General features: G+C 46.2%; 2 protein-coding genes across 2 annotated transcripts; both read left to right on the top strand.

The window, feature by feature from the left end:
- The first annotated feature begins 6,642 nt into the window (after nt 1-6,642).
- Nucleotides 6,643-16,910, top strand: LOC124034169 (AP-3 complex subunit mu-2). Its single transcript, XM_046346972.1, has 9 exons — nt 6,643-6,753; nt 7,243-7,520; nt 8,847-9,018; nt 9,313-9,450; nt 9,585-9,670; nt 12,827-12,960; nt 14,867-15,074; nt 15,299-15,443; nt 16,168-16,910. The coding sequence occupies exons 2-9, from the start codon at nt 7,248-7,250 to the stop codon at nt 16,266-16,268; spliced, it is 1,257 nt and encodes a 418-aa protein (XP_046202928.1). The 5' UTR covers nt 6,643-6,753; nt 7,243-7,247; the 3' UTR covers nt 16,269-16,910.
- A 4,206-nt stretch (nt 16,911-21,116) lies between these two features.
- On the top strand, nt 21,117-94,699 carry LOC124034168 (methylcytosine dioxygenase tet3-like). Its single transcript, XM_046346971.1, is given in 13 exon segments — nt 21,117-21,867; nt 47,136-47,195; nt 72,342-73,097; nt 73,099-73,413; nt 73,415-75,281; nt 77,969-78,059; nt 84,354-84,447; nt 85,530-85,738; nt 86,060-86,210; nt 86,410-86,499; nt 87,027-87,164; nt 87,748-88,108; nt 88,506-94,699. Coding segments are annotated over 13 exon segments (6,282 nt in total). The 5' UTR covers nt 21,117-21,477; the 3' UTR covers nt 90,266-94,699.
- The last annotated feature ends 34,261 nt before the right edge of the window (nt 94,700-128,960 follow it).

Here is a 128,960-nt window from a genome sequence, read left to right as displayed (position 1 = left end):
CCTAAGTGTCACAACAGTGTCAGGAGTCTGTCTTCCTGGTAGGAGGGTGTGTATCTGGGGGGGGGGCACCACCACTCCACCACTCCACCCAGGATGCTGTAGCTGTTCGTTCTGGAATGTTTAGATGTAAATATTCTGCTACTTCCTGTCGATTCACAGTCCAGCATTGTCAGTCAGTGAGCCAGCTAGTCTCCCCTCAGTGGCAGGCAGAAGACATTGCAGCACTTACATTTTATTTAAAAAAATAATAATAATGTTGGTCACACTCTACAGAAGGCTATTATTAGGCTAGGTGTATGTCTGTCATCCCCATGCAGTTTACCTTCCAGGGAAAGAGATGAGGTCTGCCAGGTGGAGTAACTCACTGCTTTAAGGAAAACCAGCTGTTGGAAATGAGCTGAGCCACTAAATTCAAGTGTTAGTAACCCACAAACCGAGGTCAAGGCATCCTCTCTGAACACTGTTTTCTGTTAAAAGGAGTCAATCTGTGCAAGTCTGCAGTGCACTTCCATTGATTAGTAGAGATGTCTGCGCTCTATGGACCATCGACATACGGAGAGGTGGCCAATGCCAAATACTGTGCATTGTGTACGCCTTGCCCCCCCCCACACACAGACATCTGGATGGTCACTGTGTTAGGATGGGACGGGTGGTGGAGGAATTGACCCAGTTGTCTCAATGTTCCAGTATTCAAAGTCCAAATGAAGATACTTTTCTTACAGACCTGACGTTTTCATATATTATTTGTTTTTTTGTTTTTTTAATTTCTCTGAACTTTATCAGACTGGGCAGCTTTCTTTTATGACACAAGCTGACTCTTTTTGACTTTAGAAAACCTATTGTAGAGAATGTTTTTTCTATAATATAAAAAATAAATATTCTGACATTGGTACTGTCATTTTTTTCACTTCTGTTTCAGGAAAAACTACATTTTTTAGCTCGACTCTTGAGGTAATATTATTAAGAAATTCAAAACAACAAAAAAAATCTCACTTTTAGTGAATTTAAGATGCCTTTTAACCTCTCCATTCCATCTCATCTCTAGAGTTTTCTATCTTTGTGTAGTATATTAATGCTATTTTAAAACAAAAGGAAAAAACATATCTGAAGGCCACTTAGCCGTTCTTTTGTTTTGATTTTTTGTGTGTGTGTATAGGACGACTTCCTTGCGTTTTAAGAGGCATGTAAAAATGAGCTCAGTATATTTGTCTGTTTATATCGCTTCCCTTTTTGTATCCTTTGTAATTGTACATGGTGCATTGTGAGCTAAGAGAGTACAAGATAGAGGTGAGGCTGGCTGGGTGCATAGCGATGGTTTATAGTGCCCTGCTGCCTCTGTCTCTCTACTTTGTCCCTGTATGTATTTCCATTTATTTGTTTTTCTTTCTTAGCAAGTACTTTCAAAGAACTCTGTACATTTTAACATAAAACAAAAATAAATTATGTTGAGCCATGTATGTTGTCATGTTATTTTTTTGATCTATTGTTCGGACTTTTAATAATTGCTGCTCCTTGGCAGTGATTTTCTCACTTTAACCAGAAATGAATTGATTTCAATTCTTATTTGCTATGTGATGCTGGCTCATATACCGAACAAAAATAAACAATTTCAATGAGTTACAGTTCATGTAAGGTAATCAGTCAGTTAGGCCCTAATCTATGAATTTCACATGACTGAGCCAATCAGAATGAGTTTTTCCCCACAAAAGGATTTATTACAGACAGAAATACTCCAAATGTCCAGTTGGCTGGTCTCAGACAATCCTGCAGGTGAAGAAGCTGGATGTGGAAGTCCTGGGCTGGCGTGGTAACGTGTGGTCTGCAGTTAAGGCCGGTCGGACGTACTTCCAAATTGTCTAAAACGACGTTGGAGGTGATTTATTGTCAGGGTTGGGAAGTAACTGATTACAAAAAAAATGGTAACTGATCCATTACTTTACCAGCAAACCCACCTGAGTAAGCCTGACCACTATGATGACACACCAAATATGTTTGATGGATCATGGGAAAAGAGCAGGAATAGGCTTTTGTAGGCTACAATCCAAACTGTCTTCCAATGGTGTGACTGCTGTCAGCATCCAAAGATTATCCAATTTGAATAAAGGTTTGGAGGTAAGGATGACAGCAGTGGTGTACAGTCGTGGCCAAAAGTTTTGAGAATGACCCAAATATTAATTTTAACAAAGACTGCTGCCTCAGTTTGTATGATGTCAATTTGCATATACTCCAGACTTATGAAGAGTGATCAGATGAATTGCAATTAATTGCTAAATCCCTCTTTGCCATGCAAATTAACTGAATCCCCCAAAACACATTTCCACTGCATTTCAGCCCTGCCACAAAAGGACCAGCTGACATGTCAGTGATTCTCTCGTTAACACAGGTGTGAGTGTTGACAAGGACAAGGCTGGAGATCACTCTGTCATGCTGATTGAGTTCGAATAACAGACTGGAAGCTTCAAACGGAGAGTGGTGCTTGGAATCATTGTTCTTCCTCTGTCAACCATGGTTACCTGCAAGGAAACGTGCCATCATTGCTTTGCACAAAAAGGGCTTCACAGTCAATGATATTGCTGCCAGTAAGATTGTACCTAAAAACATTTATCGGATCATCAAGAACTTCAAGGAGAGCGGTTCAATTGTGAAGAAGGCTTCAAGGCGCCCAAGAAAGTCCAGCAAGCGCCAGAACCGTCTCCTAAAGTTGATTCAGCTGCGGGATCGGGGCACCACCAGTACAGAGCTTGCTCAGGAATGGCAGCAGGCAGGTGTGAGTGCATCTGCAGACTACAGACTTGGAGGATGGCCTGGTATCAAGAAGGGCATCAAAGAAGCCACTCCTCTCCAGGAAAAACATCAGGGACAGACTGATATTATGCAAAAGGTATAGGGATTGGACTGCTGAGGACTGGGGTCAAGTCGTTTTCTCTGATGAATCCCCTTTCCGATTGTTTGGGGCATCCGGACAAGCTTTTTTCCAGAGAAGACAAGGTGAGCGCTACCATCAGTCCTGTGTTATGCCAACAGTAAAGCATCCTGAGACCATTCATGTGTGGGGTTGCTTCTCAGCCAAGGGAGTGGGCTCACTCACAATTTTGCCTAAGAACACAGCCATGAATAAAGAATGGTACCAACACATCCTCCGAGAGCAACTTCTCCCAACCATCCAGGAACAGTTTGGTGACGAACAATGCCTTTTCCAGCATGATGGAGCACCTTGCCATAAGGCAAAAGTGATAACTAAGTGGCTCGGGCAACAAAACATCGATATTTTGGGTCCATGGCCAGGAAACTCCCCAGACCTTAATCCCATCCTTGTGGTCAATCCTCAAGAGGCGGGTGGACAAACAAAAACCCACAAATTCTGACAAGAATGGGCTGCCATCAGTCAGGATGTGGCCCGGAAGTTAATTGACAGCATGCCAGGGCGGATTGTAGAGGTCTTGAAAAAGAAGGGTCAACACTGCAAATATTGACTCTTTGCATCAACGTCATGTAATTGTCAATAAAAGCCTTTATGAAATGCTTGTATTTATTCTTCAGTATTCCATAGTAACATCTGACAAAAATATCTAAAGACACTGAAGTAGCAAAATTTGTGGAAATTAATATTTGTGTCATTCTCAAAACTTTTGGCCACGACTGTAGTCTACAGCGATATGGATCTCACTTATTATTGATATCTACTTAGCGCATTGATGTGAATCACACTGCTGCTCTCATTTAGCTATTTGTGCCTTACGGATTGTGGTTGTGGATGGCTGTTCACAAATCTAAATGTGTATTTGAACCCAATAATGTTTGAATTCAAGAAGTTTAAGCTGCCTATCAATCATTGTTTTTGAAACCAGTGGACATTCAGTGAAAAATGCACTCTTCCAACAGCCATATAGTGTGGATCCAAGCCTATGGAATAAAAGTGGGGCTTTTATTGTTCAATCTAATTCATGCTGATAGAAAAATAAATATCAATAGGCCTAATGGACACAGGCTCAAACTCGCACACTTTTTATAGACTTAAAGGGGAAATCTGTAGTTACTGATCCATTTTTGGACTTATAAATGATATATTCATGTAAAGCTATACATCAATATATGTCCAACTATGTAAACTTTAACACTGATTTATCCTGCAAAAGATGACATTCAATTGGTAACATACATTTTTTTGTCTTCTAATGCTTCTTAATAACTGAATGTAATCAGATTACATTACTGAGTGTGGGTAATCAAAAAGTTGAGTTACTGATCACAATTTTGGACAGATTACATTTAGAAAGTAACCTACCCAACTCTGTTTATGGTAGAGAAATTAACATTCAATTCTCTGGCAACAGCTCTGGTGGACATTCCTGCAGTCAGCATGCCAATTGCACGCTCCTTCAAAACTTGACATCTGTGGCATTGTGTTGTGTGAAAAAACCTGCACATTTTAGAGTGGCCTTTTATTGTCCCCAGCACAACGTGCAGCTGTGCAATGATCATGCTGTTTAATCAGCATCCTGATATGCCACACCTGTCTTGGAGAGACTACAGAAAGATAGGGACGGTGTTGATCCATCTGGTTTGTTTAAAAGACATCTGGATACTGTGTATCAGGATTTTGTGGCCATTTACACAGATGGTTCAAAAGATCCAAGGACAGGAAGTACTGGGTCAGCATTTGTAGTGCAGGAATGTGGGGTGGAAGTAAGGACATGTATTATAGATCATCTGGCTGTATATACAGTGGAGCTGATGGACACACTCTTGGCCTTGCAGTGGGTGGAGGAAGTCCAGCCAGAAGTAATTTGCTCTGATTCATGTGCAGTGTTAATGAATCTACAGTCCTTTAGGTCATGTAGCAGACAAGACCTGCTTTGTGAGGTGCTACAAGCCCATGGCAGGATTAGACAGATGGATATACAAATCAGATTTACTTGGGTCCCAGCCCATGTGGGGGTGGAGGGGAACGAGGCAGTTGATGTACTGGCTAAACAAGCACTTAGAAGTGGCAATGTTATAGTTTCAAAAAAGTGGCAAAAAAAAGCCTGATATGGACAGTGATGTTGCAGAGATGGCAGGAGCAGTGGAATAGAGATACTAAGAGCCGGCATTTATTTCAAATACAGAGGGAATACAGAGGGAAGTTGGGGAGGCTATTGGGGAGGCTATTTTTACAACATTAAGGGTGGGACACAGCCAGTTGAATAAGTCCTTAAATGTGATAGGAAATCATCCAACAGGAAAGTGTGATTGTTGCCAGGAAACAGAGACATTGGAGCATGTATTGATACAGTGAGGGCAGTATCAGAGAGAAAGAGAGAGGCTGATCTAGTATGAGGGAGAAGGGGATACAGGAAATTAGTATAAAGAGTATATTGAGTAGAATGTCATTAGACAGTCTCAAATATTTTATATTTTTTAAGAGAAACGGGACAGGCTGGCAGGATTTTGTGGCGCAGTGGTCTAAGGCACTGCATCTCAGTGCTAGAGGTGTCTACAGACACCCTGATTCGAATCCAGGCTGTATTACAACTGGACGTGGTTGGGAGTCTCATAGGGTGGCGATAAACACCACTGAAGAAGAAGCTACACCTGTCAGGTGGATGTATTATCTTGGCAAAGGAGAAATGCTCACTAACAGGGATGTAAACAAATTTGTGCACAACATTTGAGAGAAATACGCTTTTTTGTGTATATGAAACACATGGGATCTTTTATTTCAGCTCATGTAACATGGGACCAACACTTTACATGTTAGGCTCCCGAGTGGTGCAGTGATCTAAGACACTGCATCTCAGCAGTACCTGGTTTGAATCCTGGCTGCATCACATCCGGGCGTGATTGGGAGTCCCATAGGGCGGCGCACAATTGGCCCAGCGTCGTCCGGGTTTGGCGGGGTAGGCCGTCATTGTAAATAAGAATTTGTTCTTAACTGATTTGCCTAGTTAAATAAAAAAAAGTTGCATTTATATTTTTGTTCAGTATAAGAGTGGATCAGAAGCTAGTCTGTGACTGCAAATGGTCAGACTGAATGCAAATACATATTTGGCATCCATTTAAAGGATCCATTTGAAGAAAATTGCCAATCACCCCCATAAACGGCTATCTACTTGATAAGACATCTTCAATATGAGTGAGTCCATTATCCAATTTAGCATATTTACAGATTCACATATGGAAAACACTACCAAAGGGACCAATTATATTCTGATTTAACAGTAGGCCAATTTATCTCCATTTCACATACAATATAAAGCCTACACTTTAAAAAAATATATAGATTTTACCCCTCCCATGGGCTATGGGTTTGATAGATTAGATACATGGTGGTTTCAGTGTAACCAAGTAAATTATTTTCCATGACATTTTATTCATTGGAAATATATATATTTTGTATCAACAAAATGTATCCACAAAATGTATCCACAAAATGAAATCTGATATGATCCGTGGACGATGTCTTGACACAAAATGTCAGACACGACGGTGCCGTTTAGCCAATCAAGGTGCATGTTCAGCCTGTGTTTACTGGGCGTTGTCCAATTACAATTGAGTTCCGAGTGGTACTGACAGGCACGAACCTCCGCACTATGGACCAATCACTATTTGGGAGAGGAGGGCATTCTTGCCTTTTTTAGTCTCCGATTGGTCCTATCTGGTGTCATATTTCTCGTCATTCAGGCCAGCTAACTGAGAACAAGCGACGGCCTTCTCTAATCTTTCATTGAAAAAAGACGAAAGCGAGACGAAAACACAAATAGATTGACACCGGTAAGTAATTACACGTTATAAATATAAGGAATAGCACTAAAATATTGAGCGCAAAGCCATGAATAATTCAGTTTTCATCATCGCTGTATGACGGCGCTCGCCTGCTGTCACAAGACAACCGTGAGCAGGGGATGTTGTAAGAATACAGAGGCAGGCCTATCGTCCAGTAAAACACCATATATCACCATCATCTGTAGTCCTCTTATTTCACAGGTTCGTGTGCATTCCTACTGATATTACGGCCGCCCACGGCGGAACCTGATAGCACAGCCGAATATTTAATGAAACTGTGTCGCCTGTGACCTGTCCTATCCCTTTCTCCACATCACAAGTTACATTGTCACTCATCATAGATGTATGTCTATATTGAGAGTACCACAAGCGCTATGTAACACAAATGTATATTGTATTCCAACTGCACGGATGGTATAGCTAGAATCGTTTGAGTCGCTAGCTAAATATTTGTTATTTTTCTGTCTCACCCTCCAGCCAAAATGATCCACAGCCTGTTCCTCGTGAACTCCTCGGGGGACATTTTCCTGGAGAAGCACTGGAAGAGCGTTGTGAGCCGCTCCGTGTGCGACTACTTTTTCGAGGCGCAAGAGCGCGCCAGCGAGCCGGAGAACGTGCCCCCAGTCATCCCGACCCCACACCACTACCTAATCAGTGTGCTAAGGCACCGCATTTACTTTGTGGCAGTTATTCAGAGCGAGGTGCCGCCACTCTTTGTCATTGAGTTCTTACACAGGGTGGTTGATACATTCCAGGTTTGTACTTGGACTTGGTATAATTAATTTTTGTCCATTCACTTTCACATGTTCAGGTTGTTAATCACCTTGGTGCGTTCCTAAATTCACTCTGGAGTGCCAAGTGCGCTCCATGTGCTCAGGGCGTTTGTAAATTCAGAGTTGTCAGATTGTCAGTTCGTAAATTCAGAGCCCTTTGCTCTCGCACATTTTTTCAATTTTTGCATAAAATGACATTCCCAACTCTCCCGGTAGCTCAGCAAGGATATGCATATTCTTGATACCATTTGAAAGGAAACAATTGTGGAAGGAAACACTTGTGAAAATGTTAAATTCATGTAGTAGAATATAACACATTAGATCTGGTAAAAGATAATACAAAAAAAGATATATACATATATTTTTTGTTTTTGTTCAATCATCTTTGAAATGCAAGAGAAAGGCCATACATTGGGGATAGGATTCTAGATGTAATTTAGATGTTGTCCACAAGAGTGTGTGTGCAAAAGGTTTTGGGGGGTGGGGTCAAACTGTAGAACCAAGCAGTGAGGTCAAACTGTAGAACCCAGTTCCTACATTTAAATATAAAAATCAATTTTATCAAGCAAAACTGTTTAATTTTATCTATGGGACCCTCAGGATGACAAATCGGAGCAAGAATGTAAGTACATTATTTAACTTCAGAGGTAAATGTATCAAACCAGTTGTCGTGATAAGTGTTTTGTTGTGCACTATCCTCAAACAATAGCATGGTATTTTTTTGCTCTTTCTGCCCATATTAGAAATGTCTATGTCCCGGAATTAGCTTTTTACAATGTCATTCTAGTCACATTATCGCAAATTGAGCAACAACTGTCCTGGGTTAGGGACACTGATCCCGTAGAGGATAACTGACTAAAGTTAGCTAGCTACTTCCAGACATAAATGAGAGAACACCTCACTCTGACCCGTTCTTTCACCCTAGCAGAGCTGGTTAGGCTGTTTTCATGTTATCCAGAGCTTTGGTGACTAACTGCTGCTGGCAACAATTTAATTACGCTTTTTGCCAACGTTTACTGACACCGGCCATATATTCAACGGGTGTTGAGAGTTCGTAAATGCATCAGTTATTCTGCGCTCTGGCACACTCAAACGAGAGTGCTTTGAAATCAGAGTAGATGGCCAGAGAGAATTTATGAATGCACCCTAAGTCTACCTTGCAATGTAATCCAACTGGTTCTTTTGAGTTACTGATTGTCTTATTGTTAAGTTAAAGTGTTACTTTTTAAAATGTAATTCATTTAGTTAAAAATGTCTTCTCAACTGATCCCTCCCTCCCCTGACCTCTCACTCCCTCCCTGTTGTCAGGACTACTTTGGGGTGTGCACGGAGGCAGCGATCAAGGACAATGTGGTGGTAGTATATGAGCTACTAGAGGAGATGCTGGACAATGGTTTCCCCCTGGCCACAGAGTCCAATATCCTCAAAGAGCTCATCAAGCCGCCCACCATCCTGCGCACAGTGGTCAACACCATCACAGGTACCTGAAGATGACCAAGTTTGCCTCTGCACAGTCACTATGTCATCACTTTTTCCTGACCATAACAACCTCAATATCCTAGTATTACACAACGCAACTTTACCAGGAAAACTCTGGCCCCTAGTCATGACATATGTGTTTATCAATAGTTCTATTTATTTACAGATTATTGGCAGTGGGAGTTGGCTATGATTTGTTTTTAAACTTTGCTTCTAGACCCATGTCACTGTACACAACTATCTGAATGTGTGCATCCTGTTTGTGTGTCATTTATATTTGACTGTTGTTTTGTAGGCAGTACCAATGTAGGGGAGCAGCTCCCTACTGGCCAGTTGTCCGTGGTGCCTTGGCGACGCACTGGAGTGAAGTACACAAACAACGAGGCCTACTTTGATGTAGTGGAGGAGATTGATGCCATAATCGATAAATCAGGTATGGTAGGCATACTGCCCCATCACGCTCTCCTGTAAATCTATCCTGACCCATTAAAAATAACCAACATAGAATTTGACTTTCTGATTGAGTTGTTCTCTCTCTCCATCTCTGTTTCTCTCACACACTGTTAGGCTCCACTATCACAGCAGAGATCCAGGGGGTGATTGATGCCTGTGTGAAATTAACAGGCATGCCTGACCTCACTCTCTCGTTCATGGTGAGTCCTCTCTTTCGTTCAGTCTCTCTAGCCCAGGGGTGGGCAGTCATTTTGTCTCGAGGGCCACATCGTGATTTTGAAATTCCGTATTTTATTTGGGGGGGGCGATTTGTTTCGTCAAATGCATTACGGGCCAGAAAAAAATGGCAGTTATTTTAAAATATAGGTTCATGATCATTTTTGGCCACTCTCTAAAATGTGCAGTTCTGTCACCCAACACAATGCCACAGATGTCTCAAGTTTTAAGGGACTATGCAATTGGCATGCTGACTGCAGGAATGACCACCAGAGCTGTTCCCAGATAATTGAATGGTCATTTCTCTACCATAAGCCGCCTCCAACATAATTTTAGAGAATTTGGCAGTACGTCCAACCAACCTCACAACCGCAGACCACGGGTAACCCCGCCAGCCCAGGACCTCCACACCCGGCTTCTTCACCTGCGGGATTGTCTGAGACCAGCCCCCAGGACTGCTGATGAAACTGAGGAGTATTTCTGTCTGTAAGAAATCCATTTTTGTGGGGAGAAGCCCATTCTGATTAGCTGGGCCTGGCTCCCAAGTGGGTGGGCCTATGCCCTCCCAGTCCTACCCATGGCAGCGCCCCTGCCCAGTCATGTGAAATCCATAGATGAGGGCCTAATGAATTGATTTCAGTTGACCGATTTCCTTATGTGAACTGTAACTCAGTAAAATTGTTGAAATTGTTTCGCTTTTGTTCAGTATAATTTAAGATGTTCAAAAGTGTTGTTTGTTTGTTTTTTTGCCGCAAATAATATTTAAATTTGTCTCTACACACCATAATTTTGTATTTGAGATCAAATTATTTATGAGGCGACAGAACAGAATGTCACCCTCTTTTTGTAGTGCTATTTTCATACCTGTTTTACCATTTTAGAAATTAATGCATTTTGTACCTAGTCCCCATATTTGAGGATGTCATTTGGACAAATTCACTTATTTTTTAGAACTTTTTGGATGTGTTGGGCCCAATAGAAATGAATGGTAAATTATATATTGTCATTTTGTAGTCACTTTTATTGTAAATACGAATATAATATCTTGGGCGCAGTGGTATTGAGGAGTCACTGCAGACCCGGGTTCGACCCCGGGCTGTGTCGAGGCCGGCCATGACCAGGAGACCCATGATGGGGTGCACAATTGGCCCAGCATCATCCGGGTTAGGGGAGGATTTGGCCAGCCGGGATGTCCTTATCGCTAAAGCGCGATGGGACTCCTGTGGCCGGCCCGTGCGCATGCACGCTGACACGGTTGCCAGTTGTACTGTTTCCTCTGACACATCGGTGCGGCTGGCTTCTGGGTTAAGTGAGCAGTGTGTCAAGTAGCTTGGCAGGGTCGTGTTTCGGAGGACGCATTGGCTCTCAACCTTCGCCTCTCCTGAGTCCTTACAGAAGTTTCAGCAGTGGGACAAGACTGTAACCACCAGTTTGTATGTCAATATTATATTAATATCAAAAAAATGTCATTAAAAATTTGATTTAGAATATATTTCTGAACACTTTACATTAATGTTGATGCTACCATGATTATGGATAATTCTGAATGAATCATGTTTAATGATCAGTGGAAAGTACAGATGCACAAAAATACTATATGACAAAATGCTTCCTGAACATCTCATTCCAAAATCATGGACATTAATATTGAGTTGCCCCCCCCCCCCCCCCTTTCGCTGTAATGACAGCCTCCACTCTTCTGGGAAGGCTTTCCACTAAATGCAGGGACTTGCTTCCATTCAGCCACAAAAGCATTAGTGAGGTCGGGCACTGATGTTGAGCGATTAGGCCAGGCTCGCAGTCAGTGTTCCAATTCGATTCGTCTGTCAGACTGCCAGATGGTGAAGCGTGATTCATCACTCCAGAGAACACGTTTCCACTGCTCCAGAGTCCAATGGATGCAAGCTTTACACCACTCCAGACAATGCTTGGCATTGTGCATGGTGATCTTCGGCTTGTGTGTGGCTGCTCGGAAATGGAAGCCAATTTCTTGAAGCTCCTGACGAACAGTTCTTGTGCTGGCGTTGCTTCCAGAGGCAGTTTCGATCTCTGTAGTTAGTGTTGCAACTGAGGACAGACCATTTTTATGCGCTTCAGCACTCTGCGGTCCCGTTCTGTGAGCTTGTGTGGCCTACCTCTTCGCAGCTGAGCCGTTGTTGCTCCTAGACTTTCACACTTCACAATAACCGCACACAGTTGACTGTGGCAGCTCTAGCAGGGCAGTAATTTTAAGAACTGACTTGTTGGAAAGGTGGCATCCTATGACTGTGCCACATTGAATGTCATTGAGCTCTCCAGTAAGGCAATTATACTGCCAATGATTGTCTATGGAGATTGCATGGCTGTGTGCTTGATTTCATACTTTTGTGTATATATATAGCATATTATGCCCCTAAAACCTCCTACCAATACCAGCCAATTACAGCAGAGGTTAGCATTTTTGGGGGGAGGATTTATGCCTCTAACTTTCTCACTCGTAGTTATTCAGGATTTGTTCATGAATATCTGTAGTCATGGTAGCATCCATATTAATGTAGAAGTCAAAATAAATACACAGAGTGTGAATGTATGTACAGTACCAGTCAAAAGTTTGGGGGAGACCTACTCATTCAAGGGTTTTTCTTTATTTTGACTGTTTTCTACATTGTAGAATAATAGTGAAGACTTCAAAACTATGAAATAACACATGGAATAATGTAGTAACCAAAAAAGTGTTAAACAAATCAAAATAGATTTGAGATTCTTCAAAGTACCCACCCTTTGACTTGACAGCTTTGCACACTCTTGGCATTCTCCCAACCAGCTTCATGAGAAATGCTTTTCCAACAGTCTTGAAGGAGTTCCCACATATGCTGAGCAATGAGTAGGTGTGTCCAAACTTTTGACTGGTACTATATATTTATTAGAATTGTTTTATTATACTTTTTTTTAACTCAAACCTCCTGCTGAACAGATTGAATGGGCTGGCGAGCCGGATCCGCTGTAGCCAATCGTTTATCTCCAACCCTGTCCCCTGCAAATAGCCAATCACTCTCTGTATAACATACTGAAGTTAACTGTGTCAAAATGGTCCTATCGGTTTCTGTCACTCCCACTCTCTTTCTCTCTGTCTTGATACCCCTGTTTTGATCCTGTCACAGAACCCTCGTCTGCTGGATGATGTGAGCTTCCACCCGTGTGTGAGGTTCAAGCGCTGGGAAGCGGAGAGGATCCTCTCTTTCATCCCCCCAGATGGAAACTTCCGGCTGCTCTCCTACCACGTCAGCTCCCAGAAGTCAGTAGCTCTGTTCTCCTCTAGTCTTCTGCTCTGTTTTCTCAGGCTTTACACTGGCTTTAAAATATTATACCACATACAGTGTCTTAACTAGTATTTGTCTCGTTTCTGATTTTCTCTATTTATGCATTTAAAAAAAAAAATACTGGATGTTATCAGATCTTCAACCAAAAAGATGTGGTAATGGTAAAGGGAACATAAGTTTACAAATAACAAGACAAAGACACTTATTTAACCAAGTTATGCAAAATCCAATTCCCTTGTGTGAAAAAGTAATTGCCCCTTACACTCAATAACTGGTTGTGCCACCTTTAGCCGCAATGACTGCAACCAAATGCCTCCTGTAGTAGTTGATCAGTCTCACATCGCTGTGGAGGACTTTTGGCCCACTTGTCACTGAGTTAACTTCTTTAACTCATTGACATTTGTGGGTTTTCAAGCATGAACTGCTCGTTTCAAGTCCTGCCACATCATCTTAATTGGGATTATGTCTGGACTTTGACTAGGCCATTCCAAAACTTCAAATTTGTTGGTTTTGGACCATTTTTATGTTGACTTGATTGTGTCTTGGATCATTGTCTTTCTGCATGACCCAGTTGTTCTTCCACACCGATCTCAACAAACCATTTCTGTATGGACCTCGCTTCGAGAATGTCAGTGTATGCAGTATCGCTAAGATTTCCCTTCACTGGAACTAAGGGTTCTAACCCGAACCATGAAAGTCTGCCCCAGACCATTATTCCTCCCCCGCCAAACTTTAGTTGGCACTATGCATTCGAACAGGTAGCGTTCTCCTGGCATCCACCAAACCCAGATTCGTCCATCGGACTGTCAGATGGTGAAGCGTTTCTACTGCTCCAGAGTCCAATAGCGGCGAGCTTTACACGACTCCAACCAACGCTTGGCATTACGCATGGTGATCTTATGCTTATGTGCGGCTGCACGGCCATGGAAACCCATTTCATGAAGCTCCTGATGAACAGTTATTGTGCTGCTGTTGCTTCCAGAGGCAATTTGGGTCTCGGTAGTGAGTGTTGCAACTGAGGATAGATGATTTTTATGCGTTTCAGTACTTGGCGTTCTCATTCTGTGAGCTTGTGTGCCCTACCACTTCGCGGCTGAGCCATTGTTGCTCCTAGATGTTTCCGCTACACAATAAGAGCACTTACAGTTGACCAGGGCAGCTCTAGCAGGGCATATATTTGTCAAACTGACTTGTTGGAAAGTTGGCATCCTATGATGGTGCCACATTGAAAGTTTCTGAGCTTTTCAGTATGGGCCATTCTACTGCCAAAGTTTGTCATGGGACGTTGCATTGCTGTGTGCTCAATGCTTAAGGCATAACACACACGTCTGCTTGCTTCCCATTTTCTGAATGTTTACTTTTTCTTGTCGTTGTCTTAATTTTAGTCTCCACCCATTAAGATCAGCAAGGTATTTCAAAGTAAATTGACATTGTAGTTGTGACTCGACCCAAAACTAGAGTTGTTTTAAAGTGTTAGCTAGATGAAGACCCGTGTTTGGTTGAATGTTTACATGAATTTATTAAATGGATGTTTTAATTCTCAAAACATCCAGTTGACAAAGCATTAGATGTAAGTAGTATAGTTTTAGGCATGTAGTGCAGTGTCTTGATATAGATTGCATCATTATCTCTTCTGGTTTTGCGATATTTGTCACCAACGCCAGTATGACCCTGACAGTTAACATTTGTATTTCCACATTTTTAGAAGTTTCACATTTTTAAAAGTTGTAATAACAAACTGACATCTGAGCAGCAAATGATTCACTTGTTTAATTTAGTCCTAGTCACTGGCACACTTTGTTCAGTGTGCTCTGGGATGTTTTTTGTCTTGGTGTCTGTCCTACCTGTGTTCTTCTGACACTCTGTGTGTCTGCCCCTCAGTCTGGTGGCCATCCCAGTGTACGTCAAGCACAACATCTCGTTCAGGGAGGGTAGTTCTCAGGGCCGCTTTGAGCTGACCCTGGGCCCCAAGCAGACCATGGGGAAGGGAGTAGAGGCTGTTCTGGTCAGCAGCCAGCTGCCCCGCGGAGTTCTCAACACCAACCTCAACCCCACCCAGGGGACATACACCTTCGACCCTGTCACTAAGGTAAGGTGGTGGGGAAGGGAGTGCATGTATGCGTGCGTGTGTGCCGATATGGATTAACCCGACCAGGTGGTGGTGTATGCTGTAAACTTACATAAGGGTCAGTGGTCATACATTCCATGGAATGGTTGATTTCTCCCCCCACCCACCTCTGTGTAGTCATAATTATACCCTTCTCCCTATGTGGGGTAATAACATTGTGAGGATATTGTGTTGTCCCTATGCAGCTCCTGTCGTGGGACGTGGGTAAGATCAACCCTCAGAAACTGCCGAGTCTAAAAGGCTCTATGAGCCTGCAGGCAGGGGCCTCCAAGCCAGACGAGAACCCGACCATCAACATCCAGTTCAAGATCCAACAGTCGGCCCTCTCTGGTAAAACACACACACACACAGGTAGCTTCGAGGTTAGAGTGTTGGGCCAGTAACCAAAAGGTTGCTGGTTCAAATACTGGAGCTGACAAGGTAAAAAATAATTTGCTCTGCCCTTGAGCAAGGCACTTAATCCTAATTGCTCCAGGGGGGCTGTACAGTGGTGACCCTGGCCGTGACCCCACTCCCCGCAGGTGTCTCAGTGGAAGTTGGTATATGCAACAACAACAAAAATACATTACACAATTGTGTTTAACAGACGAATATAAGAACCCCCACAAATGATTAGTAGTATACACACACCTTTATCATAATTGGTTATTACACTCTAGAGTAGACGTTGCCACTTAGCAGCTGATTTAGTATCAGTTTACTTGACCCATAATCATATCAGGGACTAAATAAATATCTAACCCTAGATCAGATCTTATTAATATTCTATCTACTAACTCCATATTACAAAGCATGCTCAGCAGACAATCACATGACATCCACACAGCTCATTCACAGTGACACCTTTTCCCATTAGATAGAAACAAGATACTCAATCTCTATTTAATCTATCTGATCCTCAGAGAGGTTTGTATCTGTTTCCAAAAGGGGTTTACGTGTATCTTACGACCCTTGCAGTGACCAAATCGACGTTTTATATGACTTTCTGTAGAAATACATTTTGAATAGCAATGTGACACCTTTTCTCCTTTTTAATTTCCTTGTTCTTCTCCAGGACTGAAGGTGAATCGGTTGGATATGTACGGGGAGAAGTACAAGCCATTCAAAGGCATCAAGTACATGACCAAAGCTGGCAAATTCCAGGTCCGGACATAGAGGCTTGACTCGTCACTCTCTGGCCTCTGCACCACTACTGTACAACAGATAGGAGGTGGTTTCAGATGGGGGAGGGGGGGGTTGTGTGTGGCTATGATGCATTCCCTGTGTAAATGCATTTCAGGATTTATCCTCACTAACTAGAGGCTCTGCTGTCTAACTGAACTACCACAGAATGTGTGACACGACACACAAAATCCTGTTTTTAATGGAGTTGTTTGCACTGTCTGTGTTAGTTATGAGGTTACCAGTCTCAGCGTAGCTACGGCTTTTGTAGCAGGCCTAAAATTGGTATCTCTGTTGTCATTTCTGGTTCTCTTTCCAAGCTCTTTGCTATCCTTTTGAGTTCTCTTTGGAGTTATGTGCTTCCCTCAGATGTGTCACTACAGTCTACTGCTAGTACCCTTTTTCTCGTGCTTCAATCAATTCCTTATCATCAACATTGCCCAGAGTATCTTCTGGTCAGGTTACATGGCCAGGAAACAGTCCTGGTGCTACTTCTATTACATTCCTATGTTAATCAAATCAAATCAAATTTATTTATATAGCCCTTCGTACATCAGCTGATATCTCAAAGTGCTGTACAGAAACCCAGCCTAAAACCCCAAACAGCAAACAATGCAGGTGTAAAAGCACGGTGGCTAGGAAAAACTCCCTAGAAAGGCCAAAACCTAGGAAGAAACCTAGAGAGGAACCGGGCTATGTGGGGTGGCCAGTCCTCTTCTGGCTGTGCTGGGTAGAGATTATAACAGAACATGACCAAGATGTTCAAATGTTCATAAATGACCAGCATGGTCAAATAATAATAAGGCAGAACAGTTGAAACTGGAGCAGCAGCACAGTCAGGTGGACTGGGGACAGCAAGGAGCCATCATGTCAGGTAGTCCTGGGGCACGGTCCTAGGGCTCAGGTCCTCCGAGAGAAAGAAAGAGAGAATTCGGTCCCCTTGGTATTTTCTACCCTCACTTATTCCGAAACTCCCTGTTTCCTGCATTTTTCTTCTCAGTCCTCCGAACCATGTTTATGGATTTGTCTGTTTGCCTGTCTGTCATCAACACTGAAGTCAACACATTAGAGTTTGAGAATGTGACATGAAATCCCTTCCCCTGAATTGTGCACAACCATATTCCTTGTTTTATCATCGGTTAATACTGTATGTGTAACCATGTCCTTCCATATCAAATCTAACGGTTGTATTATGCGGGTGATATGTTCCTGCTTTTTTTCTCTTTATATCATGTCGGGTGTCATGTTGAGCACTTTGCTGTGGCCTACCTGAGGCTTTGTCCACCTTTATCACTTTTTTTTATTTTTTATTATTATTTATTGACCAATGACTGATCAGGGACTGAATCCTGATCCAAACACACGCCTATACTGTATAGCCCTATTATATAATGCAGCACAGATTTATCTTTATTGCTCTATACTGACTGACATACTACAGTTTGATAACGATGGGTTGCCCTGTCAAGAATGTTAAAGGTTTGTGTTTGCAGCTTTTGTTTGTGTGTCTGTCAAATGAATTCAGATTTGAGTTTTACAATGGTATGATATTAAAGATTTAAGAATTGATATGATATACCCTGGGTTAATTTTGGCCCTCTCAGTTAGTGGATACTTTGTAACGACTACAATGTAGTCGGTGTAGATCGATCTGGCTGTTACCAACTTCAAGAGCCACATGTTTCTACATGTCTGTAACGTCAAACACATTTCTGTCGTGATATCTTGTTATGAGAGGCCATCAATGAAGATGTATGGGAGCTTTTAATGTTTTTGGTTTGATGAACTAAATGGTAAACACACGTTGTGGGTTGTGCTTCTTTTCTATCCCACATCATGGGTAGGCTACAATGAACATTCCTCTCAAATGATTCGATCTTTGAATTCCACAGATATTCCAAATTTAACAGTTCGACAAATAGCCCACACCAGTTACTATTATGTGGGAAATGACATCATGGCAAATACCAATTTTCATAATTTTGATTAGGATGACATAGCCCATCTCTTATTTGTTTTCTTACCGTCTAAAAAATAATCCGATGATTTATAACTAATGTAATTTAATGTTTTCATTTTGAGGGTTTGTGTGTAAAACGTAAAAATGTGTACTGTCTGAGATGAGAATGACGTCATAGGGAGAAGCGTTAACCCTGTTGTTCCACTGTGTGTATCGAACTCCACTCCGTAATTTGCTGATCACTTTAACCGCTCCACAACGTTTTTTGCTATTATTTTCTTCGTCTTTTAACTCTAACCAGACCTCGGACCTTCAACGAGTCACTAAGTGAAAAACTGTGCAAAAGAATCGCGCATTTTCTCAAAGTTTATTGGCTACGTTTTGTTTTTATTCTGGGAGTTGAGTTGCTTTTTATGTTACTGTTCCACTGCAATTTCTGCATAATTTTTTTCTCATTCACCTTCGAACAACTTTTCAATAATAATATCTAGACTTTTGCTTTGCCTTTGAAGGGGGAGTTTATGCTGTTTTATTTTAATAAACTTTATCTAAGGTATTAAAAAAAATCGAGGGATTTAAAGACCCACCCGTCAAACGTGGTATGTATCCTATCTCTTGAGATATTTCTCTTATTTCCTTTCTGTGGCCATCAGCCTTTCCAATAGCCTAACAGCTTGTTGTCGAAATAAATCTGGATGTGTATTCCACCAAATGAAAGTGAGTAGTATCTCATCAGTAAAGCAATTAGTCAAATACACATTGGGCCCACTGATAAACTCCCATTATTTAATGTGTGAGATTTCACACATGCCTTAACAGATGTATGTGTTCTGTTTGACAGATATTGAGGTTTATGTAAATGTGTTGATACCATCTAATTGTGTATTGTTTTATCTGATGTTTTTCTCACTTTGTGTCCTTTGATCATTGTTCTTGTCTATTTGCTCCCGGGGGTGATATTTGAAAAGTCGATTTGAATTTTTTCCCCTCCAACCCCTTTAACTGACACTTCAATAAACTATTGAAAAAGTGTTTAATACACGAGTTAAACCGTCGTTGCTTATAATAATGGGACTGTGTACCAGTCTTGTACAGCGCTGCAGTTTGCCTCCAGTTAAAGCACCCGGTATAAATTGCTGAATAAGCCATGTGCTTATTTGGGAAGTAGGGTAGTGGAGCGCGTGTTGCATTGTGGCAACGTGCCATTGCATCTGCACAAGACTTTCACAGGAAAGTAGCCTAATTAATACCCGTTGCCAAATACTGTCTAATTGTGTGGCTAGGCCTATATTAGCGAGCATGTCAGGTCTCATTGGATAGCCTATATTTATGCTTTTTCTTAACGATTTTTCCATTCCAGCATAAATATTTTTTTGTTGCATATTGGTTTTTGCACACAACCAAACTAGACAAAAATAAACTCATATTTCACAATTCACCCTGTATTTACGCTCAGTATGCATGGTTACACCTGTCCATAGGCACTTCATTTGGCATCTATATATTTGCATTGATGATGCACAGGCTCCTAAAAAGGTTGTAGATGTATTTTTTTTTTTGGACAACAATAGGGGTTGATGAAGCCTAGGCTTGGATGTAGAAAATTGACACCCAATATGCAGACTTTTAGGTCTCTATCGTGCCTAATAAATGAAGTCAAACTTCATGTGATTGGTTTGTATCAGAGAGTTTGGGACTAAAAGGTTCATTTTGCAAAACGATGATTCTCATATAATTGGCTTTACATTACCGAACCCTCATTGGTTTGAATGGTTCTCAGCATTTTTAAAAAAATATTGTATTATTTTGAACTTAACAACATTAATTGGGTTATTTAAAGTACTATATAGGTAGAGAACATTGAATAAAACAAGGCTATGCCAAAAACACGTTTTAAAATAAAAATGCAGATAGAACCTTAGTCCCAAGTTCTCGTAATGACACACTGCTCCGTCTGAATAGTGGTTGTGACTAATGTTTCAATAATAACGACTTTGTAACAATGTTTGGGACGACTGACAACATTGCAAAACTAAAGTAAGAAAGTAACTAGTGGGTTCCCTATCGCAAAAATAAAGTCTTCACCTCATCTGCGTTTTTGCACAACTGAAAAGCATCTTCTTCATGTCATTCGAATTCCAGACACGTTGACAATATTAGGGGGGCTGATAATAAGTCGTCAAAGCACGTTCAATTAGAAAGAAGAAAGGATACACTCAGAAATCTATCAATCTTTGTATATGCAAAATATGAAACAAAATGCTACCGCAGTGATTCAACGTGAGCGTGATTCAACGTCGGCGTAGGCCTGCTGCCGTGGAGAAACAATTTGGCTACACCGGGTGTATCGACGCAGTTAAAACATTTCAGTTTAATGAGTCTGACTGCAGAACAAAGAGCTCGGTCGCGGGCATCAACGAAACTCCCTTTCTCATTCATACAGGACAAACAAAGCCCCCTCCTCGTGGGGAGGGATCGCCATTATAGAACTCGGCATTTTTCTCAATTTGCACGAAGGCCCATATCGACCAATGTGCATTTCATCTGCCTGTGTAAGACTCCCAGACAATATTAAAATAGACTGGCATCCCCAGACAAAGCCATTTCTAATTACAGGTCTAGACTACTAATACCTATCCTGATGTGAGATTTATATATTTCCCTGTAAAGCAGTAATTGATACATTTGTGTGTGTGTGTGCGTGTGTGTGTGTGTGTGTGTGTGTGTGTGGGGGGGGGGGGAGGTGACAGGTGAATTTGTATTCTCATATTCTCTCTGTTTATTGGCCTACATGGAACACACACATTGCTATTGTCCATTGTAAGTAACTGTTCTCTCTTCCATATTTCTCTCCATGCTGTCTATTCCCGCTTTCAGATAGCAAGCAGGTAGGCTACTGCTGGATTGGCAAGACCAGACCATGTCTCCTCTCACACCTCCTCCCCTGCTGTGGTTATGGCTGACTCCTATCTGTCCCTCTGGGTAGCTGGGAAAGATGCCCTATCCCCAACGACCAATCTCATCCAGCAGGCCAACCAGGAGACTGACAGGACAGGATGGACTAGACTAGCATCTAGAAGTTGCGTATGTCTCAGCCCTTCTCAACTCTTACAACAACTACCTTCCCAACTCCAGAACTCTCCCATTAGACTACACTACTCTGTGTTGCTGCTGTTCTGTTTTTATCCCTCATATTGCGACCAGGACTGTGCAGCTAGGCTTTAGGCTGGACTGTCTGTCAGAATGCACAGGGCCATGGGAGGGCCTGGCCCCCCACCCTTCCAGGACATCTATGAATTCTCCATGGACGGTGACGAGACCGGGGCCCAGATCTTTCTGCGGGGCCCGAGGGTAGCCATGGAGGGCCCAGCGGTGCCCCTGTCCCCTCACTCCGAATATATCCAGACTGAGCACCAGCAAGGCGGTCTCTTCTCTCTCGGGCCCCCCGCCCATGGAGTGCCCCACGCTGCCCCTCAGGGTAAGAAGAGGAGGCGGTGCGGCGTGTGTGCACCCTGTATGCAGAAGGAGAATTGTGGCACCTGCAGCAACTGTATGAACCGTAAGATTGGGAAGCAGATCTGTAAGCTGCGTAAATGTGACCAGCTGAAGAAGAAGGGACAAAAGGACTGCGAGGTGAGTGGAAATGACTGGCCAAACTTCTAACCAACGCACATTCTCATGATATAGTCCCAGTGGCTATTTCTCATAGCTCAGTGTGAGACCGATTCCCAGTGGCTATTTCTCATAGCTCAGTGTGAAACTGTTTAGAGCTGATTGAGGGAAATTGAAGTTGAAAATGTTTACCAGAAAATGTCTCTCTAGTCGCTCTGGATAAGAGCGTCTGCTAAATGACTTAAATGTAAATGTAAATATATGGCCCTAAAATGTAAGTGTCATGAGCCATATAAGTTTAACAGTTTAAACATGAAAGGGTTTCTAGGTTTAGTTTGTATACAGATAACGACCATATGTGTACATACCACAGCAGAGGAGGATTGTATTTGGGTTCGATAACTGATGAATCACGTTCATTTAAAAACAGCTAACTTTTAAAGTGCATGCAGCTGGCTGTCTTAGAAGGTTTTCGTCAGACCACCAAAGTCATGACAAGCTGACATTAAAGCCCCTGTCTGGATCCCCTTGAACATCCTTTAGTTGTCAAATCTGGACATGCATCACCCTGAGGCCTGGTTAACAGTCCACCCAAATGACACATACAGTACACCTTATCTTGCCTATACCTTAAAGTTGACCTAGGAACAAACAATGGTGGAGATAGGGACCCCTGAAGGCGTTCGCATGCTTCCCATACGAAACAGTTCAGAACAGTTTGTGCATGTATTAACAGTTTGTGATGTTTTTGTTTGTTTTGGTCTTTGGCAAGGGTTTAATCGGCTGTTCGTGCACACAACATTATTTCATGAGGCAAGTCGAGGTTGGGAGCCGAAGTCTACGCCCCTTCATCGGTCATTGGTCAACAGTAGGGATTCTTCAATGAAGTGTTCGTTGTCATTCAATGATAGCCGACTCGTTCTCGTGCACATGTTTTCACTTGAGAAGTACTGTACCAAACATATTAGATAGATGTAAAATTGCGCGACTAAGATCAACAAAAACGTCAAAATCAATGACATATTTCTTGAGTTATCTTAGATGAATTCAGACTATTTTGGCTACGGCGTATCAAGATGGACAAACTACTACTGCCGCATTTTTCTAATTTTTCAAGCATAGCTCTTTTAAGGGAGTATGGGAGCACACCCGCTCGTCGGTTCGCCTAGCTGATTACGGCTAAGCCCCAGCCGAACCGAAGCATGCAGAAGAAGCCTTTAGTGTGCTCCAAATAGCATGAATGGACTCAGACTAAGTTGTTGAGCAACTAGAAGACCAGTCCTTGCCCCAAACAGACATTGTAAATGCGTTGGAGGAATTATTACTCAGCAGATTTCCAGCCTGTTTAAAAGTAATGGAAACAGGTGAGATAACCGCTGAAGTGTGGGTATATGTTCATGTGCACTATGTGCATGCGTGGGTATAGAAAACTTGATATACATGTATTACAGAAGATTTGACTACATTCTATTTTGGTTTGACTGAGGTTTTATGCCAACGCCAGAACTGTCTCCGTTAGCTTTATTTGTGGAATAATTGAGATGAGGGTCGTGTTTGGTTTCTCCTTCCAGTCAACAAATGGCAGCAGTGTAGAATTCCTTCCAGCGCCCTCTGCGTTTTCTCCCCTGACCCCTGAGGCCCCGCACTGACACTCGGGGTGGGGGTTGACCTTAGGGCCAGGGCCGAGGAGGGATAGGGAGGTTGGGGGTTGACCTAAGGTGCAGGGCCACGGAGGGAGGAGGGGAGACGGGGACAGTGTGTGCGGTGCGTACACAGGATGGGGCTGAACGGCAGGAGGACAGGAAGAATGTAAATAAATAGTCAGCAGTGAGGAGGAAAGGAGGAGGGCTCAGGAACAACTCTGAACTGGCTAGGGAAGGCCTTTTTCCCTCTGTGTGTGTGTTTTAGGATGGGGGGATGACTCTGTAGACAGGGACACGGATGACAGTTAGGACATGGTGGCCTGCAGCCTTGGGGACAGAGGGAAAGGTCTGAGGAGGGGGGAACAGGTTCAGTCAATCACAGGAAATCTTGGCTTCCCTCCTGGACTGCCCTCCCCTGCTCGGTCACTCTGTCCCCTTTGTTTTCAGACACTCGCTGTCCTAATCTGTGATTGGTTACCTAGACCTCACATGTGGTCATAGTTAAAGATGAGGTTCTTGGAGAGGAGTTGTAAACCCAGACTTTTCAGTAGTCCCGAGTGGGAATAACTTACGTTTATGGATTTATCCTAACTTATTGTCTTGCATTCACTTTTAGTAACTCCATATTCAGGGACTATACCATTTTTATAGCCTAACATTGTAGAAACGTCCAGCTATATCTAACATGATACTCATGAGGACGTCTTCTATCTGTCTCAGAGAGGAATACAGAAGCAGCCCAGCTAGTGTTTATGGATTGGATATATGACCTTCCAAAGGTTCTCACTCAGTCCCATTGTTGTTAAAAGTAGAATGTTTATGGCCACCATAGATTATACCGGTGAACTCTAAGGGAACTCTTCCTCTATTCCACCTGCTGTTCAGTAGCTAGGGTCTGAACCATAGTAACAGTAACACTGAGATGTAGCTGTCTCTCTGTCTCTTACTGTAGCTGCCTTTTTAGCTTTGTAAACTCAGCAAAGAAAGAAACGTCCTCTCACTGTCAACTGCATTTATTTTCAGCAAACTTAACTTGCGTAAATATTTGTATGAACATAACAAGATTCAACAACTGAGACATAAATGGAACAAGTTCCACAGACACGTGACTAACAGAAATTGAATAATGTGTCACTGAACAAAGGGGTGGGGGGGGGGGGGGGTCAAAATCAAAAGTAACAGTCAATATCTGGTGTGGCCCCCAGCTGCATTAAGTACTGTAGTGCATCTCCTCCTCATGGATTGCACCAGATTTGCCAGTTCTTGCTGTGATATGTTACCCCACTCTTCCATCAAGGCACCTGCAAGTTCCCGGACATTTCTGGGGGGGGGAATGGCCCTAGCCCTCACCCTCTGATCCCCCAGACGTGCTCAATGGGATTGAGATCCGGGCTCTTCGTTGGCCATGGCAGAACACTGACATTCCTGTCTTGCAGGAACTCACGCATAGAACGAGCAGTATGGCTGGTGGAATTGTCATGCCGGAGGGTCATGTCAGGATGAGCCCGCAGGAAGGGTACCACATGAGGGAGGAGGATGTCTTCCCTGTAACGCACAGCGTTGAGATTGCCTGCAATGACAACAAGCTCTGTCCGATGATGCTGTGACACATCGCCCCCAGACCATGACGGACCCTCCACCTCCAAATCGATCCCGCTCCAGAGTACAGGCCTCGGTGTAACGCTCATTCCATCGACGATAAACGTGAATCCGACCATCACCCCTGGTGATACAAAACTAAGACTCGTCAGTGAAGAGCACTTTTTGCCAGTCCTGTCTGGTCCAGCGACAGTGGGTTTGTGCCCATAGGCGACGTTGTTGCCAGTGATGTCTGGTGAGGACCTGCCTTACAACAGGCCTACAAGCCCTCAGTCCAACCTCTCTCAGCCTATTGCGGACAGTCTGAGCGCTGATGGAGGGATTGTGCGTTCCTGGTGTAATTCGGGCAGTTGTTGCCATCCTGTACCTGTCCTGCAGGTGTGATGTTCGGATGTACCAATCCTGTGCCTGTGTTGTTACATGTGGTCTGCCACGGCGAGGACGATCAGCTGTCAGTCCTGTCTCCCTGTAGCGCTGTCTTAGGCGTCTCACAGTACAGACATTGCAATTTATTGCCCTGGCCACATCTGCAGTCCTCATGCCTCTTTGCAGCATGCCTAAGGCATGTTTACGCAGATGAGCAGGGACCCTGGGCATCTTTCATTGGTGTTTCTCAGAGTCAGTTGAAAGGCCTCTTTATAGTGTCCTAAGTTTTCATAACTGTGACCTAATTGCCTTAAGCTGTTAGTGCCTTAATGACCGTTCCACAGGGGAATGTTCATTAATTGTTTAGCATGGGAAACAGTGTTGAAACCCTTTACAATGAAGATCTGTGAAGTTATTTGGATTTTTACGAATTATCTTTGAAGACAGGGTCCTGAAAAAGGGATGTATCTTTTTTTGCTCAGTTTTTCGGTCTAGTTAAAAGTTAGACAAACAGTATATACAGATGTGCTCAAATTAGTTTGTACCCTTACAGCTCATTGAAATAATGCTTATTTCTTCCTGAAAAGTGATGACATTTAAAGCTATTTTATCATGTATACTTTGGTATGTCATAGAATAAAGCAAAGAAGCTGTGAAAAGAGATGAATTATTGCCTATTCAACAAATATATTCTAAAATGACCTGGACACATTTGTTGGTACCCCTTAGAAAAGATAAATAATTGGATTATAGTAATATTTCAAGCTCATTAGTTTATTTAATTAGTATCACACATATCTCCAATCTTGTAAATCAGTCATTCAGCCTATTTAAAAGGAGAAAGGTAGTCACCGTGCAGTTTGGTATCACTGCACACGGGCCAGAGAAAGCAAAGGAGAGATTTGTCTGAGGAGATCATAGAAATAATAGACAAGCATGGTAAAGGTAAAGGCTACAAGACCATCTCCAAGCAGCTTGATGTTCCTGTGACAACAGTTGCAAATATTATGAGGAAGTTTAAGGTCCATGGAACTGTGGCCAACCTCCCTGGGCGCGGCAGCAAGAGGAAAGTCAACCCCAGATTGAACAGAAGGAGAGTGCGAATGGTAGAAAAAGAACCAAGTAAAACTGCCAAAGAGATACGAGCTGAACTCCAAGGTGAAGGTACGTCAGTTTCTGATCGTACCATCCGTCGCTTTTTTGAGCGAAAGTGGCCTCCATGGAAGAAGACCCAGGAGGACTCCCCTTTTGAAAGAAAAACATAAAGCCAGACTGGAATTTGCTAAAATGCTGAGTCACAACTGGAGCTTTTTGGCAAGTCACATCAGCTCTATGTTCACAGATGGAAAAGATGAAGCTTTCAAAGAAAAGAACACCATACCTACCGTGAAACATGGAGGCTGGGTTCTGTTTTGGGGCTGCTTTGCTGCGCCTGGCGCAGGGTGCCTTGAATCTGTGCAGGGCACAATGAAATCTCAAGACGATCAAGGCATTCTGGAGAGAAACGTACTGCCCAGTGTCAGAAAACCCTCTCTCTGTCACGTGTGCTCCCTCTCCGACCTCTAGGTCACCAGGCTGCGCGTTATGGCGCACAGCTGTCACCATCGTAACGTTCACCTGGACTCTATCACTTCCCTGATTACCTTCCCTATATATGTCACTCTCTTTGGTTCCTTCCCCAGGTGTTTCAGTTTCATGTCTGTGTGCTGTTAGTGTTTCATGTTGTGTATTATGTTCCGTTTATATGATTAAAACACTCCCTGAACTTGCTTCCCGACTCTTAGCGCACAACGTTACGCTCTCAGTTGCAGGTCATGGGGTCCTCCAACAGGATAAGGACTCAGAACACACAGCTAAAAGCACCCAAGAATGGATAAGAACATAACATTAGACTATTCTGAAGTGGTCTTCACTGAGTCCTGATCTGAGTCCTATCAAACATCTATTGAAAGAGCTGAAACTTGGCCCCCGTCAAACCTCAGACAGCTGGAGCGGTTTGCTCAGGAAGAGTGGGCCAAACTACCTGTTAACAGGTGCATACGTCTCATTGAGAGCCACAGAAAACATTTGATTGCAGTGATTGCCTCTAAAGGTTGTGCAACAAAATATTAGGTTAATGGTCTCCTAATGGTGCATGCCATTTTCATTTTGTTTTATTATTTACAATATTACGTTGAATAAAAAAAATCAAAAGCAAAGTCTGATTTCTATTAAATATAGAATAAACAATGGTGGATGCCAAAGTACTTTTGTCAGTTTCAAGTTATTTCAGAGAAAATTGTGCATTCTTCATTTGTTTGTGGAGGGGTACCAACAAATTTGAGCACGTCTGTATATGATATTGATGGTGGCTTTCTCATAGAAACAGACCATTGCACCCTGGTAACAGTGTGATTAGAGAGATCAGAGTTAGAGATGATATGTGACTAATAATGTCTTGTCTGTCGGAACCTGACAATCCCCTCACAGAGAAAGGGGGTGGGTGATTGTATGCACGTACATGTATGTGTACATGTGTGTTTGTGTACATGTTTGTTTGTGTACATATGTGTTTAAGCATTAGACTATAAAGCCATGACAACACAAACTACACGGAAAAACAAAAAAATATAAATGCAACATGCAACAATTTTAAAGGTTTTACTGAGTTACAGTTCATATGGGGAAATCAGTCAATTGAAATAAATTCATTAGGCCTTAATCTGTGGATTTCACATGACTGGGAATACAGATATGCATCTGTTGGTGACAGATACCATAAAAAAAGGGAGGGGCGTGGATCAGAAAACCAGTCAGTATCTGGTGTGATCACCATTTGCCTCATGCAGAGCAACACATCTCCTTCGCATAGAGTTGAGGTGCTTCTACACCTGCATTGCTTGCTGTTTGGGGTCTTAGGCTGGGTTTCTGTTCAGCACTTTGAGATATCAGCTGATGTACGAAGGGCTATATAAATACATTTGATTTGATTTGATTTGATCCGGCTGTTTATTGTGGCCTGTGGAATGTGGTCCCTCTCCTCTTCAAGGGCTGTGCGAAGTTGCTGGATATTGACAGGAAGTGGAACACGCTGTCGAACACGTCGATCCATCCCAAACATGCTCAATGGGTGACATGTCTGGTGAGTATGCAGGCCTTGGAAGAACTGGGACATTTTCAGCTTCCAGCAATTGCGTACAAATCCTTGCGACATGGGGCTGTGCGTTATCATGCTGAAACATGTGATTATGGTGGTGGATGAATGTAACGACAATGGGCCTCAGGATCCCGTCACGGTATCTCTGTTCATTTAAATTGCCATTGATAAAATACAATTGTGTTTGTTGTTCGTAGCTTATGCCTGCCCATACCATAACCCCACCGCCACCATGGGGCACTTTGTTCACAACGTTGACATCAGCGAACTGCTCACCCACATGAAGCCATACACGCTATCTGCTCTGTACAGTGGAAACTGGGATTCATCCGTAAAGAGCACGCTTCTCCAGCGTGCCAGTGGTCATCGACGGTGAGTATTTGCCCACTGAAGTCAGTTTCAACACCGAACTGCAGTCAGGTCAAGATCCTGGTGAGGATGACGAGCACGCAGATGAGCTTGGTGGTCTGCGGTTCTGAGACTGGTTAGACGTACTACCAAATTCCTTATAATGACGTTGGAGGCGGCTTATGGTAGAGAAATTGACATTAAACTCTCTGAAACCAGCTCTGGTGGACATTCCTACAGTCAGCATGCTAATTGCACACTCCCTTAACTTGAGACATCTGTGTCATTGTGTGTCAAAACTGCACATTTTAGAGTGTCCTTTTATTGTCCCCAGCACAATGTGCACCTCTGTAATGATGATGCTGTTTAATCAGCTTCTTGATATGCCACACCTGTCAGGTGTATGGATTATCTTGGTAAAGGAGAAATGCTCACTAATAGACATGTAAACAAATTTGTGCACAACATTTTAGAGAAATATGCTTTTTGTGTGCATGGACAATTTGTGAGATCTTTTATTTCAGCTCATGAAACATGGGACCAACACTTTACATGATGTGTTTATATTTCTGTTCAGTATATACAGTTGAAGTCAGAGGTTTACATGCACTTAGGTTGGAGTCATTAAAACTAATTTTTCAACCACTCCACAAAGTTCTTGGCAAGTTGGTTAGGACATCTACTTTGTGCATGACACAAGTCATTTTTCCAACAATTGTTTACAGACAGATTATTTCACTTATAATTTACTGTATTACAATTCCAGTGGGTCAGATGTTTACATACACTAAGTTGACTGCCTTTAAACAGTATGGAAACTTCCAGAAAATTATGTAATGTCTTTAGAAGCTTCTGATAGGCTAATTGATATAATTTGAGTCAATTGGAGGTGTACCTGTGGATGTATTTCAAAGCCTACCTTCAAACTCAGTGCCTCTTTGCTTGACATCATTGGAAAATCAAAAGAAATCAGCCAAGAGCATCATACCGCTCAGGAAGGAGACGCGTTCTGTTTCCTAGAGATACTTTGGTGCGAAAAGTGCAAATCAATCCCAGAACAACAACAAAGGACTTTGTGAAGACGTTTGAGGAAACAGGTACAAAAGTATCTATATCCACAGTAAAACAAGTCCAATATAGACATAACCTGAAAGGCTGCTCAGCAAGGAAGAAGCCACTGCTCCAAAACCACCATAAAAATGCCAGACAATGGTTTGCAACTGTACATGGGGAGAAAGATTGTAATTTTTGGATAAATGTCCTCTGGTCTGATGAATCAAAAATAGAACTGTTTGGCCATAATGACCATCGTTATGTTTGGAGGAAAAAGGGGGAGGCTTGCAAGCCGAAGAACACCATCCCAACCGTGAAGCAGGGGGGTGGCAGCATCATGTTGTGAGGGTGCTTTGCTGCAGGAGGGACTGGTGCACTTCATAAAATAGATGGCATCATGAGGAGGGAAATGATGTGGATATATTGAAGCAACATCTCAAGACATCAGTCAGGAAGTTAAATCTTGGTTGCAAATGGGTCTTCAAAATGGACAATGACCCCAAGCATACTTCCAAAGTTGTGGCAAAATGGCTTAAGGACAACAAAGTCAAGGTATTGGAGTGGCCATCACAAAGCCCTGACCTCAATCTCATAGAAATTGTCCGGGCAGAACTGTAAAAGCGTGTGCGAGCAAGGAGGCCTACAAACCTGACTCAGTTACACCAGCTCTCAGGAGGAAGGAATGGAATGGAGGAAGGAATGGGCCAGAAATTTACCCAACTTATTGTGGGAAGCTTGTGGAAGGCTACCTGAAATGTTTGACCCAAGTTAAACAATTTAAAGGCAATGCTACCAAATACTAATTGAGTGTATATAAACTTCTGACCCACTGGGAATGTGATGAAAGAAACAAAAGCGCAAATAAATCATTCTCTCTGCTATTATTCTGACATTTCACATTCTTAGAATAAAGTGGTGAACCTAACTGACCTAAGACAGGGATTTTTTACTAGGATTAATTCTCAGGAATTGTGAAAAACTGAGTATAAATGTTTTTGGCTAAGGTGTATGTAAACTTCCAACTTCAACTGTATTTACAGTGTAAGATTGCATTGGTTAGGCCAGCAGTGAGTAGGATAGACAGAGAGAGGAAGCTGTAGCTGTGCTCTTTAGGTGAACTATATTGAGCAGAGGTTGAACATCTCCCTCTCTTCACATTCCCCTCTCCTCTTCTGTCCTCTCTGGCCCCTGTGTGGGTCCACCAGCTGTGCCCATTGCCTTGGCAACCACATCCCATCATCTCCATCTATTATTCTCCTCTCCAAACACAAAGTCTGACCACACATCTCATGGTGTTTACACCTCTTATTGCCTTAGTCGCAGGAGGCCAGGCTTATAATTTGGAAGGAAGGCCACGCAAGACTAGTATAGCCTATGTACATTACTCTTCAAGTTGCATATGGTGTTTATATGTCTACTGCCATTTTTATTTAACCAGAACATGAGGAGTGGAGAGAACAGGACAAGGACATCACAGGAGAGTAGAGGACAGGAGAGTAGAGGACAGGAGGGGAGAAGGACAGGAGGGGAGAAGAACAGGAGAGTAGAGGACAGGAGGGGAGAAGGACAGGAGAGTAGAGGACAGGAGTGGAGAAGGACAGGAGAGTAGAGGACAGGAGTGGAGAAGGACAGGGCAGGAGAGGACAGGAGGGGAGAAGGACAGGAGAGGACAGGAGGGGAGAAGGAGAGGACAGGAGGGGAGAAGGACAGGAGAGGACAGGAGGAGGGAGAAGGACAGGAGAGGAGAGGACAGGAGGGGAGAAGGACAGGAGAGGACAGGAGTGGGGAGAAGGACAGGACAGGAGGAGAGGACAGAAGGGAGAAGGACAGGAGAGGACAGGAGTGGAGAAGGACAGGAGGGGAGGAGGAGAGGACGGAGGGGAGAAGGACAGGAGGGGAGAGGGGAGAAGGAGAGTAGAGGACAGGAGGGAGAAGGACAGGGAGAGGACAGGGTGGAGAAGGACAGGAGAGTAGAGGAAAGGAGTGGAGAAGGACAGGAGAGTAGAGGACGGAGGGGAGAAGGACAGGAGAGGACAGGAGGGGAGAAGGACAGGAGTGGAGAAGGACAGGAGAGGACAGGAGGGGAGAAGGACAGGAGAGTAGAGGACGGAGGGGAGAAGGACAGGAGAGGACAGGAGGGGAGAAGGACAGGAGAGTAGAGGACAGGAGGGGAGAAGGACAGGAGAGTAGAGGACAGGAGTGGAGAAGGACAGGAGAGTAGAGGACGGAGGGGAGAAGGACAGGAGAGTAGAGGACGGAGGGGAGAAGGACAGGGCAGGAGAGGACAGGAGGGGAGAAGGACAGGAGTGGAGAAGGACAGGAGAGTAGAGGACGGAGGGGAGAAGGACAGGGCAGGAGAGGACAGGAGGGGAGAAGGACAGGGCAGGAGAGGACAGGAGGGGAGAAGGACAGGAGAGTAGAGGACGGAGGGGAGAAGGACAGGGCAGGAGAGGACAGGAGTGGAGAAGGACAGGAGAGTAGAGGACGGAGGGGAGAAGGACAGGAGAGTAGAGGACGGAGGGGAGAAGGACAGGGCAGGAGAGGACAGGAGGGGAGAAGGACAGGGCAGGAGAGGACAGGAGGGGAGAAGTACAGGAGAGTAGAGGACGGAGGGGAGAAGGACAGGGCAGGAGAGGGCCGGTGGGGAGAAGGACAGGAGAGGAGAAGGACAGGAGAGTAGAGGACGGAGGGGAGAAGGACAGGAGAGTAGAGGACGGAGGGGAGAAGGACAGGAGAGTAGAGGACGGAGGGGAGAAAGACAGGAGAGTAGAGGATGGAGGGGAGAAGGACAGGGCAGGAGAGGACAGGAGTGGAGAAGGACAGGAGAGGAGAGGACAGGAGGGGAGAAGGACAGGAGAGGACAGGAGGTTGAGAAGGACAGGAGAGTAGAGGACGGAGGGGAGAAGGACAGGAGAGTAGAGGACGGAGGGGAGAAGGACAGGGCAGGAGAGGACAGGAGGGGAGAAGGACAGGAGAGTAGAGGACGGAGGGGAGAAGGACAGGGCAGGAGAGGACAGGAGGGGAGAAGGACAGGAGAGTAGAGGACGGAGGGGAGAAGGACAGGGCAGGAGAGGACAGGAGGGGAGAAGGACAGGGCAGGAGAGGACAGGAGGGGAGAAGGACAGGAGAGTAGAGGACGGAGGGGAGAAGGACAGGGCAGGAGAGGACAGGAGGGGAGAAGGACAGGAGAGGAGAAGGACAGGAGAGGAGAGGACGGAGGGGAGAAGGACAGGAGAGTAGAGGACAGGAGGGGAGAAGGACAGGAGAGGACAGGAGGGGAGAAGGACAGGAGAGTAGAGGACAGGAGGGGAGAAGGACAGGAGAGGACAGGAGGGGAGAAGGACAGGACAGGAGGGGAGAAGGACAGGAGAGGACAGGAGGGGAGAAGGACAGGACAGGAGAGTTAGTGGACAGTTTAGGGGAGAAGGACAGGACAGGAGAGTAGTGGACAGGAGGGGAGAAGGACAGGAGAGGACAGGGGAGAAGGACAGGAGAGGAGAAGGACAGGACAGGAGAGGACGGAGGGGAGAAGGACAGGAGAGGACAGGAGGGGAGAAGGACAGGAGAGGACAGGACGGAGGGGAGAAGGACAGGAGAGGACGGAGGGGAGAAGGACAGGAGAGTAGAGGACAGTTTAGGGGAGAAGGACAGGACAGGAGAGTAGTGGACAGGAGGGGAGAAGGACAGGAGAGGACAGGGGAGAAGGACAGGAGAGGAGAAGGACAGGAGAGGACGGAGGGGAGAAGGACAGGAGAGGACAGGAGGGGAGAAGGACAGGACAGGAGAGGACAGGAGGGGAGAAGGACAGGAGAGGACGGAGGGGAGAAGGACAGGAGAGGACAGGAGGGGAGAAGGACAGGAGGGGAGAAGGACAGGAGAGGACAGGAGGGGAGAAGGACAGGACAGGAGAGGACGGAGGGGAGAAGGACAGGAGAGGACAGGAGGGGAGAAGGACAGGACAGGAGAGGACAGGAGGGGAGAAGGACAGGACAGGAGAGTTAGTGGACAGTTTAGGGGAGAAGGACAGGACAGGAGAGTAGTGGACAGGAGGGGAGAAGGACAGGAGAGGACAGGGGAGAAGGACAGGAGAGGAGAAGGACAGGAGGGGAGAAGGACAGGACAGTAGAGGACAGGAGAGGAGAAGGACAGGAGGGGAGAAGGACAGGAGGGGAGAAGGACAGGAGAGTAGAGGACAGGAGGGGAGAAGGACAGGAGAGTAGAGGACAGGAGAGTAGAGGACAGGAGAGGAGAAGGACAGGAGAGGAGAAGGACATGAGAGTAGAGGACAGGAGAGGAGAAGGACAGGAGAGGAGAAAGACAGGAGAGGAGAGGACAGGAGAGGAGAAGGACAGGAGGGGAGAAGGACAGGAGAGTAGAGGACAGGAGAGGAGAAGGACAGGAGGGGAGAAGGACAGGAGAGTAGAGGACAGGAGAGGAGAAGGACAGGAGGGGAGAAGGACAGGAGAGTAGAGGACAGGAGAGGAGAAGGACAGGAGAGGAGAAGGACAGGAGAGGAGAAGGACAGGAGAGGAGAAGGACAGGAAGGGGAGAAGGACAGGGGAGAAGGCCAGGAGAGGACAGGGGAGGAGGACAGGAGAGGAGAAGGACAGGAGAGTAGAGGACAGGAGAGGAGAAGGACAGGAGAGGACAGGACAGGAGGGGAGAAGGACAGGAGAGGAGAGGACAGGAGAGGAGAAGGACAGGAGAGGACAGGAGAGTAGAGGACAGGAGGGGAGAAGGACAGGAGAGTAGAGGACAGGAGATGAGAAAGACAGGAGGGGAGAAGGACAGGAGGGGAGAAGGACAGGAGGGGAGAAGGACAGGAGAGTAGAGGACAGGAGGGGAGAAGGACAGGAGAGTAGAGGACAGGAGAGTAGAGGACAGGAGAGTAGAGGACAGGAGAGGAGAAGGACAGGAGAGGAGAAGGACAGGAGAGTAGAGGACAGGAGAGGAGAAGGACAGGAGAGGAGAAGGACCGGAGAGGAGAAGGACAGGAGAGGAGAAGGACAGGAGAGTAGAGGACAGGAGAGGAGAAGGACAGGAGGGGAGAAGGACAGGAGAGTAGAGGACAGGAGAGGAGAAGGACAGGAGGGGAGAAGGACAGGAGAGGAGAAGGACAGGAGAGGAGAAGGACAGGAGAGGAGAAGGACAGGAGAGGAGAAGGACAGGAAGGGGAGAAGGACAGGGGAGAAGGCCAGGAGAGGACAGGGGAGGAGGACAGGAGAGGAGAAGGACAGGAGAGTAGAGGACAGGAGAGGAGAAGGACAGGAGAGGACAGGACAGGAGGGGAGAAGGACAGGAGAGGAGAAGGACAGGAGAGGACAGGAGGGGAGGAGGACAGGAGAGTAGAGGACAGGAGGGGAGAAGGACAGGAGAGTAGAGGACAGGAGATGAGAAGGACAGGAGGGGAGAAGGACAGGAGGGGAGAAGGACAGGAGGGGAGAAGGACAGGAGAGTAGAGGACAGGAGGGGAGAAGGACAGGAGAGTAGAGGACAGGAGAGTAGAGGACAGGAGAGTAGAGGACAGGAGAGGAGAAGGACAGGAGAGGAGAAGGACAGGAGAGTAGAGGACAGGAGAGGAGAAGGACAGGAGAGGAGAAGGACCGGAGAGGAGAAGGACAGGAGAGGAGAAGGACAGGAGAGTAGAGGACAGGAGAGGAGAAGGACAGGAGGGGAGAAGGACAGGAGAGTAGAGGACAGGAGAGGAGAAGGACAGGAGGGGAGAAGGACAGGAGAGGAGAAGGACAGGAGAGGAGAAGGACAGGAGAGGAGCAGGACAGGAGAGGAGAAGGACAGGAGAGGAGAAGGACAGGAAGGGGAGAAGGACAGGGGAGAAGGCCAGGAGAGGACAGGGGAGGAGGACAGGAGAGTAGAGGACAGGAGAGGAGAGGACAGGAGGGGAGAAGGACAGGACAGGAGAGTTAGTGGACAGTTTAGGGGAGAAGGACAGGACAGGAGAGTAGTGGACAGGAGGGGAGAAGGACAGGAGAGGAGAGGAGAGGAGAAGGACAGGAGGGGAGGAGGACAGGAGAGTAGAGGACAGGAGGGGAGAAGGACAGGAGAGTAGAAGGACAGGAGAGTAGAGGACAGGAGAAGAGAAGGAGAGGAGAGGAGAGGACAGGAGAGGAGAAGGACAGGAGAGTAGAAGGACAGGAGAGTAGAAGGACAGGAGAGTAGAGGACAGGAGAAGAGAAGGAGAGGACAGTGGGGACGGCTGTGGGAAGTCAGAGTGTTAGTTAATTAATACTGTTAATAGTGTTGTAATTACAGCCGGCCACCTCTTTCCACTCCTCCCCCTACCCTCATCACCGTGAGTTGCAGATTTTTACAACTCATTGTTAAAGTGGTTGTAATTAGTCTCCCTCCCCCTGATTCTTGTCCTAGTCTAGAGGGGAGTGGGAGTGGGTTGTCACAGGTCTGGGTGAGTGAGGAGGATATTGGAGGGTTGCCGGGTTGGTAGCCCGGTTACACCAGACTGAACACCACTCATTTTTGCTTCACTTGTTCAATTTGTTGCAACCAAAGTTGTAAGGGAGATGGTGACGTCCTGTCATTTGTGGGGGTGAGGGAGACTGACATACAGAGTGCGTGGGAATTAGCTGAGATTGAGTTGGGGGAGGTTATTTATACAACAGGATTACAGTAATGTCATTGAGCAGATGGGATTTTGTGTTTGTGTGTGTGTGCGTGTGCGTGTGTGTGCTAGCACTGACTTTGCTAATAGCACATTTATTGATGGAAAATATATCTACTATGACTGAGATGTGGTTCTCCCACTTAGCTATTGTGAGATGAATACAAGTCGCTCTGGATAAAAGCGTCTGCTAAATGACTCAAACGTGCGAGCGTGTGTGTGCGTGTGTGTGTGCGTGCGTGTGTGTGTGAGAGAGAAAATGGGGAGGGCTGTCTGGGGAGGCCAGGTGCAGTGTAATCAGATCAGTCAGTGCTGACTATGAGATGAGTTGGAGATATATACTACACTACCCAGGGCAGAGCAGTCCACAAACGTCTGGCGTTAGAGTCGCGACTTTAGCTCAGATATTTGTATCACTCATGTTGGAGCGGTAATTTAGTCGTGCCACAAAACGGAACCACGGCACGCCGGCAGGTACAATGACGTTGCTCGGTCGCCACCCATAACACAAACACGCTGCGCAGCCGCTCTTGCTGTACCGCTTACTACAAACACACCCCTTTATGCACACACACACTCACACACACACACGCACAGACAGACAGACAGACACTCTGAGTGACGTCAGAGCAGGGAATTTCCACGCCAGCCATATAGGCTGAGGCTCAGAAAGGCATCACAAACGCTGGGTCACTGACTGGTTGCTTGCTTTACTACCACTCTCCCTCTCTGTCATTCTCTCTCCCTCTCTGTCATTCTCTCTCCCTCTCTGTCATTCTCTCTCCCTCTCTGTCGTTCTCTCTCCCTCTCTGTCGTTCTCTCTCCCTCTCTGTCGTTCTCTCTCCCTCTCTGTCATTCTCTCTCCCTCTGTCGTTCTCTCTCCCTCTCTGTCATTCTCTCTCCCTCTCTGTCGTTCTCTCTCCCTCTCTGTCGTTCTCTCTCCCTCTCTGTCATTCTCTCTCCCTCTCTGTCGTTCTCTCTCCCTCTGTCGTTCTCTCTCTCTGTCGTTCTCTCTCTCTCTGTCGTTCTCTCTCTGTCGTTCTCTCTCTGTCGTTCTCTCTCCCTCTGTCGTTCTCTCTCTGTCGTTCTCTTTCCCTCTGTCGTTCTCTCTCTCTCTGTCGTTCTCTCTCCCTCTCTGTCATTCTTTCTCCCTCTCTGTCGTTCTCTCTCTCCCTCTCTGTCGTTCTCTCTCCCTCTCTGTCGTTCTCTCTGTCGTTCTCTCTCCCTCTCTGTCTCCCTCTCTGTCGTTCTCTCTCCCTCTCTGTCGTTCTCTCTCCCTCTCTGTCGTTCTCTCTCCCTCTGTCGTTCTCTCTCTCTGTCGTTCTCTCTCTCTCTGTCGTTCTCTCTCCCTCTGTCGTTCTCTCTCTCTGTCGTTCTCTCTCCCTCTGTCGTTCTCTCTCTCTGTCGTTCTCTTTCCCTCTGTCGTTTCTCTCTCTCTCTGTCGTTCTCTCTCCCTCTCTGTCGTTCTCTCTCCCTCTCTGTCGTTCTCTCTCTCTCTCTCTGTCATTCTCTCCCTCTCTGTCGTTCTCTCTCCCTCTGTCGTTCTCTCTCTCTGTCGTTCTCTCTCTCTGTCGTTCTCTCTCCCTCTGTCGTTCTCTCTCTCTGTCGTTCTCTCTCCCTCTGTCATTCTCTCTCTCTGTCGTTCTCTCTCCCTCTGTCGTTCTCTCTCTCTGTCGTTCTCTCTCCCTCTGTCGTTCTCTCTCTGTCGTTCTCTCTCCCTCTGTCGTTCTCTCTCCTTCTGTCGTTCTCTCTCTCTGTCGTTCTCTCTCTCTGTCGTTCTCTCCCTCTGTCGTTCTCTCTCCCTCTGTCGTTCTCTCTCTCTGTCATTCTCTCTCCCTCTGTCGTTCTCTCTCCCTCTGTCGTTCTCTCTCTCTGTCGTTCTCTCTCTCTGTCGTTCTCTCTCTCTGTCGTTCTCTCTCTCTGTCGTTCTCTCTCTCTGTCGTTCTCTCTCCCTCTGTCGTTCTCTCTCTCTGTCGTTCTCTTTCCCTCTGTCGTTCTCTCTCTCTCTCTGTCGTTCTCTCTCCCTCTCTGTCGTTCTCTCTCCCTCTCTGTCGTTCTCTCTCTCTCTCTCTGTCATTCTCTCCCTCTGTCGTTCTCTCTCCCTCTGTCGTTCTCTCTCTCTGTCGTTCTCTCTCTCTCTCTGTCGTTCTCTCTCCCTCTGTCGTTTTCTCTCCCTGTCGTTCTCTCTATCTGTCGTTCTCTCTCCCTCTGTCGTTCTCTCTCTCTGTCGTTCTCTCTCCCTCTGTCGTTCTCTCTCTCTGTCGTTCTCTCTCTCTCTGTCGTTCTCTCTCCCTCTGTCGTTCTCTCTCTCTGTCGTTCTCTCTCCCTCTGTCATTCTCTCTCTCTGTCGTTCTCTCTCCCTCTGTCGTTCTCTCTCCCTCTGTCGTTCTCTCTCTCTGTCGTTCTCTCTTCCTCTGTCGTTCTCTCTGTCGTTCTCTCTCCCTCTGTCGTTCTCTCTCCATCTGTCGTTCTCTCTCCCTCTGTCGTTCTCTCTCTCTGTCGTTCTCTCCCTCTGTCGTTTCTCTCTCCTCTGTCGTTTTCTCTCTCTCTGTCGTTCTCTCTCCCTCTGTCGTTCTCTCTCTCTGTCGTTCTCTCTCTCTGTCGTTCTCTCTCTCTGTCGTTCTCTCTCTCTGTCGTTCTCTCTCTCTGTCGTTCTCTCTCTCTGTCGTTCTCTCTCCCTCTGTCGTTCTCTCTCCCTCTGTCGTTCTCTCTCTCTGTCGTTCTCTTTCCCTCTGTCGTTCTCTCTCTCTCTCTGTCGTTCTCTCTCCCTCTCTGTCGTTCTCTCTCCCTCTCTGTCGTTCTCTCTCTCTCTCTCTGTCATTCTCTCCCTCTGTCGTTCTCTCTCCCTCTGTCGTTCTCTCTCTCTGTCGTTCTCTCTCTCTCTCTGTCGTTCTCTCTCCCTCTGTCGTTCTCTCTCTCTGTCGTTTTCTCTCCCTGTCGTTCTCTCTATCTGTCGTTCTCTCTCCCTCTGTCGTTCTCTCTCTCTGTCGTTCTCTCTCCCTCTGTCGTTCTCTCTCTCTGTCGTTCTCTCTCCTCTGTCGTTCTCTCTCCCTCTGTCGTTCTCTCTCTCTCTGTCGTTCTCTCTCTCTCTGTCGTTCTCTCTCTCTGTCGTTCTCTCTCCCTCTGTCGTTCTCTCTCCCTCTGTCGTTCTCTCTCTCTGTCGTTCTCTCTTCCTCTGTCGTTCTCTCTGTCGTTCTCTCTCCCTCTGTCGTTCTCTCTCCATCTGTCGTTCTCTCTCCCTCTGTCGTTCTCTCTCTGTCGTTCTCTCCCTCTGTCGTTCTCTCTCCCTCTGTCGTTCTCTCTCTCTGTCGTTCTCTCTCCCTCTGTCGTTCTCTCTCTCTGTCGTTCTCTCTCCCTCTGTCGTTCTCTCTCTCTGTCGTTCTCTCTCTCTGTCGTTCTCTCTCTCTGTCGTTCTCTCTCTCTGTCGTTCTCTCTCCCTCTGTCGTTCTCTCTCCCTCTGTCGTTCTCTCTCTCTGTCGTTCTCTCTCTCTGTCGTTCTCTCTCTGTCGTTCTCTCTCTCTGTCGTTCTCTCTCTCTGTCATTCTCTCTCCCTCTGTCGTTCTCTCTCCCTCTGTCGTTCTCTCCCTCTGTCGTTCTCTCTCTCGTTCTCTCTCCCTCTGTCGTTCTCTCTCTCTGTCGTTCTCTCTCCCTCTGTCGTTCTCTCTCTCTGTCGTTCTCTCTCTCTGTCGTTCTCTCCCTCTGTCGTTCTCTCTCTCTCTCTCTGTCACTCTCTCTGTCGTTCTCTCTCACTCTGTCGTTCTCTCTCTCTCTGTCGTTCTCTCTCCCTCGGTTGTTCTCTCTCTCTCTCTGTCATTCTCTCCCTCTCTGTCGTTCTCTATCTCTCTGTCGTTCTCTCTCCCTCTGTCGTTCTCTCTCTCTGTTGTTCTCTCTCCCTCTGTCGTTCTCTCTTCCTCTCTCTGTCATTCTCTCTCTCTGTCGTTCTCTCTCTCTGTCGTTCTCTCTCTCTCTGTCGTTCTCTCTCTCTGTCGTTCTCTCCCTCTGTCGTTCTCTCTTCCTCTCTCTGTCATTCTCTCTCTCTGTCGTTCTCTCTCTCTCTCTGTCATTCTCTCCCTCTCTGTCGTTCTCTCTCTCTCTGTTGTTCTCTCTCCCTCTGTCGTTCTCTCTTCCTCTCTCTGTCATTCTCTCTCTCTGTCGTTCTCTCTCTCTGTCGTTCTCTCTCTCTCTGTCGTTCTCTCTCCCTCTGTCGTTCTCTCTCTCTGTCGTTTTCTCTCCCTGTCGTTCTCTCTATCTGTCGTTCTCTCTCCCTCTGTCGTTCTCTCTCTCTGTCGTTCTCTCTCCCTCTGTCGTTCTCTCTCTCTGTCGTTCTCTCTCTCTCTGTCGTTCTCTCTCCCTCTGTCGTTCTCTCTCTCTGTCGTTCTCTCTCCCTCTGTCATTCTCTCTCTCTGTCGTTCTCTCTCCCTCTGTCGTTCTCTCTCCCTCTGTCGTTCTCTCTCTCTGTCGTTCTCTCTTCCTCTGTCGTTCTCTCTCCCTCTGTCGTTCTCTCTCCATCTGTCGTTCTCTCTCCCTCTGTCGTTCTCTCTCTCTGTCGTTCTCTCCCTCTGTCGTTCTCTCTCCCTCTGTCGTTCTCTCTCTCTGTCGTTCTCTCTCCCTCTGTCGTTCTCTCTCTCTGTCGTTCTCTCTCCCTCTGTCGTTCTCTCTCTCTGTCGTTCTCTCTCTCTGTCGTTCTCTCTCTCTGTCGTTCTCTCTCTCTGTCGTTCTCTCTCTCTGTCGTTCTCTCTCCCTCTGTCGTTCTCTCTCCCTCTGTCGTTCTCTCTCTCTGTCGTTCTCTTTCCCTCTGTCGTTCTCTCTCTCTGTCGTTTCTCTCTCCCTCTCTGTCGTTCTCTCTCCCTCTCTGTCGTTTCTCTCTCTCTCTCTCTGTCATTCTCTCCCTCTGTCGTTCTCTCTCCCTCTGTCGTTCTCTCTCTCTGTCGTTCTCTCTCTCTCTCTGTCGTTTCTCTCTCCCTCTGTCGTTCTCTCTCTCTGTCGTTTTCTCTCTGTCGTTCTCTCTCTGTCGTTCTCTCTCCCTCTGTCGTTCTCTCTCTCTGTCGTTCTCTCTCCTCTGTCGTTTCTCTCTCTCTGTCATTCTCTCTCTCTGTCGTTCTCTCTCCTCTGTCGTTTCTCTCTCCCTCTGTCGTTCTCTCTCTCTCTGTCGTTCTCTCTCTCTGTCGTTTCTCTCTCCTCTGTCGTTCTCTCTCCTCTGTCGTTCTCTCTCTCTGTCGTTCTCTCTTCCCTCTGTCGTTCTCTCTGTCGTTCTCTCTCCCTCTGTCGTTTCTCTCTCCATCTGTCGTTCTCTCTCTCTGTCGTTCTCTCTCTCCTCTGTCGTTCTCTCCCTCTGTCGTTCTCTCTCCCTCTGTCGTTCTCTCTCTCTGTCGTTCTCTCTCCCTCTGTCGTTCTCTCTCTCTGTCGTTCTCTCTCCCTCTGTCGTTCTCTCTCTCTGTCGTTCTCTCTCTCTGTCGTTCTCTCTCTCTGTCGTTCTCTCTCTCTGTCGTTCTCTCTCTCTGTCGTTCTCTCTCCCTCTGTCGTTCTCTCTCCCTCTGTCGTTCTCTCTCTCTGTCGTTCTCTCTCTCTGTCGTTCTCTCTCTCTGTCGTTCTCTCTCTCTCTGTCATTCTCTCTCCCTCTGTCGTTCTCTCTCCCTCTGTCGTTCTCTCCCTCTGTCGTTCTCTCTCTCTGTCGTTCTCTCTCCCTCTGTCGTTCTCTCTCTCTGTCGTTCTCTCTCCCTCTGTCGTTCTCTCTCTCTGTCGTTCTCTCTCTCTGTCGTTCTCTCCCTCTGTCGTTCTCTCTCTCTCTCTCTGTCACTCTCTCTGTCGTTCTCTCTCACTCTGTCGTTCTCTCTCTCTCTGTCGTTCTCTCTCCCTCGGTTGTTCTCTCTCTCTCTCTGTCATTCTCTCCCTCTCTGTCGTTCTCTATCTCTCTGTCGTTCTCTCTCCCTCTGTCGTTCTCTCTCTCTGTTGTTCTCTCTCCCTCTGTCGTTCTCTCTTCCTCTCTCTGTCATTCTCTCTCTCTGTCGTTCTCTCTCTCTGTCGTTCTCTCTCTCTCTGTCGTTCTCTCTCTCTGTCGTTCTCTCCCTCTGTCGTTCTCTCTCTTCCTCTCTCTGTCATTCTCTCTCTCTGTCGTTCTCTCTCTCTCTCTGTCATTCTCTCCCTCTCTGTCGTTCTCTCTCTCTCTGTTGTTCTCTCTCCCTCTGTCGTTCTCTCTTCCTCTCTCTGTCATTCTCTCTCTCTGTCGTTCTCTCTCTCTGTCGTTCTCTCTCTCTCTGTCGTTCTCTCTCTCTGTCGTTCTCTCCCTCTGTCGTTCTCTCTTCCTCTCTCTGTCATTCTCTCTCTCTCTGTCATTCTCTCCCTCTCTGTCGTTCTCTCTCTCTCTGTCGTTCTCTCTCCCTCTGTCGTTCTCTCTCTCTGTTGTTCTCTCTCCCTCTGTCGTTCTCTCTTCCTCTCTCTGTCATTCTCTCTCTCTGTCGTTCTCTCTCTCTGTCGTTCTCTCTCTCTCTGTCGTTCTCTCTCTCTGTCGTTCTCTCCCTCTGTCGTTCTCTCTTCCTCTCTGTCATTCTCTCCCTCTGTCATTCTCTCTGTCTCTGTCGTTCTCTCTCTCTGTCGTTCTCTCCCTCTGTCGTTCCCTCTCTCTGTCATTCTCTCCCTCTGTCGTTCTCTCTCTCTGTCGTTCTCTCCCTCTGTCGTTCTCTCTCTCTGTCGTTCTCCCTCTCTGTCGTTCTCTCTCTCTGTCGTTCTCTCTGTCATTCTCTCTCTCTCTCTGTCGTTCTCTCCTTCTCTGTCGTTCTCTCTGTCATTCTCTCTCTCTGTCGTTCTCTCCCTCTCTGTCGTTCTCTAGCTCTCTGTCATTCTCTCTCTCTCTGTCATTCTCTCTCTCTCTGTCGTTCACTCTCCCTCTCTGTCATTCTCTCTCTGTCGTTCTCTTCCTCTCTGTCGTTCTCTCTCTCTCTGTCGTTCTCTCTCTCTGTCGTTCTCTCTCTCTCAGTCGTTCTCGCTCTCTTAGTCGTTCTCTCTCTGTCATTCTCTCTCTCTCTCTCTGTCGTTCTCTCTCTCTCTCTGTGGTTCTCTCTCTCTCTCTGTCATTCTCTCTCTCTCTCTCTGTCATTCTCTCTTTCTGTCGTTCTCTGTCATTCTCTCTCTCTCTCGTTGTCATTCTCTCTCTCTCTCTGTCGTTTTCTCTCTCTGTCGTTCTCTCTCTCTCTGTCGTTCTCTCTCTCTCTCAGTCGTTCTCTCTCTCTTAGTCGTTCTCTCTCTGTCATTCTCTCTCTCTCTCTGTCGTTCTCTCTCTCTCTCTGTGGTTCTCTCTCTCTCTGTCATTCTCTCTCTCTCTCTCTGTCATTCTCTCTTTCTGTCGTTCTCTGTCATTCTCTCTCTCTCTCGTTGTCATTCTCTCTCTTTCTCTGTCGTTTTCTCTCTCTGTCGTTCTCTCTCTCTCTGTCGTTCTCTGTCGTTCTCTCTCTGTCATTCTCTCTGTCATTCTCTCTCTCACTCTCTGTCATTCTCTCTCTGTCTTTCTCTCTGTCTGTCATTCTCTCTCTCTCTCATTGTCATTCTCTCTCTCAGTCATTCTCTCTCAATCCTTCTCTTTCTCTCTGTCATTCTCTCTCTGTTGTTCTCTCTCTCTCTGTTTTCAACATGAACTCGTTCTCTTTATTTTTATGATTTGTGCTTTTTCTTTGACTAAATGGCTGTTTTAAAATGTTTTTACACTTCTCTCAAAAGAGATTGTCAGTAAACCTGTGTAACTAACAACAATGAATCCAGGTAAGCCCATATACATCGGCGCTACAGGTGCCTGGCACTCTGTGAAGCTTGGAAATGACAACGGCCACTTTTACCTCTTCACCTAGACTTAAAAGTAGAAGAAACTGGTAAACCCCAGATACAACTTTGTTCAATCGTTGGCTGGCATTCAGAGGCACATTACTAGTGTCAGTGAAAGCTAAACCGAGAGCATATTTTACCTGTGTCTGAGATGGTACTAGCAGATCTCTCTCCCTTTAAAACCGACATAAACAAAACACCCCCCCCCCAGACCTCCTAAATATGATCGGTATGTTAATCTCGTAGGGTCAGCTTCCTAAAAGAGAACAACTCAGAATGCAGGGGAAGTTATTTTACTGTACAGCCTTGGGGGTTATTTAGTCTATCAGAATGATACTAATTAGGCAGTGTGTTTTCTCTAATTTCGTTTGAACTTTTGTCAATGAACAGTGTTCACACGGTACCAAAATATGTTTCATATTCTACCTTGCGTTACGTTTGTACAAATGTCCATAAATTTGCACATTTCAGAAATGTTTGCTACATTATATCTGTGTGTGTGGATCTTGAGTCAGCATGTTTAAATGGCTGTGGTGCTGTGTAAGTGTCTGTTCCCCGGTACACTGTGTGTGTGTGTGTGTGTGTGTGTGTGTGTGTGTGTGTGTGTGTGTGTGTGTGTGTGTGTGTGTGTGTGTGTGTGTGTGTGTGTGTGTGTGTGTGTGTGTGTGTGTGTGTGTGTGTGTGTGTGTGTGTGTGTGTGTGTGTGTGTGTGTGTGTGTGTGGATCTTGAGTCAGCATGTTTAAATGGCTGTGGTGCTGTGTAAGTGTCTGTTCCCCGGTACACAGAGAGTGTGTGTGTCCGTGTGTGTGTGTGCGTGCACTGTAGTCCAGTCCAGTTATTGCAGGCAGCCCTGACACAGATGGTCTTCAGCAATACCACATACCAGAGGCATTGTTTAGGGAAGCTGAGCTCAAGGAGATAATTGACAGCCATAGAGAGGTCCCATCCCCCAGTCCACCTTCCGTCTATCTCTCTCTTTCTCTGTGTTATTCTCACTAACTCGATATAGGGCTGCATGTGCAAGCAAGCATACACAGACCCCCCTTCCCTCTCTCTCCTCGCTCTCTCTCTCTCTCTCTTTCGCCCTAGCAGCAGAGCTCAGGCTGGCCGCTGATTGGTTGCTTGACTCTCTTTGTGTGCAGTGTGTAGCGTGACGTTTTGCCGGCCGTGTGTGTGCGTGTGTTCATGCGAGTGTATTGTTGAAGAGGAGGTAGGGGGGGAGTATTCACATCACGAGTGCAGTTAGTTTTACTCGATGGAAAGACTGAGAAAGAGAGGAGGGAGAAGGGGGGTTTAAAGAAAGGAGACGGAATGGGGGGAGGTAGTGTGTAGAGCAGCAGTGAAAACGATCACAGAGGCTGGATTTGAAAAAAAAATCCTCACTCGTGCGTGTGTGTGCGGGTAGACCTATTAGCATAGGGGAACGAGGGAGGGAGGGAGGGAGGGAGAGAGGGAGGGAGAGAATGTGTGTGTACTAGGGCTAATGTAAAACAGGATTAAAAACACAAGATGGCTTCCTGAATGGGTTGGAGCGAGAGAGAGAGAGAGAGAGAGAGAGAGAGAGAGAGAGAGAGAGAGAGAGAGAGAGAGAGAGAGAGAGAGAGAGAGAGAGAGAGAGAGAGAGAGAGAGAGAGAGAGAGAGAGAGAGAGAGAGAGAGAGAGAGAGAGAGAGAGAGAGAGAGAGAGAGAGAGAGAGAGAGAGAGAGAGAGAGAGAGAGAGAGAGAGAGAGAGAGAGAGAGAGAGTAGAGGTTAGACGAGAGGGAGCTTGAGTCCTCTGATGGGGATACGGCCATCCGACGGAGAGAGAGAGAGCAGCACACCAAGACAGATTGGCACACTGGGTAAATATGAATTACCAGGCAGAATGCCGGACAGGGACACAGAGAGCCGGGAGAGAGAGAGGGGAGTCTGTGGGGTTTATTTGAGATAAGAGGAGAGGGGGGTGGAGAGACCAGGAGGGTTAGCTGGAGACAAAACACTGCCGGCACTCTCAACAGCTAGAAGTGGTTAGAGGGGCATATCCAATGTACACTGCTGCTATTCTGTGTTCATTGTTTCAGGACTTCAATTATTACTGCTGTTACTGTTACAGCCCCTTTCTAGTGTGATGGAGTTGATTATTTACACGTGTTATTATCATCACATTGACCGTAATCTATGCGTGAATAATGTATATGAATTATAAAGACGCTGTAATGCATGACCATTTACAGAAATAGTGTATATGTCCATGTTGTCATGGTGATATTCAAAGGCACATTGCTGCAATCGTGATCAGAGGCTATCCTCCTCGTTCCCGATGCATTACATAATTCTACCATTAAAATAGAATCCTTGCTCTCTCGCTGTCTCTCACGCTCGCTCATAGCAGTGGGGACGCGCCGGCTTGGCTTGCCATTTGAAGGCAGATAGAGGTGATGTGTTCAGGGTCCTTTCCTGTCAGGAGGAGAGAATTGGAGAAGGGGATTATATAGACGGGGTTATTCTTTAGGTGCTCATGTTGTCTGGATTGACACGTCTCTTTGGAAAGCTCTTGTCGCATTGTTCGATTGATTGTTATTCTCCCCCCATTTCTCTCCCTCCCTCCCTCTGTCTCTGTCTCTGTCTCTGTCTCTCTCTCTCTCTCTCTCTCTCTCTCTCTCTCTCTCTCTCTCTCTCTCCTTCTCCCTTTCTCACTCTCCTGAATGGCTGGAAAGGTGGGACATATTGAGGACTACAGGACAGCCTGGTCGGTAAAGCCCAGTCTGGCAACAGAGGTAAGAGGAAGACTCCACCCGGGGCAGATACTGTGGATACAGAGCTACTCTTTCAGACGGCCTATTATGTGCTGTATTTCTGGGTTATTAGTGGGATTGGAAGGCTTGAATCCTCGTGTTACTGCAGTGGGGGGGGGGCACTGACAGATACACTGACTGGGCTGTCATCTGTCTGCGATTTCCCCGTGTGTCTGTTCTGTTTTGTCTTGGTGTTGTTGGTTTCAAAGAGAGAAGAGGAGTTGGAGGCTTGCAGACGTTAAAAGGGAGGAAGGGCATATAGTGCTGCAGAAACCGGTGTGTGTGTGTGTGTGTGTGTTTGTGTGCACGCGTGCACTTATATCATGGAGCTTTACACTAGCCCTTGATCAACAGACAGGCTGACAGTAAATAGACATCCACATGTCATCTGTCTGTTGGCGCTCACGCCGGTGACCACGTGTGGTTTGTGTTCAGAGTTGTCTGAGCTCCATCTCACAGGAGAAGAGAGGCCTTTAAAAAGGCAGGCGTGTGAACAGACTTATACTGCAGCGCGGTGCAGTGTGTAGTTAGTTAGTTGTCTTTCTCCTCTAGCTGGCTGCATGGCTGCTAGCTCAGAGCGCAGGCTTTATCTGGCGGCTGCGTCTTGTGCTGGGCTGCTGTGATTAAGTGGCAGGCGGAGAGGCTGGGCCGGGTTTGAAGCGTCCCGGGCTGGGCGGCGATTGGCGGCAGATCCAGGCACGTGATGTGAGAGAGGCGGCCAGCAAGAGCGGGAGGAGGATGAGAGAAGGAGGAGAGGAGGAGGAACCGTACCCACAGGTTCAGGAGCCAGGGAGCGGGCCCTCCTCTCAGAGTTCGGAAGTCGGCAGAAGGAGTAAAAGTTAGCGGGTCAGACAGACACGCATGCGCACATGTTTATCTGGCAGAGTGTGTGTGTGTGTGTGTGTGTGTGTGTGTGTGTGTGTGTGTGTGTGTGTGTGTGTGTGTGTGTGTGTGTGTGTGTGTGTGTGTGTGTGTGTGTGTGTGTGTGTGTGTGTGTGTGTGTGTGTGTGTGTGTGTGTGCTATAGTAACCTCTAGCACGTGGCCTCTAAGTGCTGGCACGCTGCTGTTCTCTGGTCTGCCAAGTCGTGGCACGCTTGTGTTTATATACGAGGTGAGTCTGAGCTATGGGTTCAGACGGAGGATTCCGTCCATGCTGTCGCTGAACTGGCAATCTGTTTAGAGAGACTGGCAGAGCTAATCAATGTCCAGTATTCTGACGTACGTCTTGTTTTTGAATGGATTCTTTCATTGTAAGATTGGTCGTCAAAGATGAGTTTGGGCATGTTGATGATCAGTTGAATATGAGGAAGGAGATTCACATTTAGCCGTAGGCTTTTCTTGTCGCGCTAATGATCTTCACGGTTTCAGTTATACATGTTCAGGCAGTCAGGGAATTGGTTGTCATGCTACTTTTGAACTCAGTGAACTTACTAAGGTCCAAGTGCTGATACATACTTCTCATCAGCTAAGGCTGTTGGTCACCATCTGTTGTTGTCATGATTTAAGGATCATTCTGGAAAATAGTCAAGACTGGCTCATACATCCACACAAACAACAAGCCCTGTTGAAGAAGCACTCTATAAAAATCACGTTTTCACTCTTTAATTCTCCAGTGTACACATACAATATATATATATATATAGTTGAAGTCGGAAGTTCACATACACTTATGTTGGAGTCATTAAAAATAGGTTTTTCAACCATTCCACAAATTTCTTGTTAACAAACTATAGTTTTGGCAAGTCGGTTAGGATGTCTACTTTGTGCATAACACAAGTCATTTTTCCACCAATTGTTTACAGAATATTTCACTTATAATTCACTGTATCACAATTCCAGTGGGTCAGAAGTTTACATACACTAAGTTGACCGTGCCTATATCGACATAAACTGAAAGGCTGCTCAGCAAGGAAGAAGCACAGGGGTGGCAGCATCATGTTGTGGGGGTGCTTTGCTGCAAGAGGGTCTGGTGCACTTCATAAAATAGATGGAATCATGAGAAAGGAAAATTATGTGGATATATTGAAGCAACATCTCAAGACATCAGTCAGGAAGTTAAAGCTTGGTCGCAAATGGGTCTTCCAAATGGATATTGACCCCAAGCATACCTCCAAAGTTGTGGCAAAATGGCTTAAGGACAACAAAGTCAAGGTATTGGAGTGGCCATCACAAAGCCCTGACCTCAATCCTATAGAACATTTGTGGGCAGAACTGAAAAAGTGTGTGTGAACAAGGAGGCCTACAAACCTGACTCAGTTACACCAGCTCTTTCAGGAGGAATGGGCCAGAATTCACCCAACTTATTGTGGGAAGCTTGTGGAAGGCTACCTGAAACGTTTGACCCAATTTAAACAATTTAAAGGCAATGCTACCAAATACTAATTGAGTGTATGTAAACTTCTGACCCACTGGGAATGTGATGAAAGAAGTAAAAGCTGAAATAAATCATTCTGTCTACTATTATTCTGACATTTCACATTCTTAAAATAAAGTGGTGATCCTTACTGACCTAAAACAGGGAATTTGTACTAGGATTAAATGTCAGGAATTGTAAAAAACTGAGTATAAATGTATTTGGCTTAGGTGTATGTAAACTTCCGACTTCAACTGTACATATAATGTATACATTTGAAGTATACACTGCTGTTTTTTAACACTTAGTTTCAGCTGTAGAAGGGTTACTGGTCTTTGTAGTATCTCTTCAGGAAACACTAGAGCTACATGAGTGGTTACACCAGACTGTGCTGGCGTGATTTCTCTTCTCTTCATACGCAGTTATTTCCTTCTCTATCATCAAATGTGCACTTGCACTATCTGCAGATACATGTAGACTGGTTACCGGAAAGGTAGATGGAGCAAAGACATGAATTAGTCATTATGTTTCTGATGACAAATGGAAAGTACAGCGCTAGCAGGTTTGGTTGAACTGTACTGTGTCCCAAATGACAACCTACTCCTATGGGCCCTAGTCAAACACTAGCTATATAAGCACTAAGGTGTCATTTGGAACACTGCCATGTTGTGGAATCCCCACCCTCCATTAGATTAGAAAGGGTTAACCGTGACCTCGTTTATGTGGTAACAGTGAGTGGCAGATGACATCACTGTAATTTGAACTGTGATGAGATGGGTTGTGTGCGTGTGTGTGTGTGTGTGTGTGTGTGTGTGTGTGTGTGTGTGTGTGTGTGTGTGTGTGTGTGTGTGTGTGTGTGTGTGTGTGTGTGTGTGTGTGTGTGTGTGTGTGTGTGTGTGTGTGTGTGTGTGTGTGTGTGTGTGTGTGTTACATTGTCATTTTTGTTGACCTGTCACTGACTAAGGTTACAGGCACAATGATTACTGTGGATAGTCAGATTAATATAATAGTTAAATGAAAAATACATCTATTTCCCCAATAATCCTGGGGTGAAGTATTTACAGAAAGCATGCGTCCTTCCAGGTTAGTTACATTCAGCGTCATTTTTGTTGACCTGTCACTGACTAAGGTTACAGGCACAATGATTACTGTGGATAGTCAGATTAATATAATAGTTCAATGAAAAATACATCTATTTCCCCAATAATCCTGTTTACATGGACATATCTGAAATCAGGCTACCTGGTGGGACTCTGATAAATGCAGAAAATCGCTTACTCAAAATAAACGTTCCACCACGCTGACCATGTTATTTTTGGGAAGCGTATTTGAGTTGTTCTGAACTCACTTCATACATTCAGTTGTTCTGTTCAGTTGGACATATAAAGTTTGAACTCACTTCATTCATTCGTGAAAACTGACTGCTAAGTCAGTTGTTCTGAATAGATTCAGTTGTTCTGAACTCACTTCATTCTTTCAGTTGTTCTGAACTCACTTCATTCATTCAGTTGTTCTGAACTCACTTCATTCATTCAGTTGTTCTGAACTCACTTCATTCATTCAGTTGTTCTGAACTCACTACATTCATTCAGTTGTTCTGAACTCACTACATTCATTCAGTTGTTCTGAACTCACTTCATTCATTCAGTTGTTCTGAACTCACTTCATTCATTCAGTTGTTCTGAACTCATTCATTCTTCATTAATTCAGTTGTTCTGAACTCTGAACTTCATTCATTCAGTTGTTCTGAACTCACTTCATTAATTCAGTTTGTTCATGAATTCAGTTGTTCTGAACTCACTTCATTCTTTCAGTTGTTCTGAACTCATTTCATTCTTTCAGTTGTTCTGAACTCACTTCATTCATTCAGTTGTTCTGAACTCACTTCATTCATTCAGTTGTTCTGAACTCACTTCATTAATTCAGTTGTTCTGAAACTCACATTCAGTTGTTCATTCACTTCATTCATTCAGTTGTTCTGAACAGTTGTTCTGAACTTCATTCATTCAGTTGTTCTGAACTCACTACATTCATTCAGTTGTTCTGAACTCACTTCATTCATTCAGTTGTTCTGAACTCACTTCATTCATTCAGTTGTTCTGAACTCACTTCATTCATTCAGTTGTTCTGAACTCACTCATTCATTCAGTTGTTCTGAACTCACTTCATTCTTTCAGTTGTTCTGAACTCACTACATTCATTCAGTTGTTCTGAACTCACTTCATTCATTCAGTTGTTCTGAATTCAGTTGTTCACTTCATTCATTCAGTTGTTCTGAACTCACTTCATTCATTCAGTTGTTCTGAACTCACTTCATTCATTCAGTTGTTCTGAACTCACTTCATTCATTCAGTTGTTCTGAACTCACTACATTCATTCAGTTGTTCTGAACTCAGTTGTTCTGAACTCATTCATTCATTCAGTTGTTCTGAATTCAGTTGTTCTGAACTCACATTCATTCAGTTGTTCTGAACAGTTGTTCTGAACTTCATTCATTCAGTTGTTCTGAACTCACTTCATTCATTCAGTTGTTCTGAACTCTGAACTCACTTCATTCATTCAGTTGTTCTGAACTCACTTCATTCATTCAGTTGTTCTGAACTCATTCTTCATTCATTCAGTTGTTCTGAAACTCATTCATTCAGTTGTTCTGTTCATTCAGTTGTTCTGAAACTCATTCAGTTGTTCTGATTCAGTTGTTCTGAACTCACTTCATTCATTCAACTCACTTCATTCATTCTAGTTGTTCTGAACTCACTCATTCTCGGCTCAGTTGTTCTGAACTCACTTCATTCATTCAGTTGTTCTGAACTCACTTCATTCATTCAGTTGTTCTGAACTCACTTCATTCATTCAGTTGTTCTGAACTCACTTCATACATTCAGTTGTTCTGAACTCACTTCATTCATTCAGTTGTTCTGAACTCACTTCATTCATTCAGTTGTTCTGAACTCACTTCATACATTCAGTTGTTCTGAACTCACTTCATACATTCAGTTGTTCTGAACACTTCATCATTCAGTTGTTCTGAACTCACTTCATTCATTCAGTTGTGCTAACACATGCGCAGATTAAATACATCCCTGGAACACCGATTTTAAGTTGTTGACACGTCCTAATCATTTGAAAGATGGCTCAGGAAACCAGGTGTTTTAATCGGCGTATGCTTACTTCAACTTTGACCTGACGCCGATTTTAGATAAGCAGAGTAAGTTGTTTACATGACTATTGCATTATCTGCCTACTGCCATAATCAGTTTAAAATCAAATTATTACTGTGCATGGAAACGTAATCATGGTCCTGATGCCTGTTGCCAAACGTCCATCTACTATTTGTTGGATTGAGGAGGTGGGGTTTTATAATGCCCCCGTGTAGAGGAATTGAACTCAAATGGAGCCGATTGTTGAATGTGATTGACCAAGTGTCAGTGCTTTCCGCTAGGAGTCTCAATGCACGTGTGTCCTATAGATGACAGCTCGCAACGTCTGAAGAACCAAACTTGTCGAGAACAACGAACAATCATTCCTCGTGATTACTTTCCCATTGGTTACGTCAGATATTCTAGAATTATTACTCAGAAATCGTCAAACCGTTATGCAAACCACTTCAAATCAAGCGACTGTCTCCCCTCCACCGTATTACTCACCAACCAAAGATGTGCAGGAAACATATTGAGCCCCAATGGGATCGGAAATGACATTTTGATTCATGTTCTGCATTCACCCACTAATTCACCACCCCTGATGCAGACTCCAGGGACCACTCAAATGCCAAGAAGGGATTGACTGTCATCAGCAGCTCTCTTGTAATGTGTCTTTTCTAATTAATGCTCTCTAACAGACGCTCGTCCCAGTTCCCAGTCATGTTTCTTCCCACTCATAGGTCCTGTCTGTGGGGCTGACTGAGTGCCCGTGGCTTGGCTTCAGTCCTGGCATGGATCATTGGCGGTGCCCTGTGTGGTTGAAGTGTTGTGGCTCTCGTCCGTGCCGGATGGCGTCTGGTTTCTCCTGGAGGACAGAATGGCTGAGCGGCCGAGCACCGCTGCCTGCCACGGTTAATGAAAAATGAATGGAGGGAGGAGGAGGAGGCTGTTGTGTCATGTCTTAAATTCTCACCTCTCTGCTGGCTGCTCTCTCTCTCTGAGACTGGGAACCAACTCTGTATAGTACAGTACTACACAGGAACCAACTCTGTATAGTACAGTACTACACAGGAACCAACTCTGTATAGTACAGTACTACACAGGAACCAACTCTGTATAGTACAGTACTACACAGGAACCAACTCTGTATAGTACAGTACTACACAGGAACCAACTCTGTATAGTACAGTACTACACAGGAACCAACTCTGTATAGTACAGTACTACACAGGAACCAACTCTGTATAGTACAGTACTACACAGGAACCAACTCTGTATAGTACAGTACTACACAGGAACCAACTCTGTATAGTACAGTACTACACAGGAACCAACTCTGTATAGTACAGTACTACACAGGAACCAACTCTGTATAGTACTGTAATGAATCCAGCCAATCCACAACCTTTCTCCGCCAAACCATGACTATATGACAGGATTTAGAAGTTTTCCCTGTAGCTCTGTTTTGACTTTTCATGATACAGTATTGGAGTCTGGTGTGAAAACACATGGATCCAGTCGGCTAAAGGGGTCCAAAAAGGTTCTTCAACTGTCCCCAAAGGAGAACCTTTTTGGGTTCCAGGTGGAACACGTTTGGGTTTCAGGTAGAAATCTTTTGGTTTCCATGTTGAATCCTGTGGAAAGGGTTATACATGGAACTAAAAATGTTCTTCAAAAGGTTCTCTTATGGGGACAGCCGAAGAACCCTTTAAGGTTCTAGATAGCACCTTTTTTTTCTACGAGTGTAGGCTACAAACTTATAGGCGATACAGTAGGGCCTCAAGTGGCTTGAAAATGTTTGTTTACAACAAATGTCATGGTTATTGGATATGTAGGGTATGTAGTAGTTGATGTAAAGCATGACACAGAGCAAGGCGATTGATGCTATAGGTTCTCTGCAGCGCGACAGGCAAGGAGATCGCTGGACCTTTTAAAACGGGCTCCCTCTCCCTCTCTCTCTCGCCTTCTCTTTATCTCTCCCCCCTCTCTCGCTCTGTCTCTATTTGGCTCACAGTGTAGCCCTCCCCCCTCCCTCTCTCTGTCTCTATTTGGCTCACAGTGTAGCCCTCCCCCTCCCTCTCTCTGTCTCTATTTGGCTCACAGTGTAGCCCTCCCCCTCCCTCTCTCTGTCTCTATTTGGCTCACAGTGTAGCCCTCCCCCTCCCTCTCTCTGTCTCTATTTGGGTCACAGTGTATCCCTCCCCCCTCCCTCTCTCTGTCTCTATTTGGCTCACAGTGTAACCCTCCCCCTCCCTCTCTCTGTCTCTATTTGGCTCACAGTGTAGCCCTCCCCCTCCCTCTCTCTTTCTCTATTTGGCTCACAGTGTAGCCCTCCCCCTCCCTCTCTCTTTCTCTATTTGGCTCACAGTGTAGCCCTCCCCCCCCTCTCTCTGTCTCTATTTGGCTCACAGTGTAGCCCTCCCCCTCCCTCTCTCTGTCTCTATTTGGCTCACAGTGTAGCCCTCCCCCTCCCTCTCTCTGTCTCTATTTGGCTCACAGTGTAGCCCTCCACCCTCCCTCTCTCTGTCTCTATTTGGCTCACAGTGTAGCCCTCCCCCTCCCTCTCTCTGTCTGTATTTGGCTCACAGTGTAGCCCTCCCCCATCCCTCTCTCTGTCTCTATTTGGCTCACAGTGTAGCCCTCCCCCTCCCTCTCTCTGTCTCTATTTGGCTCACAGTGTAGCCCTCCCCCTCCCTCTCTCTGTCTCTATTTGGCTCACAGTGTAGCCCTCCCCCTCCCTCTCTCTGTCTCTATTTGGCTCACAGTGTAGCCCTCCCTCTCTCTGTCTCTATTTGGCTCACAGTGTAGCCCTCTCCCCTCCCTCTCTCTGTCTCTATTTGGCTCACAGTGTAGCCCTCCCCCTCCCTCTCTCTGTCTCTATTTGGCTCACAGTGTAGCCCTCCCCCTCCCTCTCTCTGTCTCTATTTGGCTCACAGTGTAGCCCTCCCCCTCCCTCTCTCTGTCTCTATTTGGCTCACAGTGTAGCCCTCCCCCTCCCTCTCTCTGTCTCTATTTGGCTCACAGTGTAGCCCTCCCCCTCCCTCTCTCTGTCTCTATTTGGCTCACAGTGTAGCCCTCCCCCTCCCTCTCTCTGTCTCTATTTGGCTCACAGTGTAGCCCTCCCCCTCCCTCTCTCTGTCTCTATTTGGCTCACAGTGTAGCCCTCCCCCTCTCTCTGTCTCTATTTGGCTCACAGTGTAGCCCTCCCCCTCCCTCTCTCTGTCTCTATTTGGCTCACAGTGTAGCCCTCCCCCCCTCCCTCTCTCTGTCTCTATTTGGCTCACAGTGTAGCCCTCCCCCTCCCTCTCTCTGTCTCTATTTGGCTCACAGTGTAGCCCTCCCCTCCCTCTCTCTGTCTCTATTTGGCTCACAGTGTAGCCCTCCCCCTCCCTCTCTCTGTCTCTATTTGGCTCACAGTGTGGCCCTCCCCCTCCCTGTCTCTGTCTCTATTTGGCTCACAGTGTGGCCCTCCCCCTCCCTCTCTCTGTCTCTATTTGGCTCACAGTGTGGCCCTCCCCCTCCCTCTCTCTGTCTCTATTTGGCTCACAGTGTGGCCCTCCCCCTAGGTGTTATGTTGTTGCAACGTAGTTGTTTTATTCTCTAGTATTTTCCCTCCCTGTACTGCTGTACTGTTTGTTGTCTGTCTTTGATTGATGGGTCGTAAGTCAGACTCCTCCCCAAAGTGTTCCAACTGAAAGTTAGTACTGATTTAAACAGTATAACCTCCTCGCGCTAGTGACATCATCTGCTATCAATTCTACTGTCTTTGTCAACTACAGTATGTACATGTATTATTTCCACTACTACTTTAAACCCTTTCACCCCCCCCCTCTCCACCATCTTCCCTCCACCCATTCCTTGCCTCCTCATATTTCCCTCTATTTTTTTCGTTCAGTCCTAAGTCTTTCCCACAAAGACCAGTCTTTCAAAAACACTATTCCTCCTTCACTTTCCTCCCCCTCTGCTGGTGCTGGAGTGCTTTTGGTGGCTCCGCCCCCTGCCTTTTCCTCCCTCCTCTCCTCCTTTCTCCCCTTCTCTTTGTGAGGAGTGGTGTAGTGGGGCAGGCAGGCAGGCAGACCTCTCCCTCCCAGCTGGGCTGTGTGTGTGTGCGTGCTGACTTGCACGTGCCATGTGTCAGGAAGGGCAGAGTCAGGAGCTATGACACGGTGGATACCCTACACTTCCCTGTTCCTCTCTGTCTATCTGTCTGTCGCTCTCTGTCCCCCCTGTCTGTCCATATCTCTGTCCCTCTCCCTCTCTGTGTCCATCTGTCTGTCCTTCCCTGTCCCTCTCTCTGTCCCTTTCTATCCCTCTCTCTGTCCCCCTCTCTGTCCTTCTCCCTGTCCCCCTCTCCTTACCTCTCTGTCCTTCTCCCTGTCCCCCTCTCTGTCCTTCTCCCCGTCCCCCTCTCCGTACCTCTCTGTCCTTCTCCCTGTCCCCGTCTCCGTACCTCTCTGTCCTCCCTGTCCCCGTCTCCGTACCTCTCTGTCCTTCTACCTGTCCCCGTCTCCGTACCTCTCTGTCCTTCTACCTGTCCCCGTCTCCGTACCTCTCTGTCCTTCTCCCTGTCCCCGTCTCCGTACCTCTCTGTCCTCCCTGTCCCCGTCTCCGTACCTCTCTGTCCTTCTACCTGTCCCCGTCTCCGTACCTCTCTGTCCTTCTACCTGTCCCCGTCTCCGTACCTCTCTGTCCTTCTCCCTGTCCCCGTCTCCATACCTCTCTGTCCTTCTCCCTTCTCCCTCTGTGTTGTCCCTGAGAGGTCAGGGACAACACAGAGGAGAGGTCAGGGACAACACAGAGGAGAGGTCAGGGACAACACCGAGGAGAGGTCAGGGACAACACAGAGGAGAGGTCAGGGACAACACAGAGGAGAGGTCAGGGACAACACAGAGGAGAGGTCAGGGACAACACAGAGGAGAGGATAGGGACAGAGTTGAAGAAAAAAAGAGAGAAAGAAAGAAGAAACGGATGGAGAAAGACAGAGAAATAGTAAAAACTTCAGGGTTTTCCATTAACCTGTATTAGCTGTCTTTTGGGCAATGTTTTTGTTTGTTTTGAAAAGCCGATAAATAAAATTGACGCTGGCCAATTGACCGGGAGAACAAGAAAAATATCGATTTGCGAAATAATGTCCCCCCTCCCTATTCATTGATGGACATAACAGTGGATTGAAATGATTTGACTGGTCATGTTTATCGGTCTATAGGTTAATTTAGCATAATCTTGTGGAATTGAATTTCGGCGTGTAGCGTATATTTGCTATGTATTTTATGTATCACACATGAACAGCATACAGATACAGAGCCTTTGAGCTAAACATCTGTCAGACAGCGCGAGAGCCGCTGCTACAGCATCTCCAACAGCCAACACTGAGGCAATGGGAGGCAGGCTTCATCAGCGCGTCACACGCCACTTTGCAATGAGCTGGAGGCAGTATGCATTTTGAAAACAGATACTTAATTGTTTGAAACCTGAACATTTTTTTTTTGACATATTACGAGGCATCTCTTACCTTGCTTCAAAGTAGCCAAAATCAGACCATATTTGGTGGAGGCAATGATTTTACATCAACTTTCTTTCATTGTCCAGTAGCCAAAGACACGACCCAAGTCATATTAGCAACCCATGCCAGTTTATGCCTATTAGATCTCACCTCTTTCTACATTTCAAATTGATATGTCCCTCTCTGTCACATGAAACCGCTCGCATGTGCCGTGCCCTTTTGACAACTGTGTTTTCCTGCTAATTGCATTATGGAAGAACTCTCCCGAGGAAACTGCCTTGCTGCCTTGTGTGCATTGTGGAGCCTAATAGTCTATCAACATTTTAAGCTAAAAGTTCTCATCTGTTGCATCAGACTCATTCTTTTGAATGTTTTTATTTTTTATGTAGCAACTGTCCCAGAGTCAGTTTGGAATAGACCTTTTCTTTCCTGACAAGCTGACCAATGGAATAGGTACGCTTCTCTGCTATGGGTGATAGTAGATTGACATAGGCCAGTGATTCTGCTGTTCACTACTCATCTTGTTGGCTGAGGAAAAGTAAACGTGGACTGTTATTCTAACATGTTCAAAGTGCACATCAGGATTCGGTAAGAAGGGCCCGGCCCGGCACATCGTTTCATCCTCAATTTGCATGTTCTGTGAATATGAATGGCCATAATGTAAATGTGATTCCTGTCATTCTGAGCACTGTGGGTGGACGTCCTAATCAGGTTACGCACCCCAATGCACATGGGTCCGGTACATTTCTCAGATGTCTGGCGCCACACAACAGAAACCCTGCCTAAAAGGTAACTCTTTTTTTTTCTGAGAGTGTAGAGTGTGAGATAAAATAAGACAAAGGAAGGAAAAACCGAGAGAAGGAGCGAGCGGAACGATGAGGAGAGATTCTCAGATATCTGTATTCTATGCTACACTTCCAGTTCCACTCAGCACCTGCTCATTCACCCTCACCAACACACCCAATGACCCTTGTTTACATTTGAGCCATTTAGCAGAAGGTCCCATCCAGGGCAACTTACAGTAGTGAGTGCGTACATTTTCATACTTGATTTTCTTTCTTCATACTGGTCCACAGTGGGAATCGGACCCACAACCCTGCCGTTGCAGGCGCCATTCTCCACTAACTGAGCCACTTGGGACCACCTTCGGTCATTGTATGCGTGTGAGTGAGAGCACAATCAATCAATCAATCAATCAATCAAATGTATTTATAAAGCCCTTCTTACATCAGCTGATGTCACAAAGTGCTGTACAGAAACCCAGCCTAAAACCCCAAACAGCAAGCAATGCAGGTGTAGAAGCACAGTGGCTAGGAAAAACTCTCTAGAAAGGCCAGAACCTAAGAAGGATCCTAGAGAGGAACCAGACTATGAGGGGCGGCCAGTCCTCTTCTGGCTGTCCCGGTTTGGAGATTATAACGGAACATGGCCAAGATGTTCAAATGTTCATAGATGACCAGCAGGGTCAAGTAATAATAATCACAGTGGTTGTTGAGGGTGTAACAGTGTGATACACAAGCCAGCCAGCCTGTAATCCACAGAGAGCCTTTGCGTGTGCTCCCCAGTTTGCATGTTCTCCCAAGTTTGCGTGTTCTCCCCAGTTTGCGTGTTCTCCCCAGTTTGCATGTTCTCCCCAGTTTGCATGTTCTCCCCAGTTTGCTTGTTCTCCCCAGTTTGCGTGTTCTCCCCAGTTTGCATGTTCTCCCCAGTTTGCATGTTCTCCCAAGTTTGCGTGTTCTCCCCAGTTTGCGTGTTCTCCCCAGTTTGCGTGTTCTCCCCAGTTTGCATGTTCTCCCCAGTTTGCTTGTTCTCCCCAGTTTGCGTGTTCTCCCCAGTTTGCATGTTCTCCCCAGTTTGCTTGTTCTCCCCAGTTTGCGTGTTCTCTCCAGTTTGCATGCTCTCCCCAGTTTGCATGTTCTCCCAAGTTTGCGTGTTCTCCCCAGTTTGCGTGTGCTCCCCTGTTTGCTTGTTCTCCCCAGTTTGCATGTTCTCCCCAGTTTGCTTGTTCTCCCCAGTTTGCGTGTTCTCCCCTGTTTGCGTGTTCTCCCCAGTTTGCGTGTTCTCCCCAGTTTGCTTGTGCTCCCCAGTTTGCGTGTTCTCCCCTGTTTGCGTGTTCTCCCCAGTTTGCGTGTTCTCCCCAGTTTGCTTGTGCTCTCCAGTTTGCGTGTTCTCCCCTGTTTGCGTGTTCTCCCCAGTTTGCTTGTGCTCCCCAGTTTGCATTTGCTCCCCAGTTTGCGTGTTCTCCCCTGTTTGCTTGTGCTCCCCAGTTTGCGTGTTCTCCCCTGTCTGCGTATTCTCCCCAGATTGCTTGTGCTCCCCAGTTTGCATGCTCTCCCCAGTTTGCGTGTTCTCCCCAGTTTGCATGCTCTCCCCAGTTTGCGTGCTCTCCCCAGTTTGCGTGTTCTCCCCAGTTTGCATGCTCTCCCCAGTTTGCGTGCTCTCCCCAGTTTGCGTGTTCTCCCCAGTTTGCGTGTTCTCCCCAGTTTGCATGCTCTCCCCAGTTTGCGTGCTCTCCCCAGTTTGCGTGCTCTCCCCAGTTTGCGTGTTCTCCCCAGTTTGCATGCTCTCCCCAGTTTGCGTGCTCTCCCCAGTTTGCGTGCTCTCCCCAGTTTGCTTGTTCTCCCCAGTTTGCTTGTTCTCCCCAGTTTGCATGTTCTCCTGTTTGCTTGTTCTCCCCAGTTTACGTGTTCTCCCCAGTTTGCGAGTTCTCCCCAGTTTGCATGTTCTCCTGTTTGCTTGTTCTCCCCAGTTTACGTGTTCTCCCCAGTTTGCGAGTTCTCCCCAGGCGTTTGCCTGTGTGTATCTCTGCCTGTGTGCGTCTCTCTCTGTGTGGGTCTCTCTCTGTGTGTATCTCGGCCTGTGTGGGTCTCTCTCTCTGTGTGTATCTCTGCCTGTGTGGGTCTCTCTCTGTGTGTATCTCTGCCTGTGTGGGTCTCTCTCTGTGTGTATCTCTGCCTGTGTGGGTCTCTCTCTGTGTGGGTCTCTCTCTGTGTGTATCTCGGCCTGTGTGGGTCTCTCTCTCTGTGTGTATCTCTGCCTGTGTGGGTCTCTCTCTGTGTGTATCTCTGCCTGTGTGGGTCTCTCTCTGTGTGTATCTCTGCCTGTGTGGGTCTCTCTCTGTGTGTGTTACATAAAGTGTGTATCAGAACAGATGACCTTGATGGCATGAGGCTGGAAGGGAGTAGGGTGTGTAACGTGGGTCGGGGGATGGAGGGATGGGGTCAGGGACTGACAGGAAAACATTAGGTTGGGGGTTGGTCTCTGCTCTGTCGAGCAATAATCTAATTTGGGTGGCTGGACCGTCTAATCTATTGATGGTATTTGGCCTAGGCTATGTTACTCCTTAGAAGACTTGCACTGTACACGCCCTAGACCTCTCTGTTGTTATAGAAGATGTGACTTAAGACATATGCTATGTTCTGACACAAGCCTCCCTACAAATAAGGTGAGAGGGTTGAGCGTAGTTGCATCAGCCACTAGGCTTACATGCTGTCTTAGATGGGCTGTTTCCTCAACACTGAGAGCTGGATTCCTCTGTACCCTGTAGAAATAAATGAAACATTCGTTGAGTTTCACCCACCACCTGTGTCTTCTTGATACAGTAAACGCGTACATGTGTTGATTTGTGTGTGAGGGGGTGTGTTTTTTCTTTGTCAGTGTGTGTGGGTGACTGTTTGAAGGAAAAGATGAGTCAGTCCGTCTTAGTCATGGTAGAAAGAGGTGAACCCAACACACGGCCCCAGCTGCACTCACTCTATTCTGTCATCACTCCTACAAGGCCAATACAATGCTTTGTGAGAGAGAGAGAGAGAGAGAGAGAGAGAGAGAGAGAGAGAGAGAGAGAGAGAGAGAGAGAGAGAGAGAGAGAGAGAGAGAGAGAGAGAGAGAGAGAGAGAGAGAGAGAGAGAGAGAGAGAGAGAGAGAGAGAGAGAGAGAGAGAGAGAGAGAGAGAGAGAGAGAGAGAGAGAGAGAGAGAGAGAGAGAGAGTTGAGATGTGGAATTACATCTACTGATAAATCTGAGAACTAGTCAGATAATGATTTCATTTCTGAGTTACCACATACCACGCACCTCATGCTCAAATAGAGTACTCCTCCCGTAAGTGTTGAATTGCCCTTTTGTTTTTTTTAAATCATCACATTCTCCTTCTTTAGGCCCCCTCATTAAACCAGCACTGTCTTGTTATTATTCGCTCGTACATCAGCTGAGCACTTGTTGCTATGGAACTACCCACTGACCACAGACGCCAGTTCAACGACTACTTTTGATTTACATTTGGTTGAGTTGTCAACTAACGTGAATTCAACGTAAAATCAACAAAACATTTCACCATGTCATTGGATTTAGCTAAAGTTGGGCCAACAAAAAAACTCAATTCCCTTTATGCTGATGACTTTTTCCACATCCAATTATTTTCCCACGTTGATTCAACATCCTCACATTATATATTTTTGGTTGAAATGACGTGGAAACAATGTTGATTCGACCAGTTTTTGCAGAGTGGGTACCCTGCAGGGTTTTGAGAGCAGAGCACTCACTTTTGCTCATTTCTGTAATGCTTGAGAGTTGTCTATGTGCTAGTTGTGTTCTTTACGGTTGGAAACAAAATAGTGTTATGTCTGTCAGGGCTTTGGCAGTACTTCAATTGTTGTGACTGTCTGGCGGTTTGGGTCTAGGGAACACAAGATAGTCAGGGGTTTGCCTGAAGGAGTTCAAAGGACAGGGGACAGTTGTGTCTGCAGGTGGTTGAGACATAAGGACCCCTCCCTCTGGTGTATTGCTGAGGAGATCACAGAACAATAGTTTCTGCCATTTGGGAGTAAAATAGTCTCCTTTGAGTCTGATGGAACATATGGTTACAATATAGGGCTAATATGTGTATAGATTTATATCATCGTGGGTCGATTTAAGTTCAAATCATTTTTCACGTTTAACTTTGACAAGAGTGGATGTAAGCTTATCTTGTCCTGGGAGATTATACATAAAGGGCCAGTTTACCGGGGACAGATTAAGCCTAGTCCAGGACTAGAAACAAACTCAATGGGAGATTTTACATTCAATTATTTTAGTGTCCAGGACTAGAAACAAACTCAATGGGAGATTTTACATTCAATTATTTTAGTGTCCAGGACTAGAAACAAACTCAATGGGAGATTTTACATCAAATTATTTTAGTGTCCAGGACTAGAAACAAACTCAATGGGAGATTTTACATTCAATTATTTTAGTGTCCAGGACTAGAAACAAACTCAATGGGAGATTTTACTTTTAGTGTCCAGGACTAGAAACAAACTCAATGGGAGATTTTACATCAAATTATTTTAGTGTCCAGGACTAGAAACAAACTCAATGGGAGATTTTACATTCAAATTCTTTTAGTGTCCAGGACTAGAAACAAACTCAATGGGAGATTTTACATCAAATTCTTTTAGTGTCCAGGACTAGAAACAAACTCAATGGGAGATTTTACATCAAATTCTTTTAGTGTCCAGGACTAGAAACAAACTCAATGGGAGATTTTACATCAAATTATTTTAGTGTCCAGGACTAGAAACAAACTCAATGGGAGATTTTGCATCAAATTATTTTAGTGTCCAGGACTAGGCTTAATCTGTTTCCGGTAAACTGTCCCTTTATGAGCCCACACATGGACAGGGCCGTCAACTTTGGTGTGGCTCTGACGTACTGAGGTGAAGACTACAAGGGCCTATAGGGCAGGGGGTTCTTGACACACTAGATAAGTGAGTCTGTTGTCTGAGCTGTGATGGCTGCTGGTCTGCTCATCCCAGGTGGTGTAACACAGAACAGTAGCACTAACCTAAAACTCCCCCAGTGTTACCCTAATATATAGCTTTTTTTTCTGGGAAGATATTATTTGTATGAAAATGTTAGCTTCAAAAAATGTGAGAGAAAATGTATTTTAAAAAACAGTATAGTTCTGACAAGTGTAGTCTGCGACTAGCAGAAAGCATCTATATATTGGCCAGTGGAGGCTGCTGAGAGGAGGACGGCTCACATTAATGGCTGGAACGGAGTAAATGGAATGGAATCAAACATATGGAAAGCGTGTGTTTGATGTATTTGATACCATTCCACTGTCTCTGCTCCAGCCGGTACCACCAGCCCGCCCTTCCCAACCTCCTGTGATTGGCCCGCCAGTTGCTTAAAAGCATTTGGATTATCCTACGCTGTTTGAACTGTCTATATGACATGGCCAGAACAGCCTTTTAGATATCGGCTGGGGCTAATCAAATTCATATTGGGAATTCATATCGTATACAGGTTCTTAAAACGGGGGGGGGAGGGGACACAGTTTGCTTCTTTCTTTGTTGTACATGCACTCTCTTGTTGGCGTTGAGCAGATGAGTGTGTTACGCTGAACGGAGACGGTTAAGTTTGCTCTAAGAGCGAGAAATGCTGTGTCACTGCACAGCGGGAGAGGGCGAGTGCTAGTCAGGAGGGTGAATGAATGAGAGTGTGTGTGTGTGTATTGGGGTAGGGGGGGGGGGTCTACACACGGTGTCATATGAGACTTAAGGCCAGCCTGTGCAAGGCGGGGCAGCCGGGCGGGTTCTGATGATGTAACAGTTATGTCATAACTACATGCTTTCACTAGCTCGCTCGCTCGCTCTGTCTCTCTCTCTCTCTCTCTCTCTCTCTCTCTCTCTCTCTCTCTCTCTCTCTCTCTCTCTCTCTCTCTCTCTCTCTCTCTCTCATTGGTGCTTCCTGGACATGTGACACAACACACTTCCCTTTACTACTAGGCACCAGCTTGGGTTGCGCCGTGTTTTGTCTTTGGGTTGCGCGTGCATACGCGTGCGGTGTGTGTGAATGCCAGGCAGCGCTGGTGGAGGACTGTGAGTCACAGGGCCAGACAACGAAAGCCTCCAACAGGGTTGGAGTGACACTGTCTGCCATGAACCTGGAGCGATGGAAGGGAATGGACAGAAAACACGAGAGAGAAATTGTGAGCGGAAAAAAGAGAGAGTGAAAGAGAGATTACTCAAATAAATCCAGCCAATGCGCAGAGTCCACATGCTCATTCATAATAATAAAACGATACTGTGCAGGAGCTGACAAGGATCTCAACTGCATGGAGGAGAGACGTGACGTCGGCCATGTTTTTTCCCCCCCCTTCTTCTTTGATAAATCTGATTCCAGATAGAGAGAGGGGACAGAGAGAAGAGAAGAAGCAGAGAGAAGGGCGGTCAGAGGGGTAGCGTGTGGAGTGTGCTAGCAATGGTGGTGCTAAAGCTGAAGCAATGGTGAGGGGATAACGTTGGGAGAACATTGGCGGGACAGAGTGACCGACCGGCGGGATGGGAGGAGAGGGAAAGCAGGCACGCCATGGAGAAGGAGAGAGAGCGGAATCACTGCTGTCCTCGTAGACGTCGGTGCAAATGATGTTGCCGTTTGTCGATGTCTCTCGTAGCACCATGCCACTGCGGACGGTCTCTGTCAGGCGACAAGCCGCTCGATCGCTGCTCCTCTGCTCCCTCGTCCTCCTCTTATCCATGGTCTCCTCTCTCGCTCGAGCCGAAGTCACACGAATAAGACAACTTACTAGGTTGTTATGTGTGTGTGTGTGACTGTTGCATTTCTGTAGCTCAACATCTCTCCTTAGTCTCCCCTCGATGTTCCTCTCGTCTCTAGTGTCCCTCTGGTTTCCTTTATCCCTGTGTGTCTGTGTGTTACCAAACGGCCATCGACTGCTGCTTGTGCAGTTCCCCAGCCTCCAGTCCTGTAGTCTTTGTCCCCCTCTCTCAATCACATTCAATCCATTTGCTCCCTCTTTCGCATATGTATTAATCAGGAGATTATAGGCGTTTAGAAACGATTGAGTGTGAAACGTATTGGCACCTTTTGAAAGTCCTCTCAAGCCATCGATGTCCTCTGGTATGTGGGAGACTCGCTATGCTTCGTCTCGCCAAGTCCTAGGCTGCTCTTCTTCCCCCGGCATCACCTCGCATTGAGCGACACATCAGCGGCCGGGGCAGGTAACAGACCTGTAAAGAAGTCGCTACTATTAACGTTTTTTCTTTTTGCGGTAGACGACAGAGAGACGAACAGAGAGATCGTCAGCGGCTTTGTAACGACCAACGGACTATGACAGAAACAGAAAGATGGACGTACAGCTCGTCTCTCAGGAGAAAGTCTGAGTCTGAATCGGTTCGAGTTCAAACCACATATATATGGGCATTTTAATGTTCTTGTTTCTTTTTTATCTCATTTTCTTGTTGATGTTCCAGCAAGTGCCGCTGAGATTGGCGTTCGCCTGCATCTAGTGGTTTCCATCGCGTCCACATGCTCAGAAACCGCTCCGCTCTTAGATGACCCAAATGACTAGACCTGACTAGATAGACTAAAACACATACCATCATGTTATCCCGAAACAGACTGTTATGTATTCAAGGTGTTCCTATTCAATAAGGGATTGTGCTGGTGGAGAGAGAGAGAGAGAGAGAGAGAGAGAGAGAGAGAGAGAGAGAGAGAGAGAGAGAGCTTTGCCTGGTAACAGCTCTCGCTCTCCTGCAATGTGTTGCTGTTTCTAAGGCTGCCGCTAGCGTCCATCCCCGAGCTCTCTCTTTCTCTCTCTGCTCACTGCACACTCCTCCATTCCCTCGTACGTGCCCACTGTGCCTCAGATAATGGCCTCTCGCTCTGCACACACAGAAGAGAGAGGGGGAGGGAGAGTGAGCGAGAGAGAGAGAGAGAGAGAGAGAGAGAGAGAGAGAGAGAGAGAGAGAGAGAGAGGAAGGTGGGGGCTGCAAGTAGAACCAGACTGTGAGTGTAAGAGAAAGAAAAAGGATATTGAAAAGGGAAGGGAGGAGCAGAGAGAGGTAATGAGAAAGGGAAAAGGAGAAAACAGAAAGTGACGGCTGTAAGAAGAGACGGAGAGCGGCCGTGAGTTCCATGGGGGGAGGTGTGTGCGTGTGTGTGTACGTGCGTGTCGGCGCTTGTGTGCCGCAACAACAACAAAAAAGCCTCCACCACATTGCTAGTGGCTCCCCTCATAGCACCACTATTGCATGCTCCCCTCCTCTCCCTGCTGTGTCTCTCCACTTCCACTGGCAGGACGTCTAGACCCATGTAAGTACTGAAGCTGTGTGGGGCTCTCTACTCTTTTCTGGGTTTTATTCTCATGGTTCCTCCTCCATGTTTTCTCGACGACAGACACGGCAGGAAAGGAAAGCCAGGGGGGGGGGGGGTAGAAGGAGGGAGAGAGGGAGGGTGCCGTGTGTCTAACTGTTTGGATTTATGTCTACTCCCAGGCTTTATGCACCCCACCCCCTTTGTCTCCCCACCCTCCTTCCGTTTTGACTTTGTGCTGTCAACCTTGGAGGCATCTGTTCTGGTCTGGTGGAGGTGGGGACGTGAGGTGGGGACGTGAGGTGGGGACGTGAGGTGGGGACAAACGCGTAGTGGTCCAGTTGTAGGGTAGACCAGCTTGACTGTTCAGCCGGCAACGTACTTACGCCTGTGTGTCGTTTAAAGGGACTAGTCTCCGAGTTTAGGGTGTCTAACAGGTTAGGCAGTCTCTTCTGGTTGGGCGTGTTGATGTTTTGGATTGGAAGCCTTGTGCGGTGCGTGCCGTGTGTGTGTGTCCTGGCAGGAAAGAGTAGGCTCTCACATGGCACCAGTAGTTGTCCGAGCACGTGGTCTGCTCTGTCAGAAGCACCGTGGTAGGTGCCCCCAGGTGTAAGCGTGCCGCGGTGTGAATAACGCAGTGTGCATGAAGAGAGAGAAGGTATTTGTCTCATTTGGCTAAATACATCTGTGAAGTCCCAGTTGACTGGGTATGAGAACTGTCGTTATGATCGTGTTGTTAAAGTGTTTGGGTTTAAGCCGGGCGTGTGGAACCGGCGATTCAATTGGTGCTGTACGTGTGAGAGGAAGTGAGAAACTGAGATGAACAACAACAATGTGACTGGTTTTGGGGTTGTTGGGTTGTACAGTTCTGTGACCACGCTGTTTCAATATATTGCAATTCTCTTACTCACTCTGTCTCACCCCCCCCCCCCCCCCCCCATCCACTAAGCTCAGTCTGATGATCAGTCTGTGATGGGGCAACGTGGGGCCTCTCACGTATCGCCGGCCGGCTGTTCACCCCCCTCCACCCCCACCAGACACCCCCACCAGACACCCGGCACAGAAGGTGAATTCAAAGGGCCCGAGCAAGCGGCCCGTCCAATAATTAGACACTTCAAAAGGCTAATTTCAATATATTTAAATTACGGGAAGCAGGGTGTCTGGTCCACTTCAGCTGTCAACCAACTGTAGGAGCTACAAACGAGAGCCGTGTTCTCACTGTGAATATAGATGTGATGTAGTCTGCATTACACACAGACCTGTTGGATCATAACTCAAAACAACAAACCAGCCTAGTTCCTATTCTAGGTATAGGCAGTCTTTTGACATGGCGTAGTCTACCTTTATGTGGATCAGTGTGCGCAGTAAACGGTGTGTGTGCATGGCGGTGTAGTATACAGTAGGTACGTATGTACGACATAGTGTACGGATATGATTATGACTGTGTGTAATCCTCATAGAGCTCAGTCTGTCTGAGCTCACAGGACATCAAAGCGTTATCAACGTGTGTCTGTCTGGGGCAAAGAGCAGGGCTTTGCCTTTCACCTGCTATAGCCTCAATGCCTCTGTACTCCCTGTTCTGACATGTCCACAGTGCCATGTTGAAGACTTCCTTATTTAGTTTTTAGGCTGTTGTAGAATAGGACTTGAAGATGTTCCCGAGGCAAAGTCAAAATATGGAATGTGTTATTTGGTTATTTGGATACTCAGTGTGTCATGGATTTGTGTCTCAGTGTAGAAGCGGTTGAACATACAGTACATTTCATAAGTTTGAGGCCACTTAGAAATGTCCTTGTTTTTGAAAGAAAAACACTTGTAATCGAACCCACAAATGCGGATGCTCCAGATACTCAACTAGTCTAAAGAAGGCCAGTTTGAATTATTCTTTCATCAGAACAACAGTTTTCAGCTGTGCTAACATAATTGCAAAGGGGCTTTCTAATGATCAATTAGCCTTTTAAAATGATAAACTTGGATTAGCTAACACAACGTGCCATTGGAACACAGGAGTGATGGTTGCTGATAATGGGCCTCTGTACACCTATGTAGATATTCCATTAAAAATCAGCCGTTTGCAGCTACAATAGTCATTTCCGACATTAACAAAGTCTACACTGTATTTCTGATCAATTTGATGTTATTTTAATGGACACATTTTTTGGGGGGTGGGGGGGTGGGTTTCTCTCAAAAACAAGGAAATTGCTAAGTGACCCCAAACTTTTGAACTGTGGTGCGTATTCATTACCTGTACTCTGTGTTTGTTCTTGGATTATCTGTGTTTGCTATGCCTCCTCAAACCCAGTAGATCATAACGAATGGTCTTCAGACCTGGGCTCTCCCTGTTTTACACACACCACTGACAGACAGTGTCATATTGCTCCAAATAGGAAGTAACGGAAGCCTGTGTAGAACAGAACACCTTCCCCGTTTGTATGTCAGATGCTTGTCAGTTTGTAAACAGTTCGAAGACACACTGAAAATATGGACACAGTTTTACTCATAGGAAACAATTCATCTTCGTACGGGCTCCGTTTTGACAAAGCAAAACAGCAGACCCAGTCCTTCCAATACTTGCATGATGTCCATTTAAGGGGCGTCACTGCAGATACACGATTCAAGCACAGATCGGTTGCATTTCCAACCTGTTTTGAAGTCAGTGTCGTGTTGAGAAGACTGTTTGAAGCAACATACTGTGTTTTGACAACAGCAGTGCTTTGGTCACAACGGTCGAAATGTCACTTTTAGTTTCCCCCTCCAAAACCAGGAGCCGGGAGACCAGATCCTCCCCTATATCCTCCCCATTTGAACATCTTGGCCACGTTCTGTTATAATCTCCACCCGGCACAGCCAGAAGAGGACTGGCCACCCCACATATGCTCTCTCTAATTCTCTCTTTCTTTCTCTCTCTCGGAGGACCTGAGCCCTAGGACCGTGCCCCAGGACTACCTGACATGATGGCTCCTTGCTGTCCCCAGTCCACCTGACTGTGCTGCTGCTCCAGTTTCAACTGTTCTGCCTTATTATTATTTGACCATGCTGGTCATTTATGAACATTTGAACATCTTGGTCATTTTCTGTTATAATCTCTACCCGGCACAGCCAGAAGAGGACTGGCCACCCCACATAGCCCGGTTCCTCTCTAGGTTTCTTCCTAGGTTTTGGCCTTTCTAGGGAGTTTTTCCTAGCCACCGTGCTTTTACACCTGCATTGTTTGCTGTTTGGGGTTTTAGGCTGGGTTTCTGTACAGCACTTTGAGATATCAGCTGATGTACGAAGGGCTATATAAATTAATTTGATTTGATTTGATTTGATATAGTCTTGTCACCTTGCAGCCTTCCTTCTGCAGCTCCAGTAAACAGTGATGTCATCACAGCTAATGTATTGGGATGAGCAGCTTCAACAATCAGATGAGATCATCGTGCTCTATCTCTAATGGACTCTAATGGAAGTGAGAGTCATACAAGGCTCTACTGTCATCATACGAGGCACACTTGTGAAATGGCATCAGGAATGTCACCGTGGACCATCAATGCACGTGATTTGGTATTATAAACAGGGCGGTCGGAGCTTCGAATGCTGATTGTCAGACCGTATACCACAGGTATCGAATCACATCAAAGTTTATTTGTCACGTGTGCCGAATACAACAGGTGTAGTAGACCTTACAGTGAAATGCTTACTTATAGGCCCTTAACCAATAGTGCCATTTTTAAGTTAAAAAAAGGTGAACAATAGATAGATAAGGAAATATAAATTCAACAGTAAAAACATGTATTTTTACTGCTCTAATTACGTTGGTAACCAGTTTATAATAGCAATAAGGTCCCTCGGGGGTTTGTGATATATGGCCAATATACCATGGCTACGGGCTGTGTCCAGGCACTCCGCGTTGCGTCGTGCTTAAGAACAGCCCTTAGCCGTGGTATATAGTCCATATACCACACCCCTTCGGGCGTTATTGCTTAAGCACCACACCACTCTTTGCTACATCTTTGCTCTCTGGATCCTTGACACATTCTGATTGCGTTTGTTGAACCATCATGCATTCATTGAGCGTGTCTAGCCTTACCTCATGGTGATGGGACAGGTGTTGAATGCAGCAGTCCCGTAGAGACAGACAGATACTCCCCAGTCATAAAGGCCTTAAGGGAGGGAGAGGTTCAGGACCACAGGATCAGGAACCAGGAGCCAGGAACTCCGCTCGGCTAATAGACAGTCATTGACAACGTATAGAGCTAATATTTACACAGGTAATATGTTGACGGTTACATAGGGAAATGGAGTTGAAAGTTGACGGTAGAGATGCAGTAATGCTGCCCGTAGTTCACAGCACTCTCCTCGTTCTTCCTTGAGTAAAATAGATGTGTGGCGGTAATTGCCATGAATTGTGTATATTTGATTACTTTTTAAATGATCATTTGTGTGGTCCTTTGTGCCTTTGGGGGGGGTGGGAAATCTTTACATGGGCTGACTGCTGTGTGTAGTAAGTAGCGTGAGCATTACTGCGCAATGTTGTCACATGGTCTGTGACTGATCATTGTGGAAACACTGTTGAAGCAACAGTTAATTCATTTCCCCAACTGGCGTGCGTGTGTGCGTGTGTGTGCGTGTGCGTGTGTGTGTGTGCGTGTGTGTGTGTGTGTGTGTGTGTGTGTGTGTGTGTGTGTGTGTGTGTGTGTGTGTGTGTGTGTGTGTGTGTGTGTGTGTGTGTGTGTGTGTGTGTGTGTGTGTGTGTGCGTGTGCGTGCGTGCGTGTGTGGAACCCAAACCAAGACATCTGAAAGAGGAATGGATTCTAGCCAGTGCCCTGTCATAATCAGTATGATATCTTGATTTGCCCTCTTCTCTGTGAATGCTTTGTTTGAGTATGATTTTAAGCTAAGATCATCAACTGAATAAAAACTTGTTGTCAACATGTTAAAACAATATATTTTTGTATATTGATTGCTATTGCTTATTCCAACTTGGTGCACAGTTCCTATTCATTTTCTTCTGGTCTCTAACCTCTTTCATCTGTGCCCTCCCTCTCTCTCTCGCAGACTGTTTCGGACACTGGTTCAGTGGATGGCCCCAGAAGAGGAGGCCAGATGGAAACTGGGTCACATGACCGCCTCGAAGAAGGCGGTTCGTTGAGCCTGGAACCGACCAATGGGGTGAGCCGGCAACCCAGTGACACCAATGAAGAGGGTGGAGCCGGCCTGGACACCCAGAGGGAGCCCCATCGATCAGGTAGTGTTCCCCCAGGACAGGGTTGGGTACCTGGGCAGGGCAAAGCCCCTCAACCCCAGAAGCAGCTGCCCTGCAGTGGCTGGAGCAGTAGTGGTAGGACTCCTGGGGAGCCAGTCCACGAGGCAGACATGGAGGACGCACGCAATCTGGTAGCCTTCTCAGCCAGCGTTAATGTGGGCTCCCTGGCCCCCATCCCCGAGGCCCAGTCCTACACCGCCCAGCTGTATGAAAAGTTCAACCAGGAGATGGGCACTGCTAAGGGGGCCGCGGCTCAAGCCAGGCTCCAAGCCCCAGAGGGAGGGGACCAGGCTAGCCCACCAGAGGACTTGAACACCCTGCAGACCACCCTGAAGACTGCCCTGAGCCAGGCGAGGCACGGCCACAAGCCCCCAAACTGTGACTGTGATGGGCCCGACTGCCCAGACTACTTGGAGTGGCTGGAAAAGAGGCTCAAACAGGCGGGGGCAGGGGAGGAGCAGGAAAATAACACACCCTGTTCCAAGATGGCCGCCGACACGCCGCCTCATCAACAGCCACCACACTCACAACAGCCCCCCTCACCCCCACCACCATCCTCACCCCCATGTCAATGGAGGTAACCCGCTTCACCCTCACCAACAGGGCCAACGCCCAGGCTCTGTCCCCTGCTCCCCTCAGGTCCTCTCCATCGCCAAGGAGAAGAACGTCAGTCTGCAGACGGCCATAGCTATCGAGGCCCTGACCCAGCTGTCTGCCACCACCCCCCAGACTGTGGTCCCTCCTGCCCAGGCCTCCTCCACCAGCCACCAACAACCCCCTGTACACCCCCAGCACGGCAACCGCTTGCTCCCCTCCTCCCCCGGCCCCATGTCCTCTTTGTCCTCCTCGCGGTCACAATCTGTCCCCCCCTGGACTGTACCCCCAGCAGAGCTCCGGGTCGTGGGAGCAGCAGCACAGACCCCAGTCCCAGGGTCATCCGGCCCACGCCTCCCCTCTCCCGTCCTCCCCTTTGCAGACCCAGGCAGGCAGCCCCCACCCTCAGCAGTGGCAGCAGCAGCAGGCCCCTGGGGGAATCCAAGAGCAGAGGAACCGGTGGATGATGATGTACTCAGACTCCCAGCAGTCTCACTTCGCCCCTCCATCCGGTGGCCACAGCGTTGGCGACCCCATGTCCGAACTCAAACAGCTACTGGGGGACTCCAGCGGAAAGTACATAAATGACCCCTTCAAGCTGCCCGTCCCACACCACCACATCAAGCAGGAACCAGGGATGCCTCAGGTCAAGCAGGAGGTCAACTCTGGGGAGTACCAGAGCTCTGCCTGTGCCTACATGGGCAGTCGCTACGGCCTGATGAACGGCCAGCAGCAGCCTGGGTACCCTGGTCCACCTCTCTCCACAGGCAGCACTGCCATCCACTACTCCACCCAGACAGCCCTGCAGCAGCACCTTCACCACAAGAGGAACCTCTTCTCTAACCCCCCCGGCCCCCCAGGCCTCTGTCCTCCACGGCCTACCCAGGCCTGCCAGAACCTCCGCAAGTGGTGGCCCCAACAGATGGGCCCCGAGGGCCACCTCATCCCTGTGGCCATCAAGCAGGAGCCCAAGGAGCCCAAGAGGAGGAAGAGCACGGTGGGGACATCGCCGCTCCTCAAGCAGCCAGGGATGCTGCACTATCCAGGTCCAAAACCCAAGACGATAGTCATCAAGAAAACCAAGCAGAAGGCCTCCATGCCAACCTTCCTGCCTCACAGCCAGATCTCCATACAAAAACCGTCTCCACTCACCATGATCGGAGCCCTGCCTCTGGCCAGCGCCCATTCAGGTTCTCTCCCTTTCCCTACCTTCCCCCTCCTCAGTAACCCCACTCAGGCTGCTGCAGGCCTCCCAACCCCGGCCCAATCTCAGGTATCCATTTTAAACTCTTCTATTGCACGCTCTGTCACTGCTCCTGCCTTCTCTGTAAACAGTCCAGCCGTCTCAACCCCTCTGCCTCTCCCTGCAGCCCCGGACGCCCCGGCTAGCTCAGGGGAGGCCGGCGCCACACAGACCTCCACCACCTCTCAGTCCATACCAGGCCTCAGCTCCCTGGACCCCAAGTTTGAGGAGCTGATCCTCCAGTTCGAGGCAGAGTTCGGGGACAGTTCATCCTCGGCCCCAGTGCCCTGCCCTCCTCAGATCCAGCCTCAGGACCAGTCCCCCTCAGCCTCAGCCCAGCCCAACATAACCTCAGGACAAGCCAGGACCATGTCACCGTCCAGCACCGCCACCCAGTCCTGCAGCCCTACTCCCTTAGCTTCTACCACAGCCCCACCAGCAGACCAGGACATGGAGGTGGACAAGGAGAATGTGACAAGGGGTGTGAGTGAAGCATCCTACACCTCTGCCACACAGCCCTCCATTGAGAGCCCCATGGAGGAGCAGCCCGAGGGGGCCCAGTTGCCTCTCTCGCTGCGCCAAGAGGTCCATCTGGAGCAGCAGCAGCACCGCGTCCTTGAAGACCCCTTCACCGTGCCTCTCTCCCCCTCCACGTCCCCGCTGCCCAAACGCATGAAGATCGAGACGAATGGGAACGTGGCTGTCCTCTCCACCACCGGATCATTCTCTGAGGGGGGCGAGGACGACACCCCCACTAAGGACGGATTCCCCCTCAACCCCTCCCTAAAAGGCTTCCTGGAGTCGCCGCTACGCTACCTGGACACGCCCACTAAAAGCCTGCTAGACATGCCCGCCAAGGACCTCCAGGCTGAGTTCCCCACCTGCGACTGTGTTGGTGAGTAGTGTGTCTGTGTGGAACTACGCAGTTTTAATGTAGCTACATTTCGACCACTGCTGGGCCCCAGAGTTACACAAGCTTTACACTCCCAGTGACTGGGCTGCACACAATAATAAAACCAGAAAACGATATAGTATCTAGTATAGAAACAAACAAACTCCTATAGAAGACATGCTCCTCTTACTCCATACATTTAGGATTACTAGAAAACATGAAATATACTGTACAGCAGTGGCTGATGCTATACAGCAGGCAGCAGCAGGTATATTTAAGCGCTAAGGCCCGAGGAGGTGTGGTATATGACCAATATACCATGTCTAAGGGCTGTTCTTCGGCACGACGCGGCGTGGAGTGCCTGAACACAGCCCGTAGCCGTGTATATTGGCCATATATCACAAACACTGAGGCCTTATTACTATTGTTAACTGGTTACCAACGTAATTAGAGCAGTAAAAATACATGTTTTGTCATACCCGTGGTATACGGTCTGATATACCATGGCTGTAGGCCAATCAGCATTCAGGGCACCAACCACCCAGTTTATCAAGAGGTATACATCAAGTGGCCCAGTCACTTCTGCTCCAGCTCCTCTCTCTGAACATCACATGAGTGTGTCTGAGAATGTGTGTGATGCCAGCCGGAGTGTGTTTGTGTTGCCGGTTTGTGTGTTGCCGAGGTGAGTGTGATGCAGGCCTCTACTCTCCAGTCAGCTACAGTGCAAGGTTCAGAGGGAGACGGTGAGAGTAATACAACACGAGAAGGAGTCCATTGTGAGGGTCTGGCTGGCAGACAGCACAGAGCAGGCCACTGTCTAGGCTACATGTCTGACAAAGTGGCACACGGCCTCTCGGTCCGCTTCCCAAATGTGCACTATTATTTGCGTGCCCTATTTAGTGCACTACTTTTGACCAGGGATCACAGGGAGGGAGAGAAGAGAGAGAGAGAGCAGCTGCAGGGAACACTTGCTATGCCGTGTGCTGTAAGGCTGTTACCAAGAGAAAAGGCCACCAGACAACGGGTCTCCATAGTGAAGCCTATTTACACACTGTCCTGTCAACACCACACAGAAACACCCCATGTGTAACCCGACTCCCTCACACACCCACACATGGACTCATTCGCCCCTCTATTTCACCTCTCTCTCTCTCTCTCTCTCTCTCTCTCTCTCTCTCTCTCTCTCTCTCTCTCTCTCTCTCTCTCTCTCTCTCTCTCTCTGTCTCTCTCTCTCTCTGTCTCTCTCTCTGTCTCTCTCTCTCTCTCTCTCTCTGTCTCTCTCTGTCTCTCTCTCTCTCTGTCTCTCTCTCTCTCTCTCTGTCTCTTCTCTCTCTCTCTCTGTCTCTCTCTCTCTCTCTCTCTCTCTCTGTTTCTCTCTGTCTCTCTCTGTCTCTTCCTCTCTCTCTCTCTCTGTCTCTCTCTCTTCCTCTCTCTCTCTCTCTCTCTCTGTTTCTCTCTGTCTCTCTCTCTGTCTCTTCCTCTCTCTCTCTCTCTCTCTCTCTCTCTCTCTCTCTCTCTCTCTCTCTCTCTCTCTCTCTCTCTCTCTCTCTCTCTCTCTCTCTCTCTCTCTCTGTCTCTCTCTGTCTCTCTCTCTCTCTCTCTCTCTCTCTCTGTCTCTCTCTGTCTCTCTCTCTCTCTGTCTCTCTCTCTCTCTCTCTTCTCTCTCTCTCTCTCTCTCTCTCTCTCTCTCTCTCTCTCTCTCTCTCTCTCTCTCTCTCTCTCTCTCTCTCTGTCTCTCTCTGTCTCTCTCTCTCTCTCTCTCTCTCTCTCTCTGTCTCTCTCTCTGTCTCTTCCTCTCTCTCTGTCGCTTCCTCTCTCTCTCTCTCTCTGTCTCTCTCTCTCTCTCTCTCTCTCTCTCTCTCTCTCTCTCTCTCTCTCTCTCTCTCTCTCTCTCTCTCTCTCTCTCTCTCTCTCTCTCTCTCTCAGAGAAGCAAGCATAGTTTTACAAATCCCTCTACTCTGCTGATTCCAAACATGGAACCACTACTCCCCCGCACACAACTATTTTCTCACACACTATTTAGGCCAGTAGTCCTGTGTAGTATTTCCTGCTTCTCTCTGACCACGCCTTTCCTTGGTTCCTCCCTGCACTGTCACAGGAATGTGACCTCAGATACACTCTCTCATACTCTCGCTTTCCTTATACACATGCATGCAGGCACACACACACACACACACACACACACACACACACACACACACACACACACACACACACACACACACACACACACACACACACACACACACACACACACACACACACACACACACACACACACACACACACACACACACACACACACACACACACACACGCGCGCGCGCGCACACACACACACTGACTCATTCACTCTCTCAAACACCCTTGTTTCTATTGTAGTGTCCCCACCCAGACTCTCCCTTTATTCAGAAGCTCACCACTATTCCCCTGTCATAACATAGTCAGTCACAGGATACAGGAAGTGTGTGTGGTTTTACATCTGGCATCAGTCACACCAATCTATGATTCCTCGTTGTTTCCATGGCTTGTTAGATCTGAATAATTGGGCACTACTACTTCTGATACCTGCAATGTCACAGAACTGTCCTGCACTAATCCACATCATCCCAAATGGAAGTTACAATGTTGGTTGAATTTGGACTGCATTGTGAACTCTGTCTGTAACTCTCTCTCTCTCTCTTTACAGAGCAAATCCTAGAGAAGGATGAGGGTCCATACTACAATCACTTGGGCTCTGGGCCCACTGTGGCCTCCATACGAGACCTGATGGAGACCAGGTGAGACTTCTGGAGCATACTTGATACCTGTTAGAGAAGAGACTGACATAGACTGAAATAACTCAGAAACCATAGGAGTATGATGCATATTAGTATTTACCTCTAGATAAGGCAGGGAAAAGGAGCATGGACTGAAATTGACGGGTGGGTGGAGGAAACACTACAAAATACTGTTGGTGTGCTTGTCCAGGGATTTTAGCACCCTAGATTACAGCCACGCAACTGGCAATGGCAGTCTCCTGATTCACCTAGAGCAGAGCTAGCTGTCCTCTTCTTCACAGTCTCTCTCTCATTTTCCCTCTTCCTCCTTCTCTCCTGTCCCCTCTTCCTCTCTATCCCCCTCTCGCTCTCTCTCCGTCTCTCCCCTTCTCCGTCTCTCCTCTCCCTTTCTCCTTCTCTGTCTCCCTTTTCTCTTCTCTATCTCCCTCTCTCTCCCCCTCCCTTTCTCTCCCCATCTCCCTTTCTCTCCCCTTCTCTCTCTCCTTCTCCCACTCCCTCACATTCTCTCACTCTTGCTCGCTCTTTCTCTACCCTTCGCCCTCTCCCTTTCTCTCCCCCTCTTTCCATTCCTTCTCTCCTCTCCTCTGCCTATGAACAAGGGTCTTGGCATCAAACACTCTCACAGCTGTGAGCTAGCATCACTCTCTCTTTTCTTCCCTCTCTCTCTCTCTCTCTCTCTCTCTCTCTCTCTCTCTCTCTCTCTCTCTCTCTCTCTCTCTCTCTCTCTCTCTCTCTCTCTCTCTCTCTCTCTCCATGCCTCCCTCTATTTTGCTCTCTCTCCCCAGTGCTGCTGTCCTCCTACCCCCCCCCCCCCCTTAACACCCCTGTGATCCTGTCCCCAGGGTATCCCTGACCCAGAATCCAATAGGAGGAACAGGAAATAACCGCATCAGCAGATCAGACCAAACAGAGAAGAGGGCTAGGCATAGGGAGAGGATAGGAGAGAGGTAGGGAGAGATGAGGGGAAGAGACAGAGAAAGGAGAGGCAGGGAGAGATGTGTATATATATATATATACCTCTCTCTGTCTGCACTAATATATATATATATATATATATATATATATATATATATATATATATATATATATATATATATATATATATATATTTATAGAGAGAGAGAGAAAATGAGAATCAAACCGAGTACATTTGCATTAGGGAATGGATAGACTCAGTTTCCTCTTGGGAGAATGGTGACGTGAAACTAGGGAATGGATAGACTCAGTTTCCTCTTGGGAGAATGGTGACGTGAAACTAGGGAATGGATAGACTCAGTTTCCTCTTGGGAGAATGGTGACGTGAAACTAGGGAATGGATAGACTCAGTTTCCTCTTGGGAGAATGGTGACGTGAAACTAGGGAATGGAAACAATCACATTTACCATGTATCCTAATACTTACGCAAATATCAACTGACAAAACAGGAATAGTTCAATGGTAGCTGAGTTTTCACTGACTAAACATGGGGGGGCTGCTTAGGTTGGGTCCCACACATTGTTGTATAGGGGACCGGGACTGAGAGTGACTGGCCATTTTATTGACAGAGGACTGTTTCTATAGACCAGTGACTCATCAGGATGGATGGGGGGGGGGGGGGGATAGGTGAGGAGAGGAGGAAGAGGCTTCTTTGTTTGAGAGATGACGTAAGAACTAAAGCCCTCCATAGTCTCCCCCTGACCTCTGCCTCACCTCTGACCCCATTGGCCCACCCCTGTGGAGGCCGAGCCAACACACTTTGACCGGCTGATGATTGGTGAATGAGTTCCCATTAAGGACAAAGCCACATGTGTCCCACCATGATAGACCCGGTCAGGGGTGACGTTATCAACATGACAGGTATGATACACAGGGAAGAAGGAACGTCTGAGTAATGCTGGTAGCTAACCCAGCCACATCTCTCTACACATTGTGCAGCGAGGGACACACGCGCCAGAACCTAACCAGGCACATACACATATACCAAGCCAACGCACAGGGATGCGGTTACACTTGATTTGGATAGTTCCCTATAGATGATCAAGAGATTGGGTCATACTATCCACAAATGATCAACTGCACATGTTGATATGCAACCGCTTGCTAGGGTTATGGTTTAGGGTTGGAGTAAGGGTTAGGTTGAAGGTTGGAGTAAGGGTTAGGTTTAAGGTTGGAGAAAGGGTTAGGTTTAGTGTTAGAGTAAGGGCCATCTACAACAGTTTATGGTTCTGCAGTGCACCTGTCAATCGGCTGATCAAAGCATCCTATTGCAGACTGTAGGCCAGCGGTCATCAACTAGATTCAGCCGCGGGAGGATTTCTTCTTCAGCAGATGGTCGGGGGGCCAAAACATATTTACAAATAATTTCTCGATTGCAAATTGAACGCAAGGAGCTCAAACAGGTATAATGTTTGATTAAAACATCCTAATTTTGGGGCCTCCTGAGTGGCGCAGCGGTTTAAGGAACCACATCGCAGTTTTAGAGGCATCACTATAAACCTGGGTTCGATCCCAGGCTGAGTCACAACCGGCCGTGATCGGGAGTCCCATAGGGCGGCGCACAATTGGCCCAGCGTCGTCTGGGTTAGGGGAAGGTTTTGGCCTGGGGGGGGGCCTTAATTGGTTCATCGCGCTCTAGCGACTCATTGTGGCGGGCCGGGCACCTGCAGGGTGACCTCGGATGTCAGCGACACATTGGTGCGGCTGGCTTCCGGGTGTTTTGGAGGACACATGGAGGACACATGACTCAACCTTCACCTCCCAAGCCTGTTGGGGAGTTGCAGCGATAAGATAAGATCGACATGTTGCTTACATTTGTATATTATCACGTATCTCTATTATGCGTGTGAATACTTGGGGACAGATTTTAGTAAAATCATGTCGATCAAATCACTTTGAGCTGAATTCCTGGAGTTTTTACATTATTTTATGCCCCCCCCCCCCCCCCCCCAAAAAAAAATATATACACTACAGTTCAAAAGTTTGGGGTCACATAGATATGTCCTTGTTTTTCAAAGAAAAGCGCATTTTTTGTCCATTAAAATAACATCAAATTGATCAGAAATACAGTGTAGACTTTGTTAATGTTGGAAATGACTATTGTAGCTGGAAACGGCAGATTTTTAATGGAATATCTACATAGGCGTACAGAGGGCCAGTATCAGCAACCATCACTCCTGTGTTCCAATGACACGTTGTGTTAGCTAATCCAAGTTTATCATTTTAAAAGGCTATTTGATCATTAGAAAACCCTTTGCTATTATGTTAGCACAGATGAAAACTGTAGTTGTGATTAAAGAATCAATAAAACTGGCCTTTTTTAGACTAGAAGCAATAAAACTGGCCTTCTTTAGACTAGGTGAGTATCTGGAGCATCCGCATTTCTGGGGTCGATTACAGGCTTAAAATGGCCAGAAACAAAGAACATTCTTCTGAAACTCATCAGTCTATTCTTGTTCTGAGAAATGAAGGCTATTCCTTGCAAGACATTGCCAAGAAACTGAAAATCTCGCACAACGCTGTGTACTACTCCCAAGTACATTAGAGTGTCTAGTTTGAAAAAACAGACACCTCACAAGTTCTCAACTGGCAGCTTCATTAAATATTACCCGCAAAACACCAGTCTCAACGTTAACAGTGAAGAGGCGACTCCGGGATCCTTGCCATCCTTAACTGACAGTTCATTTACTCAAGGCCTATTTTACATTTTAGCAAGAGCAGGCCTGCTTCTCTCCACAAAATGATATTAGGCCTAGTATAAAAAGTGCTAAAGAAATGTCCTATTTTGTAGCCTATAGCTTTTCCTGCGATTTCACCAGAAGAGCAATAGTGGAGTAGCCATATAGCCTATTGTAGCCATATAGCCTATTGTAGTCATATAGCCTATTGTAGCCATATAGCCTATTGTAGTCATATAACCTATTGTAGCCATATAGCCTATTGTAGCCATATAGCCTATTGTAGTCATATAACCTATTGTAGCCATATAGCCTATTGTAGCCATATAGCCTATTGTAGCCATATAGCCTATTGTAGTCATATAGCCTATTGTAGCCATATAACCTATTGTAGCCATATAGCCTATTGTAGCCATATAGCCTATTGTAGCCATATAGCCTATTGTAGTCATATAGCCTATTGTAGCCATATAATAAGCCATATATTGTAGCCATATAGCCTATTGTAGCCATATAGCCTATTGTAGTCATATAGCCTATTGTAGCCATATAGCCTATTGTAGCCATATAGCCTATTGTAGTCATATAACCTATTGTAGCCATATAGCCTATTGTAGCCATATAGCCTATTGTAGTCATATAGCCTATTGTAGCCATATAGCCTATTGTAGTCATATAACCTATTGTAGCCATATAGCCTATTGTAGCCATATAGCCTATTGTAGTCATATAACCTATTGTAGCCATATAGCCATATAGCCTATTGTAGTCATATAGCCTATTTGTCATATAGCCATTGTATAAGCCTATTGTAGCCATATAGCCTATTGTAGCCATATAGCCTATTGTAGCCATATAGCCTATTGTAGTCATATAGCCTATTTGTAGCCATATAAGCCTATTGTAGCCATATAGCCTATTGTAGCCATATAGCCTATTGTAGCCATATAGCCTATATAGCCTATTGTAGCCATATAGCCTATTGTAGCCATATAGCCTATTGTAGTCATATAACCTATTGTAGCCATATAGCCTATTGTAGCCATATAGCCTATTGTAGTCATATAGCCTATTGTAGCCATATAGCCTATTGTAGTCATATAACCTATTGTAGCCATATAGCCTATTGTAGCCATATAGCCTATTGTAGTCATATAACCTATTGTAGCCATATAGCCTATTGTAGCCATATAGCCTATTGTAGCCATATAGCCTATTGTAGTCATATAGCCTATTGTAGTCATATAGCCTATTGTAGCCATATAGCCTATTGTAGTCATATAGCCTATTGTAGTCATATAGCCTATTGTAGTCATATAGCCTATTGTAGCCATATAGCCTATTGTAGTCATATAGCCTATTGCACGCTGGAACAGCTGGAAGAGAAAGGCTAGAGTTGTAGCCGATGTAAGAAGCTAAATATTAGGCCAGTCATTATCTAAATAGTAGGGTTATACATATTTACCTGTCAAAGTGCAAGACAAATAAATAAATATGTGCATTCCTCCAGGCTGCGCTCTGCAAGTCCCCTCTGGCACACAAAGCTCCACTGTTGATTACTTTTAAACAAGACCAATATTCTACCCAGGAGACAACGACACAGTGCAATGAGTAATGTATTATTGTATCAAGGGAGCACACAGCCATTCTACAGGGCTGTAAAACTGCAGTGATGCATATGCTAATTTGAGTAACTGCTCCAACGTCCTGTTTTGAATGACTCGTGCCGAAATAACTGCACAAAGCCTTGGCCTGGTTATGCAGCCATTTGGATCAGTAGGCTAATGGTCCAGAAAGGCACACCAGCAGGGTCTCGTCATAGTGTGCATTCTGTCAGGCTGCTTCTCAATTATTAACAGATACCATCAGGAAATGTGGCCTTCTCGTACGGACAGGCGCTGTTTTGACGTTGATCCTTCTCCCAAGTCATCCTACAATTGAATGTGGCCACCGATATGCTCACACATGCCCAGTTATTCAGGCAACGTTACTGTGCACGTTGCCCTCTCCCCTGTTCCAAGCAGCCTCGCACACCTAGAACCATATGGACAAACTCTTCAATAGAACACGTCTTTTGATTGGCTGTCAACGCTTTATCATCGGAGGGACAGGGACGAACCCGTCGCTGTCGTTAGTCGATCTCCGCTCTCTTTGTGGTTATCATTGAAGCTTCGAGTGCTCCTGTTCACTTGAACTAGAACGATAAAGATAAAAACAAGAAAAATGATTTGGTTAGAATTATCGTTATAGCTATCGCACGGCGTGGACGGCCCTGAAGGGTTCGGGTTTCATTCTCTTCGTCAGACACACTGGCTAACAATGTTCTGGTCAGATTATGTTGGGCTTTGGCTGCTCCCGTCTCGCCTCTGTGAATATCAACGGTGGCCTGTGAACACTCCTCTTGGCCAGCCAGCTTGTGGTTTCTGTGTTTGACAAGACACCTTCAACTCTCAAACATTTGCATTATGGTCATGCAGAAGCTCATAGGCAACTTGCTTACTAACCAATAATGCCATTAGTTAATATACCACAGCTAACGGGTGTTTTAAGGCACGATGGGAACGTTTTATACTGGTAACAAATCAGTTGTTGTGTTCAGGAAGACGTACACTCACACTGTACTGTCTGTCTCTCGGTGCAGGTATGGAGAGAAGGGAGATGCTATCCGTATTGAAAAGGTAGTCTACACCGGCCGGGAAGGCAAGAGCTCTCAGGGATGTCCCATCGCCAAGTGGGTGAGTACATAAAACACTGAACCTACCTCTCACAGAACAAACAAAGCCTAACCCTACACAACACCCGGTCCTAGATTTGTGTGTCAACACCCGGTCCCAGATCTGTGTGTCAACACCCGGTCCCAGATCTGTTTGTCAACACCCGGTCCCAGATCTGCGTGTCAACACCCTGTCCCAGATCTGTGTGTCAACACCCGGTCCCAGATCTGTGTGTCAACACCCGGTCCCAGATCTGCGTGTCAACACCCGGTCCCAGATCTGCGTGTCAACACCCGGTCCCAGATCTGCGTGTCAACACCCGGTCCCAGATCTGCGTGTCAACACCCGGTCCCAGATCTGTGTGTCAACACCCGGTCCCAGATCTGCGTGTCAACACCCGGTCCCAGATCTGTGTGTCAACACCCGGTCCCAGATCTGTGTGTCAACACCCGGTCCCAGATCTGTGTGTCAACACCCGGTCCCAGATTTGTGTGTCAACACCCGGGCCCAGATCTGTGTGTCAACACCCGGTCCCAGATCTGTGTGTCAACACCTGGTCCCAGATCTGTGTGTCAACACCTGTGTGCTCTAACAACTCCATTGGTCTCATTACCAAGCCAAACATGACCATGAGTGACAGGGGGTTGACATGGTAGCACAAACAGACTGGCCCTTGGGCTGACACAACACACTAGTGTAGGTAACCACAAACAATTTCTTATCAACACACAACTTTCACCAGACATTGTAAAAACCAAACAGACATTTCACACTTCACTCCTTCTATATACTAATAGCCATTAGTGAAAATGAGGGGGAGTAGAGCAGAGGTAGTAGACAAACACCACAGCCTCACCCTCAGACAGTAAAGCAGTAGGGGGTCCAGTAGGGGGTCCAGTAGGGGGTCTCCCTGAGCCCTCTCCTGCCCAGTTGGAGGTCTCTACCTCTGTCACTCTCTACCTCTGTCACTCTCTTTGACACCCTGCTAACGGTTTCAAGGCTTCTCAACAGACACTATTGATTGACATCCGGATTCTTCTCTACTCTCTCTCTCCCTTTCTCTCGCCCCCCCTCCCTTTCTGTCTTTTCCCCTCTCCCATCAGGTGATTCGTCGGGGCAGTGATACAGAGAAGTTGCTGTGTCTGGTGCGTCCCCGGGCGGGTCACCACTGTCCCAACGCCTTCATCATCATCCTCATCATGGCGTGGGAGGGCGTGCCCCGGGCGCTAGGCGACAAGCTCTATCGAGAGCTCTCCGCCACCCTCACACAGTTCGGCAACCCCACTAGCCGCCGCTGTGGACTCAACGACGAGTGAGTGACAGGAAACGTTCACAGAACCACGAATGAGTCGGCTGAATATGCTTATATTCTTCTTTAATTAGCAGTAAACTCAGCAGTTCAAAGATGTTTAGATGGCGCACTGAGGGAGGCTTTCAGACAGAACTTCTGTGCATGAAAATAAATGAGCAAGTTCGTCTACTTATGGACTGCAGACTACTTCATTGTCGTTTTCAATAGACATTCAATGCACTGAGGCTTTCTGAACGATGAACATTACCTTGTGAGTGTCTGATGGGGTTGTGAGTGGTGCTGACTGTGTCGTGCTCTCTGTCTCCCCCTGCCTGCCTGCAGTCGTACGTGCGCGTGCCAAGGCAAGGACCCCGACAGCTGTGGAGCTTCCTTCTCCTTCGGCTGTTCCTGGAGCATGTACTTCAACGGCTGCAAGTACGCCCGCAGCAAAACGCCACGCAAGTTCAGACTAGCAGGAGACCACCCCCAAGAGGTAATGTGTAGTACCATATCTGTACTATTGAGACTTGAAAAAGGTTGCGCAGCCTCCACAGACAAGAGATGCCTCCTTTCCTTGCTTTTATATCCAAAAACTACCAACCACCTGTGTACAATTATTATTATTGACCACACCACACTAAGCTAACACTGTGATTGAGCTACCAGGGTATCTGTCTTTGTGTGTATGTTAGGAGGATCAACTCAGGGATAACTTCCAGGATCTGGCCACTGAGGTGGCTCCCCTGTACAAGCAGCTGGCCCCACAGGCCTACAGTAACCAGGTAACATCTGCCTTTTAACACCTGCACTTACACTCTTAGGGGAAAAAGGTGCCATCTCGAGCCTGGTTCGTCGGCTGTCCCCATAGGAGAACCCTTTGAAGAACCCTTTTTGGTTCCGTGTAGAAGCCGTTCAGGTTCATTTATAGGACCCTTCCCACAGAGGGTTCTACATGGAACCCAAAACCGTTCTCCTATGGGGACAGCCGAAGAACCCTTTTTTCTAAGAGTGTACACCTAACTGAGAACAGCACCGGAACTGTACATAGTAGACGGTCCCTCTGAAAGTAAACAAAACAAGCTGAAGGATGCTATGTGTTAGATCTGTTGTGTACAGTAACAGGTTGCTCTGGGACATGCCGTCCTCTTCCCTGTGTCCCTCAGTGGTTTTACACTCCGCTGGAGAACTGTTTTGTAGCCTTCCCTCCAAAAAGTGCACAATAAAAACTCACGGCTGCAATGAGTGCTAGATATGGTCTGTAGAATAAAACCACGCTAACCTAACTTGTGTCCCCTCTCCTGTCCCTCAGTGTCAGAATGAGACGAAAGCCACAGACTGCAGGCTGGGTCTGAAGGAAGGCCGGCCGTTCTCCGGAGTCACCGCCTGCATGGACTTCTGTGCCCATGCCCACAAGGACCAGCACAACCTCTACAATGGCTGCACTGTGGTACGACACACAGCCTTACCTCTACCCCTGTCTCGTTCTCTCTTTTTGTTGCTCTCTCCGTCACTCCGTCGTCAATCTTCTTTCTCGCTCTTTCCCTCTCTATGTGTGGACATTGTATGGATGCTCCGCTGTGTGTGGGGGCATATTGGGGTTGGTATAGTCTGTGTCTGACTACATGAGGATAGAACAGACAGTGAGTGTCCCACCCTAACCCTTCCTCCACCCCTACCACTCCCCATGTACAGTCCAGGTGCACTTGCCCCCCAATCCCCCCTTCCACAAAGCACGTGTAAATATTGGACTATAAATTCTGCCTTCCTGTATTGTACTTATACTAAAATGTTTATTCTGTTCTACTGAGCCATTTACTTTATGTTCGTGTTCTTATCTTTTATTATTTATTATTGTTGTTGCATTGTCGTTGCATTGTCGAGAAGGAACCTGCAAGTAAGAATTTCGTGGGCCAGTGTATCACCGTACACACACCGTACATGAAACGTGAAAGCTGTGCAGGACAACTGTACGACACACAGCAGTTACGCAGTCTCTCTCGCTACGCTAACACCCCTCTGTTCACCCCCAGGTGTGCACTCTGACGAAAGAGGACAACCGTGCGGTGGGGGAGATCCCAGAGGACGAGCAGCTCCACGTACTTCCCCTCTACAAGGCCGCCCTCACAGACGAGTTCGGCAGCGAGGAGGGCCAGCGTCAAAAGATGCGCACAGGCGCCATTCAGGTGCTCAACAACTTCCGCCGTGAGGTCCGCAAGCTGCCCGAGCGCGCCAAGTCCTGCCGCCAGCGCCGCCTGGACGCTAAGAACCGCGCCTCCGAGAAGAAGAAGGGCAAGCAGCAGCCGCCAACGCCCACAGAGACGCCGGAGAAACCCGGGATCAAGATGGAGGTCCGGCACGCTGGCTCCCCTGTCAGACAGAATGGCAATAAAGGTGAGATGACCTCTGACCTCTACTATAAACATGTAGGAGAGTGGCTTTATGAGTGCTGTGAGGTTTATGACAATAAACCCATCACTCTAGTATTGTGAGCAGAACTCCAACCAGCTTTACAGTACGATGATAATAGTGTGGTCATGGAGCAAATCAGGGATCGTTTTTCTTGAACGGCCGGTCAGGGGGCTGGAACTTATAGTCTACCAGTTGGGGAGCCCGAGAGTAGATGCTTTAATCTAAACCGACCTGCACTTAACACCTACAGCTAGTCGGCTTACAGTATGCAGCCCATGCAGGAATCAAACTCATCAATCCCAAAAGTCCAACCAAGTCAACCATTAAAACCGCTTGATCTTACCCGTCTTATCACCCCTCTATCTTCCCTCCTCCACAGCCATCCCTAAGCAGGAGGTGAAGCCCACCATAAAGAAGGAGCCAGTGGACCAGCGCTTCCAGCACTTCCATGGTCAGCTGGAGGGCTACCCTGCCCAGGCTGCCGACCCCTACCACGTCTACCCCTCCCGCCCTGGCTACTACGCACGGGGAGGCCTCTCTTCCAATGGCCAGCCCCCTGCACTTCCACCTCCACCAGGCCCTGTCAATGGCTACCGCCCTAATCTACCGGCAGCACTGCCCTATAGCTACTACACCTACCACCCCAACCCTAGCACACTTTTCCCCCATGAGCTCACTTACGAGGGCTGCAACGGCTCCTGGCACCACATGGGGCCCAAGTTTTCCCCCAGTCCTGTGGACAAGAAGCCAGACGTTCAGAGCCTCCAGGCCAGGCTGGCTCACTCCTACTCAAGCCCAGGCCACCTTGAGCAGCAGGAGCACGGAGACCCAGCCAACCAACACCAACACAGCACTTACCCACACCCTCACCAGCCTGACTACAACCAATCACGTCCCTCCTCAGCCTCCTCAGAGCCCTCCTACAGAGGGACCCCCGTCATCAAGCAAGAGCCCATGGATATGCCAGTTTATAAGGAGGTCAATGCCCAGAGCTGTCCCAGCATGCCCAGCACCACCCCTCAGCCTGGTGCTGCTGGAGGGCCCTGGCATGGGCACAAGCCCAACGGCATTAGGGTGCCCAGCAGTTGGGAAGGCAACCTCCAACCACCAGGCCCCCCGGAGGCTCCCTTCACTTCAGACAAGCAGCAGTTTCACCAGCACGGACCTCACCAGACTTTCCAGTCCCCATACCTCCAAGAGCAGCATCAGCATCCCCCACAACAGCCCTCCCCATACTCCCAGCAGTGGAACTCTTACCATGGCCCAAACACCCCCACAGCCTCCCCTGCTCCCTCCCCGTCTCCCTCCATAAAGATACCCCCGTCCCCCTTTCCCTCATCACACCCCGGCACCCCCCACCACTGGGACAGCCCTGATTCCAGCCCTCAGCCCAAGGCTTGGCCCATGGGCATGGTTCCTGCTGGTTATAGCCCCAGTCCCGTCGGAGGCTTCCCCGACAAGATGTGGTCCAAGGCGGGCGAGAGTTGGGGCTCGACCCCCTTGGGGCTCCAGGAGAAGGCCTGGAAGTCTTCCGGAGGCTCTATGGCAGGTACACCGTCCCCGGCCCCAGAGGGACGCTTGTTCCCCGATGCCCTACAGCAGTCGGATGGACAGTCCCAGGCTGAGACTCCTCGCAACCTCGAGGAGGAAGAGCGGTGGTCGGACAGCGAGCATAACTTCTTGGACCCCAGCATCGGAGGGGTGGCGGTGGCGCCCGCCCACGGGTCCATCCTGATTGAGTGCGCCCGGCGCGAGCTGCACGCCACCACACCGCTCAAGAGGCCCGACCGCTCTCACCCCACCCGCATCTCCCTGGTGTTCTACCAGCACAAGAACATGAACCAGCCCTGCCACGGTCAGTGGATCTGGGAGGCCAAGATGAAGATGCTGGCGGAGCGGGCTAGAGAGAGGCAGCAGGAGGCAGCTCTACTGGGGCTGCCCTACGACGACATCAAACCTGGGAAGAAACGCAAATTGGGGGCCACGGCAGCAGGGGCCAGCCCGGGGCCTGGCCAGACCACGGACAAGAGAGAGGGGCCGGTGACACGGCTGGCCTCCACGCGACACACCACCTCTACCATCACTGTATCCCCCTACGCCTTTACCACCCTCACCGGGCCCTACAGCCACTTTGTGTGAGGATGGATGGACACACAGACTGGTGGAGGGAGAGAGGGCTGAGCAGGCCAGGGAGGAGTGTCTCAGCCCTTCCTTTAGTCCCGTGTCTCTCTCCATCCTTCTCTTCCTGCTCTGTTTCCTCTGGGCTGGAAGGAGGGGGACTACTGGTTTAACTCCTCGTTTTGTTTTGTTTGTTTTTGTACCTCATGTCAGGCAGCAGTTTGGACCAGACCCTGGGCCAGACAGACACGCTGCCTGTGGTGCTCGTCCTCTTTCCTCCGCGCGGGGGGGGGGGGGACTCCATCGCTTCTCCTTCTTCATAGAATTTTAATGATCCTCCTAATTATTACTATTATTATCAATATTATTACGATTGCTATTGTTACTGTCAATGTTGTTATTACAGGTATTGTTATTTTTATGACGCTGAGTTGATTTGTTTGATATGGTTGTTTTGTCATTCATGTTGTTATTAATGATGTGATTGGTTTAGGTTTTTCCCCCCGAGGGGTTCTGTCTCTCAGTCGGATCTTTATTTTCTCCCATATTTCTGGAAATCTGCCCATTTCTTTGTTGTTTTTCCTTAGGTCTTTGACATTCTTGTGACTGTACTTGGAGAATGGCCTTTCTCAGCACTGCAAGGCTCCTCAAGACAGTCTTTCCAGCATGGAATTCTAAACATTTGAATCACTAATCATTACCAAAAGAGTGAAGAGAAACGCCACCACCCACAGAACCTCCTCTGAACCATCTGGTTTTTAGGCACGTCCCCAAACTCTTTAAAAAAAAACTCCTGTCTTGTCTGCCTTGCTGTGAAGAGAAGGGTTCTTCTCTCGTCATTGTTCCTCTCACCCTACCAATCCACCTCACTATATTGGTGCTTCATGTTGACCTTCATCCTTTTCACAGGGAGGACGTCAGTCACTCCATTTCTCTACTCTTCATGGCACTAGATGCTGAATATAAGGAATTGGGTGCTTCTATGGCATAGACGTAGAGTGAGTAGAACAACAGGCACTGGAAGTCCTCGTCATCCTTCAGGTGTTGGTTGAGAGATCTATCCCTCCAGTACTATGATTCCCCTGTAAGCCCCTGTAAAATGGTGCACTGATACACACAGACACACGCACACACACAAAGCTCTTGTCATCCAGCCAGCACAGAGCAATGCCTTACTGCTTTAAACCACCGAGGCATGGCCGCCAAAGTCTGGTCCTTCCAACGACCGCAGGCAGCACAGGCCACGCAAGGCCTTTACACTGAAACCGGAGACATAAGATGGGAATAGTGTGTGGACAGAAATGCACTCCTAAACACACACTGGTGCTTTCTCTACGCATGTGGACACACCAAAAGGGCTCAGTCAGTCAGTCCTGCTTCTGCATGGTGCTGTTTGTTGTCTTGAAGCAGAGCTAGGTTTGTCTCTATGCATACTTTGTCACAACAGAGCCAGTAAAACCTTATTCACCAATCCTGGCTGCCTCTGCATTGGCCCTAAGTCATCAAGTGTTGCAGTCAGTGGGTTGAACCCCAGCTGTCTCTGTCTAATGTGCACCACAGTTGACTGGGCTACAAGAGGTTGTGAATCTTTTTTCCACATCTTGCACTAAGATCCTCCTCAGCCTGTTAGAGAGGCCTCTCACTCAGTGCAGTGCAATGGTGCATGTTGTATCCAGCTCTTAGCTTTTGTTTGTGTGTGTGTGCGTGTGTGTGTGTGTGTGTGTGTGTGTGTGTGTGTGTGTGTGTGTGTGTGTGTGTGTGTGTGTGTGTGTGTGTGTGCGTGCGTGCGTGCGTGCGTGCGTGCGTGCGTGCGTGCGTGCGTGCGTGCGTGCGTGCGTGCGTGCGTGCGTGCGTAAGTGTGTGTGTGCGTAAGTGTGTGTGTGTGAGAACCAGAGCCTGCTTGGTGCTCACTTCTGAGATGAAAAACCCTGGTGCTTATGAAGTTGTCGATATAGAGCTCTCTATACCTCAACGTTGCAGAGACACTGGTCATGGTTGCAAAAAGCTAGAAACACACACACACAGGCACCAGAGAGGACAGAGAAACATGATGAACATTAGTCCACAGCTTCCCTGTGTGCTCTCTTATCTAAACTCATTTTAATCCACTTTTTTATTCTTATTTATTACATGATAATGATGATTGTTTTTCGTTTTTTTAAATAGGTAATACAAATTGTACATACAGAAGAAAGGATTTTATAAAAGCACTTTTAATCTTGAAAAAAATAACAGATTATTGACAACTTGAAGCTTCGTTTTTTTGGTTTGTGTTTTTTTGGGGGGGAGATAAAAAAAATGTAAATATTTAAAATATTTAGGTAAGATTATTTAACTGGTGAGGGATAATGACTAAATCATGAATGATTCCAGGCTTTTAAGTCCAGTCAGTTTGTCAGACAGCCTTCAGCAGCAGAAAGCAACACAGTGATTTCCAATATGTTGTTGTGTCTGTAGATGTATACTCAATACTGCTGTCCGGTTTTCATTAGTACTGTACTACACGATACCTCTGACAGCAACCAACCAGTCCCCCTTCGTGAGAAGAGATAGACCTAATCAGTAATCAGGCTGCTTATAAACCTGAGTATGATATCTAGCTATCCGTTCTGAGAACCAATGCTAAACGAAGGGCTCTGTAATCAATCCGTATCGCAGGAATTCAGTGGTAAAGCGCAATTGAAATTTAATCGCAACGGTCTGGTGTTGGAAGAGACGGCATTCCCACTAAATGCATCACATGTCGGCGCAATCGGAAATGACTACATTTCTATCACGAAATCTGTTAACGCTTCAACGATACGGATTGAATAGAGCTCAAAATATGTTTGCTTTTTTAAAATTATTTTTTAAACACGAGAATCAAACAGGTGCAGAATCAAAGTCATCAGAAATGTGTGAGAGAACTCTAGTGACAGAGGTGAGGTGTAGCCCCAGCCATCGATCTTGTTCATTGTGTTAGACTATGAGGTGAGAGGTTGCCACCGCCGTAACTCATTTTTTAACGTGGTTGTTGGTTATTAAAATCAATGATAGTGATTATAACAGTAGTAAACGATGTAACCCTAATGAAAAACCATGACAACTTAACACTTGTAGTACCAGACTGAAGGTACAGTGTATTACTGGAAGACACCAGGTAATACCTGGTAGTATAGTTTGTAATATTGTCTTTTGTTAATTGTCATAGATTGTCACAGACATGACCAACAGGACTTTGACTAATTTAGGGACTGGGCTGGAAAATATGCCTGTTCCTTTGTCTCACAACGACTCATGATCCTGTTTCAACTGTATTCTATTCTCACTTTAAGAACAAACTTCCCCCCTTTTAAAAAACGACAATGCATGAGTCACACACAGTTCTAATGATTCAGGCATATTTATGATCCGTATGTAATAATGGGTGCCGGTCATTATATTCTTCAGATTAATTTTGTACATTTCTATACAAGATGTGATGGAAATAACAGAAACATGCTCAAAGGAGGCTGGGGCTATGGTGCCCCCCCCCCCCCCCCCGTGGATTAGTGTGTGTGTGTTGGGGGGGGGGGGGGTTATATCACTGATATTTTTTAGAGCTCTTAGATAAGAGGAACTATTATTTTAAATATGTCAGTTTCAGTGGATGAGGAACTGCTCCGGTGCTGATCTTATGGGAACGTCCCATTCATGTTCAAGGCTGTGAACAAAACAAAAAATGACAACTGTTGAATTGAAGCACTCACACATTTCATACATACACTTTTATTAATCCTTGTCCCCATAAGGTACTTTTAACTGGTATGGGGATTGAATGATCATATTATATTGAAGTGAACAGACTGTTATCTTAATTGAAAACTTGTTGCAGTGTATGTGCGGAAGCTATTCTATTAAACATTACTGTTTTGGGTATGTTGTACATTTTAATGGTGAGGGGAGAATGTTAAAATATTGGAACAATATTGGAACAATTGTGTACTCCCACGCTATTTTTCTCCCTCATGCACTTATTTTCTTACGTACTTATACACTCACTAACTGCTTACACATCTCACATATTTCCTCACATACTTTCCAGCTCTCTCTCTCTATCCTTTTCTCCATCTCTCCCTCACCCCCCCCCCCTCTCTGTCCCCCTTTCTCTTTCTCATAAACACACACACAAATATTATCACAATTTAAACCCCCCTCTCAGTTCTCAAGCTGGACTCAAGCTTAAATCCTGCCCCAAATAAACAGAAAACAAACAAAACACCACAACTGGCAGCTACATTCCTTTTTGAGTTCAAAGATTGTTCTTGGTTCTATTTTTTCATGTCAAGTATGCAGTATGTAAAAAAAGTTGTTTTGTTTTTGTTCAGTCTCTCTTTGTAGCTGTATGGTGTATTATGTGAATACATAGTGTATGTGGTACAAACCACAATATTGTTTTATGTTGCGCGATAAATAAAAAGCTAAAAATGAAAATTATTTGTGGTATGATCAACATTTTTAAAAACATTTTGTCAATTTTACTTATAGCATGTTAGTTTGGAACTAGAATAACGGTCACTCAAAGCACAGTTCAGTTACCTCTTCATGTCCACGTGGTGGCAGCACAGCAATATTATGTTCTGTCTGTGTCTGCCTCTCACTGTCTCTCACTATCTGTCTGACTGTCTCTGTCTGATTGTCTCTGTCTATTTGTCTGTGTCTGTCTCTCACTGTCTCTCACTATCTCTCTCTCTCACTATCTCTCTCTCTCACTGTCTCTGTCTGTCTGTCTGTCTGTCTGTCTGTCTGTCTGTCTGTCTGTCTGTCTGTCTGTCTGTCTGTCTGTCTGTCTGTCTGTCTGTCTGTCTGTCTGTCTGTCTGTCTGTCTGTCTGTCTGTCTGTCTGTCTGTCTGTCTGTCTGTCTGTCTGTCTGTCTGTCTGTCTGTCTGTCTGTCTGTCTGTCTGTCTGTCTGTCTGTCTGTCTGTCACTGTTTCCCGCTGTCTGTCTGACTGTCTCTGTCTGACTGTCTGTCTCTCTGTGTGTGCGCATGTACGACCTTGCAGCAAGAGTCCAGCAGCAGGAGGAAAAGCACAATGATATGCAAAATATGATGATTTCATTCAACGAGATCAGCTGCCATTCAAATTGGAAGTATAGCAGAGAATAAATCACACAAATAGACACGTTCCCATTTGGAGGGAACTCAGGACAGATTAGCTGTGAATAAAATGTATTTTGCACCTCATCGTGCCTTGCCTCTATCACGACTTCTGGACATGACACAGTACCTTGTCATTTCTGCCTCGCCCTCCATTACCCATCTGTACACTTTACCAATCAAATAACCACTGACCAGGTCAACAAATTACACATGTTGGACCGAATTAAACATCCTGCAACATCCAATCCAACATCGTTCAACCTCATCACCCAAATCAAAAGAGTTGCCAATCAGTTGCAGGGTGTACTTTGTATTTTCTCTCATAATGGGATGATATCTTTCCTGCAAGGATTCCTTGGAGGTCTGAGGTTAAAGCATGACCGAAGAAGAAGAAGAAGATGCGTCTCATTTTATCTATAAAAGGTCTTGCACAACTAATTTAAGTCGCTTAATTTAAATGTAAAAAATTACACGTTTTTTTGTTGGCATACACCACTGTAAACAAACGTAATTTGCCTGATGACACGCAAGAGGAATAGGAGATTCTCATTTCATCAGAGAGGAAGAGGCGAAGTGAGAGGGTTTACGTAGCCCAAAATCTGTACGTGAAAATATGACCACGAAGTGAGGAATTTTTGTATGGAGGTCAACGAGAGAGAATCGAATTTGGTCAACAAAAAATGTAATTGCTAATTGGCTACGTGAGGCTAATTTGATCAAATATAAGTATTGTAATACTTAGGTTGTTACAAATGCGCTGATTGATATAGGTGGACTCGTCATTTAAGCAACTTTGAAATTAATTATATAATAATCAGTCCATCTCTCTATCCTTCTCCTTCTCTCCCTCACCCCCCCTCTCTGTCCCCCTTTCTCTTTCTCATAAACACACACACAAATATTATCACAATTTAAACCCCCCTCTCAGTTCTCAAGCTGGACTCAAGCTTAAATCCTGCCCCAAATAAACAGAAAACAGACAAAACACCACAACTGGCAGCTACATTCCTTTTTGAGTTCAAAGATTGTTCTTGGTTCCATTTTTTCATGTCAAGTATGCAGTATGTAAAAAAAGTTGTTTTGTTTTTGTTCAGTCTCTCTTTGTAGCTGTATGGTGTATTATGTGAATACATAGTGTATGTGGTACAAACTACAATATTGTTTTATGTTGCGCGATAAATAAAAAGCTAAAAATGAAAATCATTTGTGGTATGATCAACATTTTTGACAGTTTGTTGTCAATTTGCTTTATAGCATGTTCATTTGGAACTAGAATAACCATCACTCGACGCACAGTTCAGTTACCGCTTCATGTCCACGTGATCGCAGCACAGCAATATTGTGTTCTATAGATGTCTGTGTGCATGTCGCCCATGCTGCAAAAACCCACAAGCAGGAGAAAAAACACAATGATATGTCAAATATGATGATTTCATTCACAGAACTCAGCTGCCATTCAAATTGGAAGGATAGCATAGAATAAATCACACAAATAGACACATTCACATTTGCAGGGAACTCAGGGCAGATTAGCTCTGAATAGAATTTGTGGCTGTGGTTCACACACGTATCTGCCTTCTCATTAGCTAGAATGGTGCCACTTGATCTCGCGTCCTCTCACCTGCCTGCCTTCCACCTTTGAGAACATGTATTCCCATTGTTCGAGTGGTTGCTCGACTATCTTGTCAATATAATTGTCACGCCCTGATCTATTTCACCTGTCCTTGTGCTTGTCTCCACCCCCTCCAGGTGTCGCCCATCTTCCCCACTTATCCTCTGGGTATTTATACCTGTGTTTTCTGTCTGTCTGTGCCAGTTTGTTTTGTTTGGTCAAGTCAACCAGTGGTTTTTCTCAGCGCCTGGATTTTTTTTTCCTAGTCTCGCTTTTTCTCGGCCTCCTGGTTTTTGACCCTTGCCTGTCCTGTACCCACCTGCCTGACCACTCTGAATGAGCCTGCCTGCCGTCCTCTACCTTGGCCTCTACTCTGGATTATCGACCCCTGCCTGCCTTGACCTGTCGTTTGCCTGCCCCTGTTACAATAAACATTATTACTTCACACAGTCTGCACTTGGGTCTTACCTTGTTTCCTGATAATAGAACATTTGATTTCATACAAACATATTTTCGTCCACGTTCCCTTTCCTCGCAGCCAGCCTTCAATAACCTTTGACCCTTTTCAAAAGGATCCGAGAGGACGCAGGATTTGAGGAAATCCAATTGAGAAAAGGTCAAGGTCTATGTCTACGCCAGCATTAAGTTTTATTTTTCTTGTGGAAGACTTCAATTTCACATCTTCAATCATTTCTTCAATGGGAAATAATTGTGCCAAAGCATTGTTGCCAAGAAGCACTTTGTGGCGAAAATCAATAGGAACTGAAGACTTGTCCTTTGTTCAATGTCATTGACTGAGTGTCCCTCCATTTTTGGTACAGTTATCATGGCAAAGCCCTGCAGGATGTAATGACGGTGACCAGGAGCAGTCGTTTCTAAGCAAATGTATTTAAGTGTCAAAAGCAAGACCATTTTAATGCAAGAGTCATTTAGCCCTGCTGCCAAAATGTTCTAAATCACCACAAGAACAAACAAAGAAATTGCACATAAGTGTCAAATGTGTTGTTCTGTCATTGAAATAGGTGATGGCTGGACTTAAGACTTAGTGTTATATTTCTGCCAGATACATTTCATTGCTCTTCACACCTACAGTATGGTTCCCACCTGTTCATTTACGTATTACAAGCACTTCCCAACCAGCCAACCCGGAGAATACCTTTAAATTCATCTTTACAATTCTTCAAGACACTGAAAATGTCAGTACCAGGGCAATTCCATCAGAAACCATTTCATATATTTCTCATCAATCCACCATTACTTTGGTCTCAAAATATAATTATTTTACACATACGAGCCTCATAGCTATCCTAATATCATTTCACCATTTATTGGAAAGTTAGACTACAGCTCTGAAATACAAATTAAATACACAGGGGTGTAACTTTTAGAAGAAGGGGGCATAACTTAGCAGGGGTCTGGGGGGGTCCTCCCTTCTTTGGTGGCATCTAAAGGTCTCTACACAATCTAATATGACCCATGGCCCTTCTAGCGGTCTCTATTTAGAACGACAAAGTAAGCAAAAATGCCCACAGTCATCAAGCTAGGTATGAAATATGTTTAAGTGATTGATAAGACTGAACTAGAGCAAAAGTAATTCAATAGGTAATATTGTGTTGCACCTTTAATAGCCTAACAAATGAACAACTCTTACAGATAAAGTACAACGACGTTTGAATGTCTTAAGACAACCTCTTTATCAAATTTCAGCCAGACCGACCAATCAGCCCAAGCCGGCTGCATGCCCCGACCCCCACCAATCTAGTCAACTCTTCCCAAAACACAACTTCCTTCCCAAGGAAAGGTTTGGAAAATAAACGTTTTCTAAAACACATACACATTAACACACAGAAACAGTAGACCCTCCATATAATTGATATAATAGGCATAATAGTACTGTGGGGCTCTTTTTTTTAACTTGAATACAATATTGCTGGGTCAACCCGTCCTGCCCCTAGGGATCCACGGCCCTGCAGCGCCCCAACCCAACACACCCCACTCAGCTTTAGGATCTTAGTGAAACGTTCATTATTGGTTCCAGGTGTGTTAGGTCAAGGCCAGAGTGACAACCAATAGGACAGCAGACCCCCAGGGTCAGGACTGAGCAGCCCGGCAGCTAGAGGATGCCTAAATAGGTATCTCCCCTGATGTGGGCATGTTTCCAATACAAACTCCTATTGTCATACAGTATTCCATATAAGGCATCCAGACCTTATGAAAGTTGCAGTGTACCCTTAATCTTGTAATAAATCAAGTCTAGTGATACATAACTTGACATTTCTTCCATCCATTGTGGGAGGATAAACAGCCTTGCAATGAATGGCAATGCATTTCGTAGCCGCTATCAAGGCAGAAGGCGAGACCCAAATGCAGACACAGGAGGCGAATGGTTGGAGTCTTACAATGTTTATTAATCCAAAGGGGTAGGCAAGAGAATGTTCATAGACAGGCAAAAAGGTCAAAACCAGATCAGAGTCCAGGAGGTACAGAGTGGCAGACAGGCTCGTGGTCAAGGCAGGCAGAATGGTCAGGCAGGTGGGTACAAAGTCCAGAAACAGGCAAGGGTCAAAACCCAGGAGGACTAGAAAAAGGAGAACGCAAAAAGCAGGAGTACAGGAAAAACACTAGTTGACTTGGAAACATACAAGACGAACTGGCACAGAGAGACTGGAAACACAGGGATAAATACACTGGGGAAAATAAGCGACACCTGGAGGGGGTGGAGACAATCACAAGGACAGGTGAAACAGATCAGGGCGTGACAGCCGCTATAAATGCTAGTTTACGTAGTTTCTTCTGATATCAGTCTCCAGTATCAACATTTCCAAGTAAACAAAAACAGGGAGAAGAGAGAGTCTGTAGACACTCTGAGATACAAGAACATACTCTCTTTGCCAGAATTCAGCCAGCCTTCACAAGATCATAACATATGCAAATATGTCCCCTTTAGTGTTTTACACCTCCAGCAGAGGAATAACATTTCTGATTGCATGATATTCAGTTTCACTGCCATATTGTGTACAGTTAGCTGCTCTCCCTCTTCTATGAGCTATCTCCTGTAACAATATAACAATATACAATATACAGTCTCTGGGGAATGATACTCCTCTATCATTACATCTAACCCAGAACACACGATGCACCTATATCATTACATCTAACCCAGAACACACGGTACTCCTCTATCATTACATCTAACCCAGAACACACGGTACACCTATATCATTACATCTAACCCAGAACACACGGTACACCTATATCATTACATCTAACCCAGAACACACGGTACTCCTCTATCATTACATCTAACCCAGAACACACGGTACACCTATATCATTACATCTAACCCAGAACACACGGTACTCCTCTATCATTACATCTAACCCAGAACACACGGTACTCCTCTATCATTACATCTAACCCAGAACACACGGTACTCCTCTATCATTACATCTAACCCAGAACACACGGTACTCCTCTATCATTACATCTAACCCAGAACACACGGTACTCCTCTATCATTACATCTAACCCAGAACACACACGTCACTACTCCTAATGCATTTTCTACAGTTATAAACATACGAACACATTCTCAAGTCAGTTAGTCAATTTACATCATTCCCTCGTCTGGAACAATGTCCCTCATGTTCCACAAAACCTTTAAAAAATATTGACTTGAAAAGAAAAGAGAAACTAAGTACATGTTTAAGAACTTAGCACCACTCATTGATGCGATGTAACATAACAATTCTGAATACAGGTTAAAACAAAAGACAACAAAAAACAGTTCATGGTTGTCCCAAGCTATCATCCAGTGATTCCCCTAACAAACCACCTCCCCTCAGGATGACACTTAGAGATACGTTTCTGGAGACTCTCGGCCAAATAAATGTTAGCAGCGCCCCCCACCCCTCGTCGTGCTTTAGCAATTCTCTCTCGCTGTATCCAATTCACAACTAAATTGAAAAGACCCCATCCAATAAATCCCACTACACGGTGACATTATCTCTCCACCGAGTCTAGCGATTCACTGGTCTCCTTTTCTCCATGATTCTCCATAACCACCACACCACGTAAAAAATGTAAAGTACATTTTTAGGTCTTGTAACCCCTATACTAATTCCCCGTGACCCTTATACTAATTCCTTGTGACCTCTATACTAATTCCTTGTGACCCCTCCACCCTTTCGTCCATTCTAGAATTCCATTCCAGAATAAGACGACATAAAATGTAAATGTATTTAAAAAATAAAAACACATAAAATGTCTAATGATTTAAACAAACCTAAGGCCTTCTGCATTTGCAAGGACTGTTTGGCCATGTAATTGAAATGTGTTACCTTTAGAATCCATTCCCCTGGCATTTCGCCTAGAAACTTCAACCCCAAATCAATTTTCCTGTGGCAAATTTAGCCAAGTTCTCATCGTAAGGAATCCGCAATATTACATGTGGTTCTCTAACTCTTTCTCTCACCAAGGCCTTAGCCATTTCGTCTGCTTTACGATTACCTATGCCGATATTATCTGTACGACTAGTATGAGGTTCACATTTCACCACTGCTAATTTACTGGTTAACTGACATGCTTCTAATAATGCCTCTACCTCCAGACCATTTCTATTGGTGTTCCTGTTGCTGTTAACATTCCCCGTTGTGACCACAATGTACCCAAATCATCAACTACTCCAAATGCTTACCACACACAGCGTACCCCGTTACTCTCTTCCTTTTTTGTGGTCATGTTACTAGAGCCATACAATACTTTTCCCGATTCCAATGCTGTCTCTTGCAAATCAGGCCTAGGTTTTGGTGTAATCTGATCTGGGTCACATGTATGTGATTCACCCTCCCCATGCAAAAGCATTAACGACGCAGGATTCACATCACCATTCTTATGAAATTGTAGATTTTCCCCATTTAACGTTAACTCCCAGTTTGTCCATCTTGCACTAGTAACATTTTGTGCTTTCGTGCTGTCCACTATGGTTGCTACTGCGTGTGGAACATACAAATCTACTTTTTGACCCATTGTAATGGAAGCCGTGCTATGCAACACCATTCTGATTGCCTGTACCGCCCTAAGGCACAATGGCATTCCTCTTGCCCCTCCTGATTTTTGCGTAACCATCGCGCTACAATGTTCTTCCTGTTCATGAACAACATTTTTTTAAAGATAATTTTAGGTTTGGCAATCCCAATGCTGGCACTTGACAATTGCTTCTTTAACTCGACAAATACTTCCCCACACTCTTGATTACACTCTTTCATCTCATGGGGACCCTTCCCCCCCTTTCGTCCACTCTGTAAGTGTCTCACCAATTTCAGAGAATGACGGAATAAAATGTCTAACAAAATGTAAAACTCCTAAAGTTTTCCTGAGCGTGCGAGGAGTGTTTGGTCGTGCCAAAGAACGCATGGTTTCTACCCAATCCCGGGTAATTGTGTATCTTGCCCTAAGAAATCGAAACCCCAAAATATGTTACCCCTTGCTTTGCTAGTTGTGCTTTGTCAGACGATGCTTTATGATCCTGTTCCCCCAAATTGTCTACCAATGTGGTGCGGTCTCGCGTGTGAGTTTCTTCGTCTTTTGACGCTAATAACAAATCATCCACGTACTGTACCAACACAGAACCTGCAAATTGACATCCATTTGACGATTGTTTCAATGCAAAATGATACCAAGTGGAACTATTTTTAAATCCCATAGGTACTCTACTAAAAGTTAGGTAGAACGTGATCTCATACGTCTTCCATCACATAGAAACTGTAATCTCTATGAACCATGCTGTCACAGTTACCAGCCCTTTCAAGCTTAACATCCTTATCATTTATCGCCCTCCAGGTTCCCTCGGAGAGTTCATCAATGAGCTTGATGCCTTGATAAGCTCCTTTCCTGAGGACGGCTCATCTCTCACAGTTCTGGGCGACTTTAACCTCCCCACGTCTACCTTTGACTCTTTCCTCTCTGCCTCCTTCTTTCCACTCCTCTCCTCTTTTGACCTCACCCTCTCACCTTCCCCCCCTACTCACAAGGCAGGCAATACGCTCGACCTCATCTTTACTAGATGCTGTTCTTCCACTAACCTCACTGCAACTCCCCTCCAAGTCTCCTACCACTACCTTGTATCCTTTTCCCTCTCGCTCTCATCCAACACCTCCCACACTGCCCCTACTCGGATGGTATCGCGCCGTCCCAACCTTCACTCTCTCTCCCCCGCTACTCTCTCCTCTTCCATCCTATCATCTCTTCCCTCCGCTCAAACCTTCTCCAACCTATCTCCTGATTCTGCCTCCTCAACCCTCCTCTCCTCCCTCTCTGCATCCTTTGACTCTCTATGTCCCCTATCCTCCAGGCCGGCTCGGTCCTCCCCTCCCGCTCCGTGGCTCGATGACTCATTGCGAGCTCACAGAACAGGGCTCCGGGCAGCCGAGCGGAAATGGAGGAAAACTCGCCTCCCTGCGGACTTGGCATCCTTTCACTCCCTCCTCTCTACATTTTCCTCCTCTGTCTCTGCTGCTAAAGCCACTTTCTACCACGCTAAATTCCAAGCATCTGCCTCTAACCCTAGGAAGCTCTTTGCCACCTTCTCCTCCCTCCTGAATCCTCCTCCCCCTCCCCCCCTCCTCCCTCTCTGCAGATGACTTCGTCAACCATTTTGAAAAGAAGGTCGATGACATCCGATCCTCGTTTGCTAAGTCAAACGACACCGCTGGTTCTGCTCACACTGCCCTACCCTGTGCTCTGACCTCTTTCTCCCCTCTCTCTCCAGATGAAATCTCGCGTCTTGTGACGGCCGGCCGCCCAACAACCTGCCCGCTTGACCCTATCCCCTCCTCTCTTCTCCAGACCATTTCCGGAGACCTTCTCCCTTACCTCACCTCGCTCATCAACTCATCCCTGACCGCTGGCTACGTCCCTTCCGTCTTCAAGAGAGCGAGAGTTGCACCCCTTCTGAAAAAACCTACACTCGATCCCTCCGATGTCAACAATTACAGACCAGTATCCCTTCTTTCTTTTCTCTCCAAAACTCTTGAACGTGCCGTCCTTGGCCAGCTCTCCCGCTATCTCTCTCTGAATGACCTTCTTGATCCAAATCAGTCAGGTTTCAAGACTAGTCATTCAACTGAGACTGCTCTCCTCTGTATCACGGAGGCGCTCCGCACTGCTAAAGCTAACTCTCTCTCCTCTGCTCTCATCCTTCTAGATCTATCGGCTGCCTTCGATACTGTGAACCATCAGATCCTCCTCTCCACCCTCTCCGAGTTGGGCATCTCCGGCGCGGCCCACGCTTGGATTGCGTCCTACCTGACAGGTCGCTCCTACCAGGTGGCGTGGCGAGAATCTGTCTCCTCACCACGCGCTCTCACCACTGGTGTCCCCCAGGGCTCTGTTCTTGGCCCTCTCCTATTCTCGCTATACACCAAGTCACTTGGCTCTGTCATAACCTCACATGGTCTCTCCTATCATTGCTATGCAGACGACACACAATTAATCTTCTCCTTTCCCCCTTCTGATGACCAGGTGGCGAATCGCATCTCTGCATGTCTGGCAGACATATCAGTGTGGATGACGGATCACCACCTCAAGCTGAACCTCGGCAAGACGGAGCTGCTCTTCCTCCCGGGGAAGGACTGCCCGTTCCATGATCTCGCCATCACGGTTGACAACTCCATTGTGTCCTCCTCCCAGAGCGCCATGAACCTTGGCGTGATCCTGGACAACACCCTGTCGTTCTCAACCAACATCAAGGCGGTGGCCCGTTCCTGTAGGTTCATGCTCTACAACATCCGCAGAGTACGACCCTGCCTCACACAGGAAGCGGCGCAGGTCCTAATCCAGGCACTTGTCATCTCCCGTCTGGATTACTGCAACTCGCTGTTGGCTGGGCTCCCTGCCTGTGCCATTAAACCCCTTCAACTCATCCAGAACGCCGCAGCCCGTCTGGTGTTCAACCTTCCCAAGTTCTCTCACGTCACCCCGCTCCTCCGTTCTCTCCACTGGCTTCCAGTTGAAGCTCGCATCCGCTACAAGACCATGGTGCTTGCCTACGGAGCTGTGAGGGGAACGGCACCTCAGTACCTCCAGGCTCTGATCAGGCCCTACACCCAAACAAGGGCACTGCGTTCATCCACCTCTGGCCTGCTCGCCTCCCTACCACTGAGGAAATACAGCTCCCGCTCAGCCCAGTCAAAACTGTTCGCTGCTCTGGCCCCCCAATGGTGGAACAAACTCCCTCACGACGCCAGGACAGCGGAGTCAATCACCACCTTCCGGAGACACCTGAAACCCCACCTCTTTAAGGAATACCTAGGATAGGATAAGTAATCCCTCTCACCCCCCCCCTTAAGATTTAGATGCACTATTGTAAAGTGACTGTTCCACTGGATGTCATAAGGTGAATGCACCAATTTGTAAGTCGCTCTGGATAAGAGCGTCTGCTAAATGACTTAAATGTAAATGTAAATGTAACCACTTATCGATCGAACAGAGACTATACACCGCTAGGTGAAAGTTCTATTCTTGCTAATCTCAAAACGATTAGTTGTTGCTCTTTTGAAAAAGATGCAAACTCTTGTATTGCATTTCCTTCGAATGCAGTAGGTTCCAGTATCACCTTACACTCATTCTTCCAATGCCCCATAGTCCCACATCTAAAACAGGGAGCTATCTCTTTACGCTTTGATGTTTTTTCGCTACGTTTCTTCGTCTTATCTCTGCCATTGAAACTATAGTTAGTGGTTTTCTCTATGGCCCTATTAACCCCTCGCACGTCTGCAAGGTGAGCGGAGTTATATTCTAGTCTCAAAACATTGTCTTGAATTAAATCTACCACCCCCCCAATTACCGTTTTGATCACAGGGTTCAAACCTGCCATCAATGCAGAAGTGCAAATTCTATCAATACACTCCTGTTCCCAGTCCTTCTGAAGTAGTGTACTGATATTCATTCTGGGTTTATCGTGATGCATTTGTTGTTGATAGAATACTGACATCAAAACGCTGGTATATTGAGCTTTTGATTCTGGTTTTATGTCTTTATGCCAAGTCATAATTTGCCTCCCTGAAGTCTTTCTTTGATTTGAATTCTCAGTCAGCAGGAAAATGTTGTCAAATTTTTATCTAATTTGCTAAATTTTTCTAGTTCCGACAATGCAGTAATAACCAACAAGTAATCTAACTAACAATTCCAAAACTACTGTCTTATACACAGTGTAAGGGGATAAAGAATATTTACATAAAGATATATGAATGAGTGATGGTACAGAGCAGCATAGGCAAGATACAGTAGATGGTATCGAGTACAGCATATACATATGAGATGAGTATGTAAACAAAGTGGCATAGTTAAAGTGGCTAGTGATACATGTATTACATAAGGATGCAGTAGATGATATAGAGTACAGTATATACGTATGCATATGAGATGAATAACGTAGGGTATGTAACATTATATAAGGTAGCATTGTTTAAAGTGGCTAGTGATATATTTTACATCATTTCCCATCAATTCCCATTGTTAAAGTGGCTGGAGTTGAGTCAGTGTCAGTGTCAGTGTGTTGGCAGCAGCCACTCAATGTTATTGGTGGCTGTTTAACAGTCTGATGGCCTTGAGATAGAAGCTGTTTTTCAGTCTCTCGGTCCCAGCTTTGATGTACCTGTACTGACCTCGCCTTCTGGATGATAGCGGGGTGAACAGGCAGTGGCTCGGGTGGTTGTTGTCCTTGATGATCTTTATGGCCTTCCTGTAACATCGGGTGGTGTAGGTGTCCTGGAGGGCAGGTAGTTTGCCCCCGGTGATGCGTTGTGCAGACCTCACTACCATCTGGAGAGCCTTACGGTTGTGGGTGGAGCAGTTGCCATACCAGGCGGTGATACAGCCCGCCAGGATGCTCTCGATTGTGCATCTGTAGAAGTTTGTGAGTGCTTTTGGTGACAAGCCAAATTTCTTCAGCCTCCTGAGGTTGAAGAGGCGCTGCTGCGCCTTCTTCACGATGCTGTCTGTGTGAGTGGACCAATTCAGTTTGTCTGTGATGTGTATGCCGAGGAACTTAAAACTTGCTACCCTCTCCACTACTGTTCCATCGATGTGGATAGGGGGGTGTTCCCTCTGCTGTTTCCTGAAGTCCACAATCATCTCCTTAGTTTTGTTGACGTTGAGTGTGAGGTTATTTTCCTGACACCACACTCCGAGGGCCCTCACCTCCTCCCTGTAGGCCGTCTCGTCGTTGTTGGTAATCAAGCCTACCACTGTTGTGTCGTCCGCAAACTTGATGATTGAGTTGGAGGCGTGCGTGGCCACGCAGTCGTGGGTGAACAGGGAGTACAGGAGAGGGCTCAGAACATACCCTTGTGTGGCCCCAGTGTTGAGGATCAGCGGGGTGGAGATGTTGTTGCCTACCCTCACCACCTGGGGGCGGCCCGTCAGGAAGTCCAGTACCCAGTTGCACAGGGCGGGGTCGAGACCCAGGATCTCGAGCTTGATGACGAGCTTGGAGGGTACTATGGTGTTGAATGCCGAGCTGTATTCGATGAACAGCATTCTCACATAGGTATTCCTCTTGTCCAAATGGGTTAGGGCAGTGTGCAGTGTGCAGTGTGGTTGAGATTGCATCGTCTGTGGACCTATTTGGGCGGTAAGCAAATTGGAGTGGGTCTAGGGTGTCAGGTAGGGTGGAGGGGATATGGTCATTGACTAGTCTCTCAAAGGACTTCATGATGACGGAAGTGAGTGCTACGGGGCGGTAGTCGTTTAGCTCAGTTACCTTAGCTTTCTTGGGAACAGGAACAATGGTGGCCCTCTTGAAGCATGTGGGAACAGCAGACTGGTATAGGGATTGATTGAATATGTCCGTAAACACACCGGCCAGCTGGTCTGTGCATGCTCTGAGGGCGCGGCTGGGGATGCCGTCTGGGCCTGCAGCCTTGCGAGGGTTAACACGTTTAAATGTCTTACTCACCTCGGCTGCAGTGAAGGAGAGTCCGCATGTTTTCGTTGCAGGCCGTGTCAGTGGCACTGTATTGACCTCAAAGCGGGCAAAAAAGTTATCTAGTCTGCCTGGGAGCAAGACATCCTGGTCCGTGACTGGGCTGGTTTTCTTCTTGTAGTCCGTGATTGACTGTAGACCCTGCCACATGCCTCTTGTGTCTGAGCCGTTGAATTGAGATTCTACTTTGTCTCTGTACTGACGCTTAGCTTGTTTGATAGCCTTGCGGAGGGAATAGCTGCACTGTTTGTATTCGGTCATGTTACCAGTCACCTTGCCCTGATTAAAAGCAGTGGTTCGCGCTTTCAGTTTCACGCGAATGCTGCCATCAATCCACGGTTTCTGGTTAGGGAATGTTTTAATCGTTGCTATGGGAACGACATCTTCAATGCACGTTCTAATGAACTCGCACACCGAATCAGCGTATTCGTCAATGTTGTTATCTGACGCAATACGAAACATATCCCAGTCCACGTGATGGAAGCAGTCTTGGAGTGTGGAGTCAGCGTGGTCGGACCAGCGTTGGACAGACCTCAGCGTGGGAGCTTCTTTTTTTAGTTTCTGTCTGTAGGCAGGGATCAACAAAATGGAGTCGTGGTCAGCTTTTCCGAAAGGAGGGCAGGGCAGGGCCTTATATGCGTCTTCCCCTGTCTCTATGAGATTTTACCCTCCACAGGCTTTATGCTCGGGACTTTATCTATGAGATTCTACCCTCCACAGGAACTATCCTGCTCGGGACTTATGCGACTTACCCTCCACAGATCTATCCTGCTCGGGACATACTCTATACTTTATGGTACTTGCATATACCACAAAGCTACGACTGGCCGTTACACGATGGACCTGTAGAATTCAACTTAGGCTCTCCAGGTCCGTATCCCATAATTAGTTCAGCCAACGATACTCATCTCCCCAAGATGTCAAAATGAGTGGAAACAGATATAGGAACTAGCCTGCCTTGTTTGTTGCCAGCTCTGCCCCACTGATCTGGACTCTTTGGTTTGACTACAACTGGTGAATTGTTTTTATTTTTTTTATTTTTTTTTATTTCACCTTTATTTAACCAGGTAGGCTAGTTGAGAACAAGTTCTCATTTGCAACTGCGACCTGGCCAAGATAAAAGCATAGCAGTGTGAACAGACAACACAGAGTTACACATGGAATAAAGTCAATAACACAGTAGAAAAAAAAATGGGCAGTCTATATACAATGTGTGCAAAAGGCATGAGGAGGTAGGCGAATAATACAGTTTTGCAGATTAACACTGGAGTGATAAATGATCAGGTCATGTACAGGTAGAGATATTGGTGTGCAAAAGAGCAGAAAAATAAATAAATAAAAACAGTATAAAAAACAGTATGGGAATGAGGTAGGTGAAAATGGGTGGGCTATTTTCCTATAGACTATGTACAGCTGCAGCGATCGGTTAGCTGCTCGGATAGCTGATGTTTGAAATTGGTGAGGGAGATAAAAGTCTCCAACTTCAGCGATTTTTGCAATTCGTTCCAGTCACAGGCAGCAGAGTACTGGAACGAAAGGCGGCCAAATGATGTGTTGGCTTTAGGGATGATCAGTGAGATACACCTGCTGGAGCGCGTGCTACGGATGGGTGTTGCCATCGTGACCAGTGAACTGAGATAAGGCGGAGCTTTACCTAGCATGGACTTGTAGATGACCTGGAGCCAGTGGGTCTGGCGACGAATATGTAGTGAGGGCCAGCCGACTAGAGCATACAAGTCGCAGTGGTGGGTGGTAAAAGGTGCTTTAGTGACAAAACGGATGGCACTGTGATAGACTGCATCCAGTTTGCTGAGTAGAGTGTTGGAAGCCATTTTGTAGATGACATCGCCGAAGTCGAGGATCGGTAGGATAGTCAGTTTAACTAGGGTAAGCTTGGCAGCGTGAGTGAAGGAGGCTTTGTTGCGGAATAGAGAGCCGACTCTTGATTTGATTTTCGATTGGAGATGTTTGATGTGGGTCTGGAAGGAGAGTTTGCAGTCTAGCCAGACACCTAGGTACTTATAGATGTCCACATATTCAAGGTCGGAACCATCCAGGGTGGTGATGCTAGTCGGGCATGCGGGTGCAGGCAGCGATCGGTTGAAAAGCATGCATTTGGTTTTACTCGCATTTAAGAGCAGTTGGAGGCCACGGAAGGAGTGCTGTATGGCATTGAAGCTCGTTTGGAGGTTAGATAGCACAGTGTCCAATGACGGGCCGAAAGTATATAGAATGGTGTCGTCTGCGTAGAGGTGGATCAGGGAATCGCCCGCAGCAAGAGCAACATCATTGATATACACAGAGAAAAGAGTCGGCCCGAGAATTGAACCCTGTGGCACCCCCATAGAGACTGCCAGAGGACCGGACAGCATGCCCTCCGATTTCACACACTGAACTCTGTCTGCAAAGTAATTGGTGAACCAGGCAAGGCAGTCATCCGAAAAACCGAGGCTGTAGAGTCTGCCGATAAGAATATGGTGATTGACAGAGTCCTGCCGACAACGCCATCTGTTAGATTCTTATTTTTATTATTTTATTATTCTTATTCTTATTTTTCAGAGTAAATAACTCATGGACACTAGAGAAGCTTTAACAAAGTTTAATTCTTCCCAAAGGTTCTGTACAGCTGTAATTCAGACAACCCAACATTTCTCCCATATCAGGTATATATATCCTTCTCTCCAATCCTTAGCTCTTATGGTTCCACAGGAAAAGGGTAGTAAACTAGTATTACTCCTTTCAGGGGATCTGACCTCACTTCCTGACCTCAACACCTCCTTCTTCTAGTCCACAGGTGTCTATCTGCCTCCCCTATAGCAATCATTTGAGCTCCTCCCGTCCACCCAGCACATTCCACAGCCACTGTCTTTCTACAGATCTCACTCCTTATTAATATACTATGCGTCTGATCTATCATGTCTTTAATATCTCAATGTTCAAAATATCGAATCCAACAACGTCTACTGTGATTGAGGGAAAAATAATAGCTAGCTAACATTAGCCGATGTTTGGCTATCTCTGCTAGCTAATGGTACATCATAAAATGCAGTTCTGTTGAAATGGTATAAAACAAAGTCTATAAAACATGTCCATACACAGCTGTTAAATACAGCTAAGTGACAGATAGCTAGAGGCTAGCTACAGCTGAACTGGCTGTGGTAGTTACTTGCTAACGAACTACAGTAGCTGCTAGTAATTCATTCACTTCAGTCAAGATGGGATAAAACATTAGCTAATGTTACACTACTAGCTCAGCACTGGGAATATATATTTATTTTCTGTCAAACAGCAGTTACCTTGCCAGCTAGATAAATCAGCTAAAGAGTGTCCAGTTTCTGCTCTGCTTCCTTTTACAACTCAGAGAAAATGCACAACACAGAGAGCAGCTGTTCATCTCTCCAGTGCTGGTCCTATACTCCAGTCTTTCAGAAGCTTTTCATTCACACAGCCTGTCTGTACGTTCTGTGGTCTCCATAATCCAGCCATCTAAAACCGGAAAACAGCCTACCTGACCTCACTGAGGCGTCCGCAATGACCTAAAGCACCCCCAGAGTTGTATCACGGTGCATTGATAAAACTGGAGGGGACAAAAATGCCATTTCAGAATGTGTGGGGTTGGGGGGTTATGTCCCCCTCGTCCTCAGTGAAAGTTGCGCCCCTGACAATAAATGAGAATGCAGTGTAATGGATAACACTTTTGATCGAAGGTCAAACGTCCCATCAATGGAGCATTGTATTGGAGCAACAGCTTCTTGGAATGTTGGTGGTGGTACAGCATATTGATGCATATTGATGCATTGAAGCACATCTATATAGATAACGTATGTTCTGGCATGGCTACTGACAAAAGGAGCATAGTCAATGGATTTCTGAGCCTTGGTGGAAGGTTGACAGTAGACTGAGATTGTCAAACACACCCACTGCTCTCTTCTGTGTCCTTGCAAGGCTGTCCGCCCAGATGACATCCCAATCCGTGTCAAATCAAAATCAAATCAAATGTTATTTGTCACATGTGCCGAATACAACAGGTGTAGACCTTACAGAGAAATGCTTACTTACAAGCCCTTAGCCAACAATGCAGTTTTAAGAAAATACCTACATTTTTAGGGCCTTCCTCTTAAAGCGTCTGGTATAGAGGTCCTGGATGGTAGGAAACTTGGCCCCAGTGATGTACTGGGCCGTATGCACTACCCTCTGAAGTGCTTTGCGGTCAGAGGCCGAGAAGTTGCCATAACAGGCAATGATGCAACCCGTCAGGATGCTCTCAATGGTGCAGCTGTAAAACCTTTTGTGGATCTGAGGACCCTTGCCAAATCCTTTCAGTCTCCTGGGGGGGAATAGGTTTGTTGTGCCCTCTTCACGACTGTCTTGGTGTGCTTGGAACATGTTAATTTGTTGGTGATGTGGACACCAAGGAACTTGAAGCTCTTGAACATATTCACTCTCTCCCTACCCCAGTCTGTTTTCCCTCCCCACTTGCTGCAAGGTGTCATTTTTCCTGTTCCCAAGAAAGAGAAAGGTAACTGAGCTAAATGACTATTGCTCCGCAGGACTCACTTGTCATCATGAAGTGGTTTGAGAGGTTAGTTAAGGGTCATATCACCTCCACCGTACCCTAGACCCACTACAATTGGCATTCCGCCCCAACAGATACATTGACGACGCAATCACCATTGCACTGCACACTGCCCTATCCCACCTGGACAAGAGGAATAACTATGTAAGAATGTTTTTCATTGTTTACAGCTCTACCTTCAACACCATAGTGCCCACCAAGCTCATCACTAAGCTCAGGGCTCTGAACCCCTCCCTGTGCAACTGGGTCCTAGACTTCTTAATGGGCTGACCCCAGGTGGTAAAGGTAGGCAACAACACCTCCGCCACGCTGATCCTCAACACGGGGGCCCCAAAGGGGTGGGTGCTCAGCCCTCTCCTGTACTACCTGTTCACCCATGACTGCATAGTCATGCACGTCTTCAATTCAATCATCAAGTTGGTTGACAAGACAACAGTGGTAGGCCTGATTACCAACAACAATGAGACAGCCTATAGGGAGGAGGTGAGAGCCCTGGCAGAGTGGTGCCAGGAAAATAACCTCTCCCTCAATGTTAACAAAATGAAGGAGCTGATTGTGTACTACAGGAGACAGCAGAGAGAGCACCTTCAGACGGGGCCGCAGTGGAGAGGGTCAAAAGCTTCAAGTTTCTCTGTGTGACCTGAAATGGTCCCTTCACACCGACAGCATGGTGAAAAAGGCGCAACAGCGCCAGTCTCAAGTGACTGAAGAAATTGGCTTGGCCCCTAAAACCCTCACAACCATCTATAGTTTTACATTTGAGTCATTTAGCAGACGCTCTTATCTAGAATGACTTACAGTGTGCATACATTTTCACCTTGGCATTGCATGTGCCATGCTCTACCAACTGAGCCACACGGGACAGATACATAATTGAGAGCATCCTGTCGGGCTGTATCACCTCCTGGTACGGCAATTGCACCGTCCACAACCACAGGGCATTCCAGAGGGTGGTGCGGTCAGCCCAGCGCATCATCAGGGGCACACTGCCTACCCTCCAGGACATCTATAGCACCTGGTGTCACAGGAAGGCCATGAAGATCATCAAGGCCTTCAGCCACCCGAGCCACGCCTGTTCACCCCGCTGTCATCTAGAAGGCAGAGACAGTTCAGGTGCATCCAAGATGGGACCGAGAGACTAATAAACAGATTCTATTCTATTTCCAGGCATCAGACTGTTAAACTGTCACCACTAGCGGGCCCCGCACAGTACCCTGCTCTGACCCTTAGACTGTGTCACTAGCCCGCTACCACCCAGTCCACTATCCTGCATCTTAGAGACTGCTGCCTTACATACATAGAGTCATTGAACACCAGTCACTTTAATAATGGTTCCTTACTGTTGAACCCACTTTATAGGTATACTGGATTCTAGTCATGGCTCATCCAAAATAACTTCTGCTGAACATGTTCTCAAAATGAAATACAGAAATATCAAATTTACATAAGTATTCACACTCTTGAGTCAATACATTGGAGAAGCACCTTTGGCGGCGATTACAGGTTTGTGTCTTTTTGGGTAAATCTTTAAGAGCTTTGCACATCTGGATTTTACAATATTTGCCCAATATTCTTTAAAATATTATTCAAGCTCTATCAAGTTGATTGTTGGTCATTGCTAGACAGCCATTTTCAAGTCTTGCCATAGATTTTCAAGCCAATTTAAGTCAAGACTCCAACTAGGCCACTCAGGAACATTCAATGTTTTCTTGGTAAGCAACTCTTGGGTTTTAGGTTATTTTCCTGCTGAAATGTGACTTTGTCACCCAGTGTTTGTTGGAAAGCAAACTGAACCAGGTTTTCCTCTAGTATTTTGCCTGTTCTTATAGCTGTAATCCATTCATTTTTATCCTAAAAATCTCCCTTGCCGATTTGACCCATAACATGATGCAGCCACCACTACGCTTGAAACTAGTGATACTCAGTGATGTGTTGTATTTTTCCCAAACATAACGCTTTCTATTCAGGACAACATTTTTGATTTCTTTGCCATTTTTTTGCAGTATTACTTAAGTGCCTTGTTGCAAACATGATTCATGTTTTGGAATAATTTTTATTATGTACAGACTTCCTTCTTTTCACGTCATTATGTTAGTATTGTGGAGTAACTGCAATGTTGTTGATCCATCCTCAGTTTTCTCATATCACAACCATTAAAACCTTGAAAAGTCTAAGTCCTCTCTGGCAACTGAGTTAGGGATTCCTGAATCTTTGTAGTGACTGGGTGTATTGATACACCATCCAAAGTGTAATTAATAACTTCACCGTGCTCAAGGGATATTCAGCTTCTGCTCTTTTCTTTTCTTTTTTCACATCTACCAATTGGTACCCTTCTTTGCGAAGCATTGGACAACCTCCCTGGTCTTTGTGGTTGAATCTGTGCTGGGAATTCACTATTCGATTGAGGGACCTTACATATCATTGTATGTGTGGGGTACAGAGACGGGGTAGTCATTCAAAAATCATATTAACCACTATTATTGAACACGAAATGAATCCATGCAACTTATTATGTGATTTTTAAGCACATTTTTACTCCTAAACTTACAAAGGTGTTGAATATTTATTGACTCAAGACATTTCAGCTTTTAGTTTATTACTAATCTCATAGCTGGCTAGTTACACCCAGGACCAGAACAGGACCAGAGCTACTGTAGACCAGAGCAGTAGTTGTGGTCAGTATTTGTGGTCAGCAGTTATGGTCAGTAGTTTGTTAGTTGTGGTCAGTAGGTGTCAGAAATTGTAGTCAGTATTTATGTGGTCAGTAGTTGTGGTTAGTAGTTGGGTATTTGTGTTGCAGGTTCTTTGGCCCTACAGTATGTATGTGGTCAATAGCTGTGGTGTGGTAATCATTAGTTATGTGGTTCAGCACTTTTGTGGTCAGTAGTTATGGTCCGCAGTGTGGTTGTGATCAGTAGTTGGGGTCAGTAGTTGTGTGGTTGTAGTCATTAGTTGTATGGTTCAGTAGATGTGTGGTCAGTAGTTGTGGTCAGTAGTTGTGCGGTTGTGGTCAGTAGTTGTGGTCAGTAGCCGTCAGTCGTTTTAGTAAATCGGTCTGTGATTCAGTAGTTGTGGTCAGTAGTTGTGTGGTTGTGGTCAGTAGTTTGGTCAGTAGTGGTTGATAGAAATTGTAGTCAGTAGTTATGTGGTCTAGTTGTGGTCAGTATTTGTGGTCAGTAGTTCTGTAGATGTGTTGTAGGTTCTTTGGGCCCTATAGTATGGATGTGGTCAATAGTTGTGGTCAATGTCTAAGCTACAGTTGTTGCGTGTGAAAACTGAAAGAAGGGCATTGGGAAGTGATCGGATGAAATATGAAGTGAGAGAACGGAGACAGCTTTGTTGTATCCAATTCGAGCAGCATTGGTGGACACCATTTTCTTCCTCACATTAATTTGCATCTACATATTAGCAGATCAACTTACTAATGGATGCATATTTAAATGTATGCATTTTTATTTATGCATATTTATGTCGATATATGTAGTTATAATTTATAGTGCATACCAGAGCTAGTGCGAACTAGAGCTGGCTACTACACATAGGAACAAAGCTAGTGCAGGACAGAGCAGTAGTTGTTGTCAGAAATTGTAGTCAGTAGTTGTGCAGTTGTGTTGCAGGATCTTTGAGCCATTCAGAATGGACGTGGTCAGTAGTTGTGGTCAGTCATTGTGTGGTTGTGGTCAGTAGTTGTGGTCAGTAGTAGTGGTCAGTCGTTTTGTGGTTGTGATCAGTAGTTGTTGTCAGTAGTAGTGGTCAGTTGTTTTGTGGTTGTGATCAGTAGTTGTGGTCAGTAGTTGTGTGGTTGTGATCAGTAGTTGTGGTTAGTAGTAGTGGTCAGTAGGTTTGTGGTTGTGATCAGTAGTTGTGGTCAGTAGTTGTATGGTTGGGTCATTAGTTGTGTGATTCATTAGTTGTGTGGTCAGTAGTTGCGTGGCTGTGATCAGTAGTTTTGGTCAGTAGTTTTGGTAAGTAGGTTTGTGGTTCAGTAGTTGTGGTCAGTAGTTTTGTGGTTGTGGTCAGTAGTTTAAAAAGTATGCTTTAAAAAACACATTGTTTTGTTGTTTAATTGAAATAAAAAGCCAAACTAATTAGAAAGTGAGAACGTACATGGCTCAAATGCAATGCAATTTCGTGGAGAACTGCAAATAGGTCTAAATTATGTTTTAAACATTACATTTGTGAGCAGTATAAATGTGAGTGGACATTCCCCCTTGCTCTTGTCATGAAGTTGGCCTGGGGGATAGGTTTATAAATACCTCTTCCCCCCTTTTCTCTTCTCTAACCTACTGAGGTTACATTTAAAAAACCCTTGGTTAACATAAAGATTCTGGGAATATCAGTACGTGGGGGAAATGGTAATCTGGTAATCCGAACAATTGAACATATGCAGTGGTCCTTAATGAATGTGATGTCAGTTCGGTTGTCATCTGAGACATTCTCATCAATGATAAGATGACATAAACTCCTGTTAAGGGAATTCTTATCTATAATGACTAATTATGTATAAATTTCAATCAGGATGAATTAAAAGACTTATGTTACTGTACATGTATGAATTTTCTCTGTTGTTCTCAGTATTGAATATAATGTAGTCAGGAGTTTAGTACAATGACGGTCTGTTCCTTTGTACAAATGAATGAACTATCTCCAGATGGCAGGGACGGACTATCTCCAGACTGTCTAGAATGCTAATCTACACTGACTGACCTTGGCTCTAGGCAAGGAGGGAAGGCTTGAGATCTATAGAGCCTTTCTACCAGTGTCAAGAAGAGACGGAACATTTAGAAAACGCTGACGTCATTTTCAGTTTATAACCTGTGGCAAAATGTGTATGAACTTAGTACTCTCTTGAATTAAACGCTGTTACCTGACTTTTAAGACTGGGGCTCTGTCCATTCTTATAAAATATAGGGTCTTACAAACCCTTCGAATGCAAACCCTTCGAATGCAACTCCACAATGGAAAGTCTACACATCAGAGTTATCAGATTAACGTGGAATTGTTGTTCAATTTAAATGTTTGAAAATGAAATTATTTGTGATAGGATGAAATGTGATTTTAGCTTCTAAAATGTGAGATTTGGATTTTCATAAGATAGGGCTGCTCAATCAGTGGCCCTCCCCTGTGAAGGGACAAAGGCTATAAAACTTTTCAAACACACCCTCCTCTTCCTTCCTATATAAGCTCTTGACTACAACATAACTTTCTGTTCCACGGATGTGAGATGACGATCTCATGTCAGAATGGTTCAGACAAAACTACAATAACAAATCCAACATCAGCATGAGCTTTGGTTGCGAATGGTATGAACTTTGAACTCTTATTCACGACAGAAGTGATACCTCCGAGCCGTTGAGTTAGCGACCTCAGCTGCAAATGCAGGTTAGGAAGGAACAGACAGAGTATCCCATCTACCACACAATGGCGTTTTACCACACAACGACGTTACTACAACTTATTCAAGTGACCACCAGAGACATTCTTCAAAGGACAAAGGACTCGGTTTGGCAACACGGCCTTCCATCTACCACCAACCTACTGAAGGGCAGCTCAGAATAAATATTTATTGCAACTTTTTTGTTTCAAATATCTTTTATTAAACACACACAAGAATGGTGTATAGGTAGGTATACAAGACAGGTATACAATTCTTATCTAAACATAAAAGAGCATACAGGAACATCAAGACCCAGAGTTCTAGGTGCAGATCAAATAATACAAAACACGACATACAAAACAAGGACACGTAGAAAGAAAGAGGGAAGATGTCCCCCCCCCCACCCAACTGCTCGGGTGGCAGGGCCAGCACATGCTGCCCAAAGGTAGATTAAAATATTACAATTGGGAGTGCGTTAATAAGTACAAATTCACAGCACTGACTCGTCCAAGTAGGAGAGGAAAGGCTGCCAGATTTGATCAAATGTTGATAATTTATTGTTCAGAATATTTATCTAATTCTTTCTAAGTGTACAGTGTTTTCCAATTCACTGAGCCATAATTTGGTAGAGGCCACTTCCCTCCTTTTCCAAAACAACAAGATTAGTTTTTTTGCCGAGATGAGACCGTAGTTGTTTTTGGGGGTTGGTTAATCCGTTTAGGGACTCAGATACTCCCAGGATTATCAGAAGCGGGTCTGGATCTATTGAAGTCCCCAAAACTTCAGAGAGGATCCCAAAAATTTCACACCAATAACCATGCAAGCTAGAGCATAGGGCAAAGCAGTGGAGTAGTGTACCCTGCGTAGCCTGACATTTATCACATGTAGGGGATGTGTCAGGAAATATCCTATGCAGTTTAGTTTTGGAATAGTGTCATCTGTGTAATACCTTGAATTGTATGAGACGATGTCTGGAATTAATGGAGCATGTGTGGATATACTCCAAGCTCTCTTCCCAGTCTGCCACCGAGATGTCAGTCCCTAGTTCTTCCTCCCATTTTGCCTTGATGGCATCAGTAGAAGGTGTGCTAACAGATTGAAAAGCATCATATAGACGCGATATCAGTTTATCTGAGGTGGGGCATATTTTTATGCATCCGTCAAACATGGAAGGTTTAGCATTCCCAAATGTTGGGAGGTGTTTTCTAACGTAGTCTCTAATTTGTAGGTATCTGAAAAAATTACTTCTGGGAAGATTATAAGTTTCCCTCAGCAACTCAAAGGAAGCAAAGGTCCCTTCTATGTATAAATCCCCTATGGTACTTATCCCCAACTCTCCCCATCGCTCAAAGGTGTTATCAAGGTTAGAAGGGGCAAAGGAGGGATTCCTGGCGACAGGGAGCATGAATGACATTGGTCTGAGCTCAAAGTGGACTTTAATTTGCTTCCAGATTCGGACTGTGTTATGTATAATAGGATTGTTACAATAAAGTGACATCTCCAGATTGACAGGCGACAAAATCACAGCGCCAATAGAGAAGGGGTGACACTCCTCACGCTCCATACTAAGCCAGCTGGAAGCCGGAAGTACATCATCCAACAAAAACGTAACAACGCGGAGGTTAGCGGCCCAGTAATAAAATATAAAATTTGGGAGAGACAATCCTCCTTCCATCTTGGATTTACAGAGGTGTTTTTTTACCTATCCTGTGTGTTTTATAATCCCAGATGAAAGGATTGATAATTGAGTCCAGTTGTTTATGAAAGGATTTAGGTATGAATACTGGGTTGTTCTGATATAGGTAGAGCAGTTGTGGGAGGAAGACCATTTTAATGGCATTAATTCTTCCGAGCAGAGAAATTGGGAGAGTTCTCCAAAATAGTATGTTTGCTTTGAGTTTTTGTATCAGAGAGGGGAAATTCTCTTTAAATAGTAAGGAGTATTGTTTGGTAACTACAATTCCTAGGTAGGTACATTTTTCTGAAGATAACTTAAATGGGAGATGTTCTAGCCAGGAGGTATTTTGCAATCGTATGGGCATTAATTCACTCTTGTTCCAATTTATTCTGTATCCCGAGAAGGTACCAAACAAATTGATCACATCAAGAATAGCTGGGATACTAGCCTGGGGTTCTGTTACATAGAGGAGGATGTCATCTGCGTTATAGGGAGATCTTATATAGAGTATCTTTAGTATTATAGCTCTGTATTGCTGCATGAGATCTAATTGTCTGAGCGAGTGGTTCGATAATTAGGGTGAAGAGCATAGGCGATAGCGCACAACCCTGTCTTGTCCCCTGTTGAGGTTAAATCAGGGCGACATTGATTGGTTAGTGAGAATTCTGGCACAGGGGTTCCTATATAAAAGCTGGATCCAATTTATGAACCTATCTCCAATATTACATTTCTGTAGGACCTTGAATAGATAGGGCCACTCAACTTGGTCAAAGGCTTTTTCGGCGTCAAGAGATATGACGGCAAGGTCCACGTTGGGTAACCTCTGAGAATACATAATATTGAAGAGGCGCCTGAGATTGAAGAATGAGTTTCTGTTAGGGATAAAGCCGGTCTGATCCGAATGGACCAATTTGCCAATTAGAGTGCTAAGCCTGTTAGCCAGAGTTTTTGCTAAAATCTTTTGGTCTGTATTAAGGAGAGATATTGGTCTGTATGAACCTACCCATTCTGGATCTTTACCCTTCTTATGTATAACTGTAATGAACACTTTGTCCAAAGTAGAAGGGAGAGCTCCATCCTCATTGGCCTGAACCAACATTTTGTGCAGATAGGGAGAGAGCATGTTGCTGAATGTTTTATAGAATTCACCAGGGTATCCATCTGGGCCCGGGGTCTTGCCACTCTTTAGAGATTTAGTTGTTTCTCAAATTTCATCAAGAGATATTTCCTTATTCAGGAAGTTAGAATGTTCCCGGTTCAGGGCAGGAAGATTACAGTCCTCCAAAAATGTTTGCATAATTAAGGGGTTAGGATCTGCTTTAGATGTATATAGAGTCTCATAAAACTGCCAGAATCTGTCATTGAGGTCTTTGGGGGAAGAGAGTAATTCCCCAGATGCAGATTTAACCCTGTGAATCATTCGGTCACTCACATTTTTTCGAAGTTGTCTGGCGAGTAATTTGTGTGGTTTATCACCAAACTCAAAATATTTTTGCTTGGCATAGAGAAAAGATTTAGCAATTTTAGCTGAGAGAATCTGATTATATTCAAATTTTAAAGAGGTATTTTTTAAATGTTTCTCCATAGATGGTTGGCTAGCATTCTCCCTATCCAGTAAGTGAATTTGTCCCTCTAGTTCTTCCAGTTTTCCTCTGTTTTGCCTACTCCTGGCAGCCTGAAAGGAGATGATACAGCCTCTCAGATAAGCCTTCAGTGTTTCCCACAATAATGCGGTGGAGGTCTCTGTGTTGTCGTTGGTATCAAAGAAAAATGTAATTTGGTCTTTAAGACATTCACAGAATGTTGGTTCTGTGAGGAGCTGAGGATTCAACCTCCAGACCCTCTCGTTTGGTACAATGTCACCCAATCTCAGGGAGAAGGTGAGTGGACTGTGGTCCAAGATTATAATATAATGATACCTCACATTACAGGTATAGGGGAGTAGTCTAGCATCCAACAAAAAGTAGTCAATTCGAGTGTAAACCTTGTGAACATGAGAGTAAAAGGAGTATTCCCTACCCGTAGGATTAGCGATCCTCCTTATATCAAATAAGTTCGCATTTTTTATGTAGGTATTCAAGAATTCGCTTGAATAGGAGCTAGGGGTTCGCCGGGTAGAGGATCTATCCAAATATTGGTCTAGCACACAGTTAAGGACCCCTCCAATGACCAGGTTAGTATGGGAGATATCTGGAATCAGGGCAAGGACTCTTTTGAAAAAAGAGGGGTTGTCAATGTTTGGCCCATAGATATTTAGTAGAGTTACTGAGGTAGAGTGGATTTCTCCTATTGCGATCACATACCGACCCTCTTTATCCGCAATAGTGGTTTTATGTAGAAAGGGAATTCCTTTCCGTACCAGAATCGCTGTGCCTCTCGTTTTGGCAGAGAAGTTAGTGATACACTTGCCCCACCCACCTACACTTAAGTCTGCTATGAGAGTTATTCTTCAGATGGGTTTCTTGCAAAAATATAATATCAGACGAGAGTGCTTTCAAGTGGGCTAGGACCTTGCCCCTCTTAATTGGTTCGTTTAAACCCTTGACATTCCAGGAAGTGAATGTAAGCCCCGCCCTCCTCTCGTTTGTAGTTCCTATGGTGGCCTGCATACCATGTAACTTGATAAAAAGGTAAGAAAGCGCACCAAACCATCACGATCAGCGTGTGTAGCACCTACACCCGAGTAGTATCCAACCCACCCCTCCCCCCCTGCACGCACCTTCACTTCCCACCCTGTTCCCCTAATTTCCCCAACACTTACCCCCCCCCATCAACCCACATTTAACAGGCATGTACAAACAGGAGAGAAAAAAAAGGAAAAATAAAAATAATAAACACATTGTCTGGCAGATGCCAAAAAAACACGGCGCGACCTCGAACAAGAGGTAAAACAAAAATAAAATCCCAACTATACGTTCACCTCTCACTATCCTAGAACTTCTACTAACATATGAACTGAGGAGGCTCCCGCAAGTTAAGTTAGCATCTAATAAACCTAAACCGAATAAACATATTGCGCATTTAAGCGTCATCCTGGGTCAATCCCAGAGATAAGCAAGATATAGCCTCAAGATTATATTGCTAAGCACTGCCGGTCAAAAAATAAACCATCCGCAACCGACATAGTCAGCCGTACCTTTACATACTGTGGGTCAGGAGATCGGAACAAGGATTTGTTAAATTAAACGTTCCCCCCCATAAAAAAAAGTTAAATAAAAAATAAATAAAAATATATACATATATATATACACATACATACATACACATACACACACATACACACATACATACATAAATACATACATACATAAATACATACATACAGTGCCTTGCGAAAGTATTCGGCCCCCTTGAACTTTGCGACCTTTTGCCACATTTCAGGCTTCAAACATAAAGATATAAAACTGTATTTTTTTGTGAAGAATCAAAAACAAGTGGGACACAATCATGAAGTAGAACGACATTTATTGGATATTTCAAACTTTTTTAACAATTCATAAACTGAAAAATTGGGCGTGGAAGATAACAGCTGTCATGTTTTGTCATTGATTATCATGTCTTGTCCCTGTGCTTCCCCTTCTATTCGTTTCCCTCTGCTGGTCTTATTAGGTTCTTTCCCTCTTTCTATCCCTCTCTCTCCCCCTCCCTCTCTCACTCTCTCGCTCTCTCTTCTCTCTATCGTTCCGTTCCTGCTCCCAGCTGTTCCTATTCCCCTAATCAATCATTTAGTCTTCCCACACCTGTTCCCGATCCTTTTCCCTGATTAGAGTCCCTATTTCTCTCCTTGTTTTCCGTTCCTGCCCTGTCGGATCCTTGTCTATAATTCACCGTGCTGTGTCTATGTTTTGCCCTGTCGTGTCGTGTTTCCCTCAGATGCTGCGTGGTGAGCAGGTGTCTGAGTCTGCTAGGTTCAAGTGCCTTCCCGAGGCAACCTGCAGTTCTTGATCAAGTCTCCAGTCTGTTCTCGTCTTTACGAGTAGTATTATGCCTTTTGTTTTGTAAAGTATCTTTACTGGATTAAAAACTCTGTTTTTCGCCAAGTCGCTTTTGGGTCCTCATTCACCTGCATAACAGAAGGATCCGACCAAGGAATGGACCCAGCGACTACAGATGCTCGTAACACTGCCGTCGAGATCCAAGGAGCCATGCTCGGCAGACACGAGCAGGAATTGTCTGCTGCTCGCCATGCCGTGGAGAACCTGGCCGCTCAGGTTTCCGACCTCTCTGGACAGTTCCAGAGTCTTCGTCTCGTGCCACCTGTTACTTCCTGGCCTGCCGAGCCTCCGGAACCTAGGGTTAATAACCCACCTTGCTACTCCGGGCAGCCCACGGAGTGCCGCTCCTTTCTCACCCAGTGTGATATTGTGTTCTCTCTCCAACCCAACACATACTCTAGCGAGAGAGCTCGGGTTGCTTACGTCATTTCACTCCTTACTGGCCGGGCTCGAGAGTGGGGCACAGCTATCTGGGAGGCAAGGGCTGATTGTTCTAACAATTACCAGAACTTTAAAGAGGAGATGATTCGGGTTTTTGACCGTTCAGTTTTTGGTGGGGAGGCTTCTAGGGCCCTGGCTTCCCTATGCCAAGGTGATCGATCCATAACGGATTACTCTATAGAGTTTCGCACTCTTGCTGCCTCTAGTGACTGGAACGAGCCGGCGCTGCTCGCTCGTTTTCTGGAGGGACTCCACGCAGTGGTCAAAGATGAGATTCTCTCTCGGGAGGTTCCTTCCAGTGTGGACTCTTTGATTGCTCTCGCCATCCGCATAGAACGACGGGTAGATCTTCGTCACCAAGCTCGTGGAAGAGAGCTCGCGTCAACGGTGTTTCCCTGCTCCGCATCGCAACCATCTCCCTCCTCTGGCTCAGAGACTGAGCCCATGCAGCTGGGAGGTATTCGCATCTCGACCAAGGAGAGGGAACGGAGGATCACCAACCGCCTGTGCCTCTATTGCGGATTTGATGGACATTTTGTCAATTCATGTCCAGTAAAGGCCAGAGCTCATCAGTAAGCGGAGGGCTACTGGTGAGCGCTACTACTCAGGTCTCTTCATCTAGATCCTGTACTACTATGTCGGTCCATCTACGCTGGACCGGTTCGGGTGCTACATGCAGTGCCTTGATTGACTCTGGGGCTGAGGGTTGTTTCATGGACGAAGCATGGGCTCGGAAACATGACATTCCTTTCAGACAGTTAGACAAGCCTACGCCCATGTTTGCCTTAGATGGTAGTCATCTTCCCAGTATCAGATTTGAGACACTACCTTTAACTCTCACTGTATCTGGTAACCACAGTGAGACTATTTCTTTTTTGATTTTTCGTTCACCTTTTACACCTGTTGTTTTGGGTCATCCCTGGCTAGTATGTCATAATCCTTCTATTAATTGGTCTAGTAATTCTATCCTATCCTGGAACGTTTCTTGTCATGTGAAGTGTTTAATGTCTGCCATCCCTCCCATTTCTTCTGTCCCCACTTCTCAGGAGGAACCTGGCGATTTGACAGGAGTGCCGGAGGAATATCATGATCTGCGCACGGTCTTCAGTCGGTCCCGAGCCAACTCCCTTCCTCCTCACCGGTCGTATGATTGTAGTATTGATCTCCTTCCGGGGACCACTCCTCCTCGGGGTAGACTATACTCTCTGTCGGCTCCCGAACGTAAGGCTCTCGAGGATTATTTATCTGTGTCTCTTGACGCCGGTACCATAGTGCCTTCTTCCTCTCCGGCCGGGGCGGGGTTCTTTTTGTTAAGAAGAAGGACGGTACTCTGCGCCCCTGCGTGGATTATCGAGGGCTGAATGACATAACGGTTAAGAATCGTTATCCGCTTCCCCTTATGTCATCAGCCTTCGAGATTCTGCAGGGAGCCAGGTGCTTTACTAAGTTGGACCTTCGTAACGCTTACCATCTCGTGCGCATCAGAGAGGGGGACGAGTGGAAAACGGCGTTTAACACTCCGTTAGGGCATTTTGAGTACCGGGTTCTGCCGTTTGGTCTCGCCAATGCGCCAGCTGTTTTTCAGGCATTAGTTAATGATGTTCTGAGAGACATGCTGAACATCTTTGTTTTTGTCTATCTTGACGATATCCTGATTTTTTCACCGTCACTCGAGATTCATGTTCAGCACGTTCGACGTGTTCTACAGCGCCTTTTAGAGAATTGTCTCTACGTAAAGGCTGAGAAGTGCTCTTTTCATGTCTCCTCCGTTACTTTTCTCGGTTCCGTTATTTCCGCTGAAGGCATTCAGATGGATTCCGCTAAGGTCCAAGCTGTCAGTGATTGGCCCGTTCCAAGGTCACGTGTCGAGTTGCAGCGCTTTTTAGGTTTCGCTAATTTCTATCGGCGTTTCATTCGTAATTTCGGTCAAGTTGCTGCCCCTCTCACAGCTCTTACTTCTGTCAAGACGTGTTTTAAGTGGTCCGGTTCCGCCCAGGGAGCTTTTGATCTTCTAAAAGAACGTTTTACGTCCGCTCCTATCCTCGTTACTCCTGACGTCACTAGACAATTCATTGTCGAGGTTGACGCTTCAGAGGTAGGCGTGGGAGCCATTCTATCCCAGCGCTTCCAGTCTGACGATAAGGTTCATCCTTGCGCTTATTTTTCTCATCGCCTGTCGCCATCTGAGCGCAACTATGATGTGGGTAACCGTGAACTGCTCGCCATCCGCTTAGCCCTAGGCGAATGGCGACAGTGGTTGGAGGGGGCGACCGTTCCTTTTGTCGTTTGGACAGACCATAAGAACCTTGAGTACATCCGTTCTGCCAAACGACTTAATGCCCGTCAAGCTCGTTGGGCGTTGTTTTTCGCTCGTTTCGAGTTTGTGATTTCTTACCGTCCGGGTAGCAAAAACACCAAGCCTGATGCCTTATCCCGTCTGTTTAGTTCTTCTGTGGCTTCTACTGATCCCGAGGGGATTCTTCCTTATGGGCGTGTTGTCGGGTTAACAGTCTGGGGAATTGAAAGACAGGTTAAGCAAGCACTCACGCACACTGCGTCGCCGCGCGCTTGTCCTAGTAACCTCCTTTTCGTTCCTGTTTCCACTCGTCTGGCTGTTCTTCAGTGGGCTCACTCTGCCAAGTTAGCTGGTCATCCCGGTGTTCGAGGCACTCTTGCGTCTATTCGCCAGCGCTTTTGGTGGCCGACTCAGGAGCGTGACACGCGCCGTTTCGTGGCTGCTTGTTCGGACTGCGCGCAGACTAAGTCGGGTAACTCTCCTCCTGCCGGTCGTCTCAGACCGCTCCCCATTCCTTCTCGACCATGGTCTCACATCGCCCTAGACTTCATTACCGGTCTGCCTTTGTCTGCGGGGAAGACTGTGATTCTTACGGTTGTCGATAGGTTCTCTAAGGCGGCACATTTCATTCCCTCGCTAAACTTCCTTCCGCTAAGGAGACGGCACAAATCATCATCGAGAATGTGTTCAGAATTCATGGCCTCCCGTTAGACGCCGTTTCAGACAGAGGCCCGCAATTCACGTCACAGTTTTGGAGGGAGTTCTGTCGTTTGATTGGTGCGTCCGTCAGTCTCTCTTCCGGGTTTCATCCCCAGTCTAACGGTCAAGCAGAGAGGGCCAATCAGACGATTGGTCGCATACTACGCAGCCTTTCTTTCAGAAACCCTGCGTCTTGGGCAGAACAGCTCCCCTGGGCAGAATACGCTCACAACTCGCTTCCTTCGTCTGCTACCGGGTTATCTCCGTTTCAGAGTAGTCTGGGTTACCAGCCTCCTCTGTTCTCATCCCAGCTTGCCGAGTCCAGCGTTCCCTCCGCTCAAGCGTTTGTCCAACGTTGTGAGCGCACCTGGAGGAGGGTGAGGTCTGCACTTTGCCGTTACAGGGCACAGACTGTGAGAGCCGCCAATAAACGCAGGATTAAGAGTCCAAGGTATTGTTGCGGCCAGAGAGTGTGGCTTTCCACTCGCAACCTTCCTCTTACGACAGCTTCTCGTAAGTTGACTCCGCGGTTCATTGGTCCGTTCCGTGTCTCCCAGGTCGTCAATCCTGTCGCTGTGCGACTGCTTCTTCCGCGACATCTTCGTCGCGTCCATCCTGTCTTCCATGTCTCCTGTGTCAAGCCCTTTCTTCGCACCCCCGTTCGTCTTCCCTCCCCCTCCCGTCCTTGTCGAGCGCACCTATTTACAAGGTACGTAAGATCATGGACATGCGTTCTCGGGGACGGGGTCACCAATACTTAGTGGATTGGGAGGGTTACGGTCCTGAGGAGAGGAGTTGGGTTCCGTCTCGGGACGTGCTGGACCGTTCGCTTATTGATGATTTCCTCCGTTGCCGCCAGGGTTCCTCCTCGAGTGCGCCAGGAGGCGCTCGGTGAGTGGGGGTACTGTCATGTTTTGTCATTGATTATCATGTCTTGTCCCTGTGCTTCCCCTTCTATTCGTTTCCCTCTGCTGGTCTTATTAGGTTCTTTCCCTCTTTCTATCCCTCTCTCTCCCCCTCCCTCTCTCACTCTCTCGCTCTCTCTTCTCTCTATCGTTCCGTTCCTGCTCCCAGCTGTTCCTATTCCCCTAATCAATCATTTAGTCTTCCCACACCTGTTCCCGATCCTTTTCCCTGATTAGAGTCCCTATTTCTCTCCTTGTTTTCCGTTCCTGCCCTGTCGGATCCTTGTCTATAATTCACCGTGCTGTGTCTATGTTTTGCCCTGTCGTGTCGTGTTTCCCTCAGATGCTGCGTGGTGAGCAGGTGTCTGAGTCTGCTAGGTTCAAGTGCCTTCCCGAGGCAACCTGCAGTTCTTGATCAAGTCTCCAGTCTGTTCTCGTCTTTACGAGTAGTATTATGCCTTTTGTTTTGTAAAGTATCTTTACTGGATTAAAAACTCTGTTTTCGCCAAGTCGCTTTTGGGTCCTCATTCACCTGCATAACAACAGCTCTATAAATATTATTTTGTGGTGCCCAACTCTCTAGTTAATTACATTTACCCGATTAGCTCAATCAGGTGATATTAATTACGGAGAAAGTATTTTCTAGAATAGCATGTCATAACAATTAATCCGGCATAGCCAAAGACACGACACTCTTTATATAGGATCCTTATCCAGATTCTGTGAAAACTTTGTATGTGCGTAAAACCTCTATAATCTAAGTGGAGCCTTGTCTGTATTATATGCCTATGGGGAGCAAATGGTGCCTGTAACTGTATTTAGACATAGCCTTTAAAAACAGTTGTTGTTATGATTTTATTTGAATTATAAGCTGTCTTTTAGGACTTATCAATAGCCTAATGCATGTAATCGTTCTTATTGACTATGGTGGCATGTCCATGACAAGACTACAATTTACAGTAGGTCTAGCCCCTATATCAGTGTGAATGTTACAGCGTATGTTTAACATTGTGTTTCCATATAGAAGCAATGC

Source organism: Oncorhynchus gorbuscha, linkage group LG04 (assembly GCF_021184085.1).
Source record: "Oncorhynchus gorbuscha isolate QuinsamMale2020 ecotype Even-year linkage group LG04, OgorEven_v1.0, whole genome shotgun sequence".
Lineage (NCBI taxonomy): Eukaryota > Metazoa > Chordata > Actinopteri > Salmoniformes > Salmonidae > Oncorhynchus > Oncorhynchus gorbuscha.
Note: the sequence above shows the minus strand (reverse complement) of the source record. Positions and strands in the feature narration are given on the sequence as shown.

What these genes read in the sequence shown, in the direction of transcription:
- LOC124034169 (XM_046346972.1), top strand. Translation starts at nt 7,248, where the DNA reads ATGATCCACAGCCTGTTCCTCGTGAACTCCTCGGGGGACATTTTCCTG. An exon ending in CCTTCGACCCTGTCACTAAG is followed by an intron (nt 15,075 to 15,298) that starts GTAAGGTGGTGG and finishes GTCCCTATGCAG; the next exon opens with CTCCTGTCGTGGGACGTGGG. An exon ending in CCAACAGTCGGCCCTCTCTG is followed by an intron (nt 15,444 to 16,167) that starts GTAAAACACACA and finishes GTTCTTCTCCAG; the next exon opens with GACTGAAGGTGAATCGGTTG.